A 104,544-nucleotide genomic window follows, 5' to 3' on the forward strand; every position below is an offset into this window, starting at 1 on the left:
ACCTGTGGCCATTCATGCGAGAGAACATTCTCAAAATTTTGAACAATGTTATTCATTAAAAGGAATAAGAAAATTGGCAAAAGACGCATCAGACTTAAAATTAAGACAGCTTGAGCAAGCTCATCAATTAATACTTAAATCTAAAACACCTTCCGGTCTAAATTTGAGATAGTATTTATATATATATATATTTTTCTTTCTTTCTATCAAAACATTTTCTTTTTTACTTCTTCATAAATTATATGTATTTTGGATTTTTGCTAAAACCATATGATTCAGAGTGGTAAACACTTCTATTTGTTATTGTGTTTGTTCCTGAAGAAGGCTAATGCCGAAATATAGAAATTTTTAAAAAAAGTGTGTGATAAGTTTATTTTGAAAGGGAAAAGGTTTGGAAATACTTCCCTATTACCAACCTATTAATTCCCTATTAATTTGGGTTTTTAAAGATTGGATGTTTTGTAAAATTTGTTTTCATGCAATAAAATGTGCTGGTAAGTCTTCTGTATAAAATGATTTGCCTAATTGGTCCATCAAGTTAAATCTTTTACAGTATAACCAGTAGTTTTGTTTTAGTTAATCCATCCCGAATGTTTGCTTGCTAAGTTACTGCTGGATTCCCATAGCTAGATTTTAGCTACCGGTACACATTCTTTTAAGTATCTCTATAGCACGCTAAATATTTTATTGAGAAATAAGGCAACATTCACCAGGGAATCTAAATTAATTCCTAGAACCATTATCATGCCAGTAAACTTTAAAATGCTCACTAGAATTTCTCCAAGAATTATTTCAATATGTATATTTATTTCTACACTTACCTATGAGAGCAGCTAGATATTGAGGAAGTCTAGAAGCAATTTGTTGATCATTATTCCTTTTCAATGTAACCGCAGACACCATAATAAATTTACACTTTTGGTGGATTAAATGGCAAGAACAAATTATTATTTCATGTTCATTATCACACACGGAACATTCTCTTAGTTCAAGGCACTGATGAAAGAAATTATTACATTTACTATTTCACCGTTTAATTATGAATGCAGAGTAAGGAAGAGAGTTAATTATCTTATCATATTTTACTTTATCAGAAATGTTTGTTCAAAAGATAAATATGTTGAAGGTAGTTGGCCACATTATATAGACTACATTTACTTTTTATACAGGTGCAAGCATTTACTTTAATGTGTGATAACATACAATGTATATGCAGACATTTAATGTGTGGTCGTGGTGATTAATATGTTTCAGTGTTTTGTGTTCTTAACTCCCTCCAGAGATCTGCAGCAACCAATTCATTTTCCTTGCAATCACAGGTTGTGATACCGACTCTGCATTTCATGGAATAGGCAAAATACCCCCACCTAACCTGCAGATTAAGTGAGTTTCCATTTCCCTGATTTGATTTTAAATTAGATCAATTTCAATAACAATAGGTAGGTTTCATGAGTACCTAGGTTTGCTGCTAGAGGGAGAGTAATAAGTGAGATTTTATTAATATATTAATACTTACTCTTACTCCTGTGGCCACACAAATCCCAAGAGATTTTTGGCCTTGCCAACAATGTGCCTCCACTGCATATATTAATAGCTTATATTAATATTTTCATTAAAATATAATCATAAATAAGCAAAGCAAACTAAAACAGTTGATGTACTCTCCGTAATAATAACAAGGGAATTTTAAATTAAATTGAGGTCCATGATAGCGAGCTTGTCAAATTGATTCCTAAATGACTGGGACGGGTGGCGTCGTCCTGTAATCCAGCTACTAGAAGGTCACGAATTGTGGATATTTATAGGAATGCACTGTGGATGCGATGCTCCCTGGTGTGGATTAACGTCCGCACTAGTGAGTACTACGACTATCCGCAGTACTATCCTAATAATTAGAGCAATCTGTTAATTACGAGGAAAAAATGTGGTTCGGATTCCACAATAAACTGTAGGTCCCTTAGTTGCCATTAGCTGTATGGGCTATTAATTAACAGCTGTGTCTAAGGAACATGTCGGCCTTAGTCACTAACAAGACTACAAGATCGCGCCACTCATCCTACACTCATCCTTCACTCATATTTGGGTTAAAATACGCACATAGTGGCGTCCCCATCTAAAATAATTGATAATTGATAAATAAATATTTGTACTGATTTACTACTTCAATCTTTTTACCATTGTACCACCACTTGTCCTCTTTTAGCGAATTTCCCATATAGGGAATAAGCTATTACCGTAGGTCTCATGGTAAGACCTAGACCCGGGACCGATTTACTTTTTCGTTTTGAGGTCCCCAGAGGCCAAAAACGCCATCCGTTCAAATTCATATATATATATATTTATATATGTGTCCGTTAGCGCGATAACTCGAGCAAAAATGATCCGATTTTGATGAAATTTGGTTAAAACGTGTAAACCTACGTTTATGTTTATTTGAATGAGTTCGCAAACCAGCATAATCGGACCATGGAAACAGGGGTTTATGGGGGGTTTTATGGGGTAAAAATGGGGTTTTCCCATTTTTTACCCTAAAAACAAAAAAAATTGTAATTTCTTTCTCAACCATTTTGTAGAGCTTAAAAAAGAAATAATTTAGTATATTGAAGCGCTAATGTATGCCTAACGGTCACGGAGAAAAAAAAATGTAATTTAAAATTCCCATGTTATTCTTATGGAGAAAATGAAAACTGTTGTAATTTACTTGCTTATGGATATAATGTTGATAAAATTTGGCAAATTTATTTATTTCATCCTATACTATTGACATATGGTCAAAAAACACTTTTTACCTTCCCCGTAGCAGCAAACCTAAGCACTCGTTAAATCTAATGTTATTTAAATTGGAAATATATATGTCTTATTTATGGAACTATTTTTGTAAAAATGTAATCAGGCAAGTTGAAATTCGCTTAGTCTGCAGGTTTGCTGCGGCGGGGGTATTTTTATCTTTCCACCATTCCTAAATATCATAATTTTAGATTTTTTAAAATTAAAGTTTAGGTTCCGTCCAATTCCATCCTAGGTTCATCCAATTGGGAGAGAGGGAAACGCTATCATTGCTCACATCCCGGAGGACGCAGATATAGACTACATATTGACCCAGGCTAGGACTTTGAAAGGAACTGGCTATATCATACATGGGAAACAGAAAAGTAGTTTATAACTTGTCAAAGGTCTTTATTAGTTAGCGTCTTAAATATATATACAGGGTGTCCATAAAAAACGTTTCAGGACTTTGGGAAATGAATCCTAAAAGGAAGAAAAAAGTGTATTTGAAGGTATGTCCGAAAATGCATATTTATTTACCCAGTTATCCGCCAATTTGTTTTATATACAAAAATATTTTAAATAAGTCTTTTATTCGATGATTATGAAATTTGGTAACCATGTTAACATACGCGAGACCTATTATGGAAAAAATAACAAAGTTGTTCCGATTGTAAATTTCAAAATGGCGGCCGTTTGAATTTTTATAACTTAAATAACTCAAAAACGGCTAACTCTATGAAAAATGCATTTTTAATTACCTATCAATCGATACCAAAGGTAAAAAGATCGGACAAAAGATAACTGAAATAGAACGTTTTTTAGCTGTAAGTCCAGGCAAAATTATGGTTTCCCCGACTAACTTTGCCTTATTTTTACACAAAAACCTTTATATTTCAGTTAACTTTAGTCCGATCTTTTTGATCTTGGTATCGTTTATTAGGGAATTAAAAAAGCTAAAGAAAGTATTCCTGACATTATTTCATATAATTAGCCGTTTATGAGTTATTTAAGTTATAAAAATTCAAACGGCCGCCATTTTGAAATTTACTATCGGAACAACTTTGTTATTTTTTCCATAATAGGTCTTGTGTATCTTAACATGGTTACCAAATTTCATAATCATCGAATGAAAAACTTCACAGATAAAAATATTTTTGTATAAAAAACAAAATGTCGGATAACTGGGTAAATATGCATTTTCTGACATAGGCCTACCTTCAAATAAACTTTTTTCTTCCTATTGGTATGAGGATTCATTTCCCAAAGTCCTGAAACGTTTTTTATGGACACTGTATATATATATAGGTATATATATACAGTACATATATAGCATATATGGTTTCTAAAAAGTCACATGGGAGAATATATCCTTGGACATGTATAAAATATTATGACTACAGACCAGTGAGTATCTGTTAAAAACATTCAGGCATAAATACCCCAAAGAATCTCCTTGAATGATTTGTTTGTGTATAGACTTGGGCTATAACATAATAATTTACTATTCTCCCAGCTCCTTTACAATTTGTTCTAAAGGTTTGTTTTTTGTCTCAATAACAAAAAAATATGTAAACAAAATACCTACAAAAGTGCAGGTTGAAAAGATAAAGAAAAGACCTCCTCTTCCGATCGCTAAACTTATTATTTCAAAATAAAATGTCACTAGAAAGAGTGAAAAACAAGCGAAGCACGAAACAACTGAAAGAGCATGGGTTGCGATATTTCTTGGAAACGTTTCACCAAAAAGTACTATCGGAATGGGTCCGAACCCCAAAGAAAATGATGTTACAAAGATACATAGAATAACTAGGGGTAACCAAGCAATTGACGAAAGATCGTAATTTCTATCTTTGATGAAGAAGAAGAGGCCAAGAAAGAACGTAGAAGTAGCCATTCCTACTCCAGAGATTAACAATAGAGGTCGACGACCGAGCTTGTCAACCACCGTAGAGGACACCATAGTGAATACAAGGTCTAAGGAGCCTAGAAGAATAGTCTGTATGTTGGGGCTCAAGGAAAACCCAGCCTCCTGCAAGAATTTGAAATAAATTAAATTAAAAAAGTATCGTCAAAATAATAAACATCACAAACATTAATACTACTTTATCCCCCAGAGGGGGCCTTTTCAATACATTAAAAACTTCAGGGTTATTAAGTATACTGGTCCCATGGCTATGGCAAAAGTACCTCATTGAGCCACTAGGACAAAGATTTATAAAGATTTACAATTTATAAAGATAAGTAGCTGGCCCGACAGTCTTCGTCCTGTCCTAATGTGGTTTTACGTCAAATGCTCGTTCATTTTCAAGACGAGCTCGTTCACATGGCTAAATCACGTCCTGGTTGAAGTTCGTTCACTACGCTCACTCACCTTTAGGTTGGAGCTTGTTCGCTACGCTAACTCGCCTCCAGGTTGAAGTTCGTTCGCTACGCTCACTCACCTTTTGGTTGCAAATTAGCTGTTGTCATGAATTTAAAAAGGTCTCCAGTTTCTATAGTCAATGATCTTGACAGCTGGGTTCCTACTGTACTGTATTTTGTTTACTTTAACATCTGTTTAAATGTTTAATTTAATTGATTACTTCTCTGAATAAGGATAATATGTGGATTTTATGGATTTTTGACACGGTCTATGGGGTAGCCCTAAGGTCAGATCAGAATAAAAACTACTTAGTTTTCCTATTTAATGCCCAAAGAATCGGTATACCGAATTTCAGCCTCCTAGGTAAATGGGAAGTGGGAGAATTAGTGATGAGTGAGGAAGTCAGCGAGGGCTTTGCGTTTTATAAGTATAGATAATCTTTATGTAACACCTACAAAACATCAAATACCGGTATCTGGTTAACAAGATTTAAAAAAATCATTCTTGATTTCCTCTTATTTTGAGCCATAGAACCATTTCCCGAAGTTTGGCTGTTTACTTAAACGGGACAACCTATGTATGGATTTCTGTCTTTATGTTGTGTGTAAATTAATTACTGATTATTTTTTAGCTTTTAAGTGACTGGCTCAATGACATTTTACAACAATTAGGGGCTTCTCTCTCATATTTTGCATAATTTTGAGTTTCATGACGTGTGTCCCTCAGCAGTTTTTTTTTTATAATTTAATTTTAATAGTTTTCTTTAAGTTTTTTAGGGGAAAACATTTCACTTGGATTAAATAAGTATATAGGATAGAGAGGACACAGCTAACTCACCTGATGAAAGGGTGCAGACGAGTCAAAGAACATATAAAAACACACACATAATAATACTTGAGTATTATTTGTAGGCCATTACGCCTAGATGGCAGTTACAAAAACAACAGAGTTTAAAATAAATAATGTGTCCTGTTTAAAGAGTTTTAAATTATAGTATTCTTTAAGTATTGTAGGTTTATCAAGCTTGTCAACTCACATGAAATATATTGGTATTGTAGTATATGATACCAGGTGCCCCACTAAACTGCCGGAATACCATTAGTCCTATACAGATGACCAATCCCTTTCTGGCAGCTTTGGTGGAAAAGGCTTCAAAGAATTTCAGTTTGGCTGCTTTCATCTAATAAGCAAACAATTATTATATGCAACATTATTAATTCCTAAAACAAAGATTATAGATAACTTTAAGTACAGTATTATTACTTTTCCTACAGTTACCTAACAATGTACATGTTCTCTCACTGATTTGAGAAAGCAAAGTGGCCAGTTTGCTCATCAGTGAGACAATGTTAACATTGTCTCACTCTAATTACTTTGTCTCACTCCAGATTTGCAACGTGAAGGCACGAAATAGTGAGCGCGTGACATGTAGGCAACGTCGTATGCGCGCGAAATACGTTGGCAGCACTGGCTGTAAATCAGCTGGTCAGCTGTTGTACTGTTGTATTTGTCACTTCACATGAAATGTTATATTAAAAGTTCACTTCTGTGTAAAAATAGGTTATGTTTCTTCACAAATTTATTTGTTTTATGGTAACTGTAGGAAAAGTATAATGTGCAACTCGAGTTCAAAGTACAATTGCCTCACTCGAGAAACCATTCCTCACTCGCCTACGGCTTGTGAATAAGGATTTCTCTCGAGTGAGTCAATTGCTCACTTTTCTCACTAGTTGCACAAATAACTATTCTCCCCCTATAGATATTAGTGTATGAAGAAAAAGATTGAACAAAGTATATTGTTTTTGTCAAAATGGTTCTGTTTGAGTTTTAGGTGAAAATATAATAGTTGGGTCTCCCTGAATCAAAAAAAAATCTTTTTCAAAGTAATTGTTTGTGTGTGTGTGTGTTTGTAGATGTGTATAGATAAAGACTACTCCTATACTGTGGTATGATTTTGATGAAATTTGTTATTTTGGTATTAATCTTTGGCATCTCTGGACTTTTTTATATTTTTGGGGGAATTGTTAATTTAATGGTGAGTTTCTTATAAAATAATGTAAAAATCAGATAAAAAACAGCTTAAAATTATTTTAATTAGAATTCAGTATACCCCTTGCACTCTAGACAAAATGGTACAACTCTCAATGGTGTAAAAATATGGTTTAAAAGTTATTGCAACTTTTGTAGTTTACTCCATAAATTATCATAGTTACTTTGAGCAGATTTACTACTCTATCTTTACAAGCTTCTACAGTATTCTTTAACCAATACCAGTGACTAAAGTGGTCCATTTAAACCTCGTGAAGTGCAAATAAAACTCATCATAAATTGACCTAAAGACAGGTTTTAATAAATTCTGAAGTCAAGTAAGATTTGTAACATACAAATACAAAATGTAAATAGTAAACAAAGAACAACTGTTAGACAATAAAGAAATTAATAATTTAAATAAGGCATAATAACAGTTCATATGTATTAAAAATATTGTCACAATCTTCCCACCCTAGAACGAGACGTAGTCTTTTAGATAGTAAGGTCTTTGCCGCATACGCTGGGGATGCGTTTTGGAAGGCACTGAACTTGAGTCTTCACGAGAACTGTTTGCATGTTCAACTGGTACATTTGTATCACTTAATGTCTCACTAGAATTATTTTCCTCTTGTTCTTGATCAAATGAACAAGACTGCTGTTTTTGACACCTCCGGTTCTCGAATAAATTCTTCATTTTCATCTGTTTCTGGCGATTGGTAGTCTGCTTCTAAAGATGTTTGTCTGCTTCCCTCAGAGTCAAAAGGCCAATTTAGAATATGACGTATTCTCTAAACGATGTTTGGTATATGTAGTTAATATTACTGTAGAAGGAAATGTGAACAAAATCACACAATGTTGTGTTTTTGGAAGTTTTTAATTTGATTTCCTAAGTAGGTACCTAGGCCATGTATTCTAGGGAAAAGTACCGGTATCAAGGATCGTCGTCGAATAGGTTGTTATGAATAATTGGGTAGGCCTATGTACCCAAGATACAGTCTTATTGGCCTATTGGCTGTATGGTCCAGCGATGTAGCACATAGGGGTCAGTAGAAACCGAAAGTGACACATTGGAAAAGCGAGTTTAGCATCATCCGTAAACCTCTGTTACAATCACCCACTGCAGTTATGATTTTTCACTTTACGCTTTACACAACCGCCATTGAAACACCGTCAATTTAATAAACGTAAGTTTCTCAGCCCTATACATCACTGTTTCAAGGTCTTTTTCCTGGTTATCAAAGCTTCAGAGCAATTTTATACACATAGAATCTCTATTTCATTTTACACATTATTGAACTTGCGATTAATGAAATCCTTCATGTAAGGAAAATAGTTTTTAATCTCACTTGGTTTTGGATTTTGCTTTCAAAATGTGATCGGAAATGTTTGCGGTATTTGTAAACAACCTTTAATGTAAACATATCAGTGACAGCTAGAAAAAATAATCTTTATTCGAACAGCTGTTCGTTATTTCATTGATGATTAAGTGATGAACATTGGACATTGGGAGAAAACTTGACAAAAATCGCACGAAGTCGGGTTTTTAAACGTCCGTCGTTTTATATACAAAGTAGTGACGCCATATTTTAATGGCTAAAGACAATCTCGCCAATCCAGTGAATATATTAAAATTATTTGGATCTTGATAGGTACTCTAGTTTTTCAGGAGAAGGCCGCGTAAAATGGCTCTTGGGCCGTAACAGACACGAAGACAGACAGAAATTTAGATGAGACTTGTTTCGGTTTGTTTAATGTATAAAACGTAAAAATAACCTAAAAGTTTATGATTCTGAGCAATGTACAGACAAAACTCTAATTTTATTTATATAGATAGTGTTAACGACACGAGCAGAAAATTTAAGGTACGAGCCTTGGCGAGTGCCACCACGACTTTTCCTACGACGTTTTAATTACTAAAAAATCACTACTCAAACTTCTAAGAGAGGTTATGTTTTTGTTTATAACCTCTCATTGCCACTGACAGTGATGCAACAAAACATTGTATCAAACACTAATTGCACCAATCAAACAATTAAATTGGCCTGAACAGCTGATTAGTTGAATTTCAAACCATTAGAATTTTGCTTCTCCTATCTCAATCCTTGAACCTCATTGGTCCGTTACCCGTGTTTTTATGAGTAAAACTATGCTGTTATGAAAGTAAACAATGCTTTTATGAGATACTTTTCAATTCTAAGAACTGTACTGAAATAGCTACTTTAAAAAAGGGTCGTAGGTAATAGTATATTACGTTACTAGTCCTGAAAATAAGTGTTTACCGGACGAGTGTGGTCGTTCCCTTGCGAGACGAAGTCGAGTACAGGATTACCATACGAGTCCAGTACACACATTTTGGACGAGTTACGTACGATAGTTTACGCCATACTAATAAATCTGAACAAATCCTTATATTTCCACCAACTAAAGGACTAAAAATCACTAGTCATAACCTCTCTTAAGAGGTTATGTTTTTGTTTATAACCATTCATTGCCACCTAAATACAGTATAATCAGCTGATTGGTGTCCGGTAAAACTCATTACAGTACAGTAGTACGCAATGAAACCCCATTTGAAAAAAGCTGGCGGCAAACAGCTGTTTTCTGGACTAAATCCTTGCGTGGGAAGTTCGTCAAAACAATGTAGTGTGGCGTAAAAATATTATCACACCTTGTGTTTGGAATTTGTCCTGTTTTGTTTGTATGGCAAGAGACATTAAAAAATATTCTAATTATCCTTTAATTGGAGTAACCTACAGTCAGGACCACATAAGTTTGCAGTTGAGGGAGGAGCCTATTTACCATATGGTTTTGAATGGGCCAATGAGAACCGTGCGGTGTTGCCAAATAAACAACAATGATACCAGCTGATTTGAAAATATTGCTTATATTTTAATTAGTGTTGTCAACGGGCCATATGGCAACGTCGCACTAGCCTTGTCTTGTGATTGGCTGCCACCAACTGCAAACATACGTGGTCCGGACTAGTACAGTATTTGTTTTATTAAAAATCAAATTGTATCAAGAATAATTTAATTTTATAACAAGTTTGAGTGCAGAACCCCCCCATAAGAACATTGGTGCTGAAATCATGGATCACCCTAATGGTTTTGTATTGCATGAGTCATTCTCATTGTCTATACATGAAGTAATATAGCAAATGATTCTTCACTACAGTATTTAAAATGTAAGTTACTTTTATTGGCAAAATTGATGTCTACTTACTGTGTCAATATTTTTTTTCTTCAAAGAAAGTTCTACATCAATGTTGTAATGGCTTCCTCGCAACCACTGTAAAGACTTTCTAGCATCTTCTTCATTGTTTTGTAGCAGGTAGTAAATAGGAGACTCTGGGATGCGTATAAGTAAAAACAAGTAAACTACTACTATTGCTAAACAAATTGCTGTCAGGGATACTACAGGTACCTAGAAAAGAAAAAACAGATCTAATAATAATGCTATACTACAAGTAAACAAGAGTTGTGTCTCTAAATCATTGTTGGTACTGTTTAGAACAAGTTAGAACAAAATAGGACAGGCCATTGGAAAATCAGTTGTTTTTTAGTTTTGTTTGAAAAATTAACAAGAACTGTGTTGATACCAGACATTTACTGCACACCCCTTGTTTGTAAACTCATTTTTTGTTTAAATAAGGGTATTAAATTAAGTAGAGCATTATTAAGTTCTAGGTGAAACCCGTCGAAATCTACGGTTGCTTTAAAGGCTTACGATAATTCTTCTAACTGCGACAGAGTGAAATAAAAAAATGTGAGTATTTATAGGCTAGGCATATTAGGAATAAAAGTGGCAGTTAGCGGAAAGTTTAGGTACAGTCCTAATCATCACTTTTCTTTATGTTTTTTGGGTCGCTGAACACGAATATGAGGTTTGCTGACAGATATTTTGCCCGGAACATTGGTTATTTTGTGAAAAACCTTAAAATTTGGGCACTTTTTTTGGTTTTTCGGGCAAATCTCGGTAAGTATTGGTTTTTGAGAATATCCTACTTTGTAAAATTAAAGATGACAAAATTTACTACAAGTTTTGTACATAATGTTTGTTTCTACGACGAACCGTTTCGCCACTAGAGCACAATAAAAAAGGCCAGAAGTACAAACGATTAATAACATTGCTAATTGCTGCCGTTTTACATTAGGTTTCCATGGAAACAACCCATGTTACGATAATTTTAACTATTTATTCATGATAACAAACTGAAACACACTTAAAAATACTTCCGCCACAGCAAACCTGCAGACTAAGCGAATTTCCATTATGCTGATTGGATTTACACTAAAATGTCTCCATAGAAATATCACATTTATTCCCTTTTTAAATAAAAGTTTAACGAGTACCCAGGTTTGCTGCAACAGGGAGGGTAAAAAGGTGTTTTTTGTAAAATGTAATAATTTGGTATGAAATGAATACATTTTCCAAATTTGATCAAAATATGTTCATAAACAAGCAAACTACAACAGTTTACTTAGTCTCCATAAGAATAACATAAGCATTTTAAATTTACAGATTTTTGGAATTTTCTCCGTAACCATTAGGTGCATAACAACGCTTTAATATACTAAATTATTTGTTTTTTTTTAAGCTCTACAAAATGGTATGGAAAGAAATCGATAAATTTTAAGTTTATATGGTCAAAAATAGGAAAAAAACAATTTTTGCCCCATAAATCCCTGTTCCCATAGTCCGATCATGCTGGACAAAACCAAAAATGAAAATAAACCCTAACCGTTTTACAAAGGTTTTACATTGGGTTTCCATGGAAACAACCCATGTTACGATAATTAGAACTATTTATTCATGATAATGAACTGAAACACACTTGATAAATCTATGCCAAGATGTATGACCATAGATAAAAGGAGTATAGACAGGAGTATAGGAGTATAGAGTATGTCTATACTCCTTTTATCTATGGTATGACTGACTGCTGGATCATTTCCCGTTCCCACAAAACCCCCATTTATTTTCTCAGCACAGGGATGTTGCTGGCCACAGGGTTGACTGCTATAGTGATTGAGAAAAAAGGATGAAATACAATAAAAGAGTTGTAGATAACTTTTAACTTTGGTAACGTCAAATTCAGACGAGTAGACCGTGTCCAGCCACTTGCCATAGTAAATAACGCGATGAAAGTAGAGAATTCTTACCCGTAAACCCCAACACATTGTTTCAACGTATCAGCATCGCTAAGAATTCTGATGAAGAACTAAAACACTTCTTGTCCTACGAACTGGGTCCATACTCTTTCTCGTTGTTTGATAATAACAGTTTGCACAAAGAACCAAATCAAATCTTTAAAGGCCTAAAACCCCTGTCCCCATTGAAAACAAGCACTTCCATGGTCAAGTGCAGTATGTTATTGATGGTGGGTTTCTAATACACAAAAGTTATGGCCAGAGCATCAACCTTTCAACCTTTGGTTTTTTAAATAAAAAACCAAGCATCAACCAAGAAAAACTTATCGACAACATACCACTCCTTGCCTTGCTATAAAGAAGAAAACATAAAGATGTAGGCAGCTGAGAATATTCAAAGATAAATTTGGTCCTCAGTTTCTTACCCTTGAAGCCTTAGAAGCAAATGAGGATGTGGAAGAAGATGTTTTTTCTCTCATCTTGGGCCCATAAAAATTGGATGGAATGCCAACCTTCAACCCGAAGAGAGTGAATTACATGATCCTACCAACCAACCTATTCATGAGGTTATTAACATTATAAAAAGAAAGATTGTCTCAATTTTCCACAATTTAATCCTAAAAGACGGGTATTTCTTTCAGGTTGAGTTTTGTGGTCAGAAGACACACTATTTTTTAGTTAGTTTATTAGTGAATTTCCCCTATAGGGAATAAGCTATTACCGTATTACTCATGGTAAGACCTGGACCCGGGACCGATTTCTTACGGAGAAAATTCCAAAAATCTATAAATTTAAAATGCTCATGTTATTCTTATGGAGACTAAAGTAAACTGTTGTAGTTTGCTTGTTTATGAACATATTTTGATCAAATTTGGAAAATTTAATCATTTCATACCAAATTATTACATTTTACAAAAAAACACCTTTTTACCCTCCCTGTTGCAGCAAACCTGGGTACTCGTTAAACTTTTATTTAAATAGGGAATAAATGTGATATTTCTAAGGAGACATTTTAGTGTAAATCCAATCAGCATAATGGAAATTCGCTTATAGTCTGCAGGTTTGCTGTGGCGGGGGTATTTTTAAGTGTGTTTCAGTTTGTTATCATGAATAAATAGTTAAAATTATCGTAACATGGGTTGTTTCCATGGAAACCTAATGTAAAACGGCAGCAATTAGCAATGTTTTTAATTGTTTGTACTTCTGGCCTTTTTTAGTGTGCTCTAGTGGCGAAATGGTTCGTCGTAGAAACAAACATTATATAGGAAACTTGTAGTAAATTTTGTCATCTTTAATTTTACAAAGCAGGATTTTCTCAAAAACCCATACTTACCGAGATTTACCCGAAAAACCAAAGAAAGTGCCCAAATTTTGAGGGTTTTCACAAAATAACCAATGTTCCGGGCAAAATATCTGTCAGCAAACCTCATATTCGTGTTCAGCGACCCAAAAAACATAAAGAAAATTTATGATCAGGACTGTACCTAAACTTTCCGCTAACTTTCCTAATATGCCTAGACTATTAGCATTGTTTAATGAGTAATAAATAAGTGTAGAAACAATAATGACTATTGCGTTAATTACAAAATATGGTTGATCATTCAGTAAATAACATATTTCTTATACCATCCGTCATAGGTGTCATTGTTCCAATGTTAACTGGTTTCTCTTCTTGTTGATGAATATAATAAAATGAAGAATGCTTTTGGAAGAATCTTTAAATACTGTTGTGCTGTAGTATTAAAATCGTATTGGTGGATCTTTTGTGGTACACACTTCCGCGATTTCATCAGTGTTATGCAGATTAAATCTATTTTTTTTTTTTTTTTTTTTTTTTTAAATAACTGTTTGTTGAGAAGGCACGTTCTTCCTTCAAAGGGAGGCCCACCATAAAGCTGTGTAAGTTTTATTTTACCTTCGTCATGTCGGTCATCATACCATATTACTGTGCCAATAAATAACCCTCTAATTTTAGCAATTATAATTTTTTTTAGCATAATTTTGATTCCATGACATGCGGATATCAGTTGTCTCAGCCTTATCAATTACATAAAGTGTTCAATATAATCTCTCTTTGGAATGTTAGGTGTAGTGGAATATAATTATAGTGAAGCTGGCTTTTATTCTTGAAATGAGGGACCTCGTTCATATGATCATGCAGCTTCATTGGCAACAAATAATATAAACTACAAAGCAATGCTGTATTTACAAAAAGCAAATACTGTAAATTGTTACGTAAATAGTGACGTTTACATGCATTGTTGTTAATCAACATATCTTAGAAAGGATGAGGAGATCTAGGTCAAAAGGAACACGACTTTTCTGTGATTTTTTTTTTTTTTTTTTTTTAGGGTGAGGAGGGAAAATGCTTTTACGCACACAGGTAGCCAGCCTGTAGTGTGAGACTCCTGAGTTTATCACAGACTACTCACTAAAAAACCCCCTCTACTCTGTTGGACACAGACCTGGAATTGTTTGTCACATTACTTCAAGTCAGGCCAACATGTGACCTAAGCCCACAGGGCTCGCACCGTTTCTGGCATTATTTATTTTTTGACCTACACCGCATCCCGGTCGAGGTCAAGCTTCTTGGCGCGGAGAACACCCTGGATGTAAAGTGACACACAGGTCCAATTGTCCTCACCCTCCATCATCATCGGTATGACCGTGTCCACCGACAGCAGTCCTACGAACTGTTGAGCCTCTAGGCGGGGCCTTTCCCAATGCTGGCAGTGGAAGAAAGTGTGTTCCACGTCATCGGGAATGCCTGGGCAGTATATGCAATCGGGTGACACGGCTTTGCCCATCCTGAACAAGTACGACCGGAAAAAGCCGTGACCCGTCAGAAATTGGGTGAGGTAGAAGTTCACCTCTCCGCACCGCCGATTAACCCAAGGTTGGACCTGTTGTATCAGTCGCCTGGTCCAGAGCCCCCTTGTCTCCTGTTCCCAGCTCTCCTGCCACAGCTGGAAGGTCCGGGTGCGTTCCTCAATACTTGCCTGGTCCTCCCCACGGCGCTGATAAATTGCCTTCCTCTCCGCCGCCAAAAGTTTGACGGGGATGACTCCAGCAACCACCAGGACGGCGGGTTCGGACACTGTTCGATAGGCAGATGCTACCCTTAGTGCTGCCTGACGCTGCACTCGGGCGAGCCGCATCCTATATACCTCCTTATTGAGAGCGTCTGCCCAGACCTCCGCACCGTACAGGAGCACTGACTGGACCGCAGACATCAACAGCCTTCTGCGGCTGGACCGTGGACCTCCGACATTGGCCATTAACCGACTAAGGGAAGAAACCATTTTAGCGGCCTTGTCCGCCGTACGGGTGATCTGGTCTCGCCAGCTGAGCTTGCTGTCCACCATGACCCCAAGGTACTTTGCGGCACGAGTGGTTTGGACTTCAACGTTCCCCACCATCAAAGGCACGATGGTGTCAATCCTCTTTTTAGTCAGAATGACAATCTCAGTTTTGCTCAGAGCGAGCGAGAGACCATGTTCTGCCATCCATGCGTTAATGGTTCGCATGACTCGATTTAGTTTCAGCTGGGCAAGCTCAATGCTACGTGCAGCTATTAAAGCCGCAACGTCATCTGCATACCCAACTAGGACGGTTTCCTCAGGCATCTCGGATCTCAAGAGGCTGTCGTAGGCGACGTTCCAGAGGTCCGGGCCCAGTATGGATCCTTGAGCAGCACCAGAAGTTACATCCATCGTCCTGGAGCCTTCTGTAGTGTCGTAAATGAGGGACCTCGTTCATATGATCATGCAGCTTCATTGGCAACAAATAATATAAACTACAAAGCAATGCTGTATTTACAAAAAGCAAATACTGTAAATTGTTACGTAAATAGTGACGTTTACATGCATTGTTGTTAATCAACATATCTTAGAAAGGATGAGGAGATCTAGGTCAAAAGGAACACGACTTTTCTGTGATGACAGTAACTGCTTAAATGGTGATTAATATTTATGAAATTTGTTTTACAGTCGAAGTGTAGTTTTATTTTCAAAAATCTCACTTAAGGCCAACCAAGTGGGCCAAGGTCTGTAATAGGCCACTGCAAAACATCTTTCAAGATAAAGGTACTATTTTAGGCAAGGTTTCTGTGTTTGGATGTTATTACTATTAGACAGGATAAGAGCACAATGCACTTCTTCTGCAGATGATTAATCCGTTGGTCAAGAGAAATATAAGCAGAATTAATAAATCTGTGGCGTCAGCTTAGCCACAGCTGTGTTGCCTTTAGTCTATACTTTATTTTAATATTTAATATGTAACAGCTGTTGCTTGTTTTAGAAGCTAATTGAAAGGCTGTCTAATAGTGAAGAACCGTGTTCGCCAGTTGATAAGCGACTAAGATATCGGAGATCGCAAGCCATCGCAGTTCTTACGCCACCTACGTACTCTGCTCGGTCCAGCCCAACTACAAGACAACATCCTTCGATCACTCTGGCTACGTCTTCTCCCTGTTAACATTCAAGCGATTCTCACAGCTCAAAATGAACTTCCACTTGATAAACTTGCGGATATAGCGGATAAAGTCATTGAGGTTTCACCACAAGTATCAGTAAATGCTACGGCAACTCGTGAACACACAAAGTCAAATGACGACCTCACTGCTGCTATTACAAGACTGGCGCAGAGGATTGGCGACCTCGAAGTATCCCTCCAGCACGATCTTTCGACCAATCATAACAAGAAAACATCAAAATACGCAAATCAAGATCAGCACAAATCTACAAGCCATATCTGCTGGTATCATGCCAAATTTGGTGAGCGCGCGTCAAAATACGCTAAAAATATGTACGCTTTGTTAAACATAGATGTAATGCAAAGGTTAATTTAATTTATTCTTTTAAATTCACTTATGTTTTTTTCTCCTTTAAATATTTGTGTATAATTTCTTTAAATATTTTGTTAGAATAAAGATATATTTCATTCATTCATTCATTCATTCATTCACTTACCAAGCTTCCAACAATATAAGTGAATAGTATGCCTGAAGTGGTCATAACCTGAAAGAACACACCCAAAGTGCCTCTAATTTGAATCTCCGCTATTTCAGCCGTGTAGAGAGGAACAATAATAAAATATCCTCCGACACACATACCCGTCATAAGCCTGCCAATATACATAGCTTTCACCTAAAAGACAAATTACACAGTATTAAAAATAAGCATTTTCTTTTGAACTACAGTTTTGCAAAAAATAACTCTTTAATTAAAAGAGGTTTAAATATCTGCTAAATGCATTAAATTGCAGTCGCAACTAGTTTTGACTCGTATGTGGAGCCATCATCAGGCGTTAAAATCCTGCTTTCACCCTCCCCTCTCCAGTATCCTGATGGCAGTGACAACGAAAACAACAGTGGCGGCGATAAGAGCCCGTGGCCCCCCAGCAAGTTTTTTCGCAGGGCCCCCCTCTCCCAATAATCTTTAAAAACATTACCATATGTATTACCGCCTAAACTTGCACTTTAGCTTGGCACGTCATCTCTCGAGGCACCGAGGCGTCATCGTCGTCTTCCATGATCGCGGAAAAATCGTGAATACTTCCCGTAGTCATAGAAGAAACATTAGCCTATCATAGTCTACCGTCATTGCAACCAAACCTATGACATCATCAGATAACAACGTCATCTTCTCCCGCGTTCACGGACCACCCTAATATCTCCCACGACCCGTCGTGACGGGGAAATAATTTTTTCCGCAATCGCGGCATAATCCTAGATATATCTCTTTTGGAAAAAGAAATGTCTTTATCGCCTTCTGCAATCACTGCAAAGTATTGAACATCTCCTACGGCAGCTGAGACATCGTCATCGTCACCCGCGGAGAAATGTTCTCGTCGATATCCGTGATCGCGGCAAAAGCGTAGGCCTAATCTTTCAATTTTGTGAGCGTGATCCTTACGAACATAAAAGCTTTTACTTTTATAATTGGGCATTATTGTATTGAGTACTGAGAAAATATGCTTGAGCTTGATTTTCCGACTTTGTGCTTGATCTCTCAAGCTAGGCTAGGCTCTGCTCGGCTCGAACATTGAAATTATATAAAAATCAACAGTTCCCAAAGCAACCCGAGTTTGAACCGATCTGATTTGGCCCGAGGCCCATAGGTAAGTAACATTTTTTACCTGACTCGAAGTAAACAAATATAAAGTGCAGCCTTCTAATAGTAAGAAATAAAATGATATGAAATAAAATCCTTCTTTAGCATCAATGAAAGATTAGAATTATTTAATAGCTAGTGCCTTAGTCACCTCCGTTAATTCGCCGATTTGATCGCAAAAAATTGACAAGTTCATATAGTTGAATCAGCATAGAGGGCCCTCTCTGGTGTGACCCGCCGGGTTTTAGGAGGATTAACATTAATGTTTTATCCTCCTAGGCCGGGAGCCACATTGGTTCTAAATACGGTCCTATTATAGCGCCTTCACACAGCCCACGAGAAAAGTTGATACAACCTGCATGACTGATGACAATTCTATTAATTAGGATGGTAGAGAATTTAAATTGATCGGTCAAGTAATAGTGTCAGTTTAGCTGTTGTAATTAAACTACTTGTCCTAGTGCTCTTACAGGTTTTAACACATTTTTGTCATAAAAAAACTTATGGTAGTTCTCATACAAATATTGTTATGATAGGGGGCCCGTGTGGCTGAGCCTGTCGCACAATTGCGAGCCCGTGTCCTGGTAAACTTCCCGAAAAATCCCTGTCAAGGCTCGCGGGCCTCCCCGCTATTGCCACCACTGGTAAACAAGAGTTGATCATTTAACGCATTTAGGTGGTTTGTTTTTACTCCCTTATATCTCAAACTCTTCCAAGGTGTTTAATTTAAATCTGTCTTTAGAAAAATTAAAAATATTCATGTTACTATTAATGTTCATATAATTGTGGCCTTCGGAAATTAAATGTTCGGCAAAAGATGAAGTTTGGTGGGCTTTTGGAAGATGTTCCTTGAAATGTTTTGTAAAGGAGGCGATGAAGTATTTAGTTTTCGGCCGATGAATTATTTAATACAATTCGTACAATTGGTCTTGTATATGCCAGATCTATCCAAAGGTTGCTTCTGATGATGGCTCCACATAGGAGTCGAAACTAGTTGCAACTGCAATTTAATGGATTGCTTAAAAGCAGGTATTTGAACCTTATTGTTTGGCAATCCGGAGTTTAGCATCTACAATGAAGTAACTATTCGAGACTAAAACAAATCCCATGTAAACAAGCTTTTTATTTATTTTAAAGTAAAATTATTCTAAAGCTTCCTTGAAAAGGATTGACCATTAGAGTCCAAACAAAACATGCTGATTCTATGGAAATTACAAAAAAAAAGTAATATTTTGGGAAACTACTTGAATAGGACAGGGTAAGGGGTAAATTGAATTTATCAACTTGTCATTTCCAGCTGTGGAGATGGTTTACTTATTAAATTAAATTAAACATTTGTTATGATCCAGCTTTTTTCTAGAGAATAGTAATTAAATTTTTGATGAATATGAGTCTAGCGTTACCTGTTCCTATTTTATGCATTGTATTTTTCTGAAAACATTGTTTCATGTCTACACTACAAAACAATTGAGGGCAATTTATCAGTGGGGTTCGGAAGATGATATGTTATTCAGCTTCTAGAATAAATGGTCTGTAATGGATATTCATTTAGTTTAGTATTTATTTCTACACTTACGCTGTGGGCTATTGTTACCAAGGCGTAACCTAAAGCTGCAGGAAAACACATTGCCATCATCATCCTTTTACGTCCAAACTTGCTCATAATGTAACCAAAAAAAGGTGCGGCAAAGAAGTTTCCTACGGCAACTGCTGAACCAATCAACGCGAAATCATAAGCAGTTATGGAAAAGCCATATTGTTGCTCATGTACCAAGGGGTACTCTGACGTCGAAGTCCATCCTCGACTGCTACCAACCATGAACCCTCCAAGGTTGGCTGTAAACAGTGTTACCAGATAATAAACAAATAATGGGACCTATACAGGGTGAATGAATTGTCAAGACCCCCCTCTAATATTTTTCCAAGTAAATATATAGAGATATCCTTTTGGTGGTCGTGCAATCTTAGCAAGACGTTTCATTTTATGATTTTAGAATTTTTGAGTGTCCCCCAAAAGGGGGGATTTATTCTCGAGACAGGGAAAGGTTGGTTTGTTTGGAAAAATAATCATACGCTCATTCCATCCATAGTATTATTACCAAACCAAGTGCCTAAATAGTATGCAAAATATTTTTGAATTGTGAGTACGCCAGGAAAAGGTTTGGAAATACTTTCCTATTACACTAGTTTTTAAAGATTGGATGTTTTGTAAAATTTGTTTTCATGCAATAAAATGTGCTGGTAGTCAGTCTTTATAAAATGATTTGCCTAGCTTAATTGGTCCATAAAGTTAAATCTTTTATACAGTTTAACCAGTAGTTTTGTTTTAGTTAATCCATCCTAAAAGTTTGCTTGCTACTGCTGGATCCCCATAGCTAGATTTTAGCTACACATTCTTTTAAGTAACTCTATAGTACATTAAATATTTTATTGAGAAATAAGGCAACATTCACCAGGGAAGCTAAATTAATTCCTAGAACCATTAACATGCCAGTAAACTTTAAAATGCTCACTAGAATTTCTCTATGAATTATTTCAATATGTATATTTATTTCTACACTTACCTATGAGAGCAGCTAGATATTGAGGAAGTCTAGAAGCAATTTGTTGTTGATCATTATTCCTTTTCAATGTAACCGCAGACAACATAATAAATTTACACTTTTGGTGGATTAAATGGCAAAAACAAATTATTATTTCATGTTCATTATCACACACGGAACATTCTCTTAGTTCAAGGCACTAATGAAAGAAATTATTACATTTACTATTTCACCGTTTAATTATGAATGCAGAGTAAGGAAGAGAGTTAATTATCTGATCATATTTTACTTTATCAGAAATGTTTGTTCAAAAGATAAATATGTTGAAGGTAGTTGGCCACATATAGACTGCATTTAATTTTTATAAAATTAAAAGTAACTAAAACAAAAGTTTTCAACAGTTAGTGCACTTATCTCTGATTTTGTTAAAAATAATTTAATCACCGTCCCGGAGGTTGGTCCTTGTGGGGAGGGGACGCGGAGTGTAGTCACGTGGTATAGGCGCGGGGAGTAGCAGGTAGTATTGTTAAAAGCGTAGAAGTACAGAAACATTTATTCCAAAACAAATGTATCCTCAGTCATGTTTGGAACACCCTTTGATCTTTACCGAATTCTGATGGGGAACAAAAAATCAACACTAAAAACTGTTTCCAACATCGGTAAAAAAAGTGTTTCTTGGTTTTTTAGGAACATATTTGTAAACAAACACATGTTCCTAACTCTGGTGTAAACACGGCATTAGTTTTGTTTTGAATCAGTCCATTCAGACATTCTGGTCATAGGTGTAGGACTTGTTATGGTATTGACTTGATCTCTAGTATTTTCCCCGTCTGACGTCGCTAACTTGCTTGCGCCTACCATTGCCATGCCGGTTAGACAGACAGACTAAACGCAAGTACAACAAAGTGATTTCTCATATTTATTTTAATTAAAAAGACAGTCAAATCTCCAAACAATAAAATAAGTGGGTCAAATAGGAGGCACCTATTATTTTGTATGCTTAAGTAATAATAAAAAGTGACATGTGGAAATGCTCATCTTCAATGCCAATTTTTCCTTATCATGTTTTTATCAAATTTTAGACTATTTGTTTGTTTTTACTAGAAACTGAAACTGTAAACAAATTACAAGAATAAACCATAAAATTTTGTTTAGTTCAATTCAAGTTTTTTTCCTTACCTTTTTTACTGTATTTAACAAATTTAACAGGGTCAGTAACAACATAACTTACAAAAATCATGAAAATAAGTTTAATTCACAAGTAATGTATACAATACAAAGAAAATATTGGTTACCACAATTTCGCAATTAGCTCACTCTATTTAAATTACACTATTAACATAATACATGTTATTTACAGGGGAACTTCAATTACATAAAAAATTGAACGGCTTCAGCTTTTATACGGTGAATGAGTTGATAGCATAAAGGCCGAGCAGTGTTAAAGGATAAATATCACATTTTTGCAGTAAAACCTCCTTTCAAGAAAATGTAACAGTAACAATACTCTGACAAAAATATTAATTTATTTTCACGTAGAAATTTACTAATCTCAGCAGTTGGGGTTACGTTTACCTGTAAATCCTTAGCTTACACATAAATACAGTATGTTACAAAAATTTACAAGAGAAAAAATATATCGTCGATACTTTTCATCCCACAGATTTTATACTGGAAACATCCACTAAAATCAAATCTATGGCAAAATTTAAAGAATAATAGCTTAAATCTACTATTTTATAGTAATATATACAAATCATTAGTGTTTTAAAACCAGCATATACCCTCTGCTAGAAACTTTCTGATTTCAAATTGCTCAGAAAAATATTTAAAATTACGAATAGAATATTTGAAATTTAGATTATTTAAAGTTGGTTCTACAGTGTTCACATGATTTAAGACATTCACATGATTTAAAAAAAAAACACGCTATTAACATGATTTTGTTTTCAAAGGCAATAAAAACATCCTTTAAAATTAACAGTGATTTAGAGTTTCTTGACACTAAATCATAACTGAACATGCAATAAATTACAATTTTCAAGCAGCAAAATATTATTGAAAGAAATTCTTGAGGTATTGCTAAAAACTTCTTAAACACAATCATAGTAGAACAAAATATTGGTAGATATTATGTTTGATGTCTCACTTAATGAACTAAGGTCTTTAATATCTTAGAACTACATAAAATATATACAAAGTATAAATTATTACAAGGTGACAGAAAGACCACCTGCAAAACTAACAGATGGTTTTTTTGCCAGCTTGTAAACCTGACAAATGTAACGCCAAAACCACATGGATCATCCGTATATTGCTAAATGTTCAATGAAAGAGGCACTGATTCTTTGTTGGGTTGACTAGGGATAGCATGTCCAATGCCAGTTCAAATTAAGGTATCAATACTCATAAAACAAGTATATAATTTAATATCTAGTTGTAATCAATGTATTTCTAATTTTTTTTTTATTTCAATGATTTCCTTTTTTTACAGTAAAATACACTGTAAACTATTAAAATGTTTAGAACTATGTATTTACAGAGTTTAAAACATGTTTGTAAATATTGAATTGCAACCAAAAGGTAAAGGTATTATTTTAATAGAAACAAAACGTGCTTTCTAAGTAGAGAGTAGTTTTGAAAACGTTTGCTTGACGTTATTTTTTAAATCTTTGTAATATATTCATCAGGAAATCTCCAAGAGTAACTTCAATAAATGGTACCTTATTATTGATAACATCACTTTTCAGTGCAAAATAGAAAATTCACTTAGTTATCCTGAATTCTATTTTGGAGAAATCCTGACGTAACGTAGACATTTGATGCCTAGAGGCTACTGGCTAGTTGTATAAAATATCTTCTCTCATAGTTCTTAACTGGAACTGAACATGGTGCTTCACTTCACAGCTGTTTCAGTCTGTTTGTCCTTAAGATTCTGAAAATACGAAATTATGAATCACACAAGATATTTTACAGGGTGAGGGAGCGGCAGACCACCCGTACGCATACTTTTACAGGAGTACGTTTTCATCTAAAACGCGAAATAAAATTATTGCCTCCTAAATCACATACGAAGAATCCATTAATACTTTGGACATGATCCAAGTACATCTCAATATTAAGGTCATGGGTTTGAATCTCGAAAATTCCTTACGACAACCTATATCTCATTGTACATTTTTAGAAAGGTCCTGGCTTAGAGCAACATTTTGGTGGAAACAGAACTCAATTACAGTAGAACTCCGATTATCCGAATCAATAGGGACCAGACCCCATTCGGATAATCAAAAATTCGGATAATCGGAGTTTTACCGGAATTCCGGGGATTTTAAAGAAAAATCCTCATTTTCGGTACTAAGTGAACTTTTAATTAATAATAATTTAAATCAGAACATTTTTACAGTTTACAATGCTCATAGTACAAGTGTTCTATACATGTTATTAAGTCAATATTGTTCCATCAAAGTCCAAAATTGGCTAAATGTGTTTAATAACAATTCTTTGATATTTTGCAAAACTTATTACTGTAGCTTTACGTTTTTAAAATTGTTGAAATAAGCGATTCGGATAATTGGAGATTCGGTTAATTGGAGTTCGGATGATTGGAGTTCTACTGTATCTCAATTCGTTTCAAAATAGCAGCCACTTTTGTGAATTTTTTGTCTATTGATGTAAGTAAACCCCTGTATTTTTGAAACTGCTAAACATTTTTCTATTCTGATTGAAAATTTGTAATCCTGGTAAACACAGCTTTAAAATTATATGTCACATTAAATAATTTTTTTAATGATAATATTTTACCAAAAATTTATTTTTTTTTGTCATGTTGGTAGCCCTTAAAATAAAAAAATCAAATGGCAACATATATCAAATAGCATTGCGGCAACATTCGTGATCATATCTTGAGAGGCTTTTGTGATGATTTACCATGGTCACGGCAATACCCGTGATTATACATAGTGATCGCGGCAAAGTCCGTAATTATTTCTTTCAATTGGCAGGACCTCCGAATTTGCGGCAACATCATGATCATTTCTCACCATTGTGATTTTCTTTCTTGATGCAACGAGGCAAAGTAAGAAAGTAACTGGATATAATAAAAAAATACCGCAAAAAAGAGTTCAAGCACAATTAACTTTGAGGTTAGGTTCCTTCTACAATGCTACAGAATATTCATTATTGTTATTCTATTCATATAATTAATTCCAAGCCTAAACCCCACATTCGATAAATTTTTAAGTAACAGTACCTACCACAGATAAAATAGTTAGATCTAAAAAAACTAATTATACCAGATTGAAGTATAAAACTGACACAATAAGCGGCAATTGAAACGTCTCACGGCAGTGGCTAACCTCAAAATGGAACAATAGTGTGTAAATGACGCTTTGACAAGTATACTCGTCACGTGCCACAAGAAAGCACTAGGGGTGACGAGTTAACATGCCCAGTCAACGTGTTAAATTATTATCTTTATTCTCAGTTTTTTAAAGGAAAAAAAGCAGGGCTGTGCGAATCCAGAAATTTTGGTTCGAATCCGAATCCGAATCATAGCTGTACAGATTTTATCGAATCCGGATCGAATCCGAATATTTTAATTAATCCCGAGTCGAATCTGAATCTCAAATTTACAGCCATTATCGAACCTGGATCGAATCCGAATCTGAAATTTAAAGCTGTTATCGAATCCGAATATTTAAACCTGTTCAGAGTCGAATCCAAATCCGAGGAAAGTCAGCAGTACCAATTTTCACATTTTTAGACCACATTTTCTGGGGCTTAAATAACTTAGGGAATTGCTTAAAAAAATTCTTGAAATGGACCAAATAAAAAAGTTATGAAATTTAGGCCTACCTATTTGAAGTTTTGAAACTAAAAAATTGGGCATAAGTTAGGCATACCACCTAGGCCTAAGTTTCTCGCTAAAAGTGATGGACTACCAATTTGTGTAGTCTAAAACATAGGCCCAGCCTATTATACACCTCGGTGTTAATCCTCCACACAAGCCTATGTCTGCATTACTATTACAAGTAACAACTAACACTGTGAGGTTAAGTTTACTGATAGCCAAGATAGGGTTCAAATGCGACCTACACTAATGTGCCTAAAGCCTAACACCAAGTTGGTCAGGTTCCTAACATGAACCAGTCAACAGCGAATCGGAGTGCACAAGTAGTTTTTTAGTGTCTAAAAAACTATATTGAAAATTATATTCAATCAGAATCTAGTAAATTTGAATATCGAATCCCAACTCGGATCTATTTCCAAGAAATTCGAATATCGAATCCGAACCCGGATCTCTTACCAGTAAATTTGAATATCGATTCCGAATCCGAATCCAGTTAGAAACAGTAGATTCGTTCTCGAATCCGAATCGAATCTCTAAAAAGATTCGGATTCGATTCGTTTTTCGAACTATTCGCACAGCCCTGAAAAAAAGCAACTTGGCTTTGGAATCTATCTTTCTCCTCAAAATTATCACTAAATTATTACTATTTCACTCTATCGTAAACAAAAATGTTGTGGCTTTTTGGTATAAAACATAACCTCAACAAACATCTCATTGGATGTTTACTAATATTTCTGTTTTCTATAACAGGTCCTCCTTAGTCAGATTACGGAATTTGATTAGCGGGTTTTTACTGAAGTCAAAATTCTTTTAATAACTACCTACTTAAATCACAATAATGCAACAAACTGTAATTTGTGCTGATATAAAGTATCACACAATCCCTACCTAGGGACCTAAGATTAACGGGTCAGTTGCCACTTACCAAAGACGAGTTCAATCAGCATACACGATGAACTGCTGGTGTTCCACATCCCCCACCTCTACCTGTACAAACTGAGGCATCTCATCGGGGTTGACCATCTGCATGGGTCGGTGGTTCATGGGGTTGCGAGGCCTGCAAACCATTAGTTGGTGAAAATTTTGTATTTTGTGAATAGCACATACAGGGCTGTTGATGAATTCCTCAGACCATTGCCAAAGGCATTGGTAGGCATGTTGTGCAAGGATCAAACGACAGTTTTTTAGAAACGCTATAAAATTGCTAGTTTTCTGATATAAAACCCAGCTGTCTGATAACACTCTACCATAAGCTCTTTACAAACACGACATATCGGAGTAGATTTGAAGTAGTTTCCAGTAGTTTTCTCCCTCCGATTATCTGTCATAACTGTAGTAAGGCTATTACCAAACTGCACACACAAGTGTGTTGTTGAAAAACCTCACATTTCTGTAGCACATCGTACAAACCATCAGCCACTGACTGTTCCTGAGGCCATTATATGTGCATTAGTTGGTAGGTGTATAGATTCACATGGATAATAAAGGGAATTCTATCAAATGAATATTTTAAAGTGAATTTATTACAACTATTTACCATGCTACATAATAAGCTGGTGGTTTCTAGACTAGAAAGTGGTTGTTTACAAAAAGGGCTTGGCAAAGTATACTGAAGATCAGTAAATTTACCAGCACTCTTATGGAAATTTTTTTTCAAAAAGGCATTTGAATGTCTTAAGTAGGGCCTCAACAAAGCTATCATAAAGCCATAAACATAAATAATTCACATTACATTTTTACAATCAATACTAAAAAAGTTCAAAAACGCTACCTCTTGAAAAATAAAAAAAAACTAAGTTAACTTGCTGTGCAAAAATAGTGTATAATAGTGTTGTGATTGAACGTATGGGTTGTGTTTTACGTACCCTGAATAGACTATTTGTTACTGGAGTATCATATGCAACTCACCCAGTAAATGTTTTAGCTTTACTAGCATGAATTCTGAACTCAAGTTGCATCAGCTTATTCTTCCATTAACCTTCTTTTTACTTTATTTACTAAAAAAACTTTACAAAAAACTGTTATAATTTTCTCTAACTGTAGTAAGGTTTACTGTCAAATGTCACACACTCGTGTGTTGATAGCAAACCTCACTTTTCTGTAGCACATCGTACAAACCATCAGTCACTGGTTGTTCCTGAGGCCATTATATGTGCATTAGTGTACAAATTTATAAAGTAACACGCATATGCTGGTGCCACAAAAAATCTACGGATTGTTTGTAATGCTGGTGAGAACCCGTTTAAACCGCTAAAACCCTGATTTTTTTTACCTACTTAGACAAATTCAGATGGAGACTACAATACACCTAACGCTCCTTTCACACGATATACAGATTTTGCCAAGAGTTTTCACACATCACAGTTTTTTGTCACACAGGAGCCCAACAGTCAGTGCAAATAGAGCGGCTTTGCATTGTTTTCTTATTTTACAATCTGGCTTGTTCATTGGATACAGTTTATGTTTATTGTGATAGTGTAACACATTTTTCTCGCCGTACAGTAAAAACAGTGTAGTGTGAAAGGTGGGGGTTATAATTTTTTGATTCGTTATAGACTGATAGTGCAAGTCTGACATTTTGGCAATACATGCAACAAGTTTTACAGCACTAAAAAACACTTACTTCGCCTTTGCGTGGGTGAGAATGTGAGATTTGAGGTTCGTAGACTGAGCAAACTTCTTGTTACAGCCGTCAAAAGGACAGACGTAAGGTCGGTCTCCTGTGTGTATCCGAACATGTGTTCTGAGGTTGAAGTCCAATGAGAATCGTTTACCGCACCCTTCGAATGTACACTGGAAAAACAAAGTTTATAATCAATGTTTTGTCTTCAACAGTAAGAGCAAGTATATTAAAGTCACATGTGTTAAAACTACTTAGTCGTCACCACTACAATACTAAATTCTCCACCACAATAGCATGTTTTTCTCCCCTAGCAAAGTGGTCAGTGACAACATAATTCAAATTTTGCGTTACTGTCAAGCCAAAATCTCCACTCAACAACAATGATAGAAAACAATAGCCTTGTATCCTGGTAGTAGATTATTATTTTAACCTTTATAGAATGCTCAACTTATTTAGTTAAACTTTAGTACTCAGTAAAAAAATAATATCAAAATACCCCATAAAAACCAAAATCCGTTAAGAGTCCATGGAAAATCAACACAAAATTTACAAAAATTGCGTAATCATGCTAAAATGTGGCTGGTGAACCTCACCCAATAAAAACTTAGCTCGAATTTTTTTTGTAAACCATATCAATAAATGGTGGCCTAAAACCATTTTATATTAATATAAATAATTATGGTAAGTACCTGAAAAGGTTTTTCCCCCGTGTGAACCAGTTGATGCCTCTTGAGTTTGCTGCTCTCCACAAACGCTTTCCCACACTCCGCACACACGTGGACGCGCGGCCCGTGCGTGTGTAAGTGTTTGCGCATCGCCGAGTTGTCCCTGAACATCTTGGTGCAGCCTTTGTGTGGACATGCGATCGTACGGTCGATCATGTCGTTGCTCGGCTTCTTCATCTTCATTTTGTGCCCTGGTCTAAAACAATCAGGGGTGCTGCAATAACAGTCAGTGTTATTATTGTGCGGACAAGCGGGATTGTTAAAAGGAAACAAGCAAAAGCAATAAACAAGAAAAAATTTTAAAATAACACAGTAGTGATAAATGATAAGAGCTTGAAAAATGCAGAGAACATAAGCAATGATAAAATATTACAAGGAGTGGAGAAACAAAGAAAAGAGTGTTAACCTTCGACTAAGCATAATGTAGTATTTGTTATTTTCTAAGCAAATCCAGTTCAGACAACACATGATTAAGTACACCATACAATCATAATGGTTTTCAATAACCTAACTTAAAAAGTTATTATCACCTAATTTGATCTACCTGTCATCCAAAAGTAACTAAAACTGCTAATTGTGTTCCAATAAAGTTATGAACAATTGGATTGATTAATAAAAATCCTTTGATATTATTTAATTTCAATTCCTATTAATCCACTTGCTAGAAGGGTTCCTGTGTGCATTTTATATATAGAAAAACACCATAAGGGATCATGTAGGTTCTATGCGCGTTATCATTTTTCACGTGGGTGCCAGCTTGGCAGAGTGGGCATAACCTGAGAATCATTACATTAAATTTATTACATGAAACTCATATCTCGAAAACGGTAATATATAGCGAGTTACACTTATTTAGGGGTGTGCGAAGCAGCAAAAAATTTTCGATTCGAAGCAACGATTCGATTCAAAAGATTTTCGATTCGATTCGATGCAACTCGATTCGAAGCAATACGGTATTTTTCTATTCATAATTGTCAATTGAGTGGATTAACAATAATTAAAATGTATCACATTTGTGTAATACAAATTTTTGTTGATGTGGTATTAGGCCTATTTCATACTTAACATATGAATTTTAGGTGAAAAAATATTTATTTTCAATCATATGTATTAGAATAACTGCTGGAAATACCAGTGAGCTGCTTTACTTGCCTATTTCATAATTTTTACTTGAATTGGCTCAACTGCAAGAAAGAAGAAAATATTTTTTTTTATCAAGACATTCATTCTCATTTTAATAACTGTTTAAATAACTAAATAGGTGCCGGTAGCTAAATTACAACAAATTTGAATGGAACTTAATATAAAAAGACCATTAAGAAATAAATTTACATATCACAAGTTTAGGGCCTGTGGACCGGCTTCAGGACTGCAAGCAAGAAGAAAATAAAAATAATATGTTTCCACCATGCAATATGTATCATTCATTCCCTGCCTCCTAACCTCCTTAGTATAATAACCTCACACTTACATTATTTGTTACATCATCATAAATAAAGAATTATTATTGGCATCAGTAGGCCTACAGCTTTACCTAGGCATTATTTTTATAGGGCCTAAAATAGTAATAGGCTAGAAGCAACATGTCAAGTGGAGAACTCATTGAAGAAAAGATATTGTGTAAACTAATTTCCTATAAAACTCAAAAACAGTAAATAACATACAAACATTGTTTATGGTATAATTAATAAGGACTAAAAAATGCATATCATGTCATACAGTAGTATAGACCTACTGCAAGAGATTAAAATCCTAAAACAACTGATTTTGATAGCTAATGAATGAAAAGAGTTAAAAATCCATAAAATAAAGCCAAACAATATCACAACTAATTAGGTACCCGAAAAGTAACTCTAAAATAATATATAGAAGATTAAAATAATATTAAATCAAGAGACAATAAAGTTAAATGCTATCTTCTAGCCTAGTGCCCTTGGCAACACAGGTCAATGTTTTTAAACTACCCTCAATGTTTTTGGAACAGCAGGGCCTTTTTCTCTTAAGGAAGGGTAGTAGTATGTCAACAAAAACAATGAATCAGTCTCACCAGCCAGGCCCGGGCAACGATCTGTGAATTCAAGGTCATAGACCCTCCCCCTCCCCTCTTACACCACCCGGTTGCTACCCAGTTGCTTCAATTGCTGACAAAATGCAAGTGATGAAACAAGGAAGTAGAGACAAAGAAATATATTTCTTTATTCAAAAACACAAAACTGTTAGAGATTATTTTCAAAGAAATTAATTCAATGTAATTTGTGAGTTGTAAATATTGTATTGGATCTTAGAAATATATTTTTTTAACCCCATCTAACCAAGATACAGATCTGTTCACTATATCAGATATTTCTTTTGTTTATAATTTATTATGTAAAATAATAAAATATATTTTTAATTAGGTATTGAATAAACAATAAATGATTATACTAGTATGTCTGGATAAATAGTCTTTCTATTCTTTTGACTTTGTTTTCTTTGCACTGTTAGTGTTGCGTCACGGCTTTTGTCTTGTTGCTCTTATCAGTAGACGACTAGACCTGGCTCTGGCTAGTGGCAGTGCGGCAATTGCTCTGTTGTGTCTTTATTCTTAAAGGTCGTGAGCCAACTTAATTTTTAATTCTCATTTGAACATTTTAATTCCTCTGTAATAATAGATATAATAATATAAGAGTGTTTCTTTGGAAATAAATTATTCTTTTTTTTTCTTTTGCCCCAACAAAAATTCGGGGACGGGGACCGGCAGACACCTAACAAAAATACCAAATGAATCAGTCTATAACATTAATCTTACTAGTTAAGTATTAAGTAACAATTTTTCAGACTTATTTTTAAAATGATTTTGGAGTAACTTACCAGGGTGTCCACAGATATTTTGTCAATAATTTCCCTGACTTTCCATGACTATCCATGACCATTAACCATTGATTTCCATGACTCACGAACTTTACTCAAAAATTATAATATACCGTAAACACACGAATAATACTGCCTGGACAGAAAATACTGAAATATGTATTAACAGATAACAATGGCAAACAACAGTTACAACAATGAACTATGAAATGAAATGAAATGAAATGAAAATCCTTCTTTATTGAGGCGAACTTAGGACCTCATGGTCCTTTCTTACAGTTAACCTCTAAATAATAATAGTAATAACAATAATACATGATATGAACAAAAGTAAAATACACATTTCGTAACATAATTAATAATAAACAACATAACATACATTTATTTTCCTAGCATACAGTCACACACACATACACTCTTTGCAGCAGCTAAGCCTAACGCACGCCATCCCGCCACGCCACTACCATCCGGTTGAGATAATATTCTTTCAGTGTCGCCTTCAGTCGGGATCGGTTTTCTATGGATTTAATGGCATCGGGTATAGAGTTCCATAGGCGGCATGCTGTGACTACAAATGATTTATTATAAATAGTTGTTCTGTGACGAGGAATGCGCAACGTAGACGAGCCAGAGCGAGTATCCCTTGCACCTCTTTCATTAAAAAATTCAAAATTCTTTGCAATGTAATTTGGAATTCCAAGATTGATAGCCGAATGAGTGATTGAAAGTATTCGGAGTTTTCTGAGGTCATCTAATTTCAAAATTGATTCATTTATGTAATAAGGTGTGACGTGGTCGTCCAGCCTAAGGTCAAACAGAAATCTAATACAATAATTTTGTGCACGTTGTAGTTTTGTTGCCAAAGCCACAGTCATATCATTAACCACAGTGTTGCAGTAATTGAAGTGTGGAAACACAAGTGATTTGACCAGTAAGAGTTTAATGTGAAAAGGAAGGAGTCGTTGCATCTTCTTGATTGTGTGAATGGCGGCAAATACTCTTTTACAAGTATCTACCACCGCGTCAGTCCAGTCTAATGTGCGGTTCATCAGCAATCCAAGACTTTTGACTCTGTTTTGATATTGCAAAGTAATTCCATCTACAGTGAGTTTTGGTAAATTGTCTTCTTCAAGTTTGTTTAGTAAACGTGAGTGACCTATAATGATTGGTTTTGTTTTGTCAGGATTGAGTCTAAGTCCATTCTGTGCTGCCCATTGAACAATGTTGTCAATGTCGTGATTCATCATGTCTATAGCTTCATTTATATCGCTGACTTTAAAATGAGAATAAATTTGCAGGTCATCAGCATAAAAATGAAACTTTACGTGGTGTAGTACTGTACTAATGTCATTAATGTAAACAGTGAAAAGTAGTGGGCCAAGAATTGAACCCTGAGGAACTCCACAGGGAACATTTCTCCAGTCGGACGTCAAGTTGTCATGACATACACACTGCTTTCGGCTCTGAAGATATGATCTCATCCATTTTAGTGAATTATCAGAAAAACCTAAAAGTTGGAGTTTGGCTAGAAGAATGCTATGATTTACAGTATCGAAAGCTTTGCTGAAGTCAAATAAGGTTAAAATAGTGCATTGGCTGTGATCCATAGCAAATCGTATTTCATCAGTTATATGGAGCATCGCTGTTTCAGTGCTGTAATATTTACGAAATCCAGATTGGAAACTGTTGAGGATATTGTTTACTGACAAGAATTCGGAAACTTGAGAATGGACAATACAACCTTAAAACCCATAAACTAAGACAACTGTATAACTTGAACTGTCGTACATTTGTGAAAAATTCGGAAAAATGCTACAATAGTCGGGGTTACGGCCAACTAGATCATTGAAAGGACCCCTGAAATCCATCCATCATTGGAGATTTCCATGACTTTCCATGACTTTTTGCCTATTTCCATGACTTTCAATGACCAGAATTTTTTTCCATGACTTTCCATGACTATCCCTGACTTTCCAGAATGTGGACACCCTGCCTACCTTGTTTTGGCTAGGTTCACAGTAGTAAAATATTTCACACACTGCTTACATCAAGACAAAAAACAAACCTCTAATCATTTGCAATGTCAAAACAAAAAAATATAAAACAATTAAAGCTATATTTAATGCAAAGAATGTATTAAATAAGAACGCCTTCGTAAAGGAAACGCAACAGCAACGCGCTCCTGTATTGCGGGTATTGCATTGACTTTCTGCAGGCGTTTTTCGTATATGGATACTGACTCCCTCGTGAATCGAATCGTTTTTTGACCACCACTGAATCGAATCGCGATTCGATGCATCGAATCGAATCGAATCGAAATTTCGATGCATTTTCGATGCATCGCACACCCCTACACTTATTACAATAAATGTTGCTTACAGAACAACGAACAACTTTTGTATTTACAAAAATGCCCTGAATGTTGTTGGGCAATTAGGTTTTTGAGCAGTTGTTCAAAAATTCATGTTAATTTAACCTATAAATTTCAACTCTGATAAAAAATCTAATATCTTTATAAAACCGTTATTTTTAATTTGGCACATAGTACTAATTGCAGACTAAGAAAATTTAGATTTACCTGGCTGCATTTCTACTAAACTGAGGAACCATCTACCTGACTACCTGAGAGACCTGACTGGCAACAAGCTACACCAGGAGTTGAAGAAGTGGCTAATCGCAAGACCCTTCTACTCAATAAAGGAATTTTATGGAAATTAACATGTACAATTCACTATTGTAATTCTTGACGAATTAACAATAAAGAATATTGTATTGTATTGTATTGTATTAAAACATTCCCTTAAAATTGTCAGATTCATTTCCTATTTAAAATACTTGATTTGGAATGAGTACTCAAGTTTGCTGCTTCAGGGAAGGTATCGAGGTGTTTTTTTTTATTGAAATGTTGATAGCTCAGTATGAAATAAACAAAAAATTTTAATTTGATTATAATATATCCATAAACAAGTAAACTAAAACAGTTTATTTGTAACGACCCAAAACCCGTCGAGGGGTAAAAACCCGATTTTTAAAAGTTTCATTTTAAATATTATAATTTTCTACGTTCGGGGTAAGCCGCGCCCGCGTTGTCAGCGGCATCGTAGGGGCAAGGGTCCTACGTCATCGTAGAGGGGATGACGCTAGTTACCTACCCCGCCGCCAGGGGCGATGGCGAAGAAGGACCAGAAGAGCGGACCTCATGATCAGTTGTCCACCCGCTACCGAACCGTCAAGACGCTTGCTGTTTGGAGATAAATCCAACAGTCCTGACTTACTAAATTCTGGTCTGTTAAAGATTTCCCCCGTTCCTGGTATAGTCCTAAGGCATCAGGTTAGTGTGCTACCGAGTTTATTTTGTTTATTCACATTTTTGCAGAAGTTTTATTATTTTATTTTATTGTGCCGCAGTCGCGCGCAACCCGCACGCTTTTTCACGTACGAGCACACTGCCTTTTGTATTTAACCAGCTACGGAAATCATTTAAGTTGCCAGAACGATATCCGTAGTGCTTATTCCGTTACCCCGAACGGTACTACATAAATTTGATTCAAGAAACCCCGTATCGACTCTGGTGATCGACCGAGTCTAATTTTCCCGACACGTTTACTTTGGTGATTACCAAGTATAACGACCGAATCACGTTTTAGTTAAGTTTCTAATTAATTAGGTCATCCGCATTCTCGATAATTTATTCAAAATTCTAAATTTAGCTTCATATATTTTTCGAGTGGCTATGATGAGCACTAGTAAAGGTAAGCTTAACATTGTAAGCATTATTGTTGTAATTAATATTCTGAGCCAATAAACTCGAAACGATAATTAATTAACGAACACGTTAGAGCCCTGGACTATCTCATAGTAGGCTAAGCTATCTGGACAGATTTAAGGTGTGACAGAATTTCAGGTGAGACGACAATCACGTACTATAAAATCTCAATTTTGTCTCTCAACCCGAAATTTCGTCATATATTTATTCTCCATGAGAATAACATGGGCATTTTGATTTAAAATAGTGTGAAATACCTCTGTAACTGTTAGGCATACAACAATTCAACGAACAAAATTATTTCATTTCTGTTGTTTTTTGCCTCCTGATCACAAATATAAATATAAATTATTTCTTTTTTTAAGCTCTACAAAATGGTTTGGAAAGAAATTGTGAGATTTAATCTTTTTAGAATCAAAAAATGGGAAAATTCAATTTTTCCCTCATAAAAGCCCCCATAAACCCTCATTCCCATAGTCCGATCATGTTGGTTCGCGACCTCTTTCGAATGAACGTAGGTTTACACGTTTGTACCAAATTTGATCAAAATCGGATCATTCTTGCAATAGTTATCACGCTAACGGACCAAAAATGTGAAATGCTAAACTTCCCCTTTTCAACCCAAGTTATCTACTGAGCCACTAATTGTAAAAATTTCAAAAAAATTTATTTTATGCATCAAACTATTGGCAACAACTTTGCGTCAGACAAAACCTCTCTAAACCAAAAATAAAAAAAAACTTCCTTGCATGCTATCTTCTTCATGTTACACCATCACGGTTTAACACTATTCTTACCATACCGCTAGGAATAAATTTTTATTAATAAGGTCGATAAATAGTTTTAAATTCCATACAGCTACTCATCAAGTATTACTAACCAAGAAGCTCTTTGCTAATTATTAACATTTTAGCAAAATTTTAAATAGGTACGCCAAAACATGAAATTATCGAAGTCACGCATCGAGAGGACTATCATTGTTTTGAACAGAATGTACTTTTTACCTAATGGTACTGTTGACATATTGAAACAGCGAAATATATCGTTTGATCAAATGTTTGTTCTCGTAGGAACTGTTCACTAGGACAAAATCCCATTAGGCTAGGTCAAACTCATATACACAGCCTACGTTTTTAGTACTGACTTTACTTGTTGTGACCTAACGCTACAACAAAATATATTGTTTTTTATCTAACGGTTCAAGAATAAATTATTTGGCCTTCCGGCACTGTTGACTTTCTGCAACACTACATCCACTTCGAAGGAGCCAATGAGGTCAGTGCCATGTTGCCAAATCCAGCTACCTAACAACCAAACTAATATGGTACCTAACAACCAAACTAATATGGTACCGTATGGTTGTGTAATAACAGCTGATTTGAAACTATTGAAAATATTGTTAAATAATGTTGTTGAGTATAGTTAGTGAACGGGCGATGTTGCAACGCCGCGCTAGTCTAGTCTTGCTATTGGCTACCACCAACTGCAAACTCTCTTGGCCCCTAGTATAAATTACAATCACTTTGCTATTTGAACAAATATTTTGAGGTGGTAAAAATAGCTCTTCAGAGGCTGTTTGAAAATAACAAAATTAACATTGCTCTTATGGCGGGAAAATCCAAGATGGCTGTTGGCTCCCATGGGGACTCCCTTGGAAATACATTCAAAACAACAACCACCATTTCTAATCTCACAGTATACTAGATATTTACATTATAATCACTTTGTTGTTTATCTTTGGATGATAATTAACTCTTCAACAGCTGTTTAAAACTACCCAAGATGGCCGCTAGCCTCCGAGGACTCTTTAAAGCGCCAAAAGATCAAAGCTTTTTGGATCCTAGATGGATAAAAAAACAAACATTTGTGAGCATTATTTTGATCAAATATTTAGATATTTTCAACATTGTTAAATAGATTACCTCCACATCATATAGGCCCAAAGCTTTGAAAAAGCTGTACAACATAATTGGTTCATGTTATAAAAATCATGATTTTCTACAACTAACCTGGCAAATTCCGCAAGTTGCTTAGGGTCGCTGAGATCTAGTCCAGGAATGCCTTCTTGAGGTATTTTGCGATCTGTCATGTAGTCTTCATAGTCCGGATCAGGGTCTGGATTACTGCACTCGTCTATTGGAAATTGCAATTATTTAAGAGTACATAATTTTTTACTGGAAAAGGAGTTGAAACATGACTTAACCCTAAGTTAAAAAAAGTGAGGTCTCTGAAGAAAATGTTATGCCAAGTTGTACCCCCAACAAAGAGGTTACATCTCTGACGGTGTTTGCAAAAAAGATCGAAATGTTACACCATTATAATAAGTTTTAAAAATAAATAATTTTACTGTGGTAAATTATCGTGTAATATCTTGATTCTAGATATGTTATGGTTAACCTGTGAAAGCACATATAGCTACCAAATGACCGCTTTAGTACCTTTTTTTGAATAAAAATTATATTTAGCCTTTACAGTGCACAACACACCACATTCTAGGAACACTGTGACATACTTCACCTCTTTATTTCAGCCTAGCGAAAGCTTTTCATGTACTGGTCAATTCCATCCTTTGTGTCTTCTGGTGTAATGGAAGTACCGGTTCATAAGACAGTTTGCGTCGTCTCGTGTTTAGTAAATTAATGCATATTATTCTTTTAATTGTTGATTGGATACAGTTTTAACTCATTAATATTGCCATTAAATTATGTGCTGGGCCATAGAGAAGTATTATGTCCCAGACGTGGAACCTAACAAGGAGAGTAGGACTGATAGTCCACTGATTGTAGGGTTTTTATCAATTTGTATACCTCAATTAACATAGAATAGGACAGTATTGGTTAAAATATCAAATCAAAGGTCTATGAGGTTGAAATAAATAATTTTGTTAGCCAATGCACGGTCTGAGAAAAGGTACCTCTTGTCGCTCAATGATATTTCGCCATATCAATTATTTAAGATGGGGACGCCACTTAGCACATAGTGACAAGGGGTCCCATTTCTAATATTCACTTTATTAACAGACTTTAGTTCAAAAAATGAATTGACCTGCATTCTAGTGGAAATTTAAAGAACTACAACAAAGTTCGGAGTGGAGAACAAAATATCTCACAATTTTTGCGGTCCCGACAAGAAGTACCTTTTCGCTTTCCATATCACATATCATAGTTTTTACTATACCGGTACCTGTAGGCTACAGTTTTTATCATATTATATATTTATCATTTATAGATACATAAAAAACCTTCTGATGCAACATATTGATTTATATGAGAAGAAAAAAATACAATGCAAGGTGTATGATTTTATTACTGCCCATTTCATGATTTTTTTCATAAGCATGTTCAGAAGGTTATAATAAATTAAATACAGTCCAACCTCGGTATAACGAATCTGAAGGGACCGAACTGAATATTCGTTATATCAAGGATTTCGTTAAAACGAGGTTCGTTATATTGAGGTTAGGTTTGCAGGAATTTCGCTAAGTCGAGGTTCAGAACCAGCATCAGTCAATATAGGTCGGGATTTGACCTCATTAAAACACAATTAAAGTAGCATGGGCTACAATACTTTACAGTACAGTGTTTACATAGTAAAGTTCCCTCGATTATCTGGGGTACCAAAGGGTAGGGATCTTTAATATTGCGCAATCATAACATTTCTAGTCATTGACCTTAGTACAGGTGTAAACTGTAAGTTTAAAATCACAGCTTACTCTAACCCACCTAAAACCTAGCCAAACACTGTATTGTATAGCAATAAAGCACGCAAAGAACAAAACAAATCTTTACAGTTTTGTAAGCTACTGCTTGTGATAGGCCGGTAAGCTACAGTACTGCTTTAAATCACAACAGAGGAATGTCAATACTCTAATAATAATCATCAACTATAGCATTGGTGTTGCCTTAAACAAATCGTATATTGAAAATAATAAAAATATTTACAAGTCGTTATAAAAGTGTATAGGTCTAAAGTGTATTGTTACTTATCACCCAATCACATTTTACTTAACGTTACACGTCGTCTCAGTCCTCAGTGAATGAAATCAGTTCTCAGTTGTAACATAGCGCGCATGCAGCGGCGACAGCAGACAGGGATGTGTAAACGGAGCAGACGAATGTTAGCGCAAGCGTTGACGTCACCTTTCCATTTCATATGATGAAGAAACTGATTTTTCAAAAACAATAATTGGGGGTGGGGGGTTCGTTGTATCGAGGGAGAGACGCAGACAATTTGTTAAGTAGAGGTTAAATTCGCTATGTAGAGGTTCTGACAATGATAAATTCGCTATACTGAGGTGTCTTATTTTAGCCGAAATCACGAAAAATTCGTTAAATCAAGGTCGTTGTTATGGTTTGTTTGTTATGTAGAGGTAAAATATACATTGTGTCTTATGGAGAGTTCTAGGGGATTTAAAAAAAATTCGTTATATCAAGGAATTCGTTGTATCGAGGTTCGTTATATCAAGGTTAGACTGTATTAAAATAATTTAACAGGGTCAGTAACAACATAACTTACAAAAATCATGAAAATAAGTTTAATTCACAAGTAATGTATACAATACAAAGAAAATATTGGTTACCACAATTTCGCAATTAGCTCACTCTATTTAAATTACACTATTAACATAATACATGTTATTTACAGGGGAGCTTCAATTACATAAATAATTGAACGGCTTCAGCTTCTATACGGTGAATGAGTTGATAGCATAAAGGCCGAGCAGTGTTAAAGGATAAATATCACATTTTTGTATTAAAACCTCCTTTCAAGAAAATGTAACAGTAACAATATTCTGACAAAAATATTAATTTATTTTCACGTAGAAATTTACTAATCTCAGCAGTTGGGGTTACATTTACCTGTAAATCCTTAGCTTACACATAAATACAGTATGTTACAAAAATGTACAAGAGAAAAAATATATCGTCGATACTTTTCATCCCACAGATTTTATACTGGAAACAACCACTAAAATAAAATCTACGGCAAAATTTAAAGAATAATAGCTTAAATCTACTATTTTATAGTGATATATACAAATCATTAGTGTTTTAAAACCAGCATATACCCTCTGCTTGAAACTTTCTGATTTCAAATTGCTCAGAAAAATATTTAAAATTACGAATAGAATATTTGAAATTTAGATGATTTAAAGTTGGTTCTACAGTGTAGACTTTGGACATTCACATGATTTAAAAAAAAACACGCTATTAACATTATTTTGTTTTCAAAGGCAATAAAAAACATCCTTTAAAATTAACACCATGATTTCGAGTTTCTTGACACTAAATCATAACTGAACATGCAATAAATTACAATTTTTAAGCAGCAAAATATTATTGAAAGAAATTCTTGAGGTATTGAATTTCTTAAAAAAACTTCTTAAACACAATCATAGTAGAACAAAATATTGGTAGATATTATGTTTGATGTCTCACTTAATGAACTAAGGTCTTTAATATCTTAGAACTACATAAAATATATACAAAGTATAAATTATTACAAGGTGACAGAAAGACCGCCTGCAAAACTAACAGATGGTTTTTTTGCCAGCTTGTAAACCTGACAAATGTAACGCCAAAACTACATGGATCATCCGTATATTGCTAAATGTTCAATGAAAGAGGCACTGATTCTTTGTTGGGTTGACTAGGGATAGCATGTCCAATGCCAGTTCAAATTAAGATATATCAATACTCATATTGTTCTGACAATGATGAATTCGCTATATTGAGGTGTCTTATTTTAACCGGGATCATGAAAAATTCGTTAAATCAAGGTCGTTGATATAGGTTGTTCGTTCTGTAGAGGTACAACATACATCGTGTCTTATGGAGAGTTCTAGGGGATTAAAAAAAAATCGTTATATCAAGGAATTTGTTAAATCGAGGTTCGTTATATCAAGGTTAGACTGTACTTTACACTATTGTTACACTTTAGAGTATCAGTAATTAAAATATGATGCTTACTGAAATATGGCTTTGTAATTGTACCTGTTTGGAAAGACCAACGTTCATCTCCTCACGTTTTCAATTCAGGTCAACCTCTGCTGAGTTAACTAAATATTAAAAGTAGGCTACAGTAAACCCTATTAATCTGGATTAAATTGAGAATCCAAATCATCCTAGTTAGTACAAGTCTGGATTAAACTAAGTTAAGTCTAAACAAACTTATATTAAGAAAGATAGAGCAATTTAAACAGCTACGTACTGTTTGGGCAAGGTACCACTTTTTAGAAGTACCACAAGGCCTATTTACTAAGCGGAAATATTTTTTTTCAGCGAATTTCCCTATAGGGAAGCAAGCTATTACCGTAGGTGGCATGGTAAGACCTAGACCCGGGACCGATTTACTTTTTCATTTTGATGTCCCCAGAGGCCAAAAACACCATTCGTTAAAATTATTATATATGTAGGCTATGTATATATATATATGTGTGTGTGTCCGTGAACGCGATAACTTGAGTAATTTTTGTCCGATTTTGATGAAATTTGGTTTAAAGGTGTAAAGCAGGATAAACTTGAATGAGATCAAGAACCAGCATGATAGGACTATGGGAACGGGGGTTTATGGAGGGTTTTATGGGGTAAAAATAGGTTTTTCCCACTTTACCCTAAAAACACAAAATTTCACAATTACTTTCCGAACTATGTAGAGCTTAAAGAAACAAATAATTTAGTATATCGAAGCGTTATTATGCGCCTAAGGGTTACGGAGACAATTCAAAAAAATTGTAATTTTAAAATTTCCATGTTATTCTTAATGGAGAATAAGTCAACTGTTGTAGTTTGCTTAAATTTATGAACATATTTTGATCAAATTTGGAAAATACATTAATTTCTTACTAAACTACAGTACCTATTAACATTTTCCCCTAGGCTACATTAAAAAACACGTTTTTACCCTCCCTGTTGCAGCAAACCTAAGTACTCGGTAAACTGATTCTATTTAAATAGGGAATAAATATGTGATATATTTAAGGAGACACATTTTAGTGTAAATCCAATGAGGCAAATGAAAATTCGCTAAGTCTGCAGGTTTGCTGCGGCGGGGGTATTTATGTTGTTATTCCGACGTCGTGACTAGTCGCAAAAGTGAGATTTTTTTTCCATAATGACCTAAATTTTACGCTGAATCCGAAAATGACGTTTTTGTCTGCTGCACTGAACGTGTTAAGATAAGAGTAGAAGGTTGAGGTGGCTGGGCCACATTCAACGCAGAGGTGAAAGGAAGATGATAAAACAAGTGATAAAGAGGTACCGGTGCGCCAGAGGGAGGGAGACCATTGGGAAGGCCAATTATGAGATGGATTACAAAGGACCTAAGGAGTAAATATGGGAGCAGACCTGGAGCTGGCAGAGGACAGAGGATCCTGGAGGCACATGGTTGGTGGGGCCAAAGACCGCCTTGGTTTTCAATGGCCACAGGAGTAAGAGTAAGTACCGGTAGGCCTAAGGAAAATAAAAAAAATGTCCAAAAAAATTAAGAGTACAGTAGACTACCTCTTATCCGGACCGCTCGGAACCGAGGGCAGCCCGGATAACAGTTTTTCGGGTTAAACCGACATCCCCAAAAACTTGTTAAAACGGACCAGTTTAATGCATGCAACCCAAACATTTGACTCAAATTTAGGAGAGCATTGTGTTTATACACGTTATCGCTAAATAATCTCAAATCTTCCCCACGAGAACGATCGTTTCAGTACCGCCCACTTCCTGCCTATCAAGTCCGGTTCAACCTATGTGCTGATAAAAGTTGTCCGTTTAAAGAGATGACATTTCCGCCGGTTAAACCGATGTCTGGTTAAAAGGTGTCCGGATAAAAGGGAGTCTACTGTAAGTTAAGTTAATATTGGATTTTTTGTTTCTCAATTTTGTGGGAAAATAACTTTTAAAACTTTTTTAAGAGGACTCTAAATTTGAAATTTATGTGAAACCAAAATTAAGTTAACTTAACTTAGGTACATGAAAAATTTAACTTAACCCTCCGAGTGTCCATAGTTTAGGCCTTAATGTCCGCCTATTTTTTGCGCATTTGCAAGGTTTTATTAAAACGGATCTGAGAAGCTTAAAAACAATGTTAATTCTACTGTTCTTTAAACCATTTTGTTTGGAAAATCATGGGCTTCAATATTACACATAAAACATAAGGAACATTTGTTTCAAAAAAAATTTTTTAGGTAGGCCTATGTAAAAAAAATTATTTTGGAAAAATTGAAAAAAAAATAAGTTTGCGCTCAATGAAATTGTATAAGTTACATATAGGCCTATAAATATTTGAAAATAGCCACTTTGTTCTAAATTTAATGAGGATTACAAATATATAATCATATAGTGAGGTAAGTTATCAAATAAATAAGTTATGGGCAAAAAACCGATTTCGGTACATAACTTAGCGTTTAGCTAAGAATGCATAGCCTACCGTAACCATAGGCCCTAGCTAGGAATCTGGCTGATAATTTACACCTACTTCTTCAGGATCATCAACCAGCCCTTCAAAATCACTTAACTTAAATCTTCTTATAATGCACCACGTATATCACTACTTATGATTTTAACACTAAACAATAATAAATTTAATAAAACACATCAGTCATCGGTGCGAGGTTAACCAAGCTGTTTACAAATACGCACGTCAGCTGTCTGCTACAATATTTTCGGAACTAAAATGAAGAAACAGACATCAGGAGAAAGCTCTGAATCTGCTGAAAAGAACGATACCTAACTCGATCCAGTTAAATCCGATTCAGTCAGTCATAGAGCCTTCGCCGTAAGCGATGTTTGTGTGTCGAAAAATCGACAAGTGACACTACACAAAGTGTGTTATGAGTCGGTTTTTCGACAAGTGACACTCGGAGGGTTAAGTTAGTCAGGCTTACCTAATTTGCTTAAAGGTTAACTTAACTTAAGTAAGTTGTAAGTTAACTTAAACTCGTGACTTAATTTTTCAACTGTAGCAAAAAAGTACCCCCATGGATTTTATTACAGTAGGCCAATTTGTTTTATTTTAACCCTTAGAGTGCCAGGCGAGAAATAAAAGTAACGCTCAAAAAATGCCGATGATTTTTCCCGAAGGTCGCGCTAAAAATGCCGAGCGCGATCTGGCGATTTTTAGGTTAAAATTTCGTAAAAATCGAATTTTCGATATTTCGACCAACGAAAATCGATGTATCGCATCTAGTAACTTTCGACTCAATGTTAATATATGGGTTAAAAGAATCCGAGAATCCATTCGGTTGTTATGACAACTGTTCGATCATTACGAAACGTCCGGTCAGCCGGACGTTGGCACTTTTGGCTCATTCTAAAAACGTCCGGTCTGCCAGACGTCGGCACTTTTGGCTCGTTTTAAAAACGTCCGGTTCCCCGTTGACGTTGGCACTCAAAGGGATAATCTCCTTTTAGTCTACACAAAGAGACACTGCAAATAAAAAACCCTGGCAAAATCTAAAAAATAACATGGCCATTCATCCAAATCATCAGGGCAACCCTAGGGTTAAGTTAGGACAAAGTTGGCATACGTTAAATTAGCCAGCTTTATTCATCACAAGTAAGTTAGTGTTAAAAGTAGCAGCTGTGTATATTCTTAGGCCTTTAGGCCTAATTAGAACTTGTAGTAGGCCTAAACAATTAATTGAGGGTAGGCCTAACTTATATTTCCAGAATATAAGTTAGGCCCTATTGGGTCTACATATTTACAGTAAAATAAGTTTAAAAAGTAATTTAAATGAATTTCAAGCGTTACAAGTGGATTAGGGGAACAATTTAAGTCAATTTTGTTAAATTGACCAAATAGATCCATCGAAATAGGCTGTCAAGTTATGCTCAGCATAGCACCAGACTTCGACATGGAGAGAGCAGCATGAAGATGGCGTCCCTCCGCCATCACACCATAGCGGCCATATTACAATAATAAAGGAGCCATATTGCAAAATAATAATGGCAGCCCCCTGGTAACTTTCATGGCCGTTCGTAATCAAAACAAACCGAGTAAACAAACTTTAGAAATACATTTAATAACAAAGTAAACTACAATAAATTATTTCACAGACAAAGACAATGGTCCATTATTGATCCGCACTGCGATGCGACCGTTGTTCATCGCCATTGTAAGGTGCTTGATGGAAGAGTAACAGAAGAGGAAACATAGCCTACAATTTTGACACAAAATTAATTTGAATCACAAATAATTCTTTGGTGAATCGAAGGATAATGTCAATAATTTATGACTTACCATCGTCCGTACCAGAAGCCCACATCGTAACGGAAAATTCCCCTTCCAAAGTCCTTATTTGAACTTGTTTTTGTTCCCACTTGCGTGTTTTTGTTTCAGTCATATCACCCACGTATTGATCGTTTGTACGAAATCTACCTTGTTTCTTGGGTTTTCTACCTCTTCTGGAGGGTCCTGGGCTAGATTCTACATAAATATCATTGTCTGTTTGAACTGCAATTTGGTCATAAACAGATAAAGGATCCACACTCCCTACTATCTCCTCTTGGGTTTGTAAAATTATTTCTTCTCTTCCAGGGTCCGGTAAAGGCTGTAATGCTATCATAGGTTGTCCATCTACACATTCTATAGTAGTTTCAACAGTTTCACAAGGAATATCACACTGTATACTCTCAATTTCAATCTCTTGAATGTCCGGTTGTATCTCCACTTCTGTGATGTAGTCATTCGACGCCATCTTTACACCTCTGCGAGAAGAATAAGAAACGAAGCAATTTGATCCGTGTGTCTCTCTCTCTCTTCGCCACAGCCTTGTCAATATATTAGCCTTTTATATTAATTAAAATATTTCTGTTTGGTCATGGCATTGATTATGGGAGACTCTCTATCGTCGGGTGGGTTCCATAATATCGACAACCCTAGAAATTGATCGAAACTGAATTATTCCCAGTTTGTCGACACTGGAATATTCCCACCTAACCGACATCCCAAATAACCGACGTCGCAAATTATCGACACCACAAATTGTCGACATCCCATATTGTCGACAATGAAATAGTTTCACTTTGTCGACACTGAAATAGTCCCAGTATATCGACAAGCTCCCGTTCTTCGGAGCTACTATTGAAAAGGAGTTGTTCTAATTCATCGTTCAGTTCCTCAACTCACGAGTCGCAATGATTCCGAATTCCGAATCCGATGGACATCGACCTTTATTGACTAAAAACTTTTATATTGTAAATATTTACCTTGTTTATTTCTTTCCTTGTTTACAAGAAAATAGATGACTCGAGTGTTACAAACTACTGTATAGTTTTTAAGGAATAATGTGAAATAAATTAATTTGAATAGGATAAAAAACTTAATCAACATGATAACTTAATAACATTAGTCCTATCAGAGACACTAACTTAGGTAAGTCACCAACAAGAACCTAAGATACAGCTTATTCGTAGGCTAATTCTGGATCATCAAGCAATATTGTAGCAAATGTTTGAATAGGCATTATCCCTAGGCTATTAGGATAGCCTCTTTGGGTACAGTTTCTCATCTGGGCTTTGCTAATATCGATTGAAACTATCGATTCGATTAGTAAACCTTCATGCGATTTTTTCACCATCAGCAAGTTTGGTTGGTTAGGTTAGGTTAAGATAGTTTAATTTGATAATAAATATATTTAAAAATGTCGATTATTAATCAATCCCTATTTTCAATTCGATAGTTTCAATCGATATTAGCATAGCCCAGTTAAGAAACTGTACCCGTCTTTTTTTCCCACTGACCCAGTGTCAACTTTAAGAATTTGTTTAAGTTATGTAAAAATATTTGGCTGCACTTAAATCACATGAAGGTTTACTAATCGAATCGATAGTTTCAATCTATACTTATTAGCATAGCCCAGCCAACAAACTCTACCCGTATTTTGAATATTTCATTCCTTTAGTTAGGTTAGGTTTTACCCTAACTAACCAAACTTGATATAGGCCTAGGCCTAAGTTTATCAAATGAAATAATCAATATGACTGGGACGGGTGGCGTCGTCCTGTAATCCAGCTACTAGGAGGTCACGAATTGTGGATATTTATAGGCATGCACTGTGGATTCGACACTCCCTGGTGTGGATTAACGTCCGCACGAGTGAGTACTTACTACGACTCTCCCCAGTACTATCCTGATAATTAAGTAGACCAATTCGTATAGGCCTATACCAAGGCAATAATGTGGTTCGGATTCCACTATAAACTGTATGTCCCTTAGTTGCCATTAGCTGTTTGGGCTATTAATTAACAGCTGTGTCTAAGGAATGTCGGTCTTAGTCACTAACAAGATTACAAGATCGCTCCACTCATCCTACACTCATCTCCATTCATACTTGGCTTAAAATACCTACTTTGTATGGTCGCCAAGTAATAAGAAAGAAAGTATTAAAGAAATATATTCATTGGAATGAGTGTAGGACGTAAACTTAAGTGCTGTCAAATATTCTAGAGCTGTTTGTATTTGGTGTAAGACTAGACTTGGATTATATCATTCATTGCTGATGACTTCAATGTTAGTTTTATAGATGATCCTGGAGCAAAGGCTGTAATTTAACCTGAACCCAAATTGGTCTCTTTTTTAAATATTGTCTTGAACCAATAAGTTAAGAGGACTAACTTTTCTGGACGACATTGCCATCGACATCACTGCAGATGAGAGAGAAAGAGAGACCAGAGTTGTGTACCCTGGAGGCAATTACCATACTGCTGTGATACTTTTCCTTGGTCTAACCATAACTTAAGTGAGGTGAGTCAATATTCTTTCCCCTTTGGGATAGATTCTAGGCTGTTTAATAAGATTTGAAAGAAATTTGGTGCTGTTCCGTTCAGTAGTTAGGGTATTACGGTAGTTAACTTCATAGTCCTTTTGTAAAACGTTTTGATCCACCCTGTAAATACGGTTAAAGATAATTAAATTTTTTTGCACAAAAATGATCGGGGTGATTGGACCTTTAAATTGATGTATCACACAACCCATGTTTAAATTTGAAAATTTCTCAAAAAGCACCCCTACCCCCCAAATTGGGCCCTTTTGGGGCATTTTTCAAAATTAAAAATTATTTTATTGGATTTTGCATGTCCAAATTAGGGGGAAATGAGAACAAACAAGTGTTAAACGCCTTACCTTTGCACACAAGAGATATGGAAAGTTTTCAAATGAACACCTGTATATTTCAAATAAATTTATGATTGAAAACACTTTAGATGGATACCATATTCATCCTCAAGCTAAGTTTGGCCTAGGTAGCAAATTTTAACTAGGTACCTTCTTACACGAAAAAAAAACAGTATAATGAATCATAATACAAGTGTGACAAAAAATATCAAATTATTGTAAAGCCTTCGAACGGCAGAACACATATTATATACACAAGATAGTTGATATAGCATTGACAAATTTGAAGGAGACTGCAAGCGCCGTGAATAGAAGTCGTTCGGAGTTAAAAAAAAGAACGACTCTCATTATACTCAACCGATCTGTTCAGCAAGAGCTGTTCACCTTCAATTTGAATCTCCCGCTCTTTGTCGATCTGTTTTGCTTGTCGACATTTTGCGTGTCGATAAAGTGGGGATAAAGTGGGAAAATTTACACAACCGTCCCACATAACAGACATCCCACATAACCGACATCCCACTTTACAGACATCCCATATTACCGACACTGTCGACATTTTGAGTTGTCGACAAAGTGGGACTATTTCAGTGTCGATCTTTTGGGATGTCGATAAACTGGGACCCCACGCTATCGTCAAAGGTCGAAGTCGCTATAATATACAGAGGGCAAATGACACCTCCTATAAACGTTTCAATGCGTAACACTATGAAAACCAAACTCTGCATACCCTATTTTGGTGTCCCGGACATTTTGTTGGTAACACAATTATGTCCGGTAGGTGTCCCGGACAGTCCGGGACACCTAAATAGGGTAACTTAATTTTGGGGGCAGCTCAAAAATGTTAACTGTAAAGCCCCGTCAAGTGACACCTCGTTTTAAAGGGCATAATTTAAAAAGAATATTGGCAAAACTAGAGGTTTCTATCAACCCGTCACTGAATGGCGGTGGTCACTTTTATTTTTCTTTAGCCTGAGTGATCCACTTATATAGAGATAATTTAGATATAGGAGGGTTTTACCTTTGACTATTATCCAATAGTTAATGGTTTTACCATGAAAACTTAACTCAATATTACCGTAAAAATAAACTAGAAAGTAATTTCAGGGGACTGCTTCATAATAAACTACAAGTTGTAACTTGTAATTTGTAATTTCCATTAGATTTGCATTGGCCAATCAGCTGATTTACTAATAATATTAGTTTGTAGATTATTATGAAATAGGCCCCTGGTCGGTAAGGTTGACTTTCCTGATATCATGCGTCTGGTCTTGTTCATTGTTCAAGTCACCATCATCCACCCGATCCAGCGACCTCTGTTCGTGTGGTGAGGCAATACAACCCCATCAACTGTGCAGCAAATAATACGACGTCGCGCGTTCAAAGATCCTGGCAACAGCGTCGCTGAATCTGTTAACTTCTTCTGTTGCAGTGTTGAGTGTGACGGCTCTCAGGCAGGAGTAGTATAGTATTGATGGTGCATCATTGTTCTTGTTATAGATATATTTCTGGGTATATTTATTGTAAAAATGTAATTGTTTTTATGTACAGTATTTGAGAGAAATGCGTTTATGTCTAGTCTATAAAATTGGAGATGTCCGTTGATACGTAAAATAAAATAAAATATTATCGGAGTCTCTCAGGTTATTGAAATTTAAACCTCTCGCCATTTGGTACTGGTTGAGATATAGGGCCTTCTAGATTTCACCGATGCCCTTTTTAATTATTGTCCTTTAAAATGAGGTGTCACTTGATGGGGCTTAGTTATTTTTTTATGAGCTATTCCCAATAGGCCTACCCCCATTTCAGGTCGGGGCAAAAGTGTCATACCAATTACTTTTATTTTATTTTTTGGTAATACCATACACAAATATAATAAATATCGACTGTCAAAGGAAGATTCCGCGATGTGCCACTAGGAGTGCTGTGTATAATTATGCATAATAATTATGTATAATTATAATTATACATGTAATTATGGGCATCTACTAGTCTACTCCTTTTATCTATGATGCTACCAGCAAACGCTGCAGTGTTGTGCGCCGTAACTAACTACACGGCCACGGCAACGGCACTCTTCCTAGACAGGTGGACGCTGGATGGAACATATGCTAAACGCAGCACTGGGCTGTCGGTCTATATTTATTCTATTTGTCTGTGGGGATGGTAATATTGAGTTTAGGTTTCATTTCCTGGCAAAACCCATTAAAAAGAGTTAATAAGAGATATTGGTGGTATATTTTGAAGTGGGGGTCACTCAGGCTGATGAAAACAATGGCTGATTCAGTAACAAGATAGCAACCTCTATTTTTCTTTTGCCATGCTTTTCAACTGATGCCCTATGATAATATTATAAAACAGTTTTGGGCAAAAGTATGGACTCCCCTTATAAGTTTTTAACGGGTTACCAGGAAAACTAAACCCTGCACACCCCTACATGACATATCAGTAAACTTTTTTTGTTGGCACCCCAACTTTGGCTCGCCCCTAAATGGGGTATTTTATGTCAATGAATGAGTGAACACAGGAGGTTCTGATCCTCTCAAAAACAGAAACTTCCAACACCAAAGAAGTTGTTGCTATCATTCTGTTTATAATTGAGAAATCATTCTGCCCAATCACGTTACGTCCCATACCATTAACCATATTCAGTATTACCTTAAGTTTTTATAATCCTTTATGTTTGTGTATGACTATGTGTGTGTGTGTCTTATTTATTATGGTTAATTGACGACCTTCAAATGAAGCGAGAAGACATCTTAACTCTGGCCTGAAGATGACTCCTTTGTGAGTTTAAACCGGTCGCCATACTGCAACACACCAGAGCACATAAATGCAGGTATTATACCAAATTTAGTAAATTGTAGTCAATGAGTGATGACCTTTTTATAAGACGGTTGTGAATGTGCCTACCATGTTTTATGTTTTATACCTAACCTTCACTGAAAAGCTTACTTCTCTGGAGGAAACTATGAGGAATTTCAGAGGAAACTTGGTTATGGGACGTGCACTTTCAGTTCTAGTATGCTGTGTGTGCGTGTACGTACACGGTAGGGGAATATACTTGTGAAGCAAAGATGATGCAATCACAATGTGCAGAAGTTTCTATTGCCAGGACACTGGGTCTTCCTCCAGGGTAGGCTGGGTAGATGGGATGGGGCCAGATTACATGGAAGTTCCAGATTATCAGTTGTCGAATTATCGAGGTTCTTGTACAGTAAAGGTGTAGAAAAATTGGACTCAAGTTTCAAAAGCTAAATGATTTATTCTTTTTCACATAGTATTAAACTAACAAATATATAAAATATAACAATAAGTCACTATACTTGATCACATTCAACAAAAAATGCATCAAAGCATAAAACGATAATTTACCACACATATTTATATGACTAGAATAATCTTAAAAATAAATTGTAAAATCAACTTTTTTATAATTTAGTTTTTTAAAAGTTAAAGTGCTGAAAAATAAAATTACACTAAAGCTAAATGATTTCATTATTTTGGTCTAAAACTCAAAAACTGTATAAAATTAATGGTGTATACAAAAACACTATGTGTAGCCTAATCAAAGCGAATTTGACATGAACAATGATAATTTTAACTCATCACAATTTTTTGGTATCTTCTTAATGAGTTTAATATGAAGTTCCATTTTCAATTACCTGAACTAAATCAACAAATAACAATGATTGAAAAAAAAAACAACAGAGGATGAATTAATTTAATACTTTAAACGCCTTATCAAGAAAATTGACCTATGTTATAAATTAATCTTTCACTATCTTTAAATTTTGATAAACTGTCACAAAATAACTATAAAAGGAACATAAATTAGGAATAGTAGTGTGTTACAAAGAGATCCGTAAAAAGTGTTAAAACAACCTTCATTTCTCTGATTTTGTTAAAATTTGATCCACTTCCCTCCAACAATCCCCTGCTCCTTTGGTTAAAATAAAATAACTCTGTAGGAGCTAAAGTTCAACAATTCACTTTTAAAGTGTTATAAACAATTTAACACACAACAGTAAGACAAAATAACATAATTACCTTATCATTGTAAGAAATTCTTTTGCCTAGACTTAAAAATTTAACGATCTATACACTTTCCAACACTTAGTCTAATCAATGCAAAACAGAGTGTGAAAGAGTTCTTCAGTTTGCAAAACTTGTCTTAAATGCTGCAATTTTTATGTGCAGTTAACCAACTTTTGTTTGGCAAAAGGAACATTTTCACACTTTGCAATACTTTGCCCAACAACATCCTTATCCACCAAAGTATAATCATGTTACTTCGATCTTTTGGATTTGGTAACTGATCTGTTCTGAAACTTAGCTATAGAATGTACTACACTGTATACATGTTATTTACAATATCAGACTTATATATGGTTAAGTTTATATGCACAAAAAAACTTAAATATGAGTGCTATGGTAGGGGGAAATGATATATATAGGATAAGGAATTTGTAGATTAATATTACCGATAAAAATATTTTATCTTGCCTTTTTTTTAAAATAAGTAGATCAAAGAGTACAGGGTCTAGAAAATCTCAATTCTTGTCATCAATTCCAAATTCAGAGCATGAATATTGACTTTGAACCACTTCTTTTGGGGATTGATTAATTTAGATATCACAAAAAGCGCTCTAAAGACTAAACTACATCTACTAAGCTAATTAGCACATGGCACAGCAACATTTTGATAAATACCTACTGCGTTACATACATTTTATACATTAGCATTAAAATTTGAAAATTGTTAGAATATCAATTTTTACAAGTATCAGCAAAGCTGACCTGAAAAATTCGATAAAAGCAACCATTATAAACTTATATAAGGCCCTAAGAAGATTTTCACCTATCAAAAATTCACCTAAAAACATTTCAAACTCTACAATCTAGTGACTAAAAAGTTTGGTTCAAAAATCTAGTAAAAAAGGAACTTTTACAGTGGGTTCTGTACATTTTCTTGAAACTGATTTCAAAACAAATTCTCAACTTGAATGAACAAAATTTGAATTTTTAACCCTAATGACTATCAGATTTACAGGACTTCAATCGAAGATACACACAAGCGCACGAAATAAGTACTCGACAAAACACGAACCCGAGCACTTTTTACTTGGAGATTCCAGTGCCTTCTCTTTGACTTTGTCTTTGCACTTTGGTTTCTTTTTCTTGTCACTCTTTTTTGAACTGTCCCTCTTATCCTTTTTGCTTTTAGAGGTGAGGTTGATAGGTGACGAGTAGGGCTTCCGTCGCGAGGTATTCAACCTCTCCAGAGTCTCGGGTGAGATGGAGGGTGCCGACGGTTTGGTCGGGGCGTTGAGGATGTACGCCATTAGTACGTTGGACTCAGTCTGGTCCAGCAGGCCGGACTGCATGGGCCCACTGAGGAACTGATGTGACGTCATCAGTCGGTAGCGAGGAGCAAAGAGAAGGTCGTAACCGAGAACGCTTCTTCGGTTTTCCGCTGTGAGCTGCAACTGTCCGCGTTTGCACTCTCGATTACACCATCGTTCCAGAGCGTTGAACAACACGATCTCGTCTGAGATGTTGAGACTGTCTCGTAGGGCGATGTCTCTCAGGGCGTCTGCTGTTAGATCCTCCACACTCTCGTCCGCAAGCACCTGACACAAACGTTGCCAATGAGATCATATTGTTGTCACTATTGATTTTTAAAGTGGGCTGGGTCAAATTTTTTTGCACAAAACTAGATTTACAATTATTTGGAAAAATGTAAAATTCTATAGAAATATTTTGTGTTGTCTAGACTTAACCGCACACGTAACGGGTAGTACGTGTAATAAAAATAATACGTGTAATAATATAGTAATAAAAATATTACTGTTTCTATCAAGAGACTCAATAAAACCACTCCTTAATAGGCATGATCTTAACACAACTTTAGGTTAATAATTGAAGCAAATAAGAAAATTATTATTCTTCCAGACACTACAGTTCTGCTTTTATTCACAAATACTGCAAAAAATGAGAGTTGTTTTCATGTGTACTGTTTCAAAAGAATGCCTTACCTAGGCAAACGTGTGGACAAGTGGAAAATCAACATCTTAGATATATTAGGTCAACATGAAAAGAAGATTCTTGAATTTATATTTATTGCGCTTTAATTCTTTGAGTCAATATGCGACCAACTATTTTTAATTCCATAGAGAAGTAAGGTACAGAGGAAACATTCAATGGTACACTTAAGTGGTGTCTAGTACAAGTGTTGATGTCTAGGGCAAAGTCCAACACCACACCCTCTCGCCCAATGTACTACTACAAAAAAGCTCACGGTGGAGGAGGACCCTGTGGACTGTGCGATAGGAATTTCCGCACAGTGCTTATCACTCTCAGGCTCTTCCTTGCTTGTCACAAGTATATTTCTGGCACTAGAGCTGAAATTGCACTATTGTCCCATAAGGGTGTTTCCTCTGAACCTAACTTCTCTGTGAATTCATAACTAACAGTCTCAAGTTTGGGTAAGTACCAACCTTGATAAACACCTAAGACAATTAAGGTAAATTTCCAACTATTTTTTATTAGGTTGGCTAATTTTCTTATTATTTTTTGGACACCTTGGTTCTTTCTGGGTATAAATGCTAATGAGTGTCCGTATTTAGGTAGCATACCTGGTCAGCATGTGAGTCGATGTAGTGCAGACAATTGTGTAGTAAGGAGGAGCACAAGCAGCCCATAGTGTCCAAGTTGTCATTGGGGTCCTTGTCTACCCCTACCTAAAACATCAAAATGACATATGGTAAACGTTCAAATGATTATCTACATTTACACCATTGTAAAGACTAAGAACAACGTAGATGTGAAACTAAATGATTTCTACATTGACAAATAATGAATTAAAGGTGAAACTTTCACTTGAATGATTTCTGCAGGCTCATTACATTTGATGACTTTATGTGATCTTTGATGTTGAGTTGGGATTATCCATTGAATATATACTCTTATTCTAAACTAATTGAGAGGAATGGAATACATTTTTAGTAGGTATATTTAAAACTTAAAAACCAATACACAATGAAAATACTGTGTCAAATTAATTTTATATTCCATAGTTTCTTAATCAAATCTTAAGTTGTATAATAAAAATCTATAAAAGAGGAAGTATGCATTGGATTGCTGACACCTTTTAATTAAACTTTTGAGAGTTTTGTGAGTTTATTACAATGAGATTTAAACGAGACTACACACCTGGTACGACGACGGGGCCTCGTGTGGGGGTAGAGGAGGCGCAGAAGCTATCCACAAGCCGAGATCTCTCGTCTCATGACTGCAGTACACTCTGATGTGTTGGTACACCTGCAGGACGTTCTGCGTACTCAGGTGGCTGTTGAGGTACAGAACGCAGGAACGCACCAGTCCTGCGCACAGGTACTTGTGTGCCGCGTACAATGTGGCCAGAGCTGTGGGGATCGAACCTAGCACCACGTCTTCTCTGTAGAGAAACCTGTAATCAGTACCAGTTAGGTTAAGCTCAACATCTGGATTAGGATAGCTTGCATTAAAATTTAATTGGATAAATTATTTGAAAGCAAATTTGTAGTTTTTTTTATAGTTGACAAACACCACAAAAATCCTACACCATCATAACTGACCGCAATAAATAGAAAAATAAATATCTGTTGATTTTGTTTGACTCATGATGAGTTAAGATGTCAAATGCCTCTTTCCTTAGGTGGTAAAATACTTTGTTATTTATCCTTCCCTCTAGTCTAAGTATCACATTTTACCAAATAAGGAGGGATTTTAGTAGATCTCCCAACATATTTTTTATATTTGTGTAAAAAATGTACTTTTGAAAAAATAATGCAGTTCCGTTTTTGAAAAAAACCCCTGTTATGCAAGAATAATACTCTAAACATACTATATTGAATAAAATCCCAAATAACTATCAACCAAAACTTGATGGTAAAGATTGCAATGTAAGTATTAATGTTCTTTAATCTATTCATTCCAAAGTACGCTAGTTTATAAGGAAACTACCGGAGACAGATAATCCAGAGAGGCTGTCGGGAGCATCGATGTATAATAACTCCCACATCGATGGTCGGGAGTTGCAAGCTCATTCCCATTGGGATTGGAGTATGTGTAAAAATATTTAAAAGTAATTAGTAGACATAATGAGGTTGGAATTTGACTCTTCATTATGCCTCCAACTTGTCCTAAAAATGTAAGTTTTAGTTTCCAGTCCTCAGTTACCTCCAACCCACAGTTGTAGCAGCCCATAAGATTATTAAAAAACCACCCCTTCCTTTTCAACTGGCTATACCCACCCAGGAGTAGAAAACAAAGGTGCATGTAGTTAGTATTATAGTTATAGTATAGTATTGTAGTTAGCATTTTCCATGGCATTTAACTTGTGTGTGAGGAGACCAAAATTCGATCATCTTGTTATACATCAGATTATACTTTATGAATAGAAGAGTTAACATGTTTGAACTTCTTTTCCATAGAAGCATTTGTGTTTTACCTGAGAAGCAGGTCAAAGGCCTTGCCATCCACATCCTGAATAGCCACGGTCGGCCCATGGTCAGCCAGTGGTCCCTGCAGCATGGCCCGGAACACAGGGTTGGCCTCCGATAGGATACCCCGATGTCCTGGGAACCTCCAGGTCTCCGGCTCCGGACCCACCAGGAAAGTCACGTCACTGCCTGCCTCATTGTCAAACAGCGAGTCCAACCTGGAACGTAATGAAATCACAGTTAATAGACAAAATTTAAAAAAAAAAACTTAAAATAACGCCAAGTTATGACAAGGAGAAAACCCAGAGAAAATATTGTTCGTTAATTTTTATTGTTAACTCTTAAACGGTACGACCCCCATTACTGTAAAAAAACTCGGTTCAAAAGTTAATTTTGTGAATTTACCCATTAAAATATCAATGTTACTCCCACCTCTTACAAATGGGTTGTTAATAAGCTAATCAGAGAAAAAGTGTGTCAGATTTAATTTTCATTTATTTTAATATAGAAAACTGAACTACAAAATAGTAGGATTGAAAAACGCATACATGCAAAGTAAATTAAAGGATTTTAACAATAAAAGGACATTTATACTCAATATATAATAGTCCATATCATAATAAAAACACACTGTTACTTTTCGTGGTGTTAACTATGGTAAGAATCAAAAGGTTTAACTCAGGGAAAAGTAACCAAACAATTATAAATAACATCAAAAGTTACGACTGACGTATATTCAATTTCAAATGTGATTAAATACAACACTCTGATGCCTGTCCATAGGAGAAGTTAGAGAATTTAGTTATGAATGAGTCGGTAAGTCAGTCAGTGGGAGTTTGCCGTTTGCTGTTTAGATTGTTGATGCAGACAATCATAGAAGGCTACATTAAGTTGTTCCTTCCCACTTTGATTATAACCACCGCGGGCCGCGGCGTTGGTGTGTGGCAACGTCGCAACGGCCGGCCTGTTGCCATGGAAACATAAACATTGTGTAGACGCTCCTAGTGCAACAGCTGTTCCAGTGGGCCGACATTGCGACGTTGCCACTTTTTGTCTCGCTGCAGCCTACTAGGAGGCTACGGTCGATGAATAAACAGGTTATTATCGGCTATAACTTCTACATCGAAATGGAATTTGTACTAGTCGAGGCGCTGAGGGGGTTTGAGCATGCATAAAAGTGTAACGAAATTTGACTTTTGATTGTTGCTATGGGTACCTAGTAGATAAAGAAAATCGATGTTGTCGCATTTCTAGGTGGTTAATAACATGGGGGGGGGGGTGAAGTTGGGGGGCCGCCCGGGGGGCCGCCGCGCACAAAATAGCTTATATCTCGTGAACCAAAAGTCTTATGAATACGTTAGACACGTCAAACTGTGCAGAAAAATACATTCTACAAATAGATTATGTAGTAGTTTCACAGAAATTGACAAGAAGTTACTAAAAATTATATTACGATTATGATATTATGATATAAAATTATGATACGAGTAGAAAATGTTAAATACAAGCCTTGGCGAGTGCCTTAAAAACTTCTACGAGTGTCGTTAACACTATTTACGCGAGTTGTGTAACAGTATTTTAATTACCAAAAACCACTACTCAAAACTTAAAAAGAGAGGTTATTTTTTCTTTACCCCTCATTGTCTCTGACAGTAATGCAACGAATCATCGCACCAATCGTTAACAATTAAATTGACCTGAACAGCTGAAGTTATAGTTGAAGTTCGAAGCATTATAATTTTACTTCTTATCTCTCAATCCTTGACCCTATCTGGGTACCAGTGGTGGTTATATTTTGGCCCTTTTGTAGTGGTAACATATAATTCACCAGAGAACAGTTACATGCCCATATAAGTAGATATCTATTATACAGTATTATGTTTCAGTGATAAATGTAGAATATAATAATATAAAAATATATATATTTTCAGCAATGCTTTTAGGCGTAGTAGCAAGAGGTTTGCAAATTTTTGGATTATTCAACTTAGAAATGTCTAAATCAACCCGCAAAAATCATAAAAATAGCGTTTTTATCCATATTATCCAAATGTTAAGGTTGTGTAAAATATGATTCCTTACGTAGAAATATCAATGTTTTTTTTAATACGCATAAAAATAAAATTATAAAAAACTACCAAACTATTTTAATTACCAAATTGTATTTAATTGTTGTATGAGAAATAAATTTATTGCATCAACAGTAAATAAATATTATACTGCTGTAACAATTTAGTATTTTGACAAAAATTTTCAATAGAATAATTTAATTTTTACCACATGTTTTTACTTTTATAAATATGTCAATCCATCTCTCTTTATCAAACCTTGTATAATATATGGCCAAACAGACCAATAGGTAATTGATTCAATACATTATAATATAGAACATTTTCAAATAACCTTATTTCATGTAAATATATAATAACCTATAACTTTTTGTAACAAAATTGCTTCAATTTCAATATAATTTTACTTAAATAACTTGTCAAAATTCAAATTTAGCTCTATGGCAAATGAAAATTGTTATAATATATGTGTGAACAGTGGCCTACAATTTTCCGTGATAAAGTCAGCATTGACATATGTGAATGCAACAATGCATCAAACCTTCCTCACTTCTAAGAGTGCTGAGCTAGTATGAAGATATAAATTGTAAACTGCATATTTTAATACAAATTTTTTTTTAGTGCATATATTTGGAATAAATTAGTGAAATTTGATTAAAGAAGATCCGTCCTTGTTACAAACATTAATAACTACAACATCAAGAAATTTAACTGTGAAGAAGACATCAATTTTGGTGAGATCACTCCAGTAGACATTTTCTTTCCTTGGATTGAAGCCATTACAACACTTTTAAGCCTAACTTTTGAACTTTTGTACCAGAATTTAAAAGTCAAGAAACTAATAGAAGCTTATATAGAACATAAATTAATTAACCTTTCAGAAAATAATTCGAACATAATTTATATTTCAAAACAAAATTTAATTAGGCTATATGTAATCACAAGATTAAATTCAAACGCCGCTCGATCACCGCACCTGAGATAAAGATCCATGCAATATAACCCCTCAACCTAAATTAGAACTATTGTAATAGGCCTAGCCTAAAGCTTAATTTAGTAAATTCATTTGCCACCCTTTGTAAACTTTTATTGTGAACCCTTAGTTTCTTTTCTTTTACCATCAATTTTGTATTGTAATGAAATAAATTTAAGTTTAGATACTGTACATGGAGTTTCCATTGTATTCCTAGCTTGTATCTGTAGCCTTGTTACACTGCATAATTTAAGAGTAAAAGCTCTTTCTAAAAATGTATAGTTAAATGTAGTTGAAATCGAAATTTCCTGAGTAATTTACGTCAGAATGTGAAATGTTAACATTTTTTTACGAAAACATAATTTTAATGACCTTTTCAAAACTATATAAAATTGTTATAACCAACCTCAGATTCGGAGATGTATAAATTGTAGGGAATTTATTGCAGTTTCAGATGGTGATGGAAACGATCCACCACCAAAATATATTTTAAACTCTCTTCTTTTACAAACTATATTTCCCGCTACATAATGGTCGCTCAATACTATTTTATATATATATGAAAATGAATCCTCAGAATCTCCATCTTTCTAAAAGTATAATATAAGTCTCAGCTTGAACTGTACTCGCCATTAATAGTTACGGCAGCAGGAACAATGACCGCTACGCGTTTTGCGCCTTTGTTTGTGTTAGGTTTATTGGATATGAGGATTGTATAGCTGTTAAGTTATGTACCGCAATAGTTTCATTATACAGAAGTACTATTTACCTATTGTGTACTACTCTCAAAAGTTGTCAATTAAAAAATTAGTGGTTCTAAACAACAACAAAAACCATTATACTCCTGATTATACTTAACGTAAATTTAAAAAATATAATTTTTAGTAACTTCTCGTCAATTTCCGTGAAACTACTACATAATCTATTTGTAGAATGCATTTTTCTGCACAGTTTGACATGTCTAACGTATTCATATGACTTTTGGTTCTCGAGATATAAGCTATTTTGTGCGCGGCGGCCCCCCGGGCGGCCCCCCAACTTCACCCCACCCCATGTTATTAACCACCTAGAAATGCGACAACATCGATTTTCTTTATCTACTAGGTACCCATAGCAACAATTAAAAGTCAAATTTCGTTACACTTTTATGCATGCTCAAACCCCCTCAGCGCCTGGACTATACTGTCTCTTCATGACTAATCTAGGTACTGTTGAATAAATATTTCACCATACAATAAATAGCATCCTTTTATTCCTTTATTCTAGTTAATTAGTTGAAGACAACATTAAAATTAGTTCGTAATGTATTCAAAGGGTGCTTTGTTCATTTTTTTTATTTTAGTCTAATTTTAACAAAGTAAATAGATGTAATTCGAAAGAAACTATAACCAAACTCAAAGAGTGAACCACAAATCGTTAACATCTGCCTAAACTAAAAGTATGACATTTAGTCGACATTAGCGCACTGAACTTCACCAGCACGAAACACTCAATTATTCATATTTTACAATGAATGAGATTAACATTAACATACATATTTGCACTATTCAAAGTCGGCGGGACTATTTACTAAACTTCGATAAAAATTAGTTACCTCTTAGGTTTGCACTTTACACCAGTAAGGAACATCTTACACTTTGTCACTTTTTTGCGATACCGGTAACGTAAATTTTCCATTTCAGTTTGCGATCTCCAATCGTTATCTTGCGCGTCAGTCAACTGAATGAAAGGTTTTGCATTTTGCGCCATCTTGCGTGAGTCACTTCGCGATACGGCGTGAGTGTGTGTCATATGTTTATCTAGGATCACTGACTAAATAAATATATCTTCAATCAATGTGATAACAGATTAGACCTAGTAGGTGAAAATTGTTATTTGACGAGTTAAATGACAATTTTAATGGGACGTGCAGTATGTTATCGGTTTAACAAAATTAATATACATTACATATACGGTGTTCTTAGGTCATCTAACGTTACTCTCATAGATAGTTAGCCTCTACAGCTTAACTAAACAAATTCTGGCCACCGGTAGCCTATAAAAATGCTAATAGCATTTTCGTTATCAACCGATGCATTTATTGGGAAACATATTCATTTTCTTTAAAGTCGCGATTTTTTAAAAATATTTGTAAAATTTTTAAACATCCGTACACACACTCACGGCGGATATTTATTTAACTGGGAAGGTAAAATCATAGATAAAAAATAAACCCTTGTGTTGGTTAGTCTATGGTAAAATACTGTTTTACCCAAGGGAAGTGCAATAAATATATTACGAGACTACTAGTGCACTAAACAATATTAGTGTTTATATGTTTTGTGAATAATAATAATAATAATCTTTGTCCGTTTTAAGATAATCAATTTTTACTTTCTCCCCCTATACATAGCAATAGGACAAAGTACTATTTTGAGTCGTATTTTTGGGCGTGTAGGAGTAAATATCAGTTTCGGGCTCCCCTTGAGCCCGAAAAAGTTGTCTGAAGTTATGTCTGTGTGCGAATGTGATACCTGTGACCCGATTACGAGATTTGGTCTGTGGATACAGAATTTGGATTTTTATGGTGATTTTCGCGTAGTAAAAACGCATAAAATAAAGAAAACTCTTATTTACAAAAACGGCTTGAACAATTTTAATTAAAATTTAGTAAACTGTGGACCTTTAAACTCTTAAACAAAATGGTACGATCACCATGCTATAAAAACCATGGTTCGAAGGTTATTGCAATTTTTGTGATTTTTCCGATAAAATATCATAGTAACTCCCACCAAGCCCCCATTATAAGGGCTCTTGACAAGCTAATGGGAGAAAGTGTGTGTATGTTTGCTGATGTTTATTTAATGTTTAGTTTATTGTTACATGAAGGTTTACATACCTCTGTGGAAGGTGGGGCGGTCGCCCGGCGGGGTTGTCGTTTGGGCACATGTTCTAGCAATGGGTAGACATCTGCAATAAAATGGCACTATTAGTCAAAATATCATGCTATATTGCTTAAAAAACGTATAGGCCTACGTATTTTCAAACAAATAATGAGTGATTTAATTATAATAAAAACTTCTGTATTCTGATTTTAATCCGTTTAGGCATTGATTCTAGCCAAACACTTTCATGACTTTTTCAGTAGATAAATAGTAAACTTATTATCTTTTACATTAAAATAACATTGTTGTGTTTTAGAATCAGAGCGCAAAAGTAAACCTTTCCCAGGTTTGTAGATCTCATTGGCGTTTAGCTATGGAAAATGTAATGGTCAAAGATAGTTTGTGACTTATCGGAATTAAACAAGAAAATTTAATCTTATTATTAAACACTAATAGTTTTTTACGATTTATATTTAATTATGGAAAAACGTTGATTGATGCTAAAAAAAATTATAATTTTTTTTGTTATTATTTTTTATTATTTATTGTTATTTTATATAATTTTATTTGTATTAGGCCTATTTTATTTTTTCATAAAATATTTTCAACAAAAACTTTTTCATGATGGATCTCGAAAGCTACGTGAGCATATTTATTATTAATTGTTATTAAAACTATTTAATTGCTAATAATATTATCTAGAATTGTCAAATGTTCAAATATATGGGGTAAGTACTCTTGTATTCACGGATACTTATAATTTAAATACATTTCAAGACAGCCTTTCTTTAGAATTTGTCGACCATGTTATACAAGAAATATTAATAGTAAATTATAAGCTTTTTTGCAGACAAAAATTAATTGGTCAGATCGTTTAACATAAATTACAGTATTGAATGAACTAAAAATCAATCTACAAGAATGGTTACATATTTTGTGTTGATATTTTATTATAATTTGCACCGTTTAATTTATAACGCTATACAGTTGATTCATATTTTCTAATCTCGATTTGCCCTTTGGTTTTAGGGGAAATTGATTATTTACTATGTACTTCACAGTATTTTATCATGTTATAGGAGTATTTTAAATCGTTTTCTCGTGACTTTAGGATAATTTTACGTTTTTCCAATAAGAATACATTTTGTATAACTATTGTGTGTTTTATTAAATTACTTAAAACTTGTTCTCGATTATAAATAAATAATCAACAAAAAAATATTTACATTGATGGTGTTTTGTTTGAATCGACAAGAAATTTGTTAATGTGGATATGATAAATTTGGAATAATCCACCGGTCTATAATGTGGATTAATGACGTAAGTTTAATCATAGTATAGTTTTAATCAATGGGTGACCATGTAAAAAATTACAGTTGAAAGATCAAGTATAACAGTTTGAAACGATTAACAAATTACGAATTAACTTAGTTTAGTTAAATTTAAGTATTTACGTGAAATTTATCAAACGTATTTATGGGGTAAACAAACATTTTTAACAGGGTTGGTATGGTATTTTTTTCATTTTACAAAAATGACTGAGTTCAAAAATATAAACTAGAATACCACTCTTCTTTCCCGACATTAGGGCTGTAAAGACCACTTTACTGTATCGTTGATAGGATTACATACAATCAATTTCAAAAGACAAGTTGATTTATTTTCATAAGAATTACATAAAAATATACAACAAATATATATAATCTAATCCATGGAAGTATACAATAACAGATCATATAAAATCCTAATTTAAAGATTATTTTTACTATACAATGCATTTCTTATGTAAGTACAAAAATATATAGTGCAATAGTACTAATAATGTAATATAGTTATGATAAAATAAAATTTTGTTATGAACAAGAGATTCAAAAACATAATAGGGTAAAAAATAAATACAAATTGGAGATAAAAACTCAAAAGCTAGTTTTATTACGTCCTATTATAAAGAATTATAAAAGGGTACCAAAGCTAGGTATTCAATTTTATATGTTTTATTACGGCTTAAATTAATTGTTCTTAAGAATTTCCAAAACAAATTTATACTATTATTTTTACACACTCAAGTTGCTTTATGATAGTTAATAAAATTTTAAGTAATCTACTAGCTATTTTAAATTTCCAAAAAATAATTTAAACAATAACCTAAAATATTTTCAATAAAACAGAAGCTAACAAACATAACTTACACACAATATTGCCTAGCAATTGATACAAAAATCCAATAAAACACGAAAAAAACTGTATCTCTGTTGTCGACTATCGAAGAGACTACGGTTGAAAGACGTACAGGATACCAAAAACATCAACGAAGTTCTTCCGTCGCACTTATCACTCTGAAACTTCAAAATGGACTGAAAGTGCAAATTGAAGTGCAGAGTATATATCGGGACCGGGACTTGCAATCATCCATGGAAAATCACGGGAATTGTAAAAAGTCGGGACTCCAGACGTCCAAAAGTGACTCATTCGTCTGAGGAACGGAGAACAGATGAGAATGGGGGAATGTGAGACAGGTGAGAGTAGAACAGCTGAACAGCTGATCGCGAGAATCATTGTTGTCAAACAAGTTTGCCAACCTTGGTGAACCCGAGTGAAGTCGTTTTGGTGCGGAATATTCCAATGACGTCATCAGCCTTTCATTCATGATTTCGCGATGTAGTACAACCGTGTGTGTAGGTATATTACGTGAAATCAGTGGAAATCGTTATCCGCAAGATATTTGTAAGCGTTTACAGGTACTGTGCTTTTGTTATTGGCGTACCTCTTTTGCTATGATATTTTCTTCGATAAAAATTTGGAAATCAACAAATATTTGAATTAGTTCACAAGCCTGCTTTATCTTTCTTTCTTGTTTGTATTTTTTCAGCAGGTTTTACTAATGGTAATGTACCTTGATTTACATATATATTATTTATTGGCACTGTTTGTTTCAAAAGGTTTGCAAATGTGTACCCACCAATTATATGTTTTCCTACTTTTATGTTTATTTTTTTCAAAATTATTCAACACCTACATGTTATCGAAAGTTAGTTTATCTTGATATTAGTCAAGGACGAAAAATTTTACGGAATCATTTTGTTACATAGATGATACATACAATCTTTCAATTAAACACACAGCCACAGACATGTTTAATCACTCAATCACTGACTCATCAGGTATCAGGTTCTTGAAGTAACGTACTTCAAGAAGAGCTAGGGATCTGATATTTGGCACGAGTATTAGGTTTCGGTCCCGAATAATCCAGAAAACTCACAATAGTGGCATTTTCAAATTTAAACCCACCTAAAAAGAGTCAAAATAAAACACTTTTGTAAATCCAAAAAAGGCCTTTTTGAAGACTTCTTGGGTATTAACTTTTGATCTAATAAAAAAAACTGAGAGAGCTTAGTGTTCCATATACAAGCTTAACTTTTGTAATACAATTTTGTTTCGTATCTCCATCTATTCAACCTTAGATAATGCTAATTTTTTTTAAAATTTTGACCTTTTTTCGGAATTTAATATGTGCTCTAACCATAGCATAAATAAACACTATATTGATTATTTATTCTATGCTATAACCATAATACTAACCTAAGACCTACGTTTTGTCATATTTAACCTTTTCGTATCCCCACTCCTTTTCTCCACCCCCAAAATCAGCTTTAAACGAGTCTGGTGTACAGTTAATAATTATAAAGAGAAAACTGACGTTTTGCTTACTTGGGTTTTCCATTCAATTCCCCCCTCTCCCCCCCCAACCACATCAACAAAATTGCATCGAAGGGATGAAATGTAGGGGGGGGGGAGAAGTCAATACGGCGTTACTGACCTGCGCAATACAAAATACATCCGCAATACCACCAAATGGGTCTACAGGTTGGGAAAAGCCAACGTGAGGAGAATCTGCATGGCTGACAAAACACAGTCTAAACTATGTCTGGTTTTAGCTACAATATCAGATATTAAATCAAGCATGTTGCTTGGAAACCTTTTATCTCAACTTGTGTGCATCCCAAAGAAAATCTGCGTATTGATACTGTTAGAAATACATTTTCCTGTATGTGCAGAATCCCTTTATAAATTAAAATAGGTTCAAAAATAAGCAAAAAATCTATTTTAAATTAAAAAAAAACATGGGCCTTATGGGTTGCCATGATGGTGACGAAATAACAACGGAAAATAAACAGAAAATCAAAACAAATGGAAGAAAATCACATGTTTTATTTACAGCGTGGGGTGAGAATAGAGAAGTCTGTACATTACATATTTTTGTTCGCGTTTTCTACCACGGGTCCTCTAGTAGTAATGAAAGTGCAATGACTTGTACCATTGGCTATATATATAGTCAATGCTTGTACGTGTGCTTATTTCAAATCAGACTGGGTATTGCCAGACTTTCTGTTACACACTTTATCCTATAGGGAAAAGCTTTTGAGACGTTTTAAAATGTCCTACGAATGGGAAAAACTCATAAAACTTTTAAATCTAAACATTAAAATCGCTCCCGTGTAAGCTGTTTGGTAAGTGATTCAATCATTTCGTCTATTACGATTGTGTACATTATACCATCGATATGTCGAACAATCGATAACATTAGGCTAAAACCTTACCTAATAGATCAATCGATAAATAATTTCGATCGATACAATAGCCACAATCGAAATTTACAACTGTTTACAACAGCTGATTTTTACTCCCTAGAGAGGAAATAGTTATTTGTGTAACTAGTGGTGAAAGTGGCACTTTGCTGCACACGAGAGCAATGTTTACGCACGAGCCGCAGGCGAGTGTGGAATGATCTCGAGTGCAGCAAAGGCCTTTTTCACTCGTGTTACACATTATATTTTTCCTACAGTCACTATAAAGCATATAAATAATTAGTCTTTCAAACACTATGCAACACGTTTTTAGGTTCAGCTGGCAACACAAATGGTGCCCTAGAGAAAGTAGTACCCGCGGTCCATATCACTCCGCAATTTTTCCTCGGCAAGAAATGTGCTCCGCGTTTTGAGAATATAGTTCCGTATGTTTTTGTTATTTGAAGTGGTTTCCGCGCCTAAAAAAATGCTCAAAAGGTATTTTCTTGTTTATTAAGATCGTAGGAAGGTTTTAAAAACGTTTAAAAGAAGTCCAGAAAGTTCAGAAATACCGAAACTATAAACACGAAATGACAGGTTAAATCGTAGTTATTTAATAGTCAATCAGCTGCTCATAGTATAATTATCTTTAAGTGTTGCCAACCTATTTCCAAGCGTACATGGATTACGTGCATAATGGAACCACGCTGTTTTGTGTTGTTTCGTTGGAATCCTGATGTGCGGCAAAGTATAAACCGTACGGCAAAGTATAAACCGTACGGCAAAGTATAAATATGCAGCAATTAGCAGCTTTCTGTACTATAAACAGTACAACGAAGCCAACTTTGTCGGGTGACTGTAGGAAAAATTATAAAGAGTAAAAATGCTACTTTAGCCCCGCAACGCATGCATTAAAAACGTCTGTTTTTGCTGCAGTATGACGAAATAGTAGTTTTCGTTACTAGTCCCTAAAGTAGGCTTTTTGGGACGATATCGTGTTTAAAGTTTGTTTATATATTGTTGAAGCATTTTAAAGGTTCAGAACAGCTGATTTGTTTTTGAGATAAACTTTGACATAACCATATGATTCGAGTACGTAAAATTTTACGGACTAGTCCGCAAAAAAAGCTATCTTTAGGGACTCAAAACGATCCGTAAGACAGCTGTTTTTGAGACATTGTAATGACAAATATTTTTTTTCTTTTAGCACAGAGAAGTAAAAATTTAAAACTTAGTCAAATTTTTCTTACTTGAGTAAAAAGTAACACGAGAGCTCAGAAACTTCGGCGGTTCGATTATGTAAATAGTTTAATTACAATATTCTCGTAATTGATTAGAAAAAAATATCCCATTAGACAGAACAAGATCATAATGGTTTGGAAATTTTGTAAACAATCGTGAAAACGCAAATGGCATAGATAAGCACAATATTTACATTATATAAATACTTCGGTTTCATTCGAGCAAAAACCATCAGAACTATAAGTTGTGAGAAAGGTAAGAAAAAACGGATACACTCTTTTTTATTCCCTTTGAGTTGGTCACAGTGCGCATGCGTAAGTCTCGTGCTGTTGAGTTGGCAACAGTGCGCATGCGTAAGTCACGTGACGTTGAGTTGGCAACAGTGCGCATGCGTAAGTCACGTGACGTTGAGTTGGCAACAGTGCACGTGCGTAAGTCACGTGACGTTGAGTTGGCAACAGTGCGCATGCGTACTAGGTCGCGTGACGTGTAACGCAACTTCTCTGTCTTTGTTCTGCAAAGACGATCTGACTGGTGTATTTCCACGATATGTAGAACAATTTGGTAAAAACTGTGGTAGTTCCATCACTAAACAATGTTTTGAGGAAACTGATTCATTCATGAATTATGAGCAATTTTCCTGATTGTATACCGATTGTTTGCTTAGTCACATATGTTTGATTATTTTGTAGATATGTTGTCATTTTATGAGCCAACATTCATTCATTTGGAAAATGTTCATCAAGTACATAAATCATCATATAATGGTTATAACTAGTCTTTATATTACTTTAAAGTTGGAAATAAATAAATTTCGTTGAATGAATTTGCAAGTACCGTATAAATTTCAAAAATTGCAAATTTTGGTTAATTTTTGAAATTTTTACACAAACAATTGTCTTTTGGTTTATAATTCTTTACTTTTAGATAGTAAAATCGGCACTTGCAGAGCTACAAAAGTAATAGTGTATTATATTGTTTTTTTTTTTTTTAAATATAGGTACTTTTGTTTTGGGTTTAAAAGAACAATTGAACAAATACTGTAATAACATGCTATTTATTCAATAAAAATAATGTTTTAATTTTTTTTAGAAATCAGATCTTCACCATAAAGTAATATATCACTTTGAGCAGTTTTTACAAAAAAAGTCAAATAAAATTTAACAATAATTTTGACACTTACAAATTATGGAAATCCAGCATGAAATATCAATTCGAATTTTCCTCTACAATGGAATATTAAGAGCGTTCAGTGTTTGAAAACGCGACCAAAAAATGTAATGTACGGAATTCTCTATTTTCACCCCAAGCTGTAAATAAAACATGTGATTGGAATTTCTTCCATTTGTTTTAATTTTCTGTTTATATTTCGTTGTTATTTCGTCCCCAGCATGACAACCTATAAGGCCCATGTTAATATTTTTTACTTTAAATTTATTTGTTGTGCTTATTTTTGAGCCTATTTTAATTTACGAAAGGATTCTGCACATCTACAGGAAACATCTTTCTAACAATATGAGTAGATTTTCCCTGCAATAGGCCTACACACGAGCTGAAAAAGAGGTTTTAAAGAAACATGCTTGCTTATAAACATATACTGTAGATGCTGAAAGGTTTATTTCAGGTTATGCATATGACACATAAAGGTCATTGCTATCAACACTCTCTTATCTCATAACGTATTGATTGACAGCTGATCACAGTTTGGTTTCTTCGTTAGCGAGTCTGGCTCCACAATAGCAGACCGTTCACTGCCTTATCATGGGCCACTCATTAACGCGACTGATGTGTAACTCATCGTATAAATTGGTTGGGATAGGTCACGATGTTGAAACATATATTTAAACATTACAATCTGTTGATAGTTTACTATATAGGCCTAATAGTGGTCAGGTGTGTAGATTGTGCGATGTTTTTGTTTGCTGTACTGTATTTAATTTGTTATATTTTACGAGATTTACGTCATAATGTTTTATTGATTGTAATAATGGTAATAAAATATGTAATCGTTTGACGTATATGTTAAGTGAGTAGAACCTTGAGATACCATGAAATTCGAAATTGTACGTAAACTAAAACAAAAAGAAAATACAAATAAGTAAAAGTAAATATAGGCTTATGCGAAATAAACGTCCAACTTTATGCCAGAAAAGAGAAAATTGAATTGAAATATTCATAGTCTATATGAATATTATTGTGGAAGAACATTGGTGACGAAACTCATCTCAAATCTAAACGTAGATATGGATATACGTACATGTTAGCAACCCCCACTCATACCAAAACTGTATGTAGCTGTATGTATTCACTCGCAATTAAATACATTTTATATTGCAACTGTACAATTTTACATCTGTTCACTTTTACAATATGAAAATATCGGTATTCTTTAGTATCTAGTATTTAAAGTTGTCAAAATGTTCAAATTGATACTATTCTAAATATAATTTTTAACTTGTAAAAGAACATTTTAGGAATTTTAAATTTATAGTCAAACCAGCGAAATTGCTTATTGCACATAGATGCACGACGGGGATTCCAGAAACCGTATTTAATTCCTGGAATCGCGCCAGAACAGCGGGGCCACATGGCTCAATGAATCATCCTGCTCAACTGGGTCAACGGAATTTTCAGCTGAAGTGAATTAGTTTTGCAGTAATCGTAACTTGCAACGCTCGGATGAAACCCAATATCATAAACTTTGTCTCTAAAAGACTTCTACAATGTTACATATTTCCAAGGTTATTGTCACTATGGAAATAGTTTATTTTTTTCGGAGAGGAGGTATTATATTTAACTATGAAGGAGGCAGTCGCCTTCAACTGCAGGTAGACAATGTGCAAAGCATTAATGCGTGTTGCATTGCATGTAAAAGTTGAAGGCGCTTGAATTGATTATGATGACCGCGTAACATTGGATGATTGTATTGATTGCATTGTATTTTTAGAGATTTTTTATACATGAAAGCTATTACTGTAAATGGTAGAACCTAGATCCTGGGACCAATTTACTTTTACCTTTCGTTCAAATTCATGAATATTTTTATCTAATTTAATTCCCTAATACTTTTTAGTGAAATGGCGACCATACAAAGTAGGTATTTTAAGCCAAGTAAGAATGGAGATGAGTGTAGGATGAGTGGCGCGATCTTGTAGCCTTGTTAGAGATTAAGGCCGACATATTCCTAGTTTGTTTCATACTAAGCTTAACAGTTGAAAACACACTTTCCCACATTCCTTGTAGCGGCAAACCGAAGTACTCTTTAAAATCATTGTTACTTTAAGAGGAAATAAATCTGACAAACTTACGAAAAATATTTTAGTGAAAATCCAACCAGATAAATGTGAATTCGCTGAGTCTGCAGGTTTGCTGCGGCTGATTCCTTTTATTTTTGACGATTTCATTTTATTTTACATTGAAAACTTGTCTAACAATGATTCTTGATGAAATCCTTTAGTAAGTTTAGTGATAAATATTAAAATTTATTTTTTCCATCGTGGTTGGTTTTACTCAATCTGATTTTACGCTGTAGGGTAAATAGCTAAAATTAAGGGGTAATTAGGTTAATTAGGGTAACAAGTTGAATTACTGTAACGTTTCTCCAGGTCGAAAGGTGTTATGGGAGTTTCTAAAGTGAGTCGCCAACACTATTGATTTTTACGCACGTTATCAATGTGGCTAAGATAAGAGTTATCAGTACAGTATCAACATTGCGTATCTGTGGATGTGGTTATCAAATGGGCAAACTTGCGAATTGATCCTCACCCGTCTGTCTGTGAAGATGACTCATCATCGTGTACTGCAACACTCTTGGAAGAAAAACTGTAGCAGAATTTAATGTAAACATTTGATTTTTTTTCTTCAACCGATCAAAAATTACGAAATATTCCACACAATATTGCTTCAGGAAGTTCAATAGTGCAACATTGAACTATTGAACTTCATTAGTTCAATAGCTGAAGTTCATTAGTTTAAACATAAATAACATAATGAAGCATAATTGTAAAATTTTGCATAACTACTGCAGTATTTTTTATTTTATTTTTATTTTATAGTATTTGTTGCAAAATGAGGTTTAAAAAAACAACTGAAGTAACAAGGAACATTTTGTAAACAAAAACACAACCCTATCGGCACCAGACGGAACTAACATTAAAATAATCATCTGGTACATAAGAATGCAAATCTACTAGGAGAGTATGTTTAATTTATGGTGTTTTTTGGTAAAAATGTCAGCGATAGAAAAATACCTCCGCCGCAGCAAACCTACAGACTAACTTCCATTTCAACGGTTAGATTTCCACTAATATATTCCCTTAATTGTCAGATTTCCTATTCAAATAGAATACAAGTTATGAAACCAAACGTAGAACAACGTACTAAAGAGTGGCAATAGTAGAATTGGCAAGTTTATTCTGTAGTAATTCTACTAATACTTTTGACACCCGCTCTTTGAGTGATATTAGGCCTTGTATTAGCTTCTTGGCACTGCATTGTGCGGTTGTATAATTGACGTATTACCTTCAAGCTCAGAACATTGAAATCAATTAGTATGAAACTCATAGCCGTGAAATGTGAATGACAGCTAGGAAACGTTGAAGCGGAAATAATAATTGGACAGATGAAGCGTAAAAACAACACCTACGTGCAGCTCGGAGACAACGCTAATGTATAATGCAAAATAAGAATTGGAACGTGGAAAATATATACTTTATACATCGATGGCGAATGGTAACGAAAAAGATACTTTTCGTACGTGAGGGCTTAGCCACCTTACGTTTAATTTATTTCTAGAGTAAATTTTCAAGGATCCAGATATGCTGACCAATTTTCTTTTTTAATTTAACAGCTGTTCCTTCAGTTGACGATTTCAACACAGTCAGATTGTAAACAATAGACAAACCAGTATAATGAAAATGGGATTTAAATATGCTACGTTTTACCTATAATAGCAACTGAGGAGGATGCAGAGGATAGAGCAAGATGGAGAGGCTTTGTTGGTGCGGCCAAATATCTTCTTAGATATGCATGGCCCTGGGAGTAAGTAAGTAAGTACGTTTTACCTAACCTAACCCCAAATATCCTAGGTTATGTTGGGTTAGGTTAGGTTTGGACTATGTTAGATAAGCTTTGGCGGTTTGGTTTGGTTTGGTTTTGGTTGGGTTTGGTTAGGTTGGGTTTTGTTTGACTCTAACCTAACCTCACCTAACCTAACCTAGTTGTGGACGGTTTAACATAAAAGTATCAAATCAATGAATTATTAACTAGGCTAATTACTTAAGTAAAAATTTCAACTTACTCTAGATACAGTACATTGTACTTTCAATCGTATCTTCCCGTGTGATTTTCCTGGACCGTTAACTGTTTTGTTTGGAAGCCAACATATCAGCATTCCAATCAACGACTCACTACCGCCGCTACGGTGTTGGTTACATATTAATTAATTTGACTTCATTGATTTGACCTCGCACATTAACTTAACCTGTGAATCACACTTGCAACTTCAACTAGAGATCAGGTTTACCAATCTTCATCAAGTGGTGACTCATGTTGCAATATATAATGTTTCATTCGTAGTTGTAACAATTGTAGAAGTTGGAGTTTCTTAGAATCGGTGTAAGCGTAGAAATGTTGACGTTTATTGAAAATTGGAGGTTTACGTGCGTCACCTATTGGTTTGGATGTGTATGGAAATGTCTGAATATGCAGACATTTTTACATTTTAGTGAGTTTCGCATAGGGAATAAGTACGGCCATCTATAGCTCCTTCCTTTAACTCGGAGTTGAGAAGGTAGTTATGGTATAAGCTATTACCGCAATTCTCATGGTTCTCATGGTTCTCTTAAAAAAAATTCTCATGGTAAAACTATAGATTAAAAGAGTAGGCATAGTTTTTGTGTCTGCCGCTTTAATCTATGGAACCGATTTACTTCTTCGATTTGACATTCCAGAGGCTAAAAACACCATCAGATCAAATTTATAAATACAGGTGTCCCGGAACTCCCTACCACTATTGTAGGACATTGTTCCTGGGTAAGAACATAAGAAACATATCTAAAAATAATAATATTTAAATTGTCCGGAAGTCCATAGTTACTCACACAGCCGCCATTTTGTTTGTCTAGTTGGCATACATGTTTGTGCAAAGTTTCAATTTAATTTGTTTAACTCCTTTTCACACAAAAATAAATAAGTAAAAAAAAATGGCGGCTATGTGAGTAACTAAGGACTTCCCGATAGTTTAAATATGATATTTAGATATGTTTCCTACCCACGAACAATGCCCTAAAATATTGGTATAGAGTTCCGGGACACCCTGTATTTTTCTATTAGCATGGCAACTGGCAAACCAAAAGCTATACGAATTTTGATTACAATATGTAAACCTACTTTTTCAAACGAGTTCGTGAACCAACATGACCGGACTACGGAAACAGAGTGTTGAGGGGTGAAAATTAATATTACCAATTTTGTACCTGAAAATTGATATTTTCTAACCTAATCTGAGTTATTTTACCACAGTAGTAAAACGTTGGTTTAAGCCACTCTCTTCTAAAAAATTAAAAGAATACTGGATAAAATGCCTTCCAACATAAATCAGCCTCGCTTCGTTTCGCTCGCTCGGAGCGACTAAACGTTTGCTTATCGTCCATTAAAATCGATCAGGATAAATTACAGGAAATAGTGCAACAGTGGAAAATATATTGGCAAGGGCGCAAACGGACCTTCAAGCACCAACACACATTGGCGTTGACAGGCTGGTCAGCTGGACAGAGGAATGACGGAACGGAACTGCCCTTGACGTCTGTAATCTGTTCCAAGTCACCTGTTCCTGTTTTTACTTTCAAGTACTCAGATTTGTTATGATCTAGAAAGCAGGGAAGTGGCCGATGTCGTGGTGTGTGCCAAACGGTCGTCAGTGACTAGCGGAGAAAATGTGAAGTAAAGTCATGTATGAAAATAGCTACAGGTTGGGTACTGCCTTATGGATACTGAATAGACACATATATGGACCTATCGTAGACAATTTTACTTTCTCATAGTATATGGAGAAGGTATTGTCTCAGTCAACATTTTCGAGTTTTGGGTGGTATTCGTTTGTGCCCCCTGAACCCATAAGTTTTTTTACAGTGATGTCTGTATGTGTGTATGTGTACAGTGCTATAAACCATACACGTGGTCCGATTTTGATTAAATATTGTATGTACACTTTACTCTCTCGACAACGATTGGTTTTTGGATGGATTTGTAATTTTTCGCTTTATAATATTAGTTTTAGTACCATAGCGCAATTGTTTATAACTAACATTTTTAGTATATATTTAAAGCTAAACGTTTTAAGAAACAATTAGGAAACAACAAAAACTCCTATCCCGGACGGAGCTAACCCTAAATTAAATTTTCTTCAGCTATAATATACAGTAGATTCCACTGTAACAAGACTACAGTCTGGACCGTTCCTAAAAAATCGTCAACCCTTTTCAAAAATCGATTCCCTTAAAATAGAATTGGGATGAGTACGATTTGATTTTCAAAGCTATTATTTGATTTCCAGACTTCGCAGAATGCAAGATATGTAGGAATGCTGAATAGCTGAAGTTTTTAAGGATGTGGTCAGAAATAGAGCCTTGGCGACCAGCCACCATGCGTCCATGCTTCAATGCTTCGACGCTCTGCGGACATTATGTGCTGGAAATGTGTGGATACATAATACACATGAATGCAATTAAAATATTGTATGAAGAAACGACACTTTTCATCGATCGAACATTTTTTGAGTATCTGACAAGGTAAAGTTATGAAATGTTTTCAACAACTTTGAAACTGTAACGAAATTATATACAATACAAACGAGAATATATTTTCACAGACAATTATTTATTATTTTAGTGGGTGGTTTCTGGATTACATTTCTGTCAATTTGGGTGAGTCACGAAATAATTACTCAAATTTTAATAAATATCCATTTTTTTCTTGAACAATTCCATAGTAATTAATTTTTATGTATCCCTTGTTAGTTTTGTATACTATTTAAATTCATTTTCCAATTTTTTCACTAACGGTAGCTATTTTACATCAGTTTATATTTTTATTTAAAAACGTACAACGCCCAACTTGCCCCAAACGCACTTCCTGATGAGGTGTGAACAAGCGTATACCAATTTTTTGAGGATAATAAGTGGGTTCACTCGTAACTACATATTCCACTTCTGTTTCTATTTTTATTTTCAATTAAATAAATTCTTTACCTGGTAAACAGTATCGAACTAGGAAGTTCATCGATTAGTCGGTGTGAATGAAAACATGGGGGTGGGAATGGGGTGTCTGACCTAGTTTGGGCGACACTAGCGCCCAAGTGGCCACTGGTGGCGACTTGCAGTACTAAACTGATAGCTTCCATCTGCGTCGCAGAACCTTGGGAGAGCTTAGCGAAAAATAACATTTGCCATTTTAATAAATTCTTTGAAGTGTACTTTTCCAAAATTATTATAAAAAAACGTAGTAAATACTATAAAATTTATAAGACTTAAGAAAGGGTATTAAGGGATAAATATTGTAATCACATCTATAGTAAATCACAAAGATACGTATATTTTTTATATAAATATGTGATGAAAAATGAATTAAACATTTTTAAATTAAAAACTAAATTATGATATTAATAAAAAACCATGGGCCAAAATAAAGGAAAACAAAATTTGCATACTATTATAAGATGCATTTAATATAAGATGCATTTTAAAGAGTTTATAAAGACCCACAACAAACTAAAATGGCCTCGAGAACGGTTTAATGCTGAAGATTTTTTAAACTAGATGTATACATAAATTAAACTTTACTTTTATTTGCCTTCAAGTCAAAACTACGGATTAAATTTACCATCTTAAGAGTTGAGACAACCTTAAGTCCTCAATAACTGCACATTTTACATAGATCGAGGAACGCCAGTTGAGATAAAAAGATCCCTAAAGATTTTAGGGACTGAAAATGTCTAGTAATTTTTTAAAGTAAAAAAGTATGTAAACACACTTCCTCGTTTTAGCCATTGTCCAAAGACATTTGCACTGTATGATTTCTCACTGAAACTCTTGCACTCTTTTATCAAGAATCACATGGTAATTTACTGTAACGAGCCAAAAGTTAAATTATCTCCATCTCGAGTTAATCTCCCTAATTAGATGATTACCGTTATCTCGAAGGGCCATTGTTACAAATTCTTATCTCTTATCAAGTTGAGGCGATTGACTGTCAAGTTTCGGCTCTTTGATTCACCCTCAAGAGATTTTCAAGAGGAAAGTCGTTATCAGAATTGCCTGATAAGTGGAACAGTCAAAATACGGGTTGTAAACAAATAATTCCAAACACTTAGACGGACAGTGACGAACATATTATGTAAACAAACAATGCATCTGTTTACAGTGTTGATCTGATAGTGAGGCACCCCTAGACAAAGTGGAGGGACTTGAACCTTTATGTGATTTATGTGAGAAAAAAAACACCCACCACGGCAAACCTGCAGACTAAGAAAATTCCTATTTTTCTGATTGTATTTTTAACTAAATATATCCCTAAAATTGTTATTATATTTTTATTCCTAATGATAACATTACTCACGACTACTTAGGTTTGCTGCCACGGGGAAGGGAAACCAGGATTTTGATATATTTAATAGTGTACGATGAAAAACATACATTTTCCAAACTAGATGAAAATATGTTTCCTAACCAAGCAAACTTCAACAGCTTCCTTCTCCATAAAATAACAACTGTTAAATGTACAGTTATTCTTTATTTTCTTCGTAACCTGTACAGCAATGCTTCAATATAGTAAATAGTTTGTATTTAAGATGTACACGAAATTAGGCATTTAAAGAACTTATAAAAGTGGAAAATAAAAATAAGTGGAGCGTAAGAATTTGATGAATTAATGACGAGAAATTAACTTAAAAATATCTTATAACTTGTTTAAAAATTTTAGGCGTTTTTAGGAGAAGACATACTTTAATACTTTTCATTGAAATTGGCGACCATAAATGGATAAGATGAGTGTAGATAAGATGAGTGGTGCGATCTTGTAGTCTTGTTAGTAACTACGGCCGACATATTCCTTAGACACAGCTGTTAATTAATAGCCCATACAGCCAATGCCAAAGGGACCTACAGCCTACAGTTTATGGTGGAATCCGAACCCTCTAATCTATCTTCTCGAATAGCGCAACAGCTGAGGTTTGCCAAAACGTAAATCAGCTGCAACATAAATGCAAAAATAGTTGTGGGGGAATCTCCCCTCAAAACGCCTAAATTTTGTGAACGGACTGAATTTCTTTATATAATAGTCATTATCTCTTTGTTACCGCATCGTCCTACATTCATATAATCCTGAAAATCACCGGATAACCACAGTTACTTTTTGTCCAGCTGTTATTGTTTTGGGTCACCTTGTATTTCAACTGCGATCTTTACCACAGAAATACGTGAGAACAAGTGTGATGCTTGTCCTTCCCATTCGTCCTTCAAACGTGTATTAAATGTATCATTTAGTTTTTACGTAAAACAATGTCATTTTCTCTCCAACAAAAGATTCGTTGGTAGAAAAGGTTCAAACTAGATATTGTCAAAATATGTTTTAAGATAACGTGTAATCGTTAGAAAGTGGTATGGTGGTGTGCTAACGATGTGAATGCCATAGCCTACATGAACAATAAATGCAAAGGAGAATAGAATACATACACTCAAAAAAAAATTCTTAAGCAATGTATTTTGGGAAATAATAACAATAATTAGATCTAATCAAATTTAGCACGACATCGTCAAACTAAATTGCGAAGTATATTAAGATCAAGATTGAGTGTCACTGGTTTAGCATTTACTAGGTCAAAACAAAACAAATCCTATCCATTAATAGGCAAGCATGTTTCTTGAAAACCTTTTTTCTCAGCTCGTGTGCATCGCAGGGAGAATCTACGCTTACTGTTAGAAATATATTTTCCTGTAGATGTGCAAAATCCCTTTATAAATTCAAATAGGATAAAAAATAAGCACCAACAAATTAATTTAAAATTAAAAAAATCAACATATGTTTTATGGGTTGCCATCCTGGTGACGAAATATAAACAGAAAATCAAAACATATGGAATAAATTCCAATCACATGTTTTATTTACAGCTTGGAGTGAAAATAGAGAAGTCTGTAAATTACATATTTCTGGTCAAGTTACTAACCACTGCACGACCTCTAGTTTTATTAAAAGCTCAATAACTAGATTTAGACGGGACTCGGTCCACTAAACTATCAAAACAGACTTTCATTTTTTCCGAATTGAACTTGCAAACTCAGCTTTAAATAGACACTTCAACCACTCCAATTTATGACACAACATCAATTACGTAGGAGAATCAAACATTTTGCGTACAGTTTTAAAATAATCATCAAAACTAACCTATGCCATTAACACTCTATTAAATTTAAACCTCACATACTAAAACAACAAACGATGGGTCAAACTATGACGTCGCGTTTGCCAAAAAAGTTAGAACCGTGCGTCGTGTTTCTCTGGTTTACAAGTTTGCCAAACGTGAGTTTACCAATTTGCCAACACGACCTGTACAAACTGATAACCTTTCAGGCACGGCAACTTGGTACATACAATTAGCAACATTCATTCTTTGGCATTGGGTTGGAAAGGAAATTTAAAAACTGTTGACATAATTATGTTAACAGAATGTTTGGAGAGCTATTTTTTTGACTAGCTGTTCATAGATAAGCCTACATACACGAAAGTGAGCTGATTTAGTGGTAAAGCGCGGGGCTTCGTTCCGAGGTCACCGGTTCAAATCCTGCCAATTACCAATGGGTTTTAACTATGTAATAATGCAATGACACTCTAGGACTAGTCTAAAATAATGTTTTAAACAGTTTTGGACTAGAACATAGCGTCCTAGGATGTGAAGGTGGGACATAAAAAAATAAAAACCTAAATGAGAATCTTAATTTACAAACAGAGTGGCAGGCTAAAAGGTAAATATTAACAGATAAAATTTGGTACAATAACTTTGAATTAAACATACTTTATTATGTTTGTGTGCATATAATTGCAAAATAAATACATGTAGTGAAACTACTAAATGAGATTCCGAATGGGTTTGGATGGAAAATGATTTTTCACAATTTTATTAATACATTTGGAACGATGCCATGAATTATATTTTCCAAAATAGGTTTGTAACAGCTAATTTTTTGCATATTTTGAGCTTTTAGCCAAGTCTGCTTGCTAGGATCATTAGGCTTGTGACTGAGATTATCAAAAATGACGAAAAGCTCACATTAGCTTAAGTTTCACTCAAAAAAATTGTCTACAACGTACAAAATCTTCAGCCTGTCAACTGTGCGCAGAGTGCGTCAAGTGGTAAAAAAAGTTCTCTGTATTGGACCGCTCTAGTGTTTGTCTTATCTCAAGTTGTCAAGATCTCGCCAGAGAGCTGACCTCAAACTACTACTGTCGGAGATCTGAATGTCTTTCCGCAATAGAGAAACCAGATCAACTCAAAATTGTCTACATTAAACTTTTATTTAGTTTATTTTTTTAGTTCTAGACCCCAAAGTATGCCAAATCATTGACTATACAATCAATAAACTTCCCATGTAATTTAGAATTGAAGACAAGAAAATAGATAAAGTTCAGGACATTTTACCAGAGGGTACTAGCATATTTGGATTGTAGATCAAAATGTCAAAGGTAAATAATGTAGGGTTAAATAATAGTTGAAATCAATGCAGTATAATAGCAAACAGCTGATTGATTTATCACCTGACACAGAATATCTTATAAATATCATAGCAAACAGCTGATTGATTTATCACTTGACACAGAATATTGTCATTAGTATACCATCTCAACAGATTGCACCACGTTTTTGGCTTCACATTTTTACATGACATGGGAAGTCTATTCTGTGTATCAATGCTAAATGCACTCAGTGGCAATTAATAAATGTAATAATTACAAAGTTAGAGCACACGTTTCCCTATATTTGTAACATATAACTCTTTTAATCTATATTAAATTGTATACCTATCTACCAAAACAGTAAATTGCCTTAACATAACAAGACTCTCATGGGGAGGATCAAATAAGACTTGTTATCAAGGTTGACTTTGTGTTGAGGTTTGCAATAACATGTGGGTCGAAATCAAAGTAATTAAAAATTACTCTTGTTGTAAAGTCCACTTGTCATCGAGGGTCTCCTTATCAAGGTTCCACTGTACTAGTGTCCTATTATCGGTAATACTGATCTATCTCAGGTAAGTAAGTGAAAAATTGCGAGTGGAAATTATTTTTGGTTCTATGTAGAGTTTAATTATAATGGAAAAGAATATGTTTGGGTTCAATTTGTTGACAGGCTGACCTTCGAATTCTGAAGTCGGTTTACAACAAACTAAACAGAACCTTCCCCCGAGTAGTGTAGCCAATCGCATTGTAGACTATAGGTTCCGTCCCCTCAGGACGTATGGGCGTATGTATATACGCAGTACATGCAGTATGGAGGTACAGTATTCGCTCCCAGCAACGTCATTTGTTTATGTTTACAGTCCATAATCCTATAGTAATAGCATTAACATATGATTTAGACATTTCCAAAACAGAGTTAAATAATGTTTATTTTCGGACCAGCAACGTCATTTGTTTATGTTTGTGATCCACAAAAACAGCTGATTTTATTGCCATACCAGCTGATTTGAAAATATTGTTTAGTATTTTAATTAGTTTCGTCAACGGGCGATATGGCAACGTCGCACTAGCCTTGTCTTGTGATTGGCTCTCGCCAACTGCAAACTTTCGTGGTCCCGACTATAAGTATATATTTGTTGTGATTTGACTGTAATTGTTTTATAATTTTTTCTAAATGGTAAAATGGTTTTTACAATCTGAGTGACGTCAGCATATGAAGGGAATAGCGCAACCTATGCATTTTCCTTCCACCATCCATACCGGTTCTGTTTATGTATTCATGGTCACTACTCGTAGCCTAAGTTCTTCGATTTATACAAGTTGGGTATTGTTTACTCATAAAAATCGTGTAGTACTCGTTTGGATAGCAGATTTTAGTCTAAATCCTGTAATATAATCCATATTGTTATGTTCAGTTCAAACAGTTTATAAGTTTGTTATATCACCAGGAACAAATTGTAAAGAATATAATGGCCTCAACACAGCCCAGACGAAATTATGCTTAACACTGTCTACAGCTAAAATCCGTATGAGATAAATCTGTACATGATTAATCTGTGCTTCGGTGTTGTTATATTTTAAGAAAACAATAATAATTTGTTTTAATTTGACTGAAGTTTTATTATGAGAGTTTGATATGAGGATACCTCATCATATTATATCGTTTAGGCCTTCACTATTGTTTAAGCCTGCGTAATTTCTATTTCAACAGCGGCACGTACGAAACCTATATTTGCGATCGCAGCTTTTAGATTTTTCCCAGTTATCAATGTAATCGATCTCACTTTCGTCAGCAAAGCAGGTTGCAGATGAAGATTATTGCAGATTCAGCATATGACGTCACTTTTCCATTGTTGCCCAAGCCAGATGATTCTTGGAGCACCACGTCATCTGCTGGAGCTTGCTGTGTTTGTTTTCATTTGTAGAAACATTAGCTGTCGGGCACGCGTAAAGCAGTTGGCGAAACTGGTCAACACAATTCAAGTACGTTGGTAATATTCATTGATTTGGGTATTTTAAAGTTTTGGAATTTATGTGAGTTTCAGTTTCTGTAGGTGAGTTGGTGGCTCAGTTAGCGTCACGGACTTCGGGCCCAAGGCAGTGATGTCGTGGGTTCGGATGCTGCAGCTAACATTTTATCAGTACAGTTCACCTTTGTACTGTACCAGCTCACCCCTTGCTTTGCTGGATACGTCCCACGCACAGATCTGTAGTCTATGTGGACGGGCAAATGCAAGGTTAGAGGCCGCCAACCTCTTAAAAAAATTTAAACAATATGTGCTGTTGTAGCTTTTAGTCCCGTAAACATAGTTTACGGCAAAGGATTTGGGACTGACTGAATCTGATTGTACAGGATCGAGATTGGTATATTTTTTTGCAGATTATAACTTTTTCCCGATGTCTGTTTCTAGATGCTTTTCATTTTCGTGGCGAACATATTGTAGCAGACAGATGACGTGCGTATTTGTAAACAACTTGGTTAACCTCACATTTACGACTGATGTGTTTTATTACGTTTTGTTGTTTTTAGTGATAACCGTAGGTAACCGTAGGTTGAGTGATATAGGTGGCGCAATATGAGAAGATTTAAGTGATTTTGAAAGGCTGATGATCCTGGAGAAGTACGTAGTGATATTGATGTAAATTATCCTTCAGATTCCTAGCTATTCATATGAAAATGCGGACTCCACAATACCTTATTTGTTGTGGTTTCATAATGCAAAATAGCACATGGCCAAAATAAATAAAAAAAAACCTAAAACAAAAAACCTTGCTTCGCATTGGCTTGATCCGTTGACAAAACTTTGTTATAATGATGAATGATTTTGACGTTACAGGAAAAATCTTTAATAATGAACTTGAGAATTATTTAAAATTTCCCTACTAAAAATTTTGTTTCTACCTTTTAAGTATTCTTCTGTATCTCTAAAACCTTCCTATTTAATTACAGGATCACATAAGCTTGCACATGTAAACTATCCGAAGAATATGATTACCGTAGTCTTTTGTTAGAAAACAGTAAGATTTGTTTCTACCTTTTAAGTATTCTTCTGTATCTCTAAAACCTTCCTATTTAATTACAGGATCACATAAGCTTGCACATGTAAATTATCCGAAGAATATGATTACCGTAGTCTTTTGTTAGAAAACAGTAAGATCCTTTCCGTAAGATTCCTTTCTTTGTTTCCTTTCCGATACCTAGTTAGGTATGAACGTCAAACCAATTATATTTTCTCTTATCATTGATGCGTAGGACCTTGTTATTGTCAAGGCCTCCTTATCATTCCTGTGTCCTTATCAGCTGTTTGGTGACATTTAACAAAGTTGCGGAAGGATTCACTAAGATAACATTTACATGTAGTTGTGGCTGAAAATAACTCCTTGCTAGTTAAAAAGCAAATTACGAGTTAAATGAGCGATAGACTTCAATCTTTGTACGGTATAGTACATTAGGAGTATTTATTTTCCATTGAGTATTTACTTTTTACTTTGTAACAATTTCAAAATGCACAAACAATAGTGACGGTTTCCATAGGTAGTAGTTTTTACAAGTTAATCTCTTTCCTAAATTAATTGGATACCACCCAATTGGATTATTAATTGGACCTAATTGGATACTATCCATCATTCTTCAATACTATAAACTGTGTTTAATACTCAATACAATTGTTAACTACTGTATAGTATTTTACACAAATTGTCCAATTAGTCTGAACTCCTAGTTTTTCTTAATTTTCATTTAATTAGTACACGATTGCTATTCAATTAACTTCCTAAATTGCTTGAACAGAAACAGAACACGAAAACAAAATTCCCATTGTTCTTGTAGTAATTATCAAACAGCCAATGCTTTGAATTGAGTATGACCGGGGGACAGTTTGCTGAATTAAATGAAGATTAAATTGGCAAGATCAATTAATTGTGACCTACCCCTCGGCCATTGAGACAAACTGTCGGAAGCAAACGATGCGGGTGGTGAACAGTGTGACTTCCATGGCCAAGGTCTAGGGTAAGTCCCTGGGCCCTCATAAGTAGAACAGACATTGGACTAAGGAACCTCGAACTTGGAACGAAATTGAATCATGGTCAAAAGAGGAGTTTGAACTCAAGGAATTTGAGGACGTTGAAATGAGTAGACAAACGGGTGGACCGATACTTCTAGGTGTTGAGATTGCTTCAGCAAAAAACTCGAACAAACAAACCAAAAAAATAAATGCTTTCAACAAAAAAAGTTTTTTGGGGAAATGTGGAGACTACGCAAATCACAAATTATTAGTGTAAACTCAAATTTAGCACGGCAAATGACATAAATATCCCATGGATTAGCTAGTGCAGTGATATAAAACTAATACGGTCCAAAGAATAAAATGGCGACACAGTTTAAACATTTAGGTGTACTTAAGTATTATACCGACCACACTGATAATTTGACTTTCAAATAAGACTTTTAATAGTTTAAATAACAAAACATAACCTAACCACTCTTAGGCTATGTTAGGGTAGGTTATTGTAGTCGGTGTAATACGTAAGTACCCGTTTTGGGTACATAATTGAGAGACCAGTGTGTTAGATTGTATACGTTTTTTACTCCTACTGTTCTATGAGGTGATTGAAAGACAGTGAAAACCTGTGCGGTATTTGTCAAATTGGCAAGACAGTTTTCTTGAATCAGCTCTTCGATGTCTTGACTTCATCCACTGAGCTAGTGTTTGGCGAGCTACGATGAGATCAATATAACATACAATTTAATATATTTAAGTCATAAAAGAAAAATTGTTGGAAACTATCTTGAATTACAATTCTCGCAGAACACCTGTGGGAACCATTCAAGATGCTGAGACCCCTTCTGCATTTGCTGAGTTGAATGTTGAATGCTGAGGTACTTATTCCCACGCTCCACTTCCAGTTATTTCCTGGAAATTTTCATGTGGTATAAAGTGTCTTTTCCAAGAGTATCCATTCAAACCACCACCAATAACAATGATACAGTATATTCAAGAGTTTGAATTAATTTGCCTGAACTCGAAAGTGTTTGCATTTTGAGTTTGTGATGAAAAGCTGTGTACTTTTGTCAAATTCCTCCAATTTGTATGACCCAGGAGTTAAAGTTGTCTTAATGGTTTAATTTGAATTGATCAATCAACATTTCAAGCTCATTGAGACTCAGGAGGCAAATCCTTGATGGCTGAATATCAAAGTTGCAATTCGATCCTAATGATGAAGTTCCCAATCACTTTTTGAACTTTTAGTCTGTGCACGGCTATCATTGGTTATAACTTGTCATCTAATAAGTCCCACAGAATTCTTGACACTTAAAAGGCTTCATGGATGACACTCTATACTCATAGTTCAAGTTCACTACGGGATATTAATGGGGTTTCCTCGTTTTAGGTTCTGGCACACCTTCCATAGAAGTTACTGGATCGTTTACAAAAACAAAGTTGGCAATACTGTAATTGTCTCAAGCTTAGGGATTGTTTGAATAGATTCTGAGAATCAGATGCGTAAGTGAAGCCAACCAAGTAAAACAGGTGGTGATGTAGGGCACTGCCACTTGTTATTCCAAATCTACTTCGTTGAAAGGCTTCAGTTGCTTGTTTCGGATTGTGACTAATAATGAATAGTTCCAGATAAAAATATTGGTTAAAAATAGGGTAAATGATTATTTTTACAGTAGATTTTTCGGAATAATCTATGGCATGTGTAACATACTCGTATATGTAATTAGGAAATGTGTCAAAATGGCAAAAATCTTACTCATTTAATTTCGTCTACTTTAGGTATACTGATGATTATTCAGCTTTTAAGTTTTAATGTGGGTTCTAAGAGATATCTTATAATATTTGTATCTCTAAAAGTAATAACAAACTTCTTAACCAACCTTTTCTACAGTATATTGAGATTAGTGCAGTAAAGAAACAGTACAAGTAAAGTAAGTAAAAGTGTTTATGAATAGCGTGAACCGCAAACAGATAAAAAAATAAGAAATTGAATATGTTAGTTGTTTTAAAAAATAGTTCTTTAGCCTCCGTATTACTGTATTATACTTAAAATGGTATACAATACCTGCATATAGATCCCATATAGATCAGTCTAGACTTTACCTCAGCCCGGTCACGATCGATTGTCAATGTCCCTTCGTGTTTTTCGTTTTTTTTGTAATGTGCGTCCGTTCCGTGTATCGTGTTTTGTATATGTCTTATTTATTGAACTCTGTTATTAACGACCTTCGAATGAAGTGATTATTTGACACCTTGAGGCCTGAAGATGGTTCAATAATGAACCGAAACTAGTTGCCAAAATCAGCAACAAAGGATTACTATATGCAGGTATTATAAACCATTTTAAGTATGTTAGTTGTATTTTCATCAGAAGTATTTCGATGATTCAAAATTAGACCCAGGACCCAGCTGTCCTTATCATTAGGCTTTTAATAATTAGTCTTGGCTAAACAAGATCTTAGTCAGTAACCTACAAGATGCATTTTATTCCATTCTTCACTCATTTTTTACAATACGCCAAATTGCGTCCTCACCTCAAATGCCTTCAGGGACGACACGTTAAAGCAATGACTTGCTGAAACACTATTCTCATTGCTATCATTCAGTGATCCAGGTATTTGTAATCAGCTACAAGTTGAGTAACTACAATTTCACCTGTTTCAGCTAATCCTTCCGTATAGAGGTCACGAAGAACCAGTCCTGATGGTCTTAAAAGGACCCTCGGGGCCGTTGACTTTGTATTGAGCCAAGCGAGGAAGTGTTGCGAGGACGTACCAAGGTAAATGCCCTGTACTACAATTAATTACCCTGTAGGCTGTATACACCAAAACTGAGTGGTCAGCGCTCGCCTTCAAGTTTGAAGGCTGCTGGTTCGATGTGAATTAATTCAGGGTGCAGTTTCTATTCGTCATTGGGCTAATTGGGATCTAACAATAGGTAGGATTCAAGACCAGGTTTGTGCCGTTCCTTTGTAAAAAACGGTAGGAAATAACGCTAGTATTAGTTTTTGGGGTCGATTTATTATTTTAGACAGCAAAACGTTATTAAATCTGAAAATGTATAAGATATGATTGGAGTGAGGGAAGTTTTGATTTGTTATTGGCTAGGATTTGTTTAACAACACCCGTCTGTTAGCTAAATAACCAAATGTAGATGGTTCAGATTCGAGCTGTCAAGAATCTTCGGACCTTTAGCTGGCTTGAACCAGAAACCTTCTAACTATAAGGTATTTGCAAAAGGTTTGGTAAACGTTCTCATGAACTTTAAATCAATATATTGATACGTCTTAAAAACTAGTTCTACCACAGATCTGATAATTATTTTAGGCCTAAATGTCTTATGTGGGGACATTTGCATAATTACGAATCACATGATATTAAAACGATGGTAACTAATTCCGCAAAGTCTGTTTGAAATTTTGCGAACAAAAAATCTGTGAAATACGTAAGAGAATGCATTATGAGAGACGGTTTCTTAGTTATCCCCTTCTTCCTTAGGTTCCTAGCTTATTCTGAACCGTTTCTTGACTTCCAAGTTCTTATTTGACCCATTCTTTACGAATGCTTCCTCAAATTCCTAGTTCTTTTTCAAGAGAACATTCAGCATTCCATTTACCAGGTATCTACTATTTCTTATAAACTGAACACTATCTCTTGAATCAGATTCTAGTTTCTTGACTCCCAAGTTCTTATTTCGTCCATTCTTTTGTATGCTTCATGTTACTAGCTATTTCTGAATAAAACAATCAGCATTCCTTATAACAGGTGGGATATCTACTATTACTAGTTTATAAATTGAACTCTATCCCTTGAATCAGCAGATTCTAGTTTCTTGACTCCCCCTGTCCCTTGACCCACCATGGTATACCCAACACCGTCACCGCTTATAAGGTCGGCGTCCAGACATGCTTCTTGGAAGTGCAGTAGCAGTCGTCGACCAACTAGTTGCATTCATGTATTTGTATTCGATTAATGGACAATATGTCTTATAGAATAAATGCTTGAAACAAAAAAAAACTACATCAGAGCCAAAATAGAAATATTTCAAAAACATTGACACTATTTACACAAATCACTGCAATACGTTCAACATACAAACCACTAAAAAAACAATATTCAAGCTGTTTAGCGAATTTCCCTCCATGGAAAAAAAATCCTTACGCTCAAATTCATTCATGTATTTTATTAAATATCATAAAAAACATCATACAGACAGTAGGCCTATGTTTAGTTTTTTAATGAAATTTGGTACAAGCCTGTCAACCTGCGTTTATTCAAACAAGTTCACGAACCTGCACGATCATAATATGGAAATAAGTTTTATGGGGTTACAATAATAATTGGAGTTACCAGAGTTTTACTCACAAAACATAAAATGTTTTTAAAGTTTATTTCTGAATCATTTTGTATAGCTTAAAATAAATAATGTTGTATATTAAATAGTTATAATGAATACGAAAAATAAAAAAATCCAAATTCGTATGCGGTATTTATGGAAATAAGTACACTAGTTGTAGTTTGGTAGTGTATGAAAATATTTTGATATAAAATTAGAATTTTTTTTAATTTATACTATAAACTATTAACATTTCAATGAAAAAGATTTCATTACCTTCCCTTTAGCATAAAACCTGTACTCGTTATAATAATGTCATTTAAAAAGAGAATAGACCTGACATTTTAAGGAAATGTTTCATTAAAAATCCAATAAGATTAAAATATTCGCTCAATCTGCAAGTTTGCTGCAGCAGGGGTATTTTTATAAGTTATGACATTCCAAAACGTTGCACAAGTCCTTGTATAGATCTTGAGCCGTCAGTCTGTATAGCTGTCAGTTGTGGAAACAAGCCAGCTAAACAGTAAACATTGATTCTCTATAGTTGAAATTTGGGTTGCGTTTTATACAAAAACACCATGTAATACACCATAGACTAACTAAGGGAGTATGTTTTATCTATGAGTACATGCACCCGGAATATAAGCATAATCCCGTTTGAATACTGTATCTGCATAGGGCTAATTTTTACCCGTTGCAAAGCAGGGTTAAAACGGTTTACCTACTTCTATTGTACAGTAAAATTGGTATTGTTTCACTTTATTTGGCCACTGCACCACATTTAATCCAGAGGTAAAAAATACACGTGTTTTTTTAAAACCTCTCTTCCTCTGATAGACAACCTCTAAAATGTCCGTTTCATACTTTGCTAGGCCTAGTTATCACAACTACTATCACATTAGCATTAGCTTCTGACATGTCAATGGCGGCTTTTGTGTAAGATTTGATACGTCTTTGCACGGAGATAATCCTTTTGGGACGGTTGTAAAAGTAAACAATATGGAGTGCAATGAACAAGCTTTGCGAGTGAATATTAGTTGTATTAATCAGCTGTTTTTGATAATTTCAATAAATGGTCCTGACTGATGAAACAGCTGATTATTCAGTAACAAAGCTACGATCACACACCATTCTACACTCATCCTTCACTCATATTTGGGTTAAAATACGCACATAGGTAGCGTCCCCATCTCAAATGAATATGAATATAAAAAGTAAAATAATCTTTAAGTACTTGTTTCGTGGAACTACCCCATGACTCATTAGATTTAACAAGTATTTGAAACTGTTTGTTTAGTTTATTCAGTGATTCGAGGTTATAATGATATCATACATAAATGTTTATTTAATTGATAATTTGGTGAAGAGGCTCTCGAGTTTTAAATAACTGATAACACGTTCACAGATTCATTTTAAGATTAAGAATCTAATAGAACTAAATAATACCCCCACCGCAGCAAACCTGCAGACTAATCGAATTTCCATTTGCCTGATTGGATTTACACTATATTGTCTCCTTAAAAATATCACATTTATTCTCTATTTAAAGAACATTAGTTTAACGAGTACTTAGGTTTGCTGCAACAGGGAGGGTAAAAGTGTTTTTCTATGTAAAATGTTAATAGTTAATAAGAAATAAAAACATTTTCCAAATTTGGGTAAAATATCTTAATAAACAAGCAAACTACAACAGTTGACTTATAAAAGTTTCTATAAGAATAACATGAGAATTTTGAATTTACAATTTTTTGGAATTTTCTCTGTAACCATTAGGTGCATTATAACGCTTCAATATACTAAATTATTTTTTTTAAGCTCTACAAAATTGTTTGGAAAGAAAATGCAAATTTTATGTTTTTTGGGTCAAAAACGGGAAAAACCCATTTTTACCCCATAAAAGCCCCCATAAACCCCGTTCCCATGGTCCGATCATGCTGGTTCGCGAACTCGTTCGAATAAACGTAGGTTTACACGTTTGTACCAAATTTCATCAAAATCGGATCATTTTTGCTCGAGTTATCGCGCTAACGGACATATATATATATATATTTATATGAATTTGAACGGATGGTGTTTTGGCCTCTAGGGACCTCACAACGAAAAAAAATCGGTCCCGGGTCCAGTTCTTACCATAAGTACTACGGTAATAGCTTATTCCCTATATGGGAAATTCGCTAAAAAAATATATTAGCACAGCTTTTCAAAATAATTATATTGTTGTAAAGCTCGAAATCACTTAAATTATCAGCTCGTGTATTTTTTATACTAATTACACATTTTATATTTGACTATAGATGAAATACAAGTTTAGAATAAAAATTAGAAAAATACCATGTACATTGATGTAAATTATTTATTGATGAAGAATAAGCCAACTTATTACTTAGTAAATATAGTTACTTCTGGTTTATATAGACGGGACGTCTACTTCATTATCTACAAGTCATTGATTCATACACAGGAATGAGAAGTTATTTCCTTACTCATGTCGGAATAGTGTTACTATCCCCTAAAACAGTGTACTAGTGTTTTAAAAGTACCCCACTACTTGAATCGTCTTGTAATCCAGCTACAGTACTAGGAGGTCACGAATTGTGGATATTTATAGGTATGCACTGTGGTTGCGATACTCCCTGGTGTGGATTAACGTCCGCACGAGCACAGAAAACGTACTACTATAACCGTTTTCTGTGGCACGAGTGAGTACTACGACTATCCGCAGTACTATCCTGATAATTAGACCAATTCGTATATACCAAGGCAAAAATGTGGTTCGGATTCCACTATTACTGTAGGTCCCTTAGTTGCCATTAGATGTATGGGCTATTAATTAACAGCTGAGTCTAAGGAATATGTCGGCCTTTGTCACTAGCAAGACTACAAGATCGCACCACTCATCCTACGCTCATCTCCATTCATACTTGGCTTAAAATACCAACTTTGTATGGTCGCCATTTCATAAGAAAGTATTGAGAATAAAATAATCCTACCCGTAGCCAAATCTCAATTTTTGAACAAAGATTTGTTTCGAATTTGAAGATTGAAACACCTCTATGCAGGGCACTTCCTGTATTGCCCATTGCGCTCACTTGCCCATTGCCCAATCCCCGTTGATTCTCCCCTACTTGACCCAGGGTGTTATGTAACTCCAGTACCTTCACTCAAGGTGAATCGTGTTTAAAACCAGATTTGTTTTTGAGGAAGTCAGGAAATCATTTACCGCTGATTAAATGCAATGTAAGGTTATATACACCCTCGCGAATGTTGAAGCACGGGTAATATCGCATACATTTAATACACAGTTTAACGAGACATTTAAATTTTAAAATTACGTATTTTTATGGTGCAATTTATTTAGGGGAAGTTACACATATAGTGCTGGCCTAGTAATCAAAAGGTCACCGGTTTGATCCTAAGAAAAATGTGTAGCTTTTTGATGGTTCAAATCTGCACTAAGCTGTCCTTGATCAATCAGCTGTGGCTTGAATGATCCTGGCTAATGAAACAGCTGGTCTAGTCAGTAACAAAGCTACACAAGGCATCACACTCCATTCTACACTCATTTGTCACTCATGTTTGGGTTAATACGCACATAGTTGTCATCCCTATCTCAAATTTAAAGTTTTACTTTGAGTACATCTTTGATACTGCTCAAATTGTACTTACTTACTGCATGTCATTGTCAAAAATTACTTTTGTATGTATAGGTTAAAGTTAGGTTAAGTCATCTTATACAACATATTGTAAATTGGTTCTTGACCATTGGAAGGTAAAATAAATAAATAAATAAATTATAGTAATTGATCATGTAAACGCACTAGTACTGTAATATGTATATTTTGCTGTACACACATTTTAACGATAAATTTAGATGTCAAAAATACGTATTTTTTATATAGCATTTTGTTTAGGGGATGTTAGAGTACATGAGATGTTTCGATATTTGTTACTTATAGTTTTCTTACTAGTAATATTTAGCTCATCAATTCTAATTGAGGTATTATTATGTGATACCAAGTGTTAGTACAAACACATACTTGAGTCTATAGAGTAGTTATTCTATGGATCAATAAACAATAACTTGCATCATGCAGATTTGCCTCAAGCTTTAACAGACAAGGACACACATTCTTTCTGACTTAAGACATCGACGAGTATAATTCTGGACTAATACAATAAATATATCCGATTAATACAATCAAGTACTGTACGTGTGCTTGAAATTGTTATATTTTTTCTGAATTTTATACCTATTATAGCAGTCGGTAGGATAAGGCCGCTGCGTAGGTGTGGCAACGTCGCACCGGCGGCCTATTGCCATGGTAATAACAGTAATAACGACAGTGTAAACATAAACATTGTGGAGACGCTCAATCATTGGTGCAACAGCTGTGTTGGTAGGCCGGACTTGCGGCGTTACACAGTATAAAATGGCTCTGACTACAGAAACAGCTGATTTTAGTGGGCGACAAAGCTGAACAGGTTGTATCAGTCCATTCCTCTTAACTTTTATTCTTACTTATTTTTTACTTTAACTTTATCCTCTTATACATTTTTTTCCGTTTGGGTTTCGTGTGAAAATGTCCGTTTTCTAAGTGATGTCTGTAAGTGTGTTTATATGTACAGACACATGTGGTTCTATTTTAATGAAATTTTATATAAGGGAACTAATCTTTAGTATATTTGATTTTTAGTGTTAATTTTTATGAAACCCGTGTAAAATAATGGAACAATCGGACTTTCACAGGTCCTTTTAACTCTGAACAATATGATACAACACTCGATTCTGAAAAATTACAGTACAAAAGTTACTGCAATTTTTGTGATTTTACCCATAAAATATTACTCTTACATCTTATCCATTATAAGGGTTGTTGGCAAACTAATGGAGAAAATATGTGTCAGTTTGCTGATATTTTTTATCTTATGCTCGATCAAGTTTAATACCCATCTTTGTTACACTGTTTTAATCTTACGATACGAACTAAACAGATCATTATTTGAATATTATATTAACTAAGTACTACACAGTTCAAAAGTTTTGAAATACAATGTGTAAAACTGTTCCGAAATCCCAGCAGTAGCGCAAAAACATTTCCCCTTAACATTGAGTTGAAGGACACTTTTCTCAATCCCGGAGACTCAGATTGTTTAAGGAATTTTATTTTGCTATGGAAATTCACCTAAATCGACGCTTCAGGAATCGCAGGACAAAACAATAGACGATGTTGTGTCTTTGTAGTACTGACCTAAGCCAACATACGTGCCTCGCGCCATAAGACACTTTGTAGCGAACATTACATTGCAATGCTTGTGACTTGATCGGCGTACAGTGAACTCTGCTGGTCAACACACTGCTAAAGACAAAATTATGTAGTTTTAGTGTGACTGATTGCATGAAATTATTTAATTGCAAGTACCGAAAGTTACATTTTGCGGTGCGCGCTCAAGTTTCATCCGTGAGTTAAAGCCAGAAACACTAAACTCACGTGCGAGGCGAAGCTGAGAGCGAGTATCCCGTACGCGGCGAAGTCAGGGAACGGTAATAATTAGTGTTGGATATCACTTTTGGTACAAGCTATGAACGATAATGTTACATTTTGTGGTGCGCGTTCAAGTTTCATCCGTGAGGTAAAGCCAGAAACACTAAACTCACGTGCCAAGCATTTGAGAGTGAGTATCCCGTACGCGGCGAAGTCAGGGAACGGGAATTGAAGTGTTGGATATCACTTTTGGTACAAGCTATGAACGATAATGGTCGTCAAAAATAATCACATACAAAATAACAGACCTAAGTAAAATCTTAAATAATAATTAAAACTTTTGTAAAGTTTATGACAGCTGCCTGGCCATACTAGATTCAAGATTCAAGATTCAAGATTTATTGAGCCGTTCAGTTTATAACAATTGGCCAAGTCACTAACACTAAACTAAAATACAAAACAGAGATGCATTCCTCTTGATTTACAAAACAATGTCCAAAGAGCACATACAAATGTCCAAAGAGCACACCATGCATAATAGATAAATAAATAAAAAACTGCAAAACAAAACTGTAAAACATGCAGCGGAGAAAAAAAAAATTAACAAAGCAGAGAAAAAGCAAAAAGGAAAACTTAAAAAACCACACTCATACCTGTAGGCAAGGTTTAGGTATACTACTGGACCGAATCACACGCGGCTGGTACCAAATGAAAGATATTTTCCTGTAGATGTGCAGAATCCCTTTATAAATTAAAATAGGCTAAATAATAAGCACAAAAATGAATTTTAAATTGACAAAAATTAACATGGGCCTTATGGGTTGCAATGTTGGTGACGAAATAACAATAAAATATAAACAGAAAATCAAAACAAATGGAAGAAATTTCACTCACATTTTTTATTACAGGGTGGGGTGGAAATAGAAAAGTCAGCACAATACATCTTTTTGGTCGAGTTTTCGACCACGGGGCGAGCTCTCGTTAATTATATATTCCAAAAACATAATATTATTGAACATTTTGAAACCCCATAACAATGATCTTGCTGATTCGCGAACTCATTAAAGTTTACACCATCCTGCAACTTCTAAAAAGCAAATAGACCATTGCAGATTTACATAAATAAATTCAAACCTTACAATATAAGTCTAAATCTTACTGTGCAGAAAACATCGCTTTACACCATGATATCGAAACAAGCAACCAAACATTCGTAGAATATATGAATATCAAATGGTTTCGCTAGCAGAAAGATCTATTTTAGAAACTTCGCTTTGTAGAAACTTCCTTCCAGCTGATATCTTTATCAGCCAGTGTAATGGCGAGTTCGAGCGTTTGGTGAGTCAGGTTCGCTATTTCTGATCGGGCAATCGTCCAGCAAAAAACCCAGTTCACCAAACACATTCTACGCTTGAGATTGGTGTTGATGTCTAAACTATGCGGATTCATAAACATCCAAAAATATAAACTGGATTCTGTTGCAGTTTGCATGTTCCCCATGTAGGGAAAATCTATTATTGTAGGATGGTAGGGATGGTAAGGCGTTATTTCCCTATTAGGCATTTCGGACGTAATTTCATATTATTATTTTCTTTATTTTTTTATGAGAAATCATATATTATACCGAATTCCCGTTTGTTGGACATCAGGACATGGTAAGAGATATATGTAAGAGATATACAGTAATATATGGTAGATATAGTGTTATGTGGTTGCGCTGATGGCTGAGTAGTGAAATTAATTTAATGAGTTAATAGTTTTTGTGGAAATTTGAAATGAAAACACTGAGTTTACTGAGTATGCTGAATTTAATAACACTGAAAAAATGCAGAGATGATGTTGGAAGTTCTGAATACACAATGAATTTGAATAAATTGAAAAACGCGTAACAATACGATTTTAGCGGACTGTATAAATGAGTAATTTTAATAGAAAAATGCTAACGGAGGACGCTGTGTGCGTCCCTACATGTGCGTGTAGCTACAATTGACGGGAGCTCTAAACATATAGTAATAATTAGGGGTTGTGTATAGGTTACTGAATATACTAAATAAATAGTTAAACATGTAGTTAGTTATTCAAGGCTTCCAGTCTCTGAGACTAAATATAAATTATCACTAATTTCTACAATAATAAGCACCTTTGCAGTACATAGTCATAATCAATTAGTGTGTCACAAATAGTTAATTTTAGCGAATTTCCCATATAGGGAATAAACTATTACCGTAGTACTGATGGTAAGACCTGGACCCGGGACGGATTTACTTTTTCGTTTTGAGGTCCCTAGATGCAAAAAACACCCGTTCAAAATCATATACTATAGATGGTTTATGGGGTGTGACTTGTAGTTTTCTCAAAGTTCATGGGAACTTTTGGCTTTATATATAGATTTAATGGAGACCCTTCATTATACATAGTAATTAATTTTGGTTGTATAACTTTCCGCATTTTAACTGAGTAAAATTTATCAAATTAAAATATTTTCTTCTAAAGTGCATTTGTGTTAGTAAAATAATCATTGAACTAATCTAAAACATGTGTTTATTAATCTTATTTTTATAACCAACAAAGAAAGTTTAAGAAAGCATAAAGAAATGCTAGTGGTACTTATTAATTTAGTTGAACACGAGACAAAAGAAATAGACGGACAAAAAACGATGGTATTGACAAAACGTGGGTTTTCGTTTTGTCAATAAATTCCGAGATGACACCGCAATGGGGTGTAAACATCCCCAACCTCTCTAAACATCTAGCTACCCTCCTAAGATGTTACATGAAAGTAAACACGTTTATATTATTGTTGCATCAAATTAAAATTAATTATTTAAACATACGAATTAATCCTAAACTGGCCAACTGATCGTTTGGTGACCAACTGATAAAATTAAATAGATTTTAACATGTTTTAATGGGATTTACGATTTTTTACAAACCAAAAACTGAAACAACGATTTTTAAATAAACAGACTTAACTTTATCTGAAATGTATGTACGTTTCAACATTTCATTAGTAGTCCTAACCCATTCATATTTCAATAATTATTATATTAGATGTCCGAATAAAAAATTTACTGAATTGCAATTTAAAAACCACCCCCATAAGCAGTAAGAGTGCACGTTTTAAACACATGTCTTATTAAATAACTCGTTTTAGTGTATGATATTATAATTTAGGTCTCCCATGTATATCACACGTACTGTATCGTACACTAATAGTTATAATTTCTTTAGCAAGAGGAACTTTTACAATATTTATTATTTATAATGCATGTCAAGATTTTGTTGTTCGAATATTAATGCTACAATGTAACTGGGCTTATCCTGTTTTGCAGCATTGTAATAAAACAAATAAATAAACAAAATCAAACCAATTCCAGTAACAGGTAACTTAAAAAAAATAATCTACAAGTAAATCTTAAAATTTGGTTTAAAATATAAATAACCACACCAAATTAACTGAGTTGTATATATTTTATGTGGGTTTTAATTTTATTTCTTTTCAATACCTACAGCATTTGTTTATACTCATCAAGGCTACGATCTAAACCGACGTTATAAATATTGTCATACTCCAAATTGTTTTAGTTGTTAACATGTGTGTGAAAATAAATATTTATATTTAAAACAATGGTATGCTGCTTAGTGATGAAAAGTTAAAAAGCATTACATGATTAAAGAATTTATATCGATCGATAAACTTAGATTAAAATGTAGATGAAGATAGATAAATAGAGAAAAAAAAACTAGATGATGTTTCTTAGTGGACTGTATTTCTTTAACTGAACAAAAAGTAAACAAGATATAAAATAGTAATTTGAGAACAGCTGTTAGAAACAGTAAATTAGCAAAGTAACTTTAAACATTCTCCCCCCCCCCCATTGCGCCGAAGGAGCAATACACGACGATAAAGTATCGAATTTACTTTTCCCTCGATAAATATTTTTAAGCCAAGTATATTTTCATATTATGTTCTGTTACAGTAAGGCTATAAACTCCATCAACGAAGAAGTAAGGCAATATTTTATCGACCAAAGTAAATATTGTTATCTCCAAGTTCCCTTGAGCTTATTACCAAGTTATTGGTAAGTGTATATTGCAGGTTTCCTTTCGTATAAAAAAAGAGAAAGACTATACAATACACAAAAACTATCGAGAAACTAAACTACTAATTGTTATATCATGAAGCGAAGTATATGAAATGTTTTTTCTAGATTATTTGTAAAATTGTCTATTTCCTTACCTCTACATAGAAATTTAGAAGCTCTTTTTTTAATGAAGCATAGTTGTTATGATTTCAAATTTGTGACGTGTTACAGCTAAAATAAATAGTATTGATTATTATACTGATTGTAATACAGCCACAAGTACATTTTTTTGCACTGCGCTTTTTATGAGTTAGTATTTTTGAAGGGTCAGTTTAATACACAACTATTAATTTATTTAATGAATTATAGGTTTTAATTTGCCATTAGAGTGTGGTAATAATTATTATATTGTTGTATAACAATATTATATTGTTTTATTTATTGTTTTATGTAATTGGGGTTTACGTTGTTATATTGTTTTATATTTTCTCTTATATTGTTTTTACAATATAATGCGGAGACCTACTCTTTCCTTTTTATCAGAAAACCCAGGAATCCATTGCATTCCGCTCTATTATAATTATGTTAACAATGTATTGTTAGTTATGACAAATACGGTAGGTATTTATTTAAATTTATTCTTACTGTAAGAAAACGTCAATGCTGCATAATTTTTAATATCTATAGAGCATTATTCCAAAAAAGATTTGTAGCTTATATTTTTTTACTAATTAATTTAACGTGATACTAAAAAGACGTTAAAATCCAGTAAAAACAACACCCAAATCAAATAGACCCTATAAAATTACGTAGGTGATTTAAAATACTCTTAAAACATTATAACATTCAATAACAAAACATTATTCAATACTCTGCTATGTAACAGAGACAACTCCAAGCTCAATTTTATTAGAATATTCATTTGCGTCACATTTCATAAGACAATCAATACAACCGTCAACCACTTAGACTGCCACTTCCTAAAAGTATTAGGAAGGGGCTATAAAAATTAGGGGTCTATATGCCTAACTGTAATAATTACATACAATACATGTAATCAAAAATAAAAATTTTACAATCTAGATGTGATCGTACATGAATACCATAATCACCAATTATTTCATAGTTTGTGTGGTATATTAACTTTCAGGATACTAAAACTACAGTATATTTAACAATATAGTTATTTATTTATAGTAACAGTGTGAAATAAAACGATTTTCCAAATAAAAAATAATCCTACCTTGCCAAGAAACTCCGCGGAGGTGCGCCTGCCGTCCTTACACCAAGAGGCGCGCGCGCACACTGTCGTCTGCTGCTGGCGACAATAACACCCGCCAAAACACGCAGCCCCTCCCCGCGCCACCCGCCGTAACCTCATGCCGGGACTATGGATCGATCCATTCATCTGGTCTTGTTTTGGTTACCTTCCGAGTTCCAACCTTTACGCCACCCACTCCTGAATATTTAGCCTAGCGTTGGATAGGTTATGGAATAAGGGTATTTGGGTTTGAATATTTTAGGAGTGGATAAAGTAAAAAAAATACCCTCGCCGCAGCATACCTGCCGACTAAGCGAATTTCCATTTGTCTGAATTTATTTTAAATTAGGCTAAATAATCTATTTAAATAACATAAGGTTTAATGAGGTTTGCTGCTACAAGGAAACTAATAAAGTGTATTTTAGTAAAATATTGATAGCTTAGTATAAAATAAATAAATTTGACAAGTTTGATCAAAATATATCCATAAACAAGCAAACTACAACATTTTAATCTCCATAAGAATAACATATGAATTTGAAATTTACAATTTTTTGAATTTTCTCCATGACCATAAGCCGTACAAAAACACTTTGATATACTAAATTATTTGTTTTTTAAGCTCTTTAAAACGGTCTAGAGAAAAATTGGGAAATTTTGTGTTTTGAGGGTCAAAATGAGAAAAACTATATTTTAACCCATAAAAGCCCATTTCATCAAAATCGGACAAAAATTACTCAAGTTATCGCGTTCACGGACGTGTATATATATATATATATATATATATATATATATATATATATATATATATACATATATACAAATTTTAACGAATGGTGTTTTTGGCCTCTGGGGACATCAAAATGAAAAAGTAAATCGGTCCCGGGTCTAGGTCTTACCGTGCCACCTACGGTAATAGCTACTTCCCTATAGGGAAATTCGCTAAAAAAATTATAAGGGTAGTAAAAGAGAGAGATAAATTTGGTGTAAAATTTAGGATAGATGAATGGGCTAGTGGGCAAAATAAATAAAATTAGTAGTGTCAAATACCCTTCGGATTTCGTACGCTAGAGAATCGCACGATGATATGTTATAACAAAACATGACTACAACATTACTACATCACTACCTATCTACTCGTATGTATAAATTCCTAAGTTAAATGCTACAATTGTTTTTTAATAGTTTCTCACTTACTTTTTGAGATACAACAAAGTTTTCATAGAAAACAATTATTTGGAATGTATGTTTAAGGGATTTTATATCAATACAATTAGCATACACAATTTAGGAGTAAAATGTAAATTTAAAAATAACTGAATTGATTATTCAATAACTTATACATTAATATTTAAAAAATCTATATTGGTATATTTATTACGAAAAGGTGTGTGAAGTGGGGTATGCTACTAAACTTTTGTTTGTATGTAGCAGTGATTAAAGAATTGTCTAACAAACGGTGAATCACAGTGATATACGTCTCAGTGTAAGTGATGAAAATCAGTAAAAAAATCTGTGAAAATTCTCAGTGATATGGTTTTAGTGATATACGCCTCAGTGTCAATGATGAAAATCAGTAATAAAATCAGTTAAAGTTTTCAATGATATGGTTCTCAGTGTTATACGCCTCTTCGTCAATGATGAAAATCAGTGATTACAATCAGTAAACATTCTAAGTGATATGGTTCTTAGTGATACACGCCTCTTCGTCAATGATGAAAATCAGTGATTACAATCAGTAAACATTCTAAGTTATATAAATGTCTCAGTGACAAAGAAGAATATCAGTGATCAAAATCAGTGAAAATGCTAAGTGATATGATTCTCAGTGATATATGTCTTAGCGTCAATGATGAAAACCATTGAAATTTCTCAGTGATGTTCTCAGTGATATTTGCCTCAGCGCCAATGATTAAAATCAGAACTCATTCTCATTGATATACACTCTGTTAAATGGTAAAATCCATCAGACTTGCTTCTCTCACAAAAGCGAGGACTACAAAGTCTGACTCAGATTGGCTACTTAGGATGGTAATGTGGCTAACATAAGTTTGACTTGTTGAAGTGTACTGCTTTAACTGCGAAGGTCAACTCACAAGGCGAAGCAGACAACGAATAATTAGACTTAAACATGAAGCCTGACAAATGAGCCAACATAAAACACACACGTGTAGCTATAATATATTATGTAAAAAAATATTATGTAAAATAATATGTAATATATTTTTATTAAAATTTCCAAAATAATCTGATTTGAAAATTCACAATTTTTTTAAAAACTAAACACTAGTTTTTAATTTTTTTTAATGTCTAAATTGTAATAATAGTTACAAAATAGTCTATTTAAATCACCTACAACATGTTAAGGTGTGGTTTTATAACTTTTTAAATCGGAACTACTTCTGGTGAAATCAGTAGACGGATTTGTCAGAAGTGTACCTTTAAAGTTTATGCTCTCTACTACTGCCAGTTATTTTATTTATTTTTTTTTTTTTTTGCGTGACGGATACAAAGAACGTACTGCTGCAGTATGACGAGAAATACAGAGTGTTTCAAAATGAATGTGCAGTTTTTTACATGTTTATCACTTGAGATCCAGCCGGCCAAGAATTTATAAGGAATTGGATAAAGCAAAGAATGGAGTTTCATTTTCGTATCTGCTGATTAATGTCTTTAATTATTTTGTACTAAAAAACTTTGTTTATTTTAATTATACTGTAGTCTTGTAATGAAAAATATTTGGATCCCGAAGAAAAATAATTTCGTGTTTTGGAATTTGCAAAATGTGAATCTATAATCAAAATCTGACGACAGATTCGACAACATTTAAATAAGGAACTACCGTGGTACAAACGAATTAATAAATGACATAGGAAGTTTGTGGAAACTGGTAGTGTGTGCAAGAATATGGTTCTACACAACCAAGTAGAAGAAAAGAAATAATGTTTTTTTTTTCATTTATAATCGTTATTTTAGACAACCTAATGCGGCTATGAGAGGGAAAAATATGTAGAAACACTAAAAAACAAGATCAGCTTTTTGAGGAAAGATAAGATATTTACAAAAGATTTTGATTATATCTAACTGTTGTGTAGATCGTGAGTACTTCATAATCTTCGTGAGTCGCCTGTAATGCTTCGCAATTGCTCGAATTCGAGCAACAGGTACACTAGTACTTGTAGTAATTTGAACTTGAATTCTTTATTTCGTTGGCCGCGAACACCAAATATAAAAGTAACAGATGTTTGTGTAAGGTAGTAAAACAATACAAAATAGTGCATTTCATTACTAGAAGGTGTCTATTTAACTTTACTGTATTACGAAACCTTTAAATGCAAAATACTTGTAGTAATTTTAACTTGAATTCTTTATTTCGTTGGCTGCGTACGCTAAATTTTGGCCGTAAAAGTTTAATTTTGATACTTGTTCTGTGTTATTTCACCTAATAACAACAGTACATTTAATTCCATCCAACATAATTTTTGTTGGAAATGCACAATGTTGAATTGTGTGTTCCAATTATTAAGTTGCAAATTACATTAATTAATTGTTGAATGAAATGCATAGGG

The 104,544-nt window shown here is 34.5% G+C and overlaps 3 protein-coding genes across 4 annotated transcripts; all 3 read right to left on the bottom strand.

Moving 5' to 3' along the window:
* Positions 1-3,884: 3,884 nt before the first annotated feature.
* On the bottom strand, positions 3,885-21,128 carry LOC129004037 (facilitated trehalose transporter Tret1-like). The gene is made up of 6 exons (XM_054432410.1): positions 20,990-21,128; positions 20,002-20,261; positions 17,283-17,459; positions 10,385-10,585; positions 6,168-6,311; positions 3,885-4,798 (listed from the first exon to the last, which is right to left on the bottom strand). The coding sequence occupies exons 1-6, from the start codon at positions 21,072-21,074 to the stop codon at positions 4,271-4,273; spliced, it is 1,395 nt and encodes a 464-aa protein (XP_054288385.1). The 5' UTR covers positions 21,075-21,128; the 3' UTR covers positions 3,885-4,270.
* Positions 21,129-22,195: 1,067 nt separating this feature from the next.
* LOC129002269 (transcriptional repressor protein YY1-like) lies at positions 22,196-46,472 on the bottom strand. Of its 2 annotated transcripts, none has more exons than XM_054429948.1 (6): positions 46,015-46,472; positions 37,791-37,914; positions 29,130-29,361; positions 28,441-28,610; positions 26,743-26,874; positions 22,196-23,903 (listed from the first exon to the last, which is right to left on the bottom strand). In XM_054429948.1, the coding sequence occupies exons 1-5, from the start codon at positions 46,469-46,471 to the stop codon at positions 26,754-26,756; spliced, it is 1,104 nt and encodes a 367-aa protein (XP_054285923.1). In that variant the 5' UTR covers position 46,472; the 3' UTR covers positions 22,196-23,903; positions 26,743-26,753. The 2 variants fall into 2 exon arrangements, with proteins under 2 accessions (XP_054285923.1, XP_054285922.1); XM_054429947.1 differs by having other exon boundaries at positions 29,130-29,379.
* Positions 46,473-52,163: 5,691 nt separating this feature from the next.
* Positions 52,164-101,032, bottom strand: LOC129002434 (BTB/POZ domain-containing protein 2-like). Its single transcript, XM_054430230.1, has 6 exons — positions 100,958-101,032; positions 63,289-63,359; positions 57,380-57,589; positions 56,101-56,356; positions 55,524-55,628; positions 52,164-54,518 (listed from the first exon to the last, which is right to left on the bottom strand). Exons 2-6 carry the CDS (start codon positions 63,336-63,338, stop codon positions 53,943-53,945), a joined length of 1,197 nt encoding a protein of 398 aa, XP_054286205.1. The 5' UTR covers positions 63,339-63,359; positions 100,958-101,032; the 3' UTR covers positions 52,164-53,942.
* Positions 101,033-104,544: the final 3,512 nt, after the last annotated feature.

The sequence above is a fragment of the Macrosteles quadrilineatus genome, unplaced genomic scaffold (genome assembly GCF_028750875.1).
Source record: "Macrosteles quadrilineatus isolate MER2022 unplaced genomic scaffold, UCM_ALF_1.0 Scaffold_9__3_contigs__length_116548681, whole genome shotgun sequence".
NCBI lineage: Eukaryota > Metazoa > Arthropoda > Insecta > Hemiptera > Cicadellidae > Macrosteles > Macrosteles quadrilineatus.

Coding starts and splice junctions, on each gene's coding strand:
- LOC129002434 (XM_054430230.1), bottom strand. CDS start 63,338: ATGTGCCCAAACGACAACCCCGCCGGGCGACCGCCCCACCTTCCACAG. Junction 57,590..63,288: donor CCGCCCCACCTTCCACAGAG/GTATGTAAACCT, acceptor ATTACGTTCCAG/GTTGGACTCGCTGTTTGACA. Junction 54,519..55,523: donor TCGACTCACATGCTGACCAG/GTATGCTACCTA, acceptor CGTTTGTGTCAG/GTGCTTGCGGACGAGAGTGT.
- LOC129002269 (XM_054429947.1), bottom strand. CDS start 46,471: ATGGCGTCGAATGACTACATCACAGAAGTGGAGATACAACCGGACATT. Junction 29,380..37,790: donor CAACTTGCGGAATTTGCCAG/GTTAGTTGTAGA, acceptor CTGTTATTGCAG/CACCCCTGATTGTTTTAGAC. Junction 28,611..29,129: donor CGGGGGAAAAACCTTTTCAG/GTACTTACCATA, acceptor TTGTTTTTCCAG/TGTACATTCGAAGGGTGCGG.
- LOC129004037 (XM_054432410.1), bottom strand. CDS start 21,074: ATGTTGTCTGCGGTTACATTGAAAAGGAATAATGATCAACAACAAATT. Junction 20,262..20,989: donor ATATCTAGCTGCTCTCATAG/GTAAGTGTAGAA, acceptor CACTGTTTACAG/CCAACCTTGGAGGGTTCATG. Junction 6,312..10,384: donor AGAAAAAAAATATTGACACA/GTAAGTAGACAT, acceptor TTTGCTTATTAG/ATGAAAGCAGCCAAACTGAA.